Source organism: Trichosurus vulpecula, chromosome 2, assembly GCF_011100635.1.
Source record: "Trichosurus vulpecula isolate mTriVul1 chromosome 2, mTriVul1.pri, whole genome shotgun sequence".
NCBI classification, from domain to species: Eukaryota; Metazoa; Chordata; class Mammalia; order Diprotodontia; family Phalangeridae; genus Trichosurus; species Trichosurus vulpecula.
This window is the reverse complement of record NC_050574.1, coordinates 382,248,136-382,392,314: the sequence shown is the minus strand read 5'-3', so window position 1 is coordinate 382,392,314 and position 144,179 is coordinate 382,248,136. Positions and strand designations below refer to the sequence as shown.

At 37.6% G+C, this 144,179-nt stretch overlaps 1 protein-coding gene across 1 annotated transcript; it reads left to right on the top strand.

Moving 5' to 3' along the window:
• The first annotated feature begins 69,975 nt into the window (after positions 1–69,975).
• On the top strand, positions 69,976–112,423 carry CXADR (CXADR Ig-like cell adhesion molecule). The gene is made up of 7 exons (XM_036745274.1): positions 69,976–70,609; positions 94,834–95,000; positions 102,600–102,804; positions 106,133–106,288; positions 109,908–110,030; positions 110,661–110,799; positions 112,032–112,423. The coding sequence occupies exons 1-7, from the start codon at positions 70,567–70,569 to the stop codon at positions 112,297–112,299; spliced, it is 1,101 nt and encodes a 366-aa protein (XP_036601169.1). The 5' UTR covers positions 69,976–70,566; the 3' UTR covers positions 112,300–112,423.
• Positions 112,424–144,179: the final 31,756 nt, after the last annotated feature.

Here is a 144,179-nt window from a genome sequence, read left to right as displayed (position 1 = left end):
AGATATTTACAGAGGAGATGGAAAGTCATCTGAGAAGGGAAGATATCAGTAGCTTGAGGCACAGGAGATTGGAAAACAACTCCTTTAGAAGATGGGCAGTAAGCTGTGTCCTGCAGGAAATCAGGGAAAGTAAAAGAAGGAGGTGAAAAGGCAGAAAATTTCAGGTATGGGGGACTGACAGTGTAAGGACATAGAGAAAAGAGATGGAGGGTCACATGAGAGAAACAACAAATAGGTACAGATAGCTTGATCACAGAGTTCATTGAGGGAGTAAAGGATAAGAATACTGGAAAGGTAAAAAGAGGTTAGGTTATAAAGGGCTTAAAATTCCAAATGAAGTACTTTATATTTGATACTGAAGTTAATAAGGAATCACTAGAGTTTATTGAAAAGGGGAATGACAGCTATTTAGACTTACACTTTAGAAAATTCACTTTGACAGCTGAGTAGCAGATGGATTGAAATGGAGAGAGACTTGGCAAGAGGTGACAGACAAAAGCAATGCATGGTTCACTGATAGAAGTTTATTCTCACTCACTGGGTAGGAAGTAGCAAACAGCAGCACTCAGCCTATCTACTGGACATCAAAGGGTTAAAGAAGGAGATAGAAAGTCAGCCCAATATGCTGATTTAAGGGTAGTGTGGTTAGTTGTCACTAGAGCCACAAGGGATAATCTAGATCACGTTGTGATTTACACTGACTCTTGGGCAGTAGCTGATGGATTAACCATAAAGACAACTAAATGGAGGATTAATAATCAGCAGTAAATAGCAATAAGGTTTGAGGCAAGGAGCTGGAGGAAGTAATGTAAATGTGCAGTTTAACACTAGACATGTTTCATCTCATACTAAAGGACAATTAAATGAGGCAAAGTGGAGTGAGAGGGTGAATCACATCAGCAAACTAGGAGGGCAGATGCAAAGGATGATAAGAAGGATGTAGAATCATAGCAAAGTGGGCATATGAGAAATTGGACATTTGGGTATTCAGCTTACCATAGCTTGGGTGGACAATAAAACAGGACTAGAAATAAGGGGAAAGTAATTAAAAGATCTACAATGCTACTCTGCCTTATTTGACAGAAGGCTAGAGCATTTTTGAAAGTGCTATCCAGGGGGCAGCTAGGTGGTGCAGTGAGTAGAACACCGGCCCTGAAGTCAGGAGGACCTGAGTTCAAATCCGGCCTCAGACACTTGCCACAGTAGCTGTGTGGCCTTGGGCAAGTCATGTAACCCCAAATGCCCTGCCTTCCCCCCTCCAAAAATAAAAATAAAATTTCCAAAAAAGAAAAAAGAAAGCGCTATCCAGATGCATCAACAAAAACTGGATTCATGGAAGAATCTGACAGGTAGATTATATTGCCCCAAGCAATGATAAACTTAATAAAAGCTATTCCTTACATATAATTTACATATGAATGGGACTAGGCTTTATGCATCCCCGTACTCCAGCTGATCCTGACTCCACTGTTGAAGGACTAAGTGTACTGATTGATTATTATGATTAGATTGTGATAGTAGAGAATGATCAAGGATCACATACCACTTATGAAGTCGAAAACGGGGCTGAAGCCCAAGGAATCATGTGGAGTTTTCACCTATTCAATAATACCCGAACTGCAAGAATGATAGAAAGATTTAACGGAATGCTTAAGACACAAGTTAACAAATTCCTAGGGCAAATATCACTGAGTGGAAAGCAATGATTAGAGCAACATAAATCTAATTAAATAAATGACCTAGGAGAAATCATCCCACAACTGAAAATGAATTTTAAATTGTAATAACATCTTCAATTGATTCAGATAATAAAGGACAAGATATTACTGAAGGAAGCAAAATGTGGTGGTGCAGACCCTCAGATCACCAATTCATTCTAGCAAAGACTGTTGGGACAGGGAATCAGAATATGGTATGGATCATAGATGGACCAGGTCACTCCCCTTCTGTTCTCATCGCAAAATGATACTATTTGTATATACATTACATATCTACTACCAAACGTATGTACAATTTGATAAAATTGATATCTTTATGTCCTCTCCTCATATCTTCTCTAAACATTCTGCATCTTGGCCTCTGTCTTCATCATTCAACTGAAAATGCTTTTTCCCAAATTACAGAAGTTCAAAAAAAAAAGTTTTTGCAAGGTTTTGCATAATGACACACACGTGGCCTATGCTGAATTGCTTTCCTGCTTAGGGAGGGTGGGTGGGGAGAAAAAAGGGGAGAGAATTTGGAACTCAAAGTTTTAAAAGAAGACATTCAAAAAAAAAGGTTTTACATGCAACTAGGAAATAAGATATACAGGCAATGGGGCATAAACATCTATCTTGCCCTATAAGAAAGTAAAGGAAAAGGGGATGAGGGAGAGTGGGGTGACAGAATGGAGGGCTGACTGGGGAATGGGGCAATCAGAATATATGCCATCTTGGAGTTGGGGGGAGGGTAGAAATGGGGAGAAAATTTGTAATTCAAACTCTTGTGAAAATTAATGCTGAAAACTAAAAATATTAAATAAATAAATAATGATTTAAACTCAAAAAAAAATGACTCTAAACAAATTCTAGAGCAACAGAACCCATGAAATAACAGAGGGAAACAAGTCTCCAGCCCAAGACAGCCTGGATGGTCATGGGGAAGGGTCTATCACACCACAGTGGGAAGGGAGCACAGCCCAATGTGGGCCCTGCCAGGACAGACCAGGCCAAAGTAGATCGGGTGGAGCAGGCCTCAGGGCCCTGAATTACTGGGCTGTGGCAATTACCAGACTTCTCAATCCACAAATGCCAAAGACAACATGGCAAGTCAGTGAGAAAACTGCTGGATCTGGGTGAGAGAAATGCCTTAAAGATTAGAAGGGAGCAAGTGGAAGCTAGTGACTTTATGAGAAATCAAGAAATTATAAAACAGAAACAAAAGATTGAAAAAATGGAAGACGATGTGAAATAACTCATTGGAAAAACCACTGACCTGGAGAACAGATCCAGGAGAGATAATTTTAAAATTATTGGACTATCTGAAAGCCATGATCAAAAAAAGAGCCCAGATATCATCTTTCAAGAAATTATCGAGGAAAACTGCCCTGAGATTCTAGAGCCAGAGGGTAAAATAGAAATTGAAAGAATCCACCAATCACCTCTTGAAAAAGATCCCAAAAAGAAAACTCCTAGGAATATTGTAGCCAAATTCCAGAGTTCCCAGGTCAAGGAGAAAATATTGCAAGCAGCCAGAAAGAAACAATTAGTGTTGTGGAAACACAGTCAGGATAACACAAGATCTAGCAGCTTCTACATTAAGGAATTGAAGGGCTTGGACTATGATATTCCAGAAGTCAAAGGAGCTAGGATTAAACCAAGAATCACCTACCCAGCAAAACTGAGTATAATACTCCAGGGCAAAATATGGATTTTCAATGAAATAGAGGACTTTCAAGCATTCTCGATGAAAAAACCAGAGTTGAATAGAAAATTTGACTTTCAAATACAAGAATCAAGAGAAGCATGAAAAGGTAAACAGGAAAGAGAAATCATAAGGGACTTACTAAAGTTGAACCATTTTGCTTATATTCCTACATGGAAAGACGATATTTGTAACTCATGAGACCTTTCTCAGTACTAAGGTGGTTGAAGGGAATATAAATAATATACATATATATATACATATATATATATATACATGTGTATGTGTATGTATGTATATATGTGTGTATATATATACACATATATATGTATATATATATACATATATATATATATGGACAAAGGGTGAGTTGAATATGGAAGGGTGATATCTAAAAAATAAAATTAAATGGTGAGAGAGGAATATATTGGGAGAAGGAGAAAGGCAGAGATAGAATGAGGTAAATTATCTCACATAGAAGTGGCAAGAAAAAGCTGTTGTAATGGAAGGGAAGAGAGGGTAGGTGAAAGGGACTGAGTGAATCTTGCTCTCATCAGATTTGGCTTAAGGAGGGAATAACTTACACACTCAATTGGTATTTACCCCACAGGAAAGTAGGAGAAAGGGGATAAGAGAGGGGGGGATGATAGAAGGGAGGGCAGATTGGAGGAAGAGGTAGTCAAAAGCAAACACTTTTGAAAAGGGACAGGGTCAAAGGAGAAAAGTGAATAAAGGGGGACAGGATAGGATGGAGGGAAATATATTTAGTCTTTCACAACATGACTATTATGAAAGTGTTTTGCATAATGATACATGTATAACCTCTGTTGAATTGCTTGCCTTCTCAAGGAGAATGGGTAGGAAGGGAAGAAGGGAGAGAATTTGTTACTCAAAGTTCTAAAAACAAATGTTAGAAAAAAGTTGCCCTACACCAGTCATATCAAGCTTAGATAGAAATGAGGCTACCGTGCTATGATTATGTTTCCCTGTGAGCCATGTGTTGACTTAGAAAATTACAAAAACAATTCCAAAAGACTCATAATGGAAAATGCTGTCCACATCCAGAGAAAGAACAGATGGATTCTGAATGCAGATCAAATTTTCACTGGTTTTTTGTGGGTTTTTTCCCTTTTGATCTGTTTCTTCTTTCACAACATAACTAATATGAAAATGTTTTACATGATTGCACATGTGTAATCTACATCAGATTGCTTGCCATCTTAGGAAGGGAGAAGGAGGGAGAGAGAAAAATTTGGAACTCAAAATCTTAAATAAAGCAAATGTTGAAAACGATCTTTACATGTAATTAGAAAAAACAAAATACATATATCAGCTAGGTGGTGCCATGGATAGAGTGCTAGGCCTGGAGTCAGGAAGACTCATCTTCTTGAGTTCAAATCTGGCCTCTGGGCAAGTCACTTAACCTGTTTGCCTCAGTTTCTTCATCTGTAAAATGAATGGGGGAACAAAATGGCAAACCACTCCAGTATCTTGGCCAAGAAAACCCTCAATGGGGTCACAAAGAGTTGGATACAACTAAAAACTGACTGAACAACAACTCTGTGTGTGTGTGTGTGTGTGTGTGTGTGTGTGTGTGTGCCCGCACATGTGAACACACAATTTATATATTCCAGGAATATTTAAATTTGGTTGAGCTTTTTCCCAGCTCTATTTTTCTTTAAATCTTTTCTTATAGATGTTTTAGAGTCATTCTCTTTTTCTGGGTTTGTGTTAAGCATACTTATCACTATAGCAGTTCTTTATGGTGGGATTCTTTTCGTTTGTTTGTTTGTTCATTCTTCCAGAATACTTTGTGAATTTGGAGTTAATGATATGGACAGATTCTGCATAATTCTGGAGAAAATGTCTGGACTGGTTTTTGTCCTTTTGGGACTTTCTGCTGCTTTCCTGGGATATTCAGTGTTTTGTTATTCCAAGATCTCAGGGGCAACTGAAAATTCAGACACCTGCAAGCTTTCAGTCTTTCCAAAGCAATCTGATCCTGGGGAAAGTCTAGTCAATGTCCTCCTTCTTTGAGTTCCTGACCTGTACACCATACTCTTGTGGGTTTTCACCTTGTAGGAAGTTCTAGTAGACTGCTGCTAGACTCAGGTACTATCAGCCGGCTGGAAAGATCCGTAGGTTCAAAATGACAGAATTGCAAACTCATTCAATCCGAGATTCCTGCCCTGATTATTCTCCTATGTGCTCAGGACTGCTTCAGGGTTAGAGGTTGAAACTGAGAACCTGATCAGAAAATGGAGTTGGAGCCCCACAGATTTGCTACTGAGCATGTTCCTACATCAGGACACAGCCTAAGGCTCGTCTGTTCCTCACCCTGAAATTCTCAGTCACCCTGGATCTGTTATCGCAAACTGAATAGTAAGCAACAGTGCTGACAATTTGGCACCTGAGAGTTGGTATCTGTTCCCATAGACTAAAAAAGGTAAGGGTCCTTCTAGAAGGGTCAGTTATGAATTATTTCCTTGATGAGCAGCCTTGGTCTTCTTAAAGTCCTTCACACTGAACTACTGCACACCTATGCTCTTGGCCTGATCTTGTTCCCAGTGTCCACAGACCTCTTGTCTCTCTCCCTATATTAACCCGGATTGGAAATAAGACTTAAGTTATGTTTCTTGAATATTCTGATCAAAAGTTGGCCTGGTGCATCTTCTAGATATTCATGGAGGAGTTGCGTTGGCAAATTAAGGTATACTTCTTCCTGCCACTCCACCATTTGGCTCGGCTCTCAACTAATGTGTTAAGACCAATTTTCCAGGAAAAGAGTATGGGATCTGACAGCATGGACTTCTGGGAATTGTAGTTCGTACTGATAGTATGAATTATCTTTCTCTGCCATCCTACAGAGGAAAAGATCTAGACTCCTGGGAGGTGGGAGTATGGGGGAAGAAGGAGATGGAAGTTACACTGTCCATCAAAACTGCAATTCACAAAAGTCTGCTTTGCCAGGTCTCAGGCTTTTCCTATAGAGTCTTTCTGAAAACCTGATTACACAAGTATGAGAAAATTCCAGAGGAAAGTCTGTCTGTAGGAATTTCTATACAGCCAGAAATTGCTCCACCAGGAAGCTGAAACAGTTATAAGCAAAGAAGCTGGAGATAAAAACAGCTACAATTTTAGTCTGAGACAACATTCTAATACAATGTATTACATAGCACTAAATGTAAAAAATACCATGAGACTGCAATTTTTAAAAGTTAGTAGTACTTTCGGCACCATGTATACTTGCAATCTCAAATCACAAATCCTAAACTAACATTTTCCCTCAGAAAATAGAATATTAAGTGTGCCAATGTAGGACAAAACTCCCTTTCATTACCATAGTTACCAAAGCCAGCTTACCTGTCATTCACTTTTGGAGCTCCTAGAAAGAAAGATATTTTACTCAGATGGTAAAGGCTCGAGAACTGACTAGTCCTCTAATATTTCTAAAATATGAGGAAGAAGATTTCTTTCATAGCCATGAGAGTGATTTGAACTACCATGATCTTTAAACTGGAAGTTTTAAAAGAAACTCACACACAACCTTTGAGACAGTTGATTGATAGACTCAGTTCCTGCTCAGCTACTCCTGAATAATTGGTTCTTCTGGCCGCAGAGGCAATTAGAAAATTTTTCATCATTGCATGATAATAAGCCTGAGTCAAAATGGCAGGAAACTGACTTCCCAAAGTTTTCGTATGGACTAGGTATAGGAAAAGAATATCTGTACATGCTTCAAGGATGAGGTCTTCATTGACCAAACCTACCATTACATATATAATTGCTATTACATTCTGCTGGCTATACCTCCACACACTCCCCTTGGCTCATTTAGCCATTGTGGTAATGGTACCGTGACTAAATATGTCTTAAAGTCAGGAAAACCGGAATTCAAGTCACATCTCTGATATATAATGGCTGTACAATACTGACCAAGTAACTTAACCTCTCAGTATCCTAGGAAACTTTCTATACAATTTGACAAGAAGGTGCCTACCATAGGAGGGAGTTTCTTCCCCTGGGTGTTCCCTATGTCAGTTAATCATAATTTCAATACTTATCCTATCCTGATGCAGAGCAGGCAGCAAATAAATAATGCTTGATTGATTATGCTTTTTCTTTATATGAATTATTGTGCTAAGCTCTGGGGAGAAAAATAGAAAATTAAAGATATCCCCTGCTCTCAAGGAGCTCTTACTGTAATGCAGGATAGAGGAAGAAAAGAGAAACAGCGTGTATGGAAGGTTTCAGATGAAGGATAAACAGAAAGGCTTGATGGCCCAAAAGGAGAACCAGTAGTCAGGACCTGATTTCAAGTCCTGGTTCTCATACATACTAGCTTTGTGACCATGGACCAGTTATTCATCTTTTTTAGAGCTCCACAAACTCTAAGATAGTAAGTTACAATAAAATACATTAACATCAGTAGAGTTAGTTTCCACACTTCACAGGTCTAGATGAAAAATAAGGCAAAAAAAAATCATCTCTGACAGAAATTTATCAACACCTACCTTCCCCCTCTGGAATTATTTTCTTTGCAAAGGCAGTAAGTGTATCCATGCAGATTAAAACTTATTGTCACAGACAGCCCTTTGAAAATAGTTAGTCAATTTATTGTGAAATTATAAAGCTAAGCTTTGCAAACAGCTTAAACTCCAAAAGAAGCAAGTCATGGGTATTATTATTTGATTGTTTTATATTATCACCAATTAGTTATGTTTCCCTGAAAATAGTCATCCCCTGAAACAAACAAGAATAATGAAGCAAAACAAATCCACATACTTTCCAAGTTTAATATATGCATATTAATTAATATCGTTTATATATAATATCTATGACAATTATATGATAATATGTATATACACATATACGTTCCATTCAGCACCAATTATCATCTCTTTGTTTATTGGCTGGAGGAATTGCTTCATCATCAATTCCTCTGACCATAACTGGTCATATCACTAATCAGGGATCTGAAATTTTTCAGTATTTTTTTCCTTCACAATATTATGGTGTTCTTGTAAACTGTTCTGTTCATTCTGAATATTTTATTCTATGTCAGTTCACATTAGTCTTCCTAATTCTTTTTTCTGAATCCATAAGTGTTATTTTTATGACACAATAATATCCCATAACATTCATGCAGCATGATATGTCAGTCATTTCCCAATTGGGAAATACCCATTTTCCTTTTACTTCTTTGTTATTTCTTTTTTTTTTTAATTAATTTATTTATTTTTAGTTTAAGCAGTTCCACAAGCTTTTGAGTTCCAAATTTTCTCCTCCTCCCTTTTCTACCTCCTCTCACCCCAAGACAGCATACATTCCGATATAGGCTCTACATATACATTCACATTAAATATATTTTCACATGAGTTATGTTGCAAACAACTATAGCCAATGGAATGAACCATGAGAAAGAAGAAACAAAACAAAAAAGAGAGAGCAAATAGTTTGCTTCAATCTGCATTCATACTCCAAAGTTCTTTCTCTGGATGTGGATAGTATTTTCCCTCATGAGTCTTTTGGAGTTGTCTTAGAACTTTGCATTGCTGAGAAGAGCCAACTCTATCAAAGTTGGTCATCACATAATGTTGCTCTTACTATGTACAATGTTCTCCTGGTTCTGCTCCCTTCACTCAGCATCAATTCATATAGTCTTTCCAGGTTTTTCTGAAGTCCATCAGTTCATCATTTCTTATGGCATAATAGTATTCCATTACATTCATATACCACAACTTATTCAGCCATTCCCCAATTGATGGGCATCCCCTAGATTTCCATTTCCTTCTCAACACAAAAAGAACTGCTATTAATATTTTTGTACATGTGGGTCCTTTTTCCATTTGTATGATCTCTTTGGGAAACAGCCCTAGAAGTGGTATTGCTGGGTCAAAGAGTATGCACATTTTTATAGCCTTTGGGTATAGTTCAAAATTGCTCTCCAGAATGGTTGGATCAGTTCATAACTCTACCAACATTGCATTAGTGTTCCAATTTTACCAGATCTTCTCAAGCATTTATAATTTTCCTATTTTGTCATGTTAGCTAATCTGACAGGTGTGATGTGGTACCTTAGAGTTGTTTTGATTTGCATTTCTCTAATCAATAGTGACTTAGAGTATTTTTTTCATATGACTATAGATACCTTTAATTTCTTCCTCTGAAAACTGCCTGTTCATATCCTTTGACCATTTCTCAATTGGGGAATGCCTTATATTCTTATAAATTTGAATCAGATTTCTATATATCATAGAAACAATGGGCTTTATCAGAGAAACTAGTTGTAAAAATTGTTTCCCAATTTTCTGTTTCCCTCCTAATCTTGGTTGCATTGGCTTTGTTTGTACAAATTTAACATAATCAAAATTAACCATTTTGCATTTTGTAATGCTCTCTATCTCTTCTTTGGTCAAAAATTTTTCTGTTCTCCATAAATCTGACAGGTAAACTATTCCTTGCTCTCCCAAATTGCTTATAGTATAGATGTTCATTCATTGCTGATGCATCTGGATAGCACTTTCTTTCTTTTTTGGAAATTTTATTTTTATTTTTTGGAGGGTTACTTGCAGTATTTTCTCCTTGATTTGATAATTCTGGAATTTGGCGACAATATTCTTTGGCATGTTCGATTTGGGATCTCTTTCAGGACGTGATTGGTGGATTCTTTTGATGGCTATTTTACCCTCTGGTTCTAGGACCTCAGCACACTTTTCCTTGGTGATTTCTTGAAAGATGTTGTCCAGGCTCTTTTTTTTATCATGGTATCAGGTAGATCAATAATTCTTAAACTGTCTCCCTTGGATCTATTTTCCAGGTCAGTTGTCTTTCCAATGAGGAATTTTATGTTTTCTTCTATTTTTTCATTCTTTCAATTTTGTTTCACTAATTCTTGATGTCTCCTAGAGTCATTAGCTTCCAGTTGCCTGATTCTAATTTTTAATGAATTGTTTTCTTCAGTTAGCTTTTGTACCTCCTTTTCCATTTGGCCAATTGTACTTTTTAAGGGATTGTTTTCTTCAGTGTATTTTTTTTCCATTTTGTCAATTGTATTTTTAAATTTTTCTTCTACCTCTCTTATTTGACTTTTAAAATCCTTCTTGAACTCTTCCAAGAAGGCTTTTTGGGCTTCAGACAAGTTCATATTTCCCTTTGAGGTTTCAGATGTGGCTATATTGACCGTATTGTCCTCTCCTGAATGCGTTTTGATCTTCCCTGTCACAAGATATTTCTCTATGATCGTTGACTTTTTTTATTATTCTTACTCATGTTGTTTGCCTTTTTTCTGGCTTTTAAATTTGATCTCTGCTTTTGGGGCCTGGGGGGCACCGTCCCAAACTTCTTGTGCTGGGTTCTAGGGCACTGGTTATTGGTTTTCTGTGCTGGGGCCTCAGGTGCTTGCAGTTGGATGTTGTAGTGTTCTGTTATTTTACCTGTTGCTGATATGGAGGTGGTGGGCCTGGTGTTGGCACTTTCCTGCTCCTCCACCCTGGGGCTCAGGATCTCTTGCTGGTCAGCAGGGCTAAGGTGGGGCTTGCAGCTAGCCTGCTGGGGCACCTCAGGTCCTGCACTGGTCCCCTTCAGCCACAGCAAGAGGGAGCTTTCCCGTTAATCCCCTAGCCTCCCAAGCTAGAGTTAAAAAACAGCTGTACCACATCTTTCTGCTGGCTCCGCTATTCCAGAACTTTTCCTGGGCAATATTATCTGGGTTTTTCAAGGTCAACAAGGGAGGGTGAAAGCTACTCACTGTTTACTCTGCCATCTTGGCTCCCAGAAGTTTAAATAGGTATTTAGTTTGTGGGCTAATAGCCCCAGGAGTAACTGCTGCTGCTGCCACAAGCCCTTCACAGGACTGCTTTTCTCTCACCCAGTTCCTACAGATCCCCTTCTTGCACAGAGAGGCCTGGGAATCACCACCACTGCCAGAAATTCAGTCCACTGGGGTCTGCTCTGGCCTCGCCATGGTCAAGTTGGTGCCGGTGCAGCCCATGCACTAGACTGCCCTCCTCTGCTAGTCCAGTGCAACAGACCCCTCCTGTCCACCCTCCAGGTTGTCCTCAACCAGAAATGTGCCACATGCTGTCTCCCTGTGGATTTTGCCACTCTAAAACTGGTTCAGATTCAACCTTTAGAGGAATCCAAAGGTGTTTGTGGGAGCTTAGGTGAGTCCCTGCTTTCACTCCACCATCTTGGCTCCGCGTCCCACTTCTTTGTTGTTTCACAAAGTGTGTTTGTGTGCATGTGTGCATGCGTGTGTGTGTATATGTGTGTGTGTGTGTGTGTATGTGTGTTATGGGGCCTTTCACTCTGTCTTTAATGTCAATTATCTTCTTATAAGATAAATGTTCTGTTGACACTGCTATTTTTTCATAATGACTACTGTAAGGCTATTTTGATTCTAAGCTATCATATTTATCCTAGAAATTCCACAAAGTTTCTAGTGTTTTAAATATTTGTTATGGCAATCAGACTTTTCCCTGTTCTTCCCTTTTGGGATGCTAGGGATCAAGTCTCCCTTTTGTCTAAATGGGTGGGAAACCTTTTTTCTGTCTTTGTTTTGGAGTATTTCTCAGCACTGTGGCAATCAAGCACCACTGAATTGTATATGATGTGGTGCTGGTGGTAGAAGCTTTCCCAAACTGATTTCTCACACTCTAAATGGTGAACCTCAAGTGTTCCAGGGCCCTCAGATAGGTATATAAGATCCAAGGGTGGAGTTTGACTTTGGGGGGTACACTCAATGAAAGAATGTGGGTGAAGAGGTGCTGGGCAAGCTGTTGAACCTGCCCCCTTGGCTTTGTAGATGTTAGTGCTTCTCTGGTAACTATGAATTGTGATTTGAATCAGACAATGTCTGTCTGTTGATGTTTTTAATTTCTATTTGTATTTGCCTTGAAGTTCAGGGGGCTGATCTTTTTCCCCTGAACTAAGTGAATGATATATGTATGTTTAATTAAACTGAGATTGTTAACCCCTTAAAGTTGCTTTCCTTAGAAAAGCACATCAAAGAACTGTGTTAGCACCCTTCCGTGTGCTTGTTGTTGTTGGTCTTACACAGCCACAGTAGCTGCTAGCCACATTGTTGTTACAATATTTTATTCTTGTGTTTGCATGAGTGCCTTTTGTCATTTGGATCCACTTTCTTGTAGTATTTTGAGGTCACTAGTAATCACTAATTTTCATTTGTGCTACTTTATTAAATATCCCATAGTAGTAAAGTCTTCCATGCCAACTTCAGAATTACTTTTCTGCATATCCTAGAAATAGATAGAATACCTCATAGAAATCACCATCAATGTTATGCTAATAACACTTTAATTTTCAAAGACATTAATAAAGATAATCTCATTTTAAATCTATTCTTTTTCAATTCAATTCAACAAACATTTATTAAGTAACAGCTACCATATTGCAAGGCATTGTGGTAGGCGACTCCAATGAAATCACAACAAAGTCTCCATTGGCGTGCTGAGAATAAATATAATTTACTATTCTAAATATCAAATATCTAGTATCTAAACATATTCAGCTTTTAGTGTTATGTTTCTTTGTTAGTTATATTACTTTGACAGAGATACCCATTCTGGGCAAAGTGGTTGAACTTCTACTATTTGTGGTATTATAATAATGCAATAAGAGAAAAAATTAATCATAATACTATACAGTTAGGGTTTCTGAACAACCACTTCAAATTAATTTGGATCCACTATTATACTACATCTAATAGCAGATGTTAAATTAGTAGGATCTAAATAATACTTTTCTCTTAAAATCTGGCTTTTTTTTTCAGTAGCACTTCACCTAATTGGTTCGTTTGTGTATACATGTCAAAAAGCCTTGATCGATATACATGTTTTAACAGATCTAATAAGTAAAATTTAACTTGTGGTAAAAATGCTAATAAGTGACAGGTTTTTTTTAAATTCTACTTACTGTAGGTAATATGAAATTGAAAATTGATACTCCATTTTATTTTGTATTACTTATTAATTATTGATTGAGAATTGTATCTAATCAATGTGTCAATACTTATGGATGAGATTTGGATTTGATTGGAGAGGCCTCAATGGTACAGTTTGTAAGAGTTTAACTTCCCTATTCCTATGGGCTACAGCCTGACCACAAAGATTCAAATTCTGTGAGCTTTTGCTGACTATGGGGGGGATGTGAGTCAAACTGATCAGAGAACGTTTGCCCACCATGGTATTCTCCAGAGGTCAACTCTGTGTTTTTCCCATTGCCATGGCAATGCTTGGAAATCCCCTCTCTGAGTCAGGTTAAATTTAAGCCCACCCTTCATCTTTGTGTTAAACCAATTACAGTCTCAGTTTAGTCTGAATCACTCAACTACATTTTGTGCCTTATGTGATCAACTGTATAAAAGGCTGCCCTTTGTCAGATGCATCCTTGACTACTGAGGAGCCTTGGATCTCATTTATTGGCAATTGCTAGCCTTGCTAACAAATTGATCATGCTCAGCTTTTCTTCAACACAGATGTTTATTGCAACAGAATAAGATATGGGAAATCAGAGCTCCTATGTGACTATATATACACCTAAAAAATAATCGACTTTCCTTAGTTATTGAATTTTCTTGTTATATTCTTGGCCATATTATTGACTCAGTATATGACCCTGGACTAGTTACTATAGTTTTTGCATCTGCAATATTTCCATGTGTTCTAAAGGAATTAGAATTCTGGCAAAATAACATCTAAAAGAATATTATAGTGACTCGTGAGGGCATGTTTGGACAGAACTTGTAAATTCTTGAATGCTCAATAGTAGCACATTAGGTACAGGTCTCATCATGTCACTCCCCAGCTCAAAAAACTTCAGCAAATACATATTTTCAAAAGGATAGAATACAAATGCTAAGCTTAGTCTGCCATTCAAGAATTTCCAGTCTGGCTCCAAAGTGCCTTTCTGATCAATCAGTCAGTCAACAGGCATTTATTGTAACTCTCCACTTTCCATCCACATCTGTGCTTGGTTTGGACTCTGAACACCTCATGCCCCAAGCCAAGTACTCCCTGGGGTCACTTCCCCTTTTCAGGTTCCTTTTGTATGTTATCTTCCCCATGAGACTGTAAGTTCTTTGAAGCCAGGGACTATATTTATGTCCCCAGTGCTTAACACTATGGCTGGCACATAGGCATTTAATAAATGTTTAGTGAATTGAATTTAGTAAGTGCTTACTATGTGACAGGCACTAGGCTAAGCAATGGGGATATAAAAGAAGGCAAAAATAGTCCCTGCCCTTAAGGAGTATACTTTGTAATGGAGGAGACAATATGTAAGTAGTCCCTACCCTCAAGAAGTATACTTTATGATGGAGACAATATGTAAATAACTAAGATTTATTCAGGAGGTAATCTGAAAAGGAGAGGAGGCATGGTATCTGAAGACAGGGAAAAGGCCTCCAGCAAAAGGTAAGATCTGAGCTGAATCTTGAAGGAAGCCAGGACCCGGAGACAGGGGTGAGGTGTGAGAACATTCTAGGCATGGGGGGAATAGCCAGTAAAAAAAGAGACAGGATGTGCCCAAGGGACCACAAGTAGGTCAGCAGATAGTAGATTAAGTGTGAAAAAGGAGGAAAGATAGGTTATGAATCTATGAAAGGTTATGAATCTGCAGGCGATAAGAAAGCCATTGGAGCTCAGTGAGCAACAGAGGTGACATTTTCAAGCCTTGTTTTAGAAAAATCACCTTGGTAGCTACATGTAGGGTGTATTATACTGGGTAGAGACTTGAGGCATCAGAAACTACAAAGCCATTGCAGTAGTCCAGGCAAAAGATTATGAAAGCCCGAACTAGGCTTGTGGTTATATAAGAGGAGAGAAGAGGACTTAGTAGAGAGATGTCATGAAGGTAGAAATGACAGGATCTAGCAATGGATTAAATGTGTAGATAGATTAGATGAGAGGGAAAGTGAGAAGTCAAGGATGACAGCAAAGTTGAGAGCCTGGATAACTGAGAGCATGGCAGTGACTTTAATAATAATAAAGGGGTTTGAAACATGGGATGGGTTTTTTTGAGGGGGGGAAAGAATGAATTCTGTTTTGGATATGATGACTTTGAGATGCCTATGATATATTGTATTAGCAACTTAGATTTGAAGATCTTTCCACCCCATTAATAGGCTATGTGACCTGTTTACATCACAGGAAACCTAAATCGTGCCTGGTGGGAGGAGCTTCCTGACAGGAAAAGGAAGTTATGTCACAGGAAATGCAGAGAGGGAGAGAGAGCAATTATGGCTGCTAAAGGCTGTCGTGATAGCTACAGCTGAACAGACTGCAGTAGCTGTACTGTGAGTTTGTCTTTGGGAAGACCCCAGCAGGGAGTTGGAGAGGTTTGGGGATGTCAAGGCTCCATGTTGTAATATTATATATTGAATGTTTTACTGCTCTGATAGATTAGATAAATGGCTTGTGGGATATGGTTCTCTGGTATCTGAATAAATGGTTAACTTCTTCTACCTTCTATGTGGAGAGTCTCATATACTTTGCGATACAGAACCACATAGGCATTTTGACAATTATCATCTACATTGTGATTACTGCCTTACTGATACATATATCCAATTTGAAATGTCTAAGATCTCTCAGCCTCAGTTTCCTCAACTATAAAATGGGGATAATATTTAGTAGCCACTACCTCCCAGGGTTGTTGTGAGGATCAAATGGGAGACAATAATTATAAAACACTTAGCACAGTGCCTGGGACATAGTAAGCTTGATAGAAATGTAACCTATTATTATTATTAATAGAGAAAAGATGAGACATCCTTGCTTTACTCTCATATTTATTACAAAAAATTCTAGTATGTCCCTACTGTAAACAATGCTAGGTTTTTCTTTTTAACATAAACTTTTTAATTTAAAATGGCTTATGCTTTCCAGCATTTTTATCACTTCTGTTAGACTTTATCACAAGCCTCTTTTTTTTAGCATCTATTGGTACAATCCTGTAGTTTCAGTTAGTTATATTTTGACAGTGATCATATTCATTATTTTCCTTACACTGTACCATCTTGTTTTTCAGTTTTAATCTAACTTGATTAGAGTAGGGGGAAAAAATTGTAAATATTGCTGTAATATTTTTGCTATTGTAGTGGGGGCAGGGCAGTATCAAAAGTCCCCTAATCAATTGAGTCTCCCAATCCATTTGATTGATTACAGGACAATTAACAGAGATAATATAAAAATGTTCATTGACAAATCTAATTACCTTTTGTCCTAATCCTTATTAACATTGTCAATCACATTCTTATCCTTGATACCCTCTCCTCTCTATGTTTGTGTGACACAGTTCTCTTTAAAATCATAAACAGGATTTCCCTCCTCCTTCTAGTAGCCTTATGATGGTAATTTTATGCAATATATAGCTAGTGAATCCTCTGAAGTATTTGCATTATTTAAATTTGTACTCCATATTTCTGTTTGTCTAAGTTCAATTACCGTATTTTATGTCCAATAATGCAAATTTGAATACATGGAACCATTTCATGGGATTCATTATTCACACTAATTGGGACCTGGCTATATACACAAAAGCAGCAGTAATTATTTTTGTATTATACCTCTTTCCTATTTTTTTTTCTATTGTTAATTTCAAATCAATCAAATAAAAAAATAGATGTGAAAATACCTTGAAAGTTTAACGAGCACTACATAAATAGTAATAAGAACTGAAACTGTGATTTTGCTCTTATATTGAACTCCCTGGAGCAGAAACTCCCTCTTCTAATGTTGATAAGTGCTTTCTCTTCAATTTATCATTTTAGAGAATTGTCTAGAGAACTAAGATATTATTATTCAACTACATTAAACCAAGCCATTTTCCACTTCATCTGCCTTTTTTGTTCAAATTTTCAAGCTAACCCCTTTTGATTAGCAATCTTTGATAGAATCTCTGTACCTTCACCCTTAGACAGAAAAGTTAGAAATTCAAAATATTTTATTCTTCATAATAGATGCAGACCTTTGTGGCATCTTCCAAAGATGTAACCATTAACCTCTATTTTTCTATTTTAGATAGAATTGTGTTTCTTCTTTATAAACTGTTTTGGTACCCTTGAGTTGTTTATTTTTTCTTTTTGACCCATTTGGCATTAGTGATGTTATTGTTTTTCCTTTCTCTAATTTTACTGCAAGAACACAAATTGATTTGACAGTTTAGGATTGTTAATTGAACTTTCCCATGACTATACTCATAAAACATCAAAAATATAATGGTAGACTAATGTGAGTACAGTTTTGTTCTATTTGATTGAATCACCTTGAGATTCTTTTCCTCTTTTTTACCTTAAACCAAGGTGGTATAGTTATAGCTGATATGACACATAATTAATTTTATCCTCATACATGACTACAAAACAGTATCTCTCCCATTCTGGCAATAGTCTTTGAAAGCATATTATGAATTGCTTTCCAGTATACTAATAGAGTGCTAGAAAGGAGGGAGGGTTTTGTTTCTGCTGAGGGTGGAGGAAGATGAGGTCCAGGAACCCCAAGACTGGAGTTCCCAGATGGGGTCATTGAGAGGGAGTGCCCCTCAAAGACCCGAGTACTGGAGAGGGCCGGGGCCATCTGGAACGAATTCACGATCTCAAACATTCTTTAAGTCAAGGAGGCAAAGATTTATTATGCTCTACAGTGGGCAAGAGTTCTTAGGGAACCTGCAACCTTACAAGGGCACAGGGAAAGTTTAAATACAAGATTTGGGGTGAAACCTGTCAATTAGGTGTTTTGGGGTGGGATTAGGGAGTGGTTAAGGGGTGGTCAGTTTTTAAAGGAACATGCACTTTTTGTATCTACTGTGCAGGCATCTTACCCAGAGTTCACTGGGAAACAGCCCAAGGGGGTGCTACCTGGAGTTGTGTTTTTGACTGTGAAACATCACTAAGTCAACCAAAGGTCAGGGCTGGCTGGAGATATCCAGGTTGCTTCCATCAAATGTCTTGTTAGACAAGATGAATGTAAGGGAGTATACATTTGACTATATCTAGGATACATATCAGGAAAGTCAATAAGTAGTAAATATTATTATGTCCTGGTGCACAGCCAATTAGCAATACACAAGGAGTTGGACCAATAAATTCTATATGTGCATCTGGCCGCAGTATCAGGAAGAGTAAGTGTTTTGCTAAGGAATGCTGCCCTTGAACTGAAGAGAAACTGCTAGGGCCAATGCTTTGAAGCTAGGGAGAGGTGTGATTTTAGAACTGGGGTCCAGGCACAGGCACTCAAGCAGAGACTAAGGAGAAATTTGATGTTAGAATTAGGGTCCAAGCACAATCACCCCAGCACTCCATCATTTCCATGTTTGTGGGATTGGGGCATAAAAAAAAACTGAATCTTTTTCTTTTAGAGTCAAGTAAGGTTTTTGTGTTCTAATAAAAAACCTTTTGCCAAAATAAATGAATAAATAAAACTTATATACATACACATAAGGAAAGGGAGAGACTAGGGAAGGATCAAGAGATGAGGGAAGTAGAGAAGGAAGGAATGAAGGAATAAAGGAAGGAAATTAATATCATTGTATAAACAACTGTACAGTATCTTAAAAGCACCTGAAAGGGGGAATACTCTTGAAGTACAGCTATGAGAATTTCAACAATGTCACTATATAACATGTGCAATATAACCCTATTAAATTCTTTAGGCCCAGGCACTATCCAGATATGTGAAAATCCAGGTTATCAGAGGTTTTAAACAGAATCAACATAATTAATCATATTAAAAACCAAAATATCCAAAACCACATGATCATCTCAATAGCTGCACAAACAGTTTTTGATAAAGTACAATACTCATTCATGTAAAAAACCATCCAAAGTATATAGCTGGATTTTTTTTAAATATAAAAAATCTTCAAAAAAAATTTTTTTTTTAAAAAATCATCTATCTAAAACCAAAAACCAACATCTTATGCAATAAGGATGCACTAGAATGTTTCTCAGTAAATATGAGAGTAAAGCAAAGATGCCTATACTCCCCAATATTATTTGACATAGCTCTGGAAATGCACATATGAAGTGAGGATCTTGTATTGTAAGACCTTGTTATTATGTGTAGCTTGAAGGGAGGCACAATAGACATCTTTAGCTTCTTCTCTCTCATCTCCAAGGGAGACTTTCATTCCTGCCAACAGAAGAAGGAACAAATTGGATCCAGAGGCCATCATTCTGCTCTCCTCAGAGAGAGGAGGTACTGGGCTAGAAGTATATCTATCTGCTCCCTTTAATATTGTTCATCTAGAGGGTGTGATTGGGTTCAAGCTAAGTATTGATCGCTTTGTGATTCCTGGAGGAAAGGGAACCTCCAAACTCCATATTTAATGTTTAACCCCTTTCCCACCTAATATTAGCTTCACAATGAACACCTGTAGCAAATATCAAAGAACTTCATTTATCCAAATGATAGCAAAATTGAAATCAGAGAAAGCATACATAGAAGACTATATACCAGACAATATGAAATGCAAGAGGTCTCTCGTTGGGAGCAAGATAACAGGTCAACTGAGAAAGATTGTCCTAATCTTGGATATCCAAGGGGAAACTCCCCAGAGGAGAGAGTCCCATGCCAATGGCTTTGGCATGCAATAGCAATAGCCCTAAGACAAGAGAAATAAATTAGATACATAAAGATAAGTAAAGAGTGGACAAAACTATTCCTATTTTCTGATAATAAGATGGCTTACTTAGAAAATTCTAGGGAATCAGCAAAGATACTAATTGAGACAATTAGTAAATTGAGCAAAGTTGCAGGTTACAAAATAAATCTTCAAAAATCAATTGTATTTCTATATAAGGACAACAAAAGACAAGAAGCAATAATAAAAAGGGAAATTCCATTCCAAATAACTACAAGATGCCTAAAATATCTGGGTATTAACTTTACTAAAGTATGCAAAATACTGGTATAGATTTAATTACAAACTGTTCCTTAAAGAAATAAGAACAACTCAAATAGTTGGTATAATATTCAGGGTTCATAGCTAGGCCATGTCAATATAATAAAAATGACAAAACTAAAAGCAATTCTTTATAGAACTTGATAAAACAATAACAAAATTCATTTGGAAAAACAAAAGATCTAGAATATCAAGGAAAATTATGAAAAGAAGTATGGATGAAGGGAGACTAGCACTTCCACATTTCAAACTATTTTCATAATAGACGTCATTAAAATCATCTGGTATTGCTTTAAAAGATAGAGAGACCAATCAATAGAATAAATTAGACAATGGAGAATCAAAAACAACAGAAGTCACTAACCCAGTGTTTGATAAATTGGAAGACATAAATTACTTAGGAAAAAACTCCTAATTTGATAAGAAAAAACTGGGAAAATTGGAAAGCAGTCTGACAGAAATTAGTCTTTGACCACACCTTACGTCATATTCCAGAAAACATTTTAAATCCATACATGACCTTAATATTAAATATCAAATTAGGAAAAACTAGAAGAGAAATAGATCTTATACTTTTCACAGTCATGGGTCATAAATGTGTTCTTAACCAAACAAAAGACAGACAATTACAACAGATAATTTTGATTAAATGAAACTGAAAAACTGTGCACAGACAAAAACAAACACACCTAAGACAAGAAGGGAAGTGGTCAAATGGGGGAAAAACCCTTCATATCAAATATCTCTGATGAAGTTTTGATATCTAAGATGTATAAATAGTTAACATATCTATCGATGTATAGATATCAATACAAAATGCTTTGGCATTCAAAGCCCTTTATACCCTAGATTCTCTCTCTCTCTCTTTCTCTCTCTGTCTCTCTGTGTGTGTGTGTGTGTGTGTGTGTGTGTGTGTGTGCACGTGTAGGTGTCTCTCTGTCTCTCTCTCTGTCTCTCTCTCTCTCACACACACACACACACACACACACACACACACACACACACACACACATACACACACTCTTCCCCCATTTTCTTTTCCCCTTTGCAACATCTCTGGAACTTCTCTCCTCTCACAGGGCCACTACTTTAGTGCAAGTCCTCATTACCTCACACCTGGATTATTGCAATAGCCTTCTGGGGGATTGGCCTGCCTCAAGTCTCTCCCCACTCTAATCCATCCTCCATTCAGCCACAAAAATGATTTTCCTAAAGCACAAGTCTAATTATGTAAACCCCCTACTCAGCAAACTCCAATGGCTTCCTATTGCCTGCAGGAGCAAATACAAAATACTCTGTTTGGCATTCACAATCCTTCATAATCTAGCCCTCTCCGAACTTACTCCCCAACATGTACCCTTCAATCTAGTGACACTAGCTATTCCACAAAGATACTCCATCTCCCAACTCTTAGCACTTTCTCCAAGCCTGGTATACTTTCTCTCCTCCACTCAGCCTACTGATCTCTCCAATTTCATTTAAGTCTCAAGTAAGATCCCATCCTTTACTGGAAATCTTCCCCAGCCCCTCTTCATTCTAGTGCTTTTATGCCATTATTTCCTAGTCATCCTGTATACACCTTGCTTTGTGTATATTTGGTTTTTTTTCTTGTTGTTTTGCCTCTTGGATTGTAAACTCCTTGAGGGCAGGAACTGTCTCTTGCCTCTTTCTGTATCCCCAGCACTTAGCACAGTGCTTGGCACACAACAGGCAGTTAATAAATGTTTATTGATTAATTTTGATTGATATATAGATATAGATAAATGGTAGAGATACGTAGATAGGTAGGTAGGAAGATAAATAGATTTATCAATCAATGGACAGACAGACAGACAGATAAATAGAAGGATAGATAGATAGATAGATAGATAGATAGATAGATAGATAGATAGAAATAACAGGCATTCTCCAACTGATAATTGGTCTAAAAGTATGAACAAAAAGTTTCCAAAAGAAGAATTCCAAAATATTCACTACCACATGAAAGAATGTTTTAAATAATTAATAAGAGAAATTCAAATCAAAATAACCCTGAGATTTTACCTCAAACCCTGCAAATTGGCAAAAAATGACAAAAAATGGCAATAGTCAATGTTGAAGGGGTTGTTGAATGACAGGCACACTAATACATTGTTAATGAAGCTTGGGAATGATGCAAAAATGTTAGAAAGCAATTTGGAATTAGGCAGATAAAGTGACTAAAATGTCCAGACCCTTTGGAACCAGATACTACATTATTGGGTTTATACTTATATAAGAAAGCCAACAATAAGAAAGTTCCCATATACTCCAAAATTTTTGTAGCAGCACCTTTTGTGATAGCAAAGAATTGGGGGGAGGGGTGGAGAAATAGATGCTCATCAAATGGGAAATGAGTAAACAAATTATGGCATTTGAATGTGATGGAACTTACTGTGCTATAAGAAATAATGTATGTGATGAATTCAAAAAAAGCATGGAAAAATTTATATGAACTGATGCAGACTGAAGTAAACAGAACCAAAAAGACAATATACACAGTAACTAGAATAATGTAGATGGAAAGAAAGACACACCAAAAATAAGAAGTGAATGTAACAGAATTATTTATAATTCCTGAACAAACAGGACTCAAATTAAGAGATATGAAAGTACACCCCCAACTTCATGGAGATGGGAAGTCCACAGATGTTACACATGGTACGAGCTTTGGGGCTTTTTCAATGTATTGATGAGTTGCACAGATTTTTTTTCCTCTCTAAAAAGTACTAATTTTTTTTACATGAGATAGCTTGAGGGGAGAGAAGGAGGGCAAATTCAAAATTCCAAGAATCTTACCTTCTATGAAGATAAGAGAAATTTTCTGAACAGGAAAGTTCTTACTAAAAAAAAAAATAGTATTGGTCATGAGGCCTCTGGTCCTAGAAAATGGAAAAGACTAAAGCCATGAGATGTAGAAGCAATGAATTATTTGGAAAGTGTGAGTTCAGTAAATGGGATTGTTTGTTGTGTAGCCCCAAATATGTTTTTTTTCCTCTGAATAGACCAAGCCCTCAGACAAGTTTTGTGGGAGTGAAAGTGGGACTCACTAGAATGTAAGAATATTCCCTATAGTCACTCACAATCCAGAGTACAGGCTACGAGAGTAGTAAACATACCTCTCCCTAGATCATACTAACTTGGAAGAACTGAAAATTTACAGGTCCCTAGAAGTATCTCTGAAAACAGCTGCACAAAACCCCTGAAGCTTGGGACAGTGTGCACTCTACCCTGGATGCAGTGTCCCACTTTAGTAAAGAGTTAAAAGTCAAGAAATAGCCTGGCAAAATGAATAAACAACAGAAAAATTTCTGACCAAAGAAATTTGTTATGGTGACAAGGAAGATCAAAATACACATTCAGAAGACAACAAAATCAAAGCTCCTACATCCAAAGCCTCCAAGAAAAATATGAATTAGTCTCAGGCCATGGAAGGGCTCAAGAAGGATTTTGAAAATCAAGTAAGAGAGGTAGAGGGAAAAAATAGGAAGAGAAATGAGAGTGATGAAAGAAAATCATGAAAAAAGTGTCAACAGCCTAGTAAAGGAGACACAACAAAATACTGAAGAAAATAACACCTTAAATAAACAGACTAGGCTAAATGGTAAAAGAAGTAGAAAAAGTCAATGAGGAGAAGAATGTCTTAAAAAGCAGAACTGGCCAAATGGAAAAAATGACACAAAGATTCACGAAAAAAAAAAAACTCCTTTAAAAGTAAAATTGGAAAAAGAGGTACAAAAGCTCACTGAAGAAAGTAATTCCCTAAAACTCAGAATTGAACAATTGGAAGCTAACAACTTTATGAGACATCAAGAAACAATAAAAAAAAACAGAAGAAGGAAAAAATAGAAGACAATGTGAAATATCTCACTGGAAAAATAATTGACCTGGAAAACAGATCCAGGAGAGATAATTTTAAAATTATGGGACTTCCTGAAAGCCATAATCAAAAAAAGAACCTAACCATCATCTTTCAAGAAATTATCAAGGAAAATTGCCCTGATATTCTAGAACCAGAGGGTGAAATAGAAATGGAAAGAATCTATCAATCACCTCCTGAAAGAGATCCCAAAATGAAAAGTCCCAGAAATATTATAGTCAAATCCCAGAGCTGCCAGGTCAAGGAGAAAATATTGCAAGCAGTCAGAAAGAAACAATTCAAGTATCATGGAGCCACAGTCAAAATAACACATGATTTTGCAGGATCAGAGGGCTTGGAATATAATATTCCAGAGGGCAAAGAAGTTAGGATTTCAACCGAGAATCATCTGCCCAGCAAAACTGAGTATAATCCTTCAGGGAAAAAAAAATGGCATTCCATGAAATAGGAGACTTTCAAGCAATCCTGATGAAAAGAACAGAGCTGAATAGAAAATTTGACTTTCAAATACAAGACTCAAGAGAAGCACAAAAAGGTAAACAGGAAAGGGAAATCATAAGAGACTTAATAAAGTTAAACTGTTTACATTCCTACATGGGAAGATGATACTTGTAATACATAAGAACTTTATCATTATTGGGGCAGTTAGAAGGAGTATGTATAGACAGAGGACAGAGGTGTGAGTTGAATATGATGGGATGATATCTAAAAATATAAAATTAAGTGGTGAAAAAGAGGAATGTACTTAAAGAAAGGGAAAGGAAGAGGTAGAATGGAGAAGGGAAGATGGGGAAGGTGGCAGATTACACTTGAACCTTAAGGTTCTTATAGGAACTGTTTCAAACACAGAATAACATACACACTCAATTGAGTATAGAACTCTATCTTACTCTACAGGAAAGTAGGAGGGGAAAGGGATAAGAGAAAGGGGAGGGGTACTCATAGAAGGGACAATGGATTGGGGGAGGTGGTAGTCAGAAGCAAAACAGTTTTGAAGAGGGACAAGGTGAAAGGAGAGAGAATAGAATAAACAGGAAAAATAGGATGGAGGGAAATGCAGTTAGCAATCATAACTATGAAAAATAATTTTTGAAGCAAGTTTCTCTGATAAAGGTGTCATCTCCCAAATATATTGTGAAATGAGTCAAATTTATAAAAATAAGAGTATAAGAGCCATTCCCCAACAATCAAAAACTATGAACAGTCAGTTTTCAGATGAAGTAATCAAAGCTATCTATAGCCATATGAAAAAATGTTCTAAATCACTACTGATTGGAGAAATACAAATTAAAACAATTCCGAGGTACTACCTCACACCTCATAGATTGGCTGATAGGTCAGAAAAGGAAAATGACAAATGTTGGAGGAGATGCGGGAAAATTGAGACACTAACATTGTTGGTGGAGTTGTGAACTGATTCAACCATTCTGGAGAACAATTTGGAACTATGTCCAAAGGGCCATAAAACTGTGAATACTCTTTGATCCAGCATATTACTGCTATCAATATGTTTTAATCTCTTTTGGGATGCAGACTTAGTAATGGTATTGCTAACTCAAAGGGTATGCATGGTTTTATAGGCCTTGGACATAGCTCCCAATTGCTCTAAAGAATGGGTGAATCACTGTACAATTGTTGAAAATTGTTTTTACATGTAATTGGGGAAAATAAAATACTAAATTAAATTTTAAAAATATTCCCTGTATATCAACTCCCAAAATTCTCTCTTCTAGGAGAGTCTAAACCACAAGGTATCACTACAAGTCTAGGGACACTGCATAGTGTCCTGTGGGATTGAGGGATTCACCAGAATGTCAAGGGTTTGATTTGTCCTCAAGAATAACCTAATTCCACTTTAAGGGAAGTTCAAATTATAAGGCGGTGCTAGGTATAGAAAACTTTAGGACCCTATGGAAAAGTCAAACTGGAGAACTGTATTTATTTATGGTATCTTTTGGGTATTTCCTGTGTTTTCTGTATTTGTTCATGAACTCCTTGCATCTTTTGCATTTTCTTCACAGACTTTCTCTATACCATGCTGCCTGTACCATCATTCTCATCCTCCTCCCTTGGACTCTATTGTAGGAAACCTGGGTCTCACAGGTGAGTTTTTGCCTCATTTTGCCCAGAAGTAAACCTTTCCACCATTTACTAGCCATCTCTACAGCATGCTTCTTGCACTTCAGCCATCATCCTTGTGTTCCTTCTCCCCAAACCTAATCCCCAAACCAAGGGGCCCCAGGCTCTGTAAATGAAATGATGAAAAATAAACATTTACCTAATCTTGCCTGAAACAATTCACTTCCTAGACATTTCTAAACCATGCTATAAGCACTTTATAATGCTGCTTCTATCATCTCACGTGAACTTTAGACTTTGCCCCTGGAATGGGTTTTGAATAGGTGACTTTTCACTGCGTGTTTACTCTGACAAAGATTTTCTATTACTTCCTGGCCATCTCCTCACATAAACCACACATCTACCTCATAAACTAACTTCCTCCCTTCAAGTTCCCCTTAGTTTGTGTGTTTCTTCATTAGAATGTAAGCTCCTTGAGGAAAGGGACCGTCTTGCATTCTTGTATGCAAGACAAGCCCCGGGGCTTATCATAGTGCCTGGCCAAATAAGCATTTCTCTATCTATCCTCATTGAGTTGAAATACAAGCTGTTCCATGCACAATATTTGAATAATTATATTATTTCTCACACCTGTGTAAACTTAATAAAAACTATATTCTGAAATTTCTCAGCATAAACTTTGGGTGCAAACAATGCAAGCCAAAGAAAGGGTGATTGATGATGACGATGATGATGATGACTTCAGTCAGCCCAAAGACTGGATCCAGTCCAAAGTATTGTACCAGCAGTTATAATTTCAAAGAAAAAATTAAATAATTTGTTAAGCTTCAAGATCTATGCTAAAACTTATTTTAAATTGATTAACTGTGTTATCTAATTTTCAAAAATCAGTGAGTGAATTTATAAAAATGGAGAGCTTAATTACTTATGGATTAGGATACCAACGTTCATCTGATGCATTGTGAATTAAAGGAGATGTTGTCTGTAATACTAGTAATACACAATACAGAATAACAGTAGCGAAATAAGATTGCCACTTTCAGCAACCAAGCCTAGAAAATCCTTTCACATTAATCTCCTAAAAAATTATTTTAAAAATAACAAAATAATTTCTATGAAATGAAAGAAAACTTGTTAGATTTATTGGACAATGAAAACCTAGGATTCTTCTGGCTTAAAATAAAATCAATGGTTTTTTTCAGTGTTTCAGCAAAGTCATATACAGTATACAAGATTGTTCTGATATTAAAACACTGTATTACTGAAACTTGTCATTTTAGGAAAGACATCACAATGAATTTGGTAACATAAGAAAAGTATAACTATTTGGCAATCTAGCACACCCTAGTGGGAACAATTTTAACTACAACTGTCTAAAAGAACATTCGAAATTTAGTTGTTGAATCAGAGGTAGAATTCCATTTAATTGAAATGTATTTAATTCAGCTCTCCAGTTTTTTAGCCTTTTATGCCAGAGCTGTCAAACACCAAGGCAACACTCCCAGTTGTAGCCAGAACCCAATTAAAATGTAATTAAGAAATATTTAACAAAATAAATATGTTTTCTAAATCAGTATTTGGGCAGGAGTGATCCTTACATACTGGCCATTTCTATTTGAATTTGACAACGCCATTTAAGCTACTTCCTTTTATGTCCTGCAAAAGGAAGTTGATTTTCATAGCTTTTTAAAAAAATAAAAACATTAAAGTGATTCCTTTTCATTCCTTCACAAGAAGTGCAATTAAACCAGTTCTTTAAAATACCATAGAATCTATCACTTAAAGGTCAACTGCTGTCATCTGTCATAGGAATCAAATATCAAGCACTATGATGACTTGCTATCTGTCTGATCAGGTATGAAGATGATGTGGAGCTGCCACATTGATAATGCTAACACTTAGGTCCTAAGAAGCTTCTTCTTCGTATTCACTTTTTTGCAGTCTTTAGGGTTGACTATCCTATTATTAGCTCACTTTTCTTATTCATTTTCATCTGACTCTAAGGCAATCAAGGAACACATTCTGATATTTCCACATTAATTACTAAAATTGCAACATCTCTCTCATTAATTAATTACCTGTATCTCCATTTATTCAATATCATTATCTACTGGATGAACTAGAGAAACCACTATTCCCATAAACACTTGCCCATCTCTTTACATATCTGAAAATTCCTAATCTCTAAGGCTTAAATAGATATAAATGATGCTGGCTATACTGTTTATTAACAGTGTAACAAATAATAAAACAGTGACATAAGGTTATTTACAATATCAGTAGAAGATCACAGTCAAAATCACTTTGAGTCATCGCTACAATTGCTGACACACCTTCAATTCTGGAAATTACCATCTCAGCATTCAGTTCTCTTAGCATACCAACTAAAGTCTATTTTAAAGGATCTTCTTCATGATTCTTTATAAGAAAAACTGAATGAAGTTCTCTTAGTCCTTTTTGTTTGTCTTTTCTTCAGTCTTTATGGTTAACCATTTCTCCAGAATGACAGTTAAAAGGCATTCTCCTCAGAGACTCCCACAAAAATGTATTAAACTATAATACCAAGATTCTATTGCCTCTCAAAGATGCCTAGTCTTTGTACTGAAGAGCTTCATGTGATGATAAAGGCAAGAAAACACAAGTTAGTTATTCCCAAGACATGAAGAGGAAAAACTCTTTCAAGTACATATCAAAATACATACAAATTAAAACTTAGCCATTATACTAGGAAATAAAGTAAAACCTTAACTATAAATAGATCAATTATCTAACAAACTGAGTTATCTGGCACTTCACACCAACTAGAAGCAAGCGTCATTCATGTGTCAGACAGCCCATATGTTAGGTCCCAGACACTGCTCTCCCAGGATGAAATTTGAATACTACCTCAGGTGCTACTGAGTCAGCATGCTTTTGATGAGTTAACATCTATGAACAGCATTGCCTTCCAAGGAAGTGAAGACTCAGAAGTGTTTTGTGGTGGAAACTCCTTCAGGGATAAAGGAGTTACTCTCTCTTATACACTTCCCTCCCCCACCCCCATCAGTCGTGGCATCTAAGAGTGACAGCCATATCAGTTTATCCCAACTCGCAGTTCTAGAGTTTGTCATGACATTGGAGATAAATTCAAAGCACAATTGAAGGAGCAGACATATGTTCTTCAAAAAGATATAGAAAGAATTAGTTTTGAGGAAAAGAACCTTTAGCAGTAGAAAAGAAAGATAGGATCCACTAATGTACTGGAGCCAGCTCATACCTTCTCTCTAGAAAGCTGATTGTTAAATTTGCAAAGCATTTATTCCTCAGAAATTGGCAAACATTACAAATTAGGGCTTGATTTTTGGTTGCTATTGTTGGTTGTCTAGACTTAAGAAAGCAAAAAAATTAATAATATAGATTAACTTTTTAAAATGGGTCATGTAGCTAGATATATGTATGTGTGTATTTTTTTTTCTTTTTCTAGAAAGCCAATTGTTAAACAGTTTACCAGCACACTCCTGGTTGTGAAGAGGAATAGATTTTAGGAACCCAGCCGAGCAACTCAGTTAGTCAACAAGCATTTAATAAGTGCTATCTGCCAAGCACTAAGCTAAGAGCTGAGAATACAAAGAAAGGCAAAAACTTTCCCTGACCTCAAAGATCTCACCTTTTAATGGTGGGAGGCAACACATAAATAACTAGTTGCGCACAAGAATTACGCAAAGCAAATGGAAAATAATATGACAAGGAAAGACACCAATGGTTCAGAGAATCAGGGAAAATTTTTTACAGGAGATGAGAATTGTGCTCAATCAAGAAAGATGCCAGGGAAACTAAGAGAAAGGAGTATAGGGGTAGAGCATTCCAGGTATAGATGAGAACCACTGTGAAAGCAAGGAGATGAGACTCAGTATCCCAGGGAATGTACTCTACAAAGATAGAAAGGACTTCTGGACCCTGCAGTACCATGAGTTATATTGAAAGACAGAGTGTAGACCTCATAAATAGATTGGATATGGAGGGGTTAGAGAGACTGAGGAATCAAGGATGGGACCTAGGTTACAAGCCTGAAGAACTGGAAGGATTTTGTTGCCCTCAAAAGGACTGGAGAAGTTGGGGTTGGGGAGGATTAAGGGGAAAAGATGAGTTCAGTCTTGGACATATTGAGTTTAAGATATCTACTGGGTTTCTAGTTTAAGATGTCTGAAAAAGTATTGGCAAGGTCAATAACCTCATACCACTCACCCTGTGCCTGGCCTACCTGGTCTATGATGTTGAGGTCAAGAATAGATTTACTGATGGTAATGATGACTTTGTTTAACTCCCTGGAATCCTCTACAAGTTTTGAGTTACTCTAAAGGTTTCCGTTTGGTCCTGTTCATAGTAACATGCCCAGATGTCCCTATAAGGGCCAAAAGGGGGCAGGGCCAGAGAAGGAGTGTTCAGACAACAGATCCTTGATGCCCATGACCTGATGGGTCGAGGGGCATGTGGGGCCAGAGCCATTAGTTAAAACAAGAGAACACAGCCGTGATAAAGTGGGTAACCTTACCTTCTGCCTCGATTTTGCCCAGGGCTCCGCGAGAGAAGTGGAGAAAGTGGGAGCACAGCCAAGCCCCAGGCTTTCCCCTCCTTCCGAGTCTTGAGAAGACTGGAGGACAGGGTGCTGGGAGGAGGCTCTACCACTTTTCCAGCCTCGGGGACACCTCCAATGTCCCTCCTGGTTACATGCTGGCCACGGTCCTAGAGGCCGGGATCCTGGAGGCTTCTTCCAGGGGGGCGCCCTAGAGGGGCACTCCTTAGACCAGTGACCCTCCTTGTTGCATTGAAAGCAGGTTTCCCCTTTGCCAAAGTTGCCAGAAGCACCCTCCGGCAATCTCCTGGCCATGGCAGCTGCCAAGAATTGGGCATGTTCTCTGTCTCTGGCTTTTTCCTCTGCCTGGACTAAGTCTCTATTATTGAACACTCCGAATGCTGTCTCCAGTAATTGGGCCTGAGGTGTTTGGGGTCCCATTGCCAATTTCTGCAGTTTCCTCCTAATATCTGGGGCAGACTGATTAATGAAATACATGTTAAGTATTGCCGCCCCTTCAATAGAATCAGGATCCAAATTTGTATACTTCTTAATAGCTTCTACTAGCCGGGCTTCGAAAAGGACAAGGTTTTCTTTTTCTCCCTGAGTAATCTCCCTAATTTTTTGAAAATTTATTTGCTTTTGAAATGCAGTTCTTAGGCCTTCTAACAGGCAAATTACCATATGGTCTCTCTTTTCTCTATCCTCACTCCTTTGATAATGCCATCCTGTGTCACTAGTTGGAACAGCAGCTGTTCCTGGGGGATAGTTTATGGGGTTATTGCTAGCCAAACTGTCCCCAAATTTTTGAGCGTGTTCCCATATTCTCCTCTTCCCCTCAGTTGTACAACAGGTAGAGAAGAGGATATGCAAATCACACCAAGAAAGTTCAAATTGCAGGGACAGATCCCTAAAACCCTCAGTAAACTTAGTGGGATCTTCTGAGTATCTCCCCAGTTTTTCTTTAATTTGGATGAGATCTGAAATGGAGAATGGAACATGCAATCTCCTTGTCCCAGCAGGGGAGGCAGGCATTTCCCTCAGGGGAAAAAGCCTTGAAGGCACTGTGGGACCTGGAGCTTGGGGCTGAGGTAGATTAGACTGCAAGGCCAGGGCATCTGCCTGGCAAGGGAGATCAGCTAGTACCTGAGGAGGGGTAGAGGTCAGAGGGGAAGATACCCCAGAGACCCAAGTGGGTGCTACCTCACAGAGAGGGGCTAGGGGAGGAGATATTGCCATGGGGGCAGGGCCCGAGGCTGGAACCTGAGTAGGAATTGCCTTGGGGGTAGGGCCCATGGTGATAGATGTTGCAGGGCCTGCAGTAGAGGCAGAGCATGGGGTTCCTTCCTCCTTAGTAAAGGAGAAGTTAGGAGTAATTGTCGGGAGACAAACAAAATAAAACAAGAAAACAAAATATACAGAAGGTACCTGAAACTTTCCTAAATTCCCAGCGCCGAAACAATTGAAAGGATCTGGCACATGCTTCCGGATGGGGCATCCGTCCATGTCCTTCGACATGACCACTGGACCGAGAAACACCTGATAGCGTCAGGTTGACCATGACAGCCTGGCTGTCTGACTCACTGAGACCACTGGACCAAGCTGTCCGACTGGACCGAGAACCACCTGATAGCGTCAGGTTGACCAGGACAGCGTGACTGTCCGACTCACTGAGACCACTGGACCAAACTGTCCAACCCACTGGGACCTGCTGAGGTCAGGCCCAAGAAGCACATCCAAAATGTTTGGAGAGCGAGGAGGGGGATTGGGAGAGGGGGAGGCTCACATACCTTCAGTCTTGGCTGGAGAAGAACTTGAGATTAGCAGTGCTTCCCGGTTCAGGGAACCATAAATGATGAGGGTTTGGGGTGAGAGGTGCTCGACACCCCAAAGTACCGACACGCCGGGTCCTGCCGAAAGAATTCGACTCAAGCTTTCTCAGCCAAGGGAAAAGATAAAGTTTATTAAGAGTTAGCCACACAGGCCTGCCCCCAAGACATCCCACCCCTTGCGACACCTGTAAGGAAAGCGGGCCAGACCAATCTGAGCTAGATTGGATCTGACCGCCTTCATGGAGGCAAGATGGAGATTATATACACAAAGGTTGTGGGAGGGATTGAGGGGTGGTCTGGGGTGGCCAGAGGAGGGGTCTAGGGAAGGACTTAAGGAGGAGTCTAAGGAGGAGCCTGAAAGGACTGGGATCAGATCAGACTCCCGGGTGGGGGAAATAGCTGAAGGCTATATGGAAATGACAACCCATAAAGGGCTGGGGTAGCGAGCTAGGGTATAGATATTTTGATCAGGTTTAAGGATGGGAAACAGGATTAAGGGCGGGAGGTCGTTGGGAAGACAAGATTAAGGGTTGGAAACAGCTGGACAATAGAGGACTGGGCAAGGTAGGCATTTGGGCTTAATGGTTATAGCCTCAGGACAAGGCCAGGTAGAGTGGGAAGATTCAAGGAGAGTTCAAGGGTTCAAGGGGTTCCCAGAGACTGTGCCCTCATCACCAAGACCATACCATCTAACCCTGCTGACCAGACACACTTCCAAATGAAGGCATCCACCCAAAGCTAAGTGCTACAGCGTTCTAATTTAAATATCTTTCCTATGCAGTGGCTATATAAACCACCTTGTGTTAACTATCGAACAGCTACTATTATCTCATTTCATTCCAACAGTGAATCTAAACTAATAAGGTAATGGCTAATTCTAACCTATCCATTAAATACCATGTCTCTTTGCTGACTGTCCTCCAGTGCCTGAAATGTGCTCTCTGCTCACCTCTATCTATTGGAATCCCTCGTTTCCTTTAAGATGCAGCTCAAGGGCCCACTTCTAGATGAGACCTTTCCTGGTTCCCCCACACTACTTGGTCAGTTCTTAATGCCTTCCCCCCCAACCCAAGGTTACCTTAAATCTCTTGCATAGGTAACACCCCAGTGCCCTGAAAGACAGCCCTGTGCTCCACGTTGCAGAGCTAAAGGGAGACATGACTCCTGATTAGTCAAGAGGCTATTGATTCTGACACTGCAAACCTGCCATAGAGGACTTATTTGAGTCAGTTGCAGGCACAGTTTAAGAGAGAACCTCCAGTAAAGTACTCAAGAAAGAGAGACACTATTGAATCTCATGAACTTTCGAGTACTGGAATAAAGGCTTCAGAGTTACTTTCTCCAATGCAATGCCAGCCCCTTATAGCCCCTAGATGTTCAGAATTGCAAATGGAGAGAGTGTTAAAAAGGAACTTGCCCTTGGTGAGATCATTATCTCTCTCCTGGCTCCAGCTAAGATTTTGTCTTGTTTCCAGGTGAATAGCTAACAGTATAGTTGTAGGATATTCTAATCTATAGCACTTTTCTCATTTTTATTCATAGTTTTGCTTGAGTAAATAGATTTTTTCAGTATTCATGGTAGTCTTTTGTATAAGATAATTTAAGCTAGCAAGAGTAAGATAAGGGCTACCCTCCCTATTTAAAATATTAATAATGATGGATAGCTAGCATTTATAAAATTCTAAGTGCCAGACACTTTACAAATATGATCTCATTTGATCCTCAACAACCCTGAGAGGTAGGTGGTATTAGTATCCTTATTTTACAGATAAGGAAATTGAGGCAGAAGTTAAGTGATTTACCAAAGGTTACACAGCTAGTAAGTGTCTGAGGTTGGATTTGAACTAAAGTCTTCTTGACTCCAGGCCTAGCTCTCCCTCTACCACCTATCTAGTTGCCACTAAGAGCAATCAAAGAAGCAGCTTTCCTTCTAAATCCCTAAAAAGCCATACCCCAATACTAAAGATATTTGAGGGATGGCAGGAAGATATAATTCTAGCCCAACATCCTCTCGGAGATTAGAAAGATCACTCATACTTAGCTATCTTGGATCTTTCCTGTCCCTTCTCAGCTAAGTTGCTCGTGATAAGAGTGAGTCTTTTCTTCCACTTTGCACCAAAGTGGACATACCTATCCATGCCACCTGTAAGCCAGACATTTATGTATTTTTAAAAATAGACAGCCCATTCCCCAATTCATATGTAGTCAAAGGATATGAACAGGCAGTTTTCAGAGGAAGAAATTAAAACTATATACTATAGTCATGTCTAAATCGCTATTGATTAGAGAAATGCAAATTAAAACAACTCTGAGATACCACTTTACACCTATCAGATTGGCTAATATGATAAAAAAAGGAAAACGATAAATGTTGGAGAAGATGTGGGAAAATTGGAATACTAATGCTTTGTTGGTGGAATTGTGAACTGATCCAACCATTCTGGAGAGCAATTTGGAACTATGCCCAAAGGGCTATAAAACTGTGCATACCCTTTGATCCAGCAATACCACTACTAGGTCTGCATCCCAAAGAGATCATAAAAAAGGGGAAAGGACCCACATGTACAAAAATATTTATAACAGCTCTTTTTATGGTGGCAACGAATTGGAAATTGAGGGGATGCCCATCAATTGGGGAATGGCTGAACAAGTTGTGGTATGTGAATGTAATAGAATACTATTGTGCTATAAGAAATGATGAGCAGCATGGTTTTTCCCTTTTGTTCTGATTGTTCTGTCACAACCTGACTAATGTGGAAATATGTTTAATATGATTGTACATGTTTAGCCTATATCAGACTACTTGCTGTCTTGGGAAGGGGTGAGGGGAGGGAGGTAGGAAGAGAGAAAAAAAATTTAGAACTCAAAATCTTATAAAAGTGAATATCGAAAACTATTACATGTAATTGGAAAAATTAAATACTATTAAGTGGGGGGGAGGGAAATAGACAGCCTTACCCAAGACATATGCTTATAGGTATCTTTATAAGCTATATGCTCTCTCCCATTAGAATGTAACTCCTTGATAGAAAGAACTGTTTTACTTTTGTGTTTGTATCCTCAGCACCTAGCACAGTGCCCCTCACATAATATATATATATATATATATAAAATAAATGTTTGTTGATTGATTGATTAGACAATACAAGTATTCTGTTTCAGCTGATTTTCTTTCTGCATGTATAGTTAGGCTGAACTCTTTGAATCTCTGCAATGTTCCAGAGGCTGACGTAATTAGAACATTATTATATGCAAAAAGAAGCATCTGGAGAACCTTAGTATCTAAAGGGCATCTCTCTTCCGTTTGTACTCTTTGCAGGACATATTCTAAGACAATGGCAAAAACTTTTGATTCTGTTTTATATAAAGAATCTGAGGATCTTTACACAAAATGATCTCTTTTCTCACACCTATCAAGGGATCTTGTATGGTTAACTTATGCATGGCAGACACTATTTTGGAGAAGAACCTTTGAGGTTTCATTTTGCTCTGATTAATCAAATGCTTTTCTAGAATAATAAAAATTAAACATAGAGAGATATTGTATTGTTTTTGTTGTTGCTCAGTTGTTTCAGTTGTGCCCAACTCTTTGCAAACTGATACAGCATTTTCTTGGCAAAGGTACTGGAGTGGTTTGCCATTTCCTTCTCTAGCTCATTTTACAGATGAGGAAATTGAGGTAAACGTGGTTAAATGACTTGCCCAGGGTCACACAGCTAGTAAGTGTCCGAGGCCAGATTCGAACTCAGGAAGATGAGTCTTCTTGACCCCAGGCCTGGCATTCTATCCATTGTGCCACCTTGCTGCCCTTTTACCCGTCAGTCAATTCTGTGACTTCAAAGACATGGTTTATTGTAGAATATCCTTTACAAAAATCTTTGCATTCCCTTCTGACATTTATAACATATCATCAATAAGTGTATGTAGAGGTAAGTTTCATATTTTATAGGGAAGATAAAATAGGTAAATGCATTATAAGTTATTGATATCCCTTGATTGCACTTGAAAAGCATTTATTATTCCCCCGGATGCTCGTGATCTTTAAGATATATCAGAATCCCAGTTTCAGCTTGAGCACAAATGTATACATGTGTATGTATACATGGACATGTTTATTTGTACATACATACATTTATATGCATAGTGTATTGTGTGTGTGTGTATATAAATACATATGCATATATATATATGGGCAGCATATATTTCATATAGCAATTTCATTAGTGTAAAGAAATCCAGACTAGTAAACTCTCTCTACCAACATGGGTCAACACCATCTCTAAAATTCAGTCTTGGAGAACTGCTAAGAGTATAGAGATGTTGAATAACTTTGCCCACCCAGGACCATGCAGCTAGTATGTATCAGATGTGTGACTTGAAGCAGATTTTCCTGGCTCTGAGGCCATCTTCCTATACCCTAATCAAGCAGCTTCACCTTTAAGGGTTCTACTTCCATGTTTGTGAACTTGAAAATTCCCTTGTCTGAACACAATATTGTCATTGTACCGCTTACCCTGTCTTATAACTCCTACCCTGTGTTCACAGTACAGCCTCCAGTACCTCCACCCCTTAGTTCTTTCCCAAGCCATCGCCCCTGCATCGACTATACTTTCCTCTCTTCTCTATCTTGACCCCTGGGTGAAATGGGTGAACCAGTTGAACTCTATACTGCCCTCCCTCTTCTCTCAAGTCCGTTGCCCTCTTATCATGGATCTAGCCCTGCAGAGCCTTGGATTACTCCCACTATCCACTGCCTTCTACCCTACTCATGTGCTACTGAAGGAAGCTGGAAAAAAATCACAGAACTGCAGTGACTAGGTGCACCAGAAATTTATGTCACATAATTTCAACTGGGTCCTCACTACAGAAAGGTTAGTCTTTTATACTTCACTAATCAACTCACTATCTCACTCACTATGGCATTTTCCCCAAACCATTCATTCTTTTTAGAGCAACCTGTGACTCCCCCACCCCCATCCTCCCAGCCAAGAACCTTGCCACATAATTCACTGAAAAAACAAATGAGGTCGTTTGCTAAGGGTTCCCTCTTATCCCTCTTCCTCATTTCATCACTCAGATTCCTTCCCCCAATTTTTCCTCTTTCAACCCTTTGTCACATCAAGAAGTGGCCCTTCTTTTTAAGTCAATTCATGCATAAGTGATTCCATTCTATCCTGTTTTCTCCAGCGGATTGCCTCATCTATCATCCCCACACTGTCAGTAATCTTCAATTTTCCCCTATCTACTAGCAGTATCGCTACTACCTACAGACATGCTCATGCCTCCTTCATTCTAAAAACCGAATAAAAAAACAACTCAGTTGAACCAACACCACTAGCATAGAGTTATCATTTTATATCTCTCTTTCTCTTTTCATTTTCATGGATAAATTCCTTCTGAGGGCTGTCTACAATTAGTGCCTCCACTTCCTTTCCTTTCACTCTTTTCTAAACTCTCTGCAGTCCTACTTCTTACCTCATCATTCAACTAAAAATGTTCTCTCCAAAGTTACCAATTATTTCTTAATTGCCAAATCTTATAGCATTTTCTCAATCCTCATTCTTCCTATCCTCTCTGCAGCCTTTGATGGTGATCATTCTATTCTTGACACTCTCTAGGGTATCTCTTCAATACTCTAGGTTTTTGTGACACTGTTCCTTCCTTGTGTTCCTCTTATTTGTCTGCCCACTACTCAGTCTTTTGCTGAATCTTCAGTCAGGTCACTCCCATTAGCTGTGGTTATCTGCCAAGACTCTACCCTGAGCCCCCTAAGCCTTCTTCTCTTCTCCACCTATACTACTTTACTTGGTGATCTCACCACTTTTCATAGATTCAAATGTCGTCTCTGTGTTGGTGATTCTCAGATGTACTTACTGGAGAATTATCTACCCTTACCTCTCTCCTGACTTCCAGTCCTGCATCTCCAGTTGCTTACTTGTACATTTTGAACTGGATGTCCTGTAGACGTATTAAACTTAACATATCAAAATTTGAACTCATTATCTTCACACACAACACACAACTACCTCTCCCATCCTTATAACTTCCCTCTTACTGTCAAGGGTACCAACATACTCCTAGCTACCAAGGCTTCCAACCTAGATGTCATCTTCAACTACTCACTTTCATTTATGACTCATATCCAATCTGTTGTCGAAGCCTATCAATTTTACCTTCAAGCCATCTCTCACATATGTCCCCTTTTGTCCTCTGACACTACTGCCACCCTGATACAGGCCTTTATCACCTCCCACCTGGACTATTGGAATATTCTATTGGTTGGTCTCCCTGACTTAAGTCTCTACCTCACTCCAGTACAACTTCCTGCTTGGTTAGTTGCTGTCCTTTGTTCTCAAAGAGGACCAAAATGATATCACTATGCTTAAGTCAAGATTCAATGTGTCTGACTGTCACTGATCAGGCCAATACAAGTTCGGAATGCTCTACCACAGATCAGTCACAAATAGTCCACATGAACATCCGGGGTAGATTCTCTAAATTTGTGAATCCTGCATTTTCTCTGAGCTGTTTCAATTCTGCTTTGCTCATAGAGCACAGCACCTTCTCTGATGTGGGCATGCCATGCTGAGTGGTCCTGTGCTAGTGTCTCCCATAACACACATTGATTCCAAAGTTCCTGAGAGAAACCTTGAGAGTGTCCTTGTATCACTTCTTCTGACCACCATGTGAACTCTTGCCCTGTGTGAGTTCTCCATAAAATAGTCTTTTTGACAAGTGTAAGTTTTGCATTCAAAGAACATGGCCAGCCCAACGGAGTTGTGCTCTGTGAAGCAGAGTTTCAATGCTTGGCAGTTTAGTTCAATTAAGGACTTCAGTGTCTGGTACCTTATCCTGCCAAGTGATCTTCAGAATTTTCCTAAGACAATTCAAATGGAAGTGATTCAGTTTCCTGGCATAGTGCTGGTAGACTGTCTAGGTTTACAGGCATACAACAAGAAGTCAGCACAATGGCTCTGTAGGCCTTCAGTTTGGTAATCAATCTAATACCTCTTCTCTCCTATACCTTCCTTCAGAGCCTCCCAAACACTGAGCTAGTTCTGGCAATGTGTGTATCAACCTCATTATCAACGTGTACATCCCTGGAAAGTACACTACCAAGGTAAGTGAACTTATCCACAGCATTCAAAACTTCTCCATTTGCTGTAACCAATGGTTCCACATATGGATGGTGTGGTGCTGGCTGATGGAGCACCAGTGTTTTCTTGGTGTTAATTGATAGTACAAGCAGCAGAGAAGTGATCCATACTTTGTTGCATCTCAGTTTCAGAGGCTGCACTGAGTACACAATCATCCACAAACTGAAAGTCATGCACCAACATTCCCTCCACTTTGGTCTTGGCTTTTAGCCTTTTCAAGTTGACAAATTTACCATCAGTGCAATAGCCAACCTTGATGTTGTGTTCATCCTCATTGAAAGCATTTGAGAGCATGGCTGAAAACATCATAGTAAAAAGCATGGGAGCAAGCACACAGCCTTGTTTCACTCCATTGGTGACTGGGAAGACATGAGAGCAAAAAAAAAAAAAATGACTATAGAAGAATACATCTTCCAAACACCTATCAAATAGATTTTTCTAAAGCTCAGGTCTTATCATGTCAATCCCTATTCAAACAAACTCTAATGTCTTCTATTGCCTCCAAGATCAAATATAAAATATTCTATCTGTCATTCCAAGCCCTTCTTAGCCTGACTCCTTCCTACCTTTCTACTAAGTATAGGAAGTTACACCTTACTATTCTCAAGGTACTCTGAAACTCATCAATCAATCAAACATGAAGTGCCTACCATGTGCCAAGCACTGTGCTAAGTGATGGAGATACAAAAAGAGGAAAAAGACAGTCCCTGCCCTCAGGGAACTTATAACCTAATGGGATTGTAACAGGATAAATCAGAAATAATTGATGAAAAGGAAAGCCCTGAAATTAAGAAAGGTTGGGAAAGGCTTCTGGGAGAAGGTGGGATTTTAGGTGGGGTTTAAAGGAAACCAGGAGGTCAGTAGTTAGGGCAGAAGCAGGATAATGTTTCAGGCACAGAGGCCAGCCAGAGAGAATGCTCCCGAGTCAAGAAACAGGATGTCTTTGGAGCCAAGAGGCCATTGTTACTGGATTGAAGAAAGAGCCCATGTCCCTCAGTAAGGTCTAAGAAGATTGGAAACATAAGAGGGATCTAGGTTATAAAGACCTTTAAATGTCAAACAGCATTTTGGATTTGCTCCCAGAGGCAATAAGAAGCCACTTGAATTTATAGAGTAGGGGGTAACATGATCAGATCTACACTTAGGAAAATAACTTTAGTGGCTGAATGGAGGGTGGATTGGAAGGAGAAGATACTGGAGGTTGACAGACCCACCAGCAGGCTATTGAGGTAATCCAGATGAGAGGTGGTAAAGGCCTGTGTCAGAGTAGAGGCAATGTCAGAGGAGAAAAGTGGGTATATTCAAGAAATGTTGCAAAGGTGAAATCAATAGGCTTTAGCAACAGCTTGGATATGGGGGGTGAGGGTGAGAAATAGAAATCCCGGGTAACTCCTAGGTCAAGGGTGGGAAACCTTCAGCCTCAAGGCTGAGGACTCTCTAGGTCCTCAAGAGTGGTCCTTTGACTGAAACCAAACTTCACAGAGCAAATCCCCTTAACAAAAAGATTTATTCTGTAAAACTTGGACTTAGTCAAAAAGCTATAACTAAAGACCTTAAAAGGCCACAAGTTCCCCACCCCTGCTCCTAGGTTGTGAGATAGTGATTGTGAAGATGGTGTTGCCCTCTCCAGTAATAGAGAAGGTAAGAGGGAGGAGGTGGCTAGGGAAAAAGATTATGACACAACTGAGGAGTTGGGGAGCCATGGGAGGTTCAAGGAAAGGTACTGTGGAGAGTGAGATAGTGATTTAATTGGAAGGTATAATAGGATTGCCTAGCAGCAGTAAGTGCCCGATTGAGGTCATATAACATAAATTTTTAGTGGAATCAGTCAGAAAAGTTATATGATTTTCTCCATCTTCATTCAGCAGCACACATGTAAGTGAGAAAGTAAGAAAGGTGGGAGTGATTCAAGACTGAGGTTTGCCTGGGAGTAATCAGTGATCTGAGATGGGAGTGGGAGTGGGGGTGGGAGGGGTAGGGATTCAAGAGAGAACAATGAAGAGTTGAACTGGCTCACCAAGGAGTCAAGATGGGTGGAAAAGGAGAGAGTAGCTAGTGCAAGGATGAAGGCCTAGCTTACTCATATATTTTTATTATTAAATGGCAAATACTGAATCACTAATAGGTATTGGTCAGTCAAAATAAAGAGGCAGGAACTCCAAGATCAGTAAGCAACATTGATAAGTGAGTAAATCAGGACCAGGCTATGCTGGGAGAGTGAGTTTGAAAGCATCATATTTTGATATGATTAAAAATAATATTTAAGTATAATCTGTCCTAGGTACTTCTAACAGAAGACACGTTATAGGTAATCATGTTTAGTGAGGCACCTCTGTCCTTCATTGATTTGCTTAGAAACTTTTTTTTCTTAAATGTCTAGAGTCAGTATTTCCATGTCACCTTTACTGTTTATACATGGTTTATCCTTTGTAAACTAATAAAACAAGAGCAATTTGTATTGCCTCAGTTTCATGGCTGCTTTGTTTGTCCTGAGAGTTATTTAACCTTAAGAATTAGATTCTTGTTTTCTGTAAATGCATATGGTCATTCATTTATTGAGTCCCTGTTGGCAGGACACTTCTATGCCTTATGACCTATGTAAATACACGTTAGATACAATGAGTCTATTGAGAGTCTATTATATATAGTCTATTATAGACTATCATATATAGTCTATAATAGAGTCTATTGAGAAACATAATTTTCAGAGTTAGTAAACTTTAATATTTTGTTATTCATTAACACCTATGTTTTTATATAATTAACACTACCCTCCTTTTCTCTTTGATTGATTCTCCATTACCCTTCCCTAGGATGCTGTGTGATCCTAATGTGAAACCCACATACTAGTACTCTATTTAAAAAGCAAGGTAAAATATAGAGTAAGCTAGGTGTTAGGCTAATACAGAGTGTTCTAAAAATCTTAGCGCAGTTCTAAAACTTTTGGATCATCTTGTATAATGTTGACTTTCAGACAGTTTGGACTGTGAGAAAAGTTGATAAACCCAAACAGTCTCTGAAACAAATTTCAAGCTTAGTACTCAACACAGCTGAGAATAATAATGCTGTAACCTTGAGCCCTTAGACTGAAGTGCTTCAAGGATCTATGACTGTAACACACATCAAAAATAAATTGTAAGTACCACACATTGTAGTGTGTAGTAATATAGAGTGTTCCATAAGTCTTAGTGCAGTTTTAACCTTTAATAGCTTGTAATACTAAGGTTCTGCAGACACCTATAAACAGAAGAGTGGCAAAATTACTCTTTTTTATAGATAATACTAGAAAGGCTGCAAATTCTAATGGTGGGAGATACTTTTCTTAGTATTTATAAGATCTTATCTTCTCTATAAGAAAATTTTTTTCTAGTAGTGCTTGAGATTTATAATATTCCTTGTCCTTTTTTCTCCTCTGTTAAAACATTTCTTGACCCTCTGACATTTTCAGATAGCTTTAATTTCCATATCTGAGTAAGACTAAGTTCAATATGCTTAATTTTAAATATCTGAACAGAAATACACTCAGTTTTATCATATTAAAATTAAATTATAGGTGCTACACATTCAGACAGTATTGAATATATATATTTATATATTTCAATTATGACATTGACATTGACATTGAAATTAAGGCAAACTGAGAGACAAAGGTCTGAGAATGATCAATTTATTAGTTAGGCTAGCAGTAACCAATAAATCGGGTCAATGGCCTCTCTCAATGACCAAAGACCTTGAGTGAGGACAGACAGGGTCTTTTATAAGAATTAGCAAGATTACAAAGCAAAATCTCAAGTAACACAGGTATCTTCTACTGATTGGCTATCGTTGACACAGCCAAAATTGAGACTACGTTATTTGGACCTCCCCTTCTAAAACCCTTTTAACCACATCCAGGCTATGTGATTTGAGTCACAAGACAAAGGTTTCTAGCCAATGGAAGTTTCTACAATAGTTTAAATTGGTGAGATCTGACCTTTTAGATTAATCAAGTTTCTCTGGAAAGTGGGTGATGGGTGGGGTAACAAAGGCAAGTTTCCCCAGGTTGTAGGTGGTGGGTGAAGTTTACAAAGGGAAGGAACCTTGAAAGGTAATTTTTAAGTCTAGCTTGATTAAGTCTTAATAAAATAAAATTAAAATCGATTTTCAATTTTACCGTAATACATGTCAATAATGTGTAAGAAAAACGAAAATTCTCTTCATTTGTTGATATTCCATATTATTTTATAAAACTTAAGATGTTACATAAATATGAGTTAACATTATCATAGTTACTTCATAATCATTTGATATTAGGCACTGGGTCTATTCTAAGGTGTGTTAATATGGCATCACAGATAGAGGGACTAGCCTTGGTGTGAGAAAATCCTAGTTCAAGTCAGAAATTTGAAACAGACTTGCCATGTGAACAGGCAAAGTCACTTAACCTTTCAGGATTGTACTTACCAGCAGTAATGGCTGGCCAGACACTTGCACCCTGTTAGTTTAGATTCACTGTTGGGTTGAAATGAAGCACTCATAGGTTATAATAAGAGGGGCTTACTTAGCTATCTCATAGAAAGGATATGAGTAAAGAAATGCAATAGGCAGCTAGGTAGCACAGTGGATAGAGTGCTAGAGTCAGGAAGACTCATGTTTCTGAGTTCAAATCTGCCCTCAGATACTTACTTAGTTGTGTGACCCTGGACAAGCCACTTAACCTTGTTTGCCCTCAGTTCCTCAACTATGAAATGAGCTGGAGAAGGAAACGGCAAACCACTCCAGTATCTTTGCCAAGAAAATCCCAAATTGGGTCACAGAGATTAGGACACAACTGAAAACTGACTTAACAACACTTAGTTTTAGCTTTGGTAAACAAGACCTTCCACATGACCTTATCAAAATTATCTAGTCAGCAGGGAGAGTAGAGTGACTTGAATTATCCTGGGACTTGTACCAAGAGGCCTAGATTCCAAGTGGGTGGGACTTTTTATATGCTCTTAAGTAAGTAAGAAGTTTCAACAGGGGAGATACAAGTCAGTCAGGTCCAGAAAGAGTTTTGTCGCCCTTTAGAGAAGTGAAATTTCATTTTGGTTGGGGGGGGGGGTGGCGAGGTAGAGAAGGAAAAGAAAGTAAGTCTAACCCATGTTGCAAGAGGATGGAGGAGGCATGGAGAAAGCCGATATTAGTTCTATAACATACCACCCATAGTGGCTAGACCCTAAGGATCTTCTTGTGTAGTATTCTTAATTTTTGCTGTTGTTCTACGAAGCTCTTTCAACAACAACAAAATGTGTTGTGAACACCCAGGGTAATTTAATAAGTTAACTCATAATATTCTTTTAGATTTATTCATTAAGTACTTATAATAACATTTGCCAAAAAAGAATCCAAATCAAAATTTACATTAGATGATTATAATTATAAAATAGAAATATAAAATAACTATGTGTTTTTTGTGGGATATTCTGTAAGAATTAAAAGAAGTAGTCCAGCAAGAGCACATACCCCTACTATTATTTGTAAGACATCATTAAATTTGTTTATTTTGTGAATTTTGTTACACATAAATAACATTATCAAAGAAATCAGTTAGAACTTAGGAGATGTTTAATATAAATTTTTGGTGTTATTTATTTGGTGTTTTTATTTGAACAAAGCTTTGTAATATTTGGATCAATACCAGATAAATCTGGTTCTGCATTGAATTTATATCTGTATTTTGATTTTTTAAAACAAAGTTCTTCTTTTACAAGAATAAAGTAAAAATACTTCCTCTCGAACATAAGGGGAAATAGTAGAATTATTAGCTCTCTTGCTGAGATGAAAATTCATTTAAAAAGAATTTTAGCCGCCTAACCAATTGATGAAAATTTATTTTTTCAACTGACTAATGATAAGTGCTATATGAAAAAAACACATGTATTTAAAATTCAGTTGCAAAAGAAAGAAAATGGGGGTGAGATAGAAAGTATTTTGGTTAGGACTTGGTCTAAAAGACTATCTCCAACAGAGTTGCAAACTGACCCAAATAGAGGATTTTCCACCCACTTCTGTCTGAACAAAGATGCCCTACCCTGAGTGGTATGCCTAATCATGGAAATAGGGGTACTCTATGTCTCTGTTTTGTGGGAAGTGAGTGAACCACACTGACTCCATCTTGTAACTCAATTCCAGATTTAGCTCAGTTCTCTTTCTATTCAATTATGGGTCTAGTCTAGACCTGCACAACTTGTAAACTTCTTTAGGCTGCAAATAGGTTAGACTAGAGACAGACAGACGATGGTCAGTAGGCAGGGGTCACGTGACAAACAACAGGCAAGTGTGTAGTGACAACCCTACATTTTTCGCCTGGCTGCCTGAAAGCCTTTGGCAGGCTTCAAGGGGCCCACAGTATGTTGTACAGGCCTAGTCTAGTCCAATTTCTGTCTTGGGAGAAAATTTTATTCAAATATGGGAATCGTGAGAAAACCCCATTGTACATACCTTATCCCTGCATGACTGGATTACCTCTACCTGTTGCTTAGAGACCCTTAACTAAGGACTTAGGTCATGCTGACCAGAAACCCGGTCAGATCCAAAGATTGATTCAAAAAATTTTCTCATAATTATACATCTGCTTTGATAATGATGATGATGATGATTATCTGCTTTGATTAAATATAGACACTTATGGGGAGTAGGACACCTCTTTTTCTGATTTCAGGGAATTACACCTGTTCACTCCCCATCTCCCAACTTGGAAAGTGGCTATCTTTCCTCCAATTAGAAATCTTATAACCTAATTTAGTGTCCTGGCTAATTGTTTTCTTTTAATTAATTGGTCTTATTTGATTAATTGCTTCTAATTCATAAAAATCTGTCTCACTCTATATTCAGGGTCTCAGGGTATAGTCTATTGACCCATCTATTATGCTTGTTTTGTTAATAAGTCATATATTTTGGATCGTTTCTACCCCAATTTCAGGTACCCTGATGGAATGAGACCAGAGCATTATTTTCTGAGCAATAAGACTGAGTTTTTCCTAAAAAGCAACAAAGGTGTGACCAGGAGGCCCCTGCCTCCCTTGACGCAGCTTCCTGGTTACACAGGATTTGTTCTGTAGAACTTGGACTCAGTCAAAAGGACCCAAGGACCTAGAAGGGCACATGTGGATATGTGTGGATAATATAATGTTTGAATTGAGGTGAAGGGAGTGCAAACATAGAAGGTCAGGTGATCGGATGGTGGAACACTAAATGATGCCAGGTAGGAAGAGTGCTTCTTATTATGTATGAGGACACTTCTGTTTGGGACAAGGATCAGGTTCCCCTCATGTGGAACAACTAGCTCCGTGTATAATGAAGGAAGGTAGGGTAAAAAAAAGGGTCAAGCCCACCTTGGTATGTCCTGGTCACTTTTTTACTACCCTGGAGAAGCTGGACTGCCAACACAATGAGACTGAAAGCATACTAGCTCAGCCCATTCAGCAATTAGAGATATAGTTTGGCTTTTAGGGACCATGCAAGGAAAGCTAAGGGTGGCTAATGGAGCTTGTGGTACAAAAAAGAAGGGATTTCTCCTGATGGAGGTGGAAATTGAGAGGCCACAATCTGGAACTCACCATATGGTTTCAAACCCATAGATTCCAGTTCTACAGGTTCTGGTTTCATTGAAATCAGAACCATAAGAGAAGAGAATGGGGGGGCGGGGAGGCAAATGAGGAAAGGATTTGGGAATTCTTTCTAATTGTTTAAAAAAAAAACTGGACTTAATATTATCACTGTTCCTGGGAGGAGGGTGATTTCATTCCCTGAGGAAATAAGGGAGTGGGAGGGCCTTTATCACCAAGGAACTGGGCAGGGTGCCAAGAGAAATTATAATAGAAACCTGATGAATCACTAGAGCCACCACTCTGCTGAGGGTGTGGTCTAATGAAGTCAAGGTTGAGACTATTTCCGCATTAGAGTTTGATAGACTTGAGGAATCCTCATTGTTATGGAGTCAACTAAATGAGAGGCTCCAGACCAGAAACCCTGCCCTTTGTCCTTTTTTAGGTGACTGGGATAGGAAGTTATCCTCACCTCACCTCATAAAGATCGATTCCTGTAGTAGCTAGCTTCTTGATAGGAATGGGGTAACATTCCCAAAAGAAATGGGTTCGATAGATTAGATTTATATTTGCCCACATAGCCAACCACACTTTATGAAAAGCCTGACTTAGGGGAAATAAATCTTGCCCACTGGGTTTATTCCCCATCCCTCCCCAGGATGATTTTATATTTTATCTACGCATCTCCTCGACCACACAACTATGTAGGTATGAGCTGATCTACTGGCATGATCAGAGCAGAAGATCCAAACAGGTGTAAACAGAGCAAATACTGGTCCACCTAAGACTAATAGCTTCTTTTCCAGTGCCCTGAAGAAATTAGGTCTTGATCAGAGAGAGGGAATCTCTTTGATTACTCCAGGTCACTAGAGATCAGCTTGGAGGAAGAGGGAGGGGTGGGGGAAAGAGACCACTTTAGGCAGGGGTGTGCTGGTAAATGTTTAACAACTGGTTCTCCAAAAAAAAAAAAAATCACAAGACATACTCTTAAGTTTAAATAGATTATTAATATTTTTCCATCACTTTCTTAGGCTTACACAATTAACAAAAAAATCAAGTCCCAATTTGTAACCTGATTTCTGGAGGTATAAATCTCACACTAAAAATTTAGCAATTGTCTCTCTTGAGTCAATTTGAGCTGGCTCCAGCACACCCCTTCCTTTAAAGCAGTAGTCATTCATTCATTAAATGTTTATTAAATGCCTATTGTATGCCAAGCACTGTGCTAAACTCTGGTCATAGAGGAACTGAGTTATTTTGTAGAATATGATTCTACAAGGGCATGGCCAATTTTGAACAAAAATTTAACTTTAAGTTTACCCTAGAATATATTTTATCATATTATGAAAGTTTCCTTATTCAATATTCCTCTAAATGTTCCTTCAAAAATATCTTTTATGGAGGAGAAATGTCCAAGTGCATAAGTGTAATCTATCAGTTTGGAAGTTTCTCTTTCAAGCAGAAAAATGTTTGGATTTAAAATAATAATACAAATTATTTTTGGCAGGCTCATGCCTACATTGTATGATACAGTATCAATATTTTTCTTTCGTCATTGTCATTAGTACCGACCCACTTTCTTGTTCTTTCAATGAATAGATATGTGTGTATGTATTGCAGATACAAATACAGGATAAATTGGAGCTACAATTAAATTTTCACCTTTAGTGTTAATTAATTTATTAATTAGTCCATAAAAGGTCAGTTGAGAGAATAGTAAAAGAAACCCAAGGATTTAAGGGAAATTGCCTTTACTTAAAAATACAGTGTAGGCATTTATAAATTGGTCTCTATAGAGATTGTCTTTCAAGATAAGTTTTATTTCCTTATGAGTGGTTTCAGTCACTTAATTGACCTTTTCCTAATGCTAAACAAACCATAATGATTAACTGATTCTTTACAATAAATATGAGATAGCAAACAATCTTATCTCCAAAAATGTGTGTAAACTTTGCTTCAGTAAGTTTACAAAATAACAAAATTATGGAAAATGACTATTTGAACTAAGAATAATTCTTTTGCAAGCTAGCTATTTGATTTTTTTTTGTTTGACTAAAAAAAATTGTTGCAAATATTTGTTTTTCTTTTCTTTTCCTGTAGAGTGAGGGTTGGAAAAAGAGAAAATGAATTTCTGTTAGCTTTCTTTTTTAATAGAGAGTTGAGGATGAAACAGATGGGAAATGCTGAGTGCACTTTTAAGAGGACATAACTGTACTTTTTTTCAGTTGTTTCCAACTCTTCATCATCACATTTGGGTTTTCTTGGCAGAGATACTGGAGTGTTTGCCATTTCCTTCTCCAACTCATTTTACGGATAAGGAAACTGAGGTAAACAGGGTTAAGTGACTTGCCCAGTGTCACACTGTATTAGGTGTCTGAGGTCAGATTTGAACTCAGGAAGGTGAGTCTTTTTGACTATAGGTCCACTGCGCTACCTAGTTGCCAACTGTCCTATTAGTTTTACTTAAATGTTTTACCTTGTTAAAAGAGACCTTTCACAAAGTAGGAGCACCCTACAAATGTTTGTAATATGAAAAAAAAAAAGCTGTAATTTTAAAAATATTCATTCTACAATAGGCATCTTCTTTTCTTTTTAATTTTTAAGTCTGTCATCACCAAACTAGAGAGTTAGTGACTAGAGGCTAATAATAACTGGCATTTATTATAGCATTATTAAGTTTTATATTATATTAAGTTGTACAATGTATTTACATATATTATCTCAGAGCCTCACCACACCCTTGTGTAAAAATTTAATATATATTTTTGTTACATTTTAAAGTTCCAAACTGTCTCCCTCCCCACCCCACACAAGAGAAGGCCACCATTTCACTCTCTCTCTCTCTCTCTCTCTCTCTCTCTCTCACACACACACACACACACACACACACACACACACACTTTTGCATATTACAACATTCCTTTAAATGTTCCTTCAAAAATATCCTTAATGGAAGAGAAAAGTCTTTGAGGACATAAGGGTAATCTGTCAGTTTGGAAATTCCTCTTTCAAGCAGAAAAATGTTTGCGTGTGTGTGTGTGTGTGTGTGTGTGTGTGTATACATATATATGTAAAACCATACTATGCATATTTCTATTTCTCTGGAGAAAGATAGCATCTTCCTTCATAGGGCCTTTGTAGTTGATCTGAGTACTTATAAATACTTGCACTCCTCATTTTTTCATGCAAGACTTTCCATGTTTTTCTAAAACCAACCTGCTCATTATTTCTTACCATATGGTAGTATCCCATCAAAATAATATACCATAACTTGTTTAGCTATTCCCCAACTGACAGGTATCCTCTCAATTTCTAGTTCCTTGCCATCACAAATAGAGCTGCTATAAATATTTTAGAACATGTAAATTCTTTTCTTTTCCCCCTGATAACCCTGGAGAACAGACCTGATAGTGGTATCAGTAGGTCAAAAGGTATACATAGTTTTATAAGTCTTTGGGCATAATTCTAGATTGCCCTCCAAAATGGTTGGATCACTTCACAGTTCCACGAACAGTGTATTAGTCTCCCAATTTTTCCGCATCCTCTCTAACATTTGCCATTTTCCCTTTTTATCATCCAGCCAACCTGATTGGTATGAGATGCTACTGCAAAGGTGTTTTAATTTGTATTTCTCTAGTCAACAATGATTTAGAGCATTTTTCATATGACTATATATAGTTTTGATTTCTTCATCAAAAAACTGCCTTTAGCCATTTGTCAATTGGGGAGTGACTCATATTCTTATAAATTTTTTTTTTTAATTTATTTTTTATTTATTTTTAGTTTACCACACACATATTCTTATAAATTTGACAACATCCTTTATATATTTGAGATATGAGACCTTTATCTAAGAAACTGTCTATAAATTTTTTCCCTAATTTTTTGCTTGCCTCCTAATCTTGGCTACATCAGTTTTATTTGTGCAAAATCTTCGTAATTTATCGTAATCAAAATCATCCATTTTACATCTCACAGTGCTCTCTAGCTCTTGTTTATTCATTAACTCTCCTGTCCACAAGTCTAATAGGTAATGTGTTCCATGTTCTTCTGATTTTTTTATATCTCCCTTTATATCTACATTATGTACCCATTTTGACCATATTTTTGGTAAAAGGTGTCAGATAATGATCTATACTCTGCCAAATTGCTTTCTAGCTTTCCCAAAAATTTTTGCCAAATAGTAAATTTTTATCCCAAAAGCATTTGTCAAACACAAGGTTACTATAATGATTTATTGCTGCATATTGCATATTTACTCTGTTCCAGTGATCCATCTTTCTATTTCTTAGCCAGTACCAGATAGTTTTGATAATTACCACCTTATAATACAATTTAAGATATGATACTGCTAAACCTCCTTCTTCATATATTTCTTCATTAATTCCTTTGATATTTTTAATCTTTTGTTCTTCCAAATGAATTTTGTTATTATTTTTTCTAGCTCAAAATAATTTTTTGGTAATTTAATTAGGATGACATTAAATAAGTAGATTAGTTTAGATTAAAATTGTCATTTTTATTATGTTGGCTCTGCCCACCCATGAACAATTAACATTTCTCCAATTATTTAAAACTGACTTTATTCGTATTAGAAGTGTTTTATCATTGCTTACAGTAACAGCCACATTGTGCAATGACTGACTTTGATGGACTTAGCTCTTCTCAACAATACAAGGTTCTAGGACAGCTCCAAAAGACTCATGATAGAAAATACTATCCACATCCAGAAAATGAACTTTAGAGTCTGAATGCAGATGGAAACATACTATTTGCTCTCCTCTTCTTTTGTTGTTTTCTTTTCTTTCTTCTTTCTCATGGTTCCACCCTTTAGTTCTGATTCTTCTTTATATCATGACTAATGTGAAAATATGTTTAATATGAATGTATAAGTAGAGCCTATATCAGACTATATGCCGTCTTGGAGAGGGGGGAAGAGAGGGAAAGGGAAAAAAACTTAAAACTTAAAACCTTATGGAAGTGAATGTTGAAAACTAAAAATTAATTAATTAATTAATTTTTTAAATAGTGTTTTAAAATTGTGTTCATGTAGTTCCCTGCATTTGTCTTGGCCAGTATTCTTCAAGGAATTTTATGCTGTCTTTGGTTATTTTAAATGGGGATCTCTTACTATCTCTTCTTGCAGGGTTGCAGGGCTGATGATATATGATGATTACATAGTGATATACAGAAATGATGATTTATGCAGGTTTATTTAATATCCTGCTACTTTGCTAAAATTATTGTTTCAACTAACTTTTTAGTTGAATATTTAGGATTTTCAAAGTATATCATCATATTATCTGAAAAAGAGAGTTTCATTACCTCATTGCCCATTCTGATTCCTTCAATTTCTTTTTCTTCTCTTATTACCAACATTGCTAGCATCTCTAATACAATATTAAATAATATTGGTGACAATGGGCATCCTTGTTTCACTCCTGATCTTATTAGGAAGATCTCTAGCTTATCCCCATTAAAAATAATGCTTGCTGATGTTGTTCAGTAGCTGTTTCTTATCATTTTAAAGAAAAGTCCGGCAGAACCCACAAAATAGCAGAGGGAAGCAGGGATCCAGCCCAGGACAGCCTGGATGGTCACTGCTTGAGGTCTATCATGCACGGAGTGGAGGAGAGCAGAGCTCAGCATGGGAGGCAGCAGAACCAACCAGACCAGGAGCTGGGCAGGACAGGCCCTAGCACCCTGAATCAGTGAGCTGTGGCAGTTACCAGACTTCTCAACCCACAAACACCAAAGACAACAGAGAAGGTTAGTAGGAAAAGCTGCAGGGGACAGAGTTTTCAGTTCAGCCACTGCACCAGGGCCTGCGGGGGAGGCGCAGCTACAGAACTACAACTGCAGTTACTTCTGGCCCCAGGCCTACCTGGTGGGAGGAATTAAGTGGTGGATCAGAGCAGGAGTGAAGAGCCTGCTGAAGATTTGCATTAGGTTCAGGTTGGTGGTTCTTGAGGAAGGAGGAGTGCTGGTGTGGCAGAGCTGGCTTTATAGAAATAGCTCTGAAATCAACAGCTCATCCCCTCAAGCTTGGAACAAAGTACTCTTTGCTCTACAAGCAGTCATACCCGAAGAAAAACTCAAGGGTCAACTAAGTTGGCTGGGAACATGGCCAGGCAGCGAAAACACACCCATATTCAGTCTCAGACTTTGGAATCTTTCTTTGGTGACAAAGAAGACCAAAACATATGCCCTGAAGAAGTCAACAAAGTCCAAAAGCCTACACCAAAAGCCTCCAAGAAAAACATGAACTGGTCTCAGGCCATGGAAGAGCTCAAAAAGGAGTTGGAAAAGCAAGTTAGAGAAGTAGAGGAAAAATTGGGATGAGAAATGAGAATGATGCAAGAAAACCATGAAAAACAAGTCAATGACTTGCTGAAGGAGACCCAAAGAAATACTGAAAAAAATATTGAAGAAAACAACACTTTAAAAAATAGACTAACTCAAATGGCAAAAGAGCTCCAAAAAGCCAATGAGGAGAAGAATGCCTTGAAAGGCAGAATTAGCCAAATGGAAAAGGAGGTCCAAAAGACCACTGAAGAAAATACTACCTTAAAAATTAGATTGGAGCAAGTGGAAGCTAGTGACTTTATGAGAAATCAAGATATTATAAAACAGAAACAAAGGAATGAAAAAATGGAAGACAATGTCAAATATCTCATTGGAAAAACCACTGACCTGGAAAATAGATTCAGGAGAGATAATTTAAAAATTATTGGGCTACCTGAAAGCCATGATCAAAAAAAGAGCCTAGATATCCTCTTTCAAGAAATTATCAAGGAGAACTGCCCTGATATTCTAGAGCCAGAGGGTAAAATAGAAATTGAAAGAATCCACCGGATCGCCTCCTCAAATAGATCCCCCCAAAAAAACTCCTAGGAACATTGTTGCCAAATTCCAGAACTCCCAGATCAAGGAGAAAATACTGCAAGCAGCCAGAAAGAAACAATTTGAATACTGTGGAAAAACAATCAGGATAACACAGGATCTGGCAGCTTCCACATTAAGGGACCAAAAGGCTTGGAATATGATACTCCAGAGGTCAATGGAGCTAGGATTAAAACCAAGAATCACCTACCCAGCAAAACTGAGTATCATGCTCCAAGGCAAAATATGGATTTTCAATAAAATAGAGGACTTTCAAGCTTTCTCAGGGAAAAGACCAGAGATGAATAGAAAATTTGACTTTCAAACACAAGAATCGAGAGAAGCATGAAAAGGTAGGCAAGAAAGAGAAACCATAAGGGACTTACTAAGGTTGAACTGTTTTGTTTACATTCCTACATAGAAAGATGATGTGTATGATTCATGAGACCTCAATATCATAGTAGCTGAAAGGAATATGCATATATGTATATGTCTATACATATATATACATGTGTGTGTCTATGTACGTATATATGTAGGTATATATATGTATATATGTACATATATATACACACACAAAGGGCACAGGGTGAGTTGAATATGAAGGGATGATATCTAAAAAAATAAAATCAATTTAAGGGATAAGAAAGGAATATTTTGAGAGAGGGAGAAAGGGAGAGATAGAATGCGGTAAATTATCTCGCATAAAAGTGGCAAGAAAAAGTGGTTCCGTAGGAAGGGAAGAGGGGGCAGGTGAGGGGGAATGAGTAAATCTTGCTCTCATTGGATTTGACCTGAGGAGGGAATACCACCCACACTCATTTGGGTATCTTACCCCACAGGAAAGAAGGAGGAAGAAAATAAAAAAGGGGGGATGATAGAAGGGAGGGCAGACAGGGAGAGGAGGTAATCAAAAACAAACATTTTCGAAAAGGGACAAGGTCAAGAGAGAAAATTCACTAAAGGGGGATAGGTTAGGGAGGAGCAAAACACAGTTAATCTTTCACAACATGAGTATTGTGGAAGGGTTTTACATAATGCATGTGGCCTATGTTGAATTGCTTGCCTTCTGAGGGAGGGTGGGTGGGGAGGGAAGAGGGGGGAGAATTGGGAACTCAAAGTTTTAAAAACAGATATTCAAAAACAACAGCAACAACAAAAAGTTTTTTCATGCAACTAGGAAATAAGATACACAGGCAATGGGGCATAGAAATTTATCATGCCCTACAAGAGAAGAAGGGAAAGGGGGATGGGAGGGGAGTGGGGTGACAGATAGGAGGGCTGACTGGGGAGTGGAGCAACCAGAATATATGCCATCTTGGAGTGGGGGGGGGGCGTAGAAATGGGGAAAAAATTTGTAATTCAAACTTTTGTGAAAATCAATGCTGAAAACTAAATATATTAAATAAATATGTATAATCAAGCAAAAAAAAAATCCATTTCTACCTATGCTTTCAAGAGTTTTTAAATAGGAATGAGTGTTGTATTTTGTCAAAAGCTTTTTCTGCATCTATTGATATAGTCATATGATTTTTGTTACTTTTGTCATGGATATAATAGTTAATAGTTTTCTTTATGAGCCTCATACCACCCTTGAGCTGTACCTTAACTATGAATAAACAACAAAAGACCTCAAAAACTGTAAAGAAATACTATGGGCCTTTATTTTTCTTGTTTTATCTGTGTATATGTGTTGTTGTTGTTTTGCAACATGGCTAATATGGAAATACATTTTGCATGACTTTGCATGAATAATTGACATCATATTACTTGCCTTTTCAAGGGGACAAGAAGGAAGAATTTGGCGCCCAAAATTTTAAAAAATGAATGTTAAAAATTTTTTCCATGGAATTGGGAAATGTTTAATGAAACAAACTAAAATATATTTTAAAAAGAATATTATGGGTCAAGGATTACCAAGCAGGGAAACCCAAAAAACTGTAGCTCCACAAAAATATAAGCAGGACCTCAGAGAGACTATAAGAGTAACTGGAAGAAATGAAGCAAGACATAAAAATTGAAATAAGAGGTCTGAAGGAAAAAAAGTAGGAGTACAAATAACTGAGAGCAATAATTTATATCTTACCCAAGTAGTTGAGTCACTGAAAATTAGAATGAACCAAATAAAAATCAATCATTTCAAGAGACAAGAAATATTGGGAAAAAATCAGGAGATTAATAAATAGGGAAAAAATAGATATCTATTATTTAAAAAAAAAAAACCTGACCTAGAAAACATATCAAAGAGAGACGATTTAAGAATCACTAGACTCCCTGAAAACCATGACCCCCATAACAAAACAACAACATTTAGATACCATATTACAAAAAATCATGAATGAGAACTTATATTAGAATCAGAGTGAAAATTCTAAGGAAGTCCTAGGCAAATCCCAGTGCTTCCAAGTGAAATAAAAAAATACTTCAGGTATCCAGAAACTACCCAAAAACCTAGGAATCACACAAAACTATACTGCACCTTACATAACAGAGAAAAAAAATCTTAAGAAATGATATTTTTAAAAGGCAAAAATAAAGGTTAACAACTAAGAACTACTTGCAGAATCAAAGATTTTGACTCAAGTAAATGGATATGTATTAAATACCTCCTACACACTAGGCATCATTCTAAGCAAAGGAGATACAACAAAGGCAAAAAGAAACGGAAACGAAAGCAAGATGAAACAAAATACCCTAGTCATTGCTCTCAAGGAGTACACAGTCCAGTAGGAGAGCCACTGTGCAAAACAACTCTGTCCAAATAAGATATTGTTGAGGAAGGTTAAGAGGTCCCCTGAGCTTGTCGTTTTAAGTTGCCATATTTTCCAGAAACACTGGACCCAGAGCATGTAGGAAGCCCCGAATGTGCCAAGGATGAATCCTCTCTCCCCACCCCCCTATCCCAGCTGACATAATTTGTTGTTTGCATCCCAAAATGGAATTAAGTGACAAGAGGCACAAAAACATATTATAGTAGAGAGAAAGAAGGGAGGGAAAAGAGTAGTATATGAGCTTTACTCTCATAAGATTTGGTTCAAGAAGAGGAATTAAGTGACAGTAGTTTTGATGATTTTAAGAGAGGAAAGAAAAGGAAAGGAAGACAGAATATAATGGAAGAAATGAGGGGAAATGTATGTAGGGTAGAGAATTTACTATTTCTCATAATTAGGATGCCTAAGAAAAAGAGTATATTAAAACAGAGCAAGGAGTGGAGTAGACATTACATGAGCCTCACTTTCATCTGAACCAGACAATGGACTGCTGAACATGCACACACACACATAAACACATATCATACATATACATTAGCATGCACACACACAAAGAGTTTGACGTGATGATACATTAAACTCAACAAGGAAATATTGGGACAGGTTAAGGGAGAACATGTTTTAAGAGGGAAGGTAAAACAACAGAACTAATAGTCACAAAATTTTTAAAAATTTTACTTTTAAGGGGTAAAGTATAAATGGAGGATTATAAGAAAGAAAATGTAAGAACTTGATAGAAGAAAGGCACTGAAGTAGAACCAGATGATTTTAATTACAGAGCACTAATGTTGGTTACAATTCTTCCCTTTCACTGCCTTTTTCTTCTCTGAAAAGGGAAAAGGAAAAAAGTAAGGGTATGTGATGGACAGAAATACAATTAGTAATCATAACCATGAATGTGAAAAGGATGAGCTCCATTAGATTATAAACTCTGTGAGAGCAGGGGCTGTCTTTTGCTTCTTTGTATCCCCATCACTTAGTACAATGTCTGGCACATAGGAGGCATTTAATATATGTTGATTGATTGAACTTTCCTATAAAACAAAAAAAAATTGCAGAATCAATTAACTGATTACAAGAAACACTTGAAACAAAGATTTACAGAGAAATCAAAATTGAGAGCTAGAGAAGAAATTATTGTTCTTCAGGTGAGCTCAACTAAGGAAGGAGATGCAATCATTATTTTAATTTCAGTCTGCTAGGTCTAAATAAAATTGCTATAACCCCTCCCGAGGGGCAGCTAGGTGGTGCAGTGAATAGAGCACTGGCCCTGGAGTCAGGAGGACCTGAGTTCAAATATGAACCAGACACTTGACACTTACTAGCTATATGAACTTGGGCAAGTCACTTAACCCTGATTGCCTTGCCTCCCCTGTCCAAAACAACAAAAAAGAAATTATAAAGCCCCTCCCTAATAAGTGCAAACAAACAGCTCTTTAGTCCAAGACACTACACTCCAACTAGCACAATTCAAGCAGTACTCCTTGGGTTAAAATAAAGTTTTTTCCTTTCCTAATTCTTATAACTGGGAAGAAATAAGAACATCTCTTATGAGTAACTAACAGGATTTCAATGATCTTACACCCTGACTTAACTGCAAATAAATTTGAGGCAGAGCAAAAGGTAGACTAAGGAGTTAAGATCAATGTTTGTTATTCACCTTACCTGATTTTCTCTCTTTATTGTGGTTGTCTGTTAGAAGCAAGCCCCTCTCCCTACAACTGCTCTTTTGAAGAAATTTATACTTGATTGACTGACATTTATTTGACAGGCTCCCAATCTTATTTTTTTTTAAACCACAGATCAGCTTTTTTTTTTTTAATCAAGATTTTGAAGAAAGAGCTGAAATATCAGTGCTGTTGTGATTCAGTTGTGTCTGACTTTGTGACCCCTTTTGAGGTTTTCTTGGCAAAGACTACTGGAGTAGTTTGCCATTTCCTTTTCCAGCTCATTTTACAGATGAGGAACGATGGCAACAATTTGGCTAGCAGCTGTTGCAGGGGGTGAAAGACTAACACAAACCCAACAACAAGAATGCTGCCAGCACGGGATCTTTTGATCTGCTTTACTAAGGAAAGTAACGTTAGGGGGTTAACAATCTTATTTCAATCCACCATACATACAAATATATATATAGATAGATAGATATAGATATAGATATATAAGTGTATATATATATATATATATATATACACATACATATATATATATTTATGTGTGTATATGTATATATGTGTGTGTGTGTGTGTGTATGTATATATGTCTCATTCACTTAGTTCAGGGGAAAAAGCCAGCACCCTGAACTTCAGAGCCAATACGAACAAATTACAAAGATACATTATAAACAGACCAAATACAATTCATAGTTGACAAGAACACATCAACATCTGGGTTCACAAGCTGGAGGGCTCTTAACTTCAGCTGCCCAAAGTCTCCACATCAACACTCCTCCAAGAGTGAGAACCCCAAGCAAATAGCCCTGTTCTCTCTCTTTATACAGTCTTTGGACGTCATCAAATGTCATCTGAGCACCCAGAATTTAGGCGCCTACTATTGGCTCTGGTCTTAGTGACTCCCCTTAGGGTCCTGAGAGCTTCATGCCCACATCAGCTTAGCATCTAGTAGATTGGGGTTTGGGCCTGGGACTTTGTACCTAGTAAGGCTCATTCAAAGACATTTAATTAATTTAGCATTCTAAAACAGTAAAAAAGTCCCAACTTAATTGCCAATACAGGAACTAAGACAAACCAGGCTAAATGACTTGCCCAGGGTCATTAAGCTAGTAAGTGTCTGAAGCCAGATTTGGACTCAGAAAGTTGAATCCTCCTGACTTTAGATCTGGCACTCTATCCAATGCACCATCTAGCTCCCCTGTGAATATATCAATAAGGAGCACAAAAATAAATCTTCATTTCCTAAAGGTAAAATGCCTTGTATCACTCAAATATTCAAGGAGATCCATAAACTCATTGATGTGAATGTTTCATATGATGATGCAGCTCACAATTCATCCATGCCTGTCCATCCTACGCAGTGTTTTTCCATGTTCTTCCATAAGTTCACCACTAGGGATTCACCTAATGTGCTGACTACCTTCTTTGCTTTGTCCTGTCATCACAAGGAGACCAGACCAGCGGAAGAGGATACAAGTTCTTCCCTTTACAATTGGACCAATCCATCTTTTTTTTTTTCTTAATCATACATTTCTTTGATACTGCCCTTTCTTCCCATTCTTTTTTGGAAGAAAGAATTGCCCTGTTTGTGGGCCCCTTCATACATACATACATGCACACACATACACACATACATGTATGCATGTACACCTATATATGTAAATATGCATATATACACATATATAATGATACTAGGAAGACATGTTCTCTACATTTGTGTTCCCTAGTTCTGTCCACTTCTCCCAATATTAATATATACATCTGTGTGTACCCCATGTTTGTGAGAAAATGTTTTATTATGGTTTTTTTCCTACTGTACAACTTTATTCAATTATTTTGCTTTGAATCATGTCCTTCTGCTGGGTAGTAAAAATAAAGGTATCGGTAGAATGTCTTGAACCTAGGGGTAGGTGCTTCTCCAGGGAGAGACATATGCAAGATGAAGGGAGCCACCTCGTGCTAAATTGATAATGACTTCAGTTCTTTTATATGCCACACACAATTCCAGCGTTCCCTTCCCCTGCCACAATGAACACCTATGCTGGTTGAATATACCAGCACCCAGGAGTTCCAGGGAAAATCTCCACAACAAACATATGGCTCAAGTCTAGGGTTTTCCTAAATTAGATTAATAGCATTCCTTCTAAAAACAGTATTCACTCTACAAAGTAATTATTTGGAATTAAGCCTTCTCTACCACAAACACAAATATGAAAGACTTGTTCTTTAACAAATACTTAAAAAAAAAACCATGAAACAATAATCTATCACCTATTCAACTATGCCTTAGGGTAAAAGCAGTTTGTTGGACTGCTGAAAAGATACTTTACTTTCATCTCTGACCTACATTGTCTGTACAACTCACAAACTCAGATTTCCTGGCAAGCTAGGGCATGGCTGAAGATTTATTAGTCCTGTCAGCAACAGCATCTTCCTGGCAGTTTCTCCCAGTGGCAGTGTACTTTCTCCTTAGGAAAGCAATGTAATTGCAAGAAGCACCTCCTACGGGACGACCTACACTGACTAAGGAACTCCTGACCTCTTGAATTCAGGAGGTTATCATCAGGGATATAAACATTCATTTAATTTTACCTGTCAGATACATGGAGAAGGAGAGAATTAATGACCAAGAGACAAAGAGCATTACTAGATGTAAAATGGATAATTTTGATTACATGAAATTTAAAAGGTTTTGCATAAACAAAATCAATGCAATGAAGATTAGAAGGAAAGCAGGAAATTGGGGGAAATTTTTACAGCAAGTTTCTCTGATGAAGGTCTCATTTCTCAATTGTATAGAGAACTGAGTCAAATTTATAAGCACATAAGTCATTCCCCAATTTGAAAATGGTCAGAGGATAAAAACAGGTAGTTTTCAGAAGAAGAAATCAAAGCTACCTATAGTCATACAAAAAAAAAATGCTCTAAATCACTGTTGATTAAAGAAATGCAAATTAAAACAACTCTGAGGTACCACCTCATACCTATCAAATTGACTAATATGACAGAATAATAAATATTGGAAGGGATGTCGGAAAATTGGGACATTAATGCAAAATTCTGGAGAGCAATTTGGAACTATGCCCAAAGAGCTATAAAACTGTGCATCCCCTTTGATCCAACAATACCACTACTAGGTTTGTATCCCAGAGAGCAAAGAAAAGGAGGATGGGAAGAACCTATCTGAACAAAAATATTTATAGCTCTTTAGTAGTTCCAAAGAATTGGAAATTGAGGGGATGCCCATCAAGTGGGGAAGGGCTGAACAAGTTGTGGTATATATCATCGTGCTAAAATACTATTGTGCTATAAAAAATGACAAACAGGATGCTTTCAGAAAAACCTGGGATGACTTTTATGAACTGATGTAAAGTGAACAGAACCAGGATAACATTATATACAGTAATAGCAGTATTATATGATGATCAACTGTGAACGACTTAGCTATTCTGATCAATATGATGATCCAAGACAATTCTTAAGGACTTATGATGAAAAAATGCTATCTATCTCCAGAGAAATAAATGATAAGGCTGAATACAGAGCAAAGGGTGTTTTGTTTTGGGTTTTTAACTTTATTTTTCAAATTTTATTTATTTAATTTTAGTTTTCAACATTCACTTCCATAAGATTTTGAGGTCTACATTTTCTCCCTCTCAATCCCTTCTCCCCTCCCCAAGACAGTGTGCAATCTGATATAGGCTATACATATACATTCATATTAAACATATTTTCACATTAGTCATGTTGTAAAGAATAATTAAGACGAATGGGAGGAACCATGAGAAAGAACAAACAAAACAACGGCAAAAAGAGAGCAAATAGTATGCTTCAATCTGCCTTCAGACTCCATAGTTCTTTCTCTGGATGTGGATAGCATTTTCCATCATGAGTCTTTTGGAGTTTTCTTAGATCCTTGCATTGCTGAGAAGAGCCAGCTCTATGAAAGTCAGTCATCACATAATGTGGCTGTTATTGTGTACAATGTTCTCCTGGTTCTGCTCACTTCACTCAGCATCAGTTCATGTAAGTCTTTCCAGGTTTTCCTGAGGTCCACCTGCTCATCATTTCTTATGGAACAATAATATGCCATCACATTCATATACCACAACTTGTTCAGATATTCCCCAGTAGATGGTTAGCTCCTCAATTTCCAATTCTTGGCCACCACAAAAAAAGCTACTATAAATATTGTTGTACATGTGGGTCCTTTTCCCATTTTTATTATCTCTTCGGGATACAGACCTAGAAATGATATTGCTGGGCCAAAAGGTATGCACAGTTTTATAGCCCTTTGGGCACAGTTCCAAATTGCTCTCCAGAATGAATGGATCAGTTCACAACTCCACCAACAATGCATTAGTGTTCCAATTTTCCCACGTCTTCTCAAGCATTTATAATTTTTCTATTTTGTCATGTTAGCCAATCTGATAGCTGCGATGTGGCACTTCAGAGTTGTTTTGATTTGCATTTCTCTAACCAGCAGTGATTTAGAGAGTTTTTTCACATGACTACAGGAAACTTTTATTTCTTTACCTAAAAACTGCCTCATATCTGTTCATATCCTTTGGCCATTTATCAATTGGGGAATGACTTCTGTTCTTATAAATTTGGCTCAGTTCTCTATATATTTTAGAAATGAGACCTTTATCAGAGACACTGGTTGTAAAATTTCTTTCTCAGCTTTCTGATTCTTCATTGCATTAGCTTTGTTTGTGCAAAAACTTTTCAATTTAATGTAATCGAAATTATCCATTTTGCATTTCATAATTTTTTCTATCTTTTGTTTGCTCATAAATTCTTTCCTTCTCCATAAATCTGACAGATGAACTATTCCTTGCTCTCCCAGTTTGCTTGTAGTATCAGTCTTTATGTCTAAATCATCTACCCATTTTGACATCTGACTTGGTATATTGTGTAAGATATTGGTCTATGCTTAATTTCTGCCATACTATTTTGCAGTTTTCCCAACAGTTTTTGTTAAATAGTGAGTTCTTATTCCAGAAGCTGGAGTCTTTGGGTTTATCAAACAGTAAATTACTATAGTCACTGACTACTGTGTCTTGTATACCTAACCTTTTCCACTGAGCCACCACTCTATTTCTTAGCCAGTACCAAATAGTTTTGATGATTGCTGCTTTATAATTCAATGTAAGATCTAGTATGGTTAGGCCAACTTCCCCTGCATTTCTTTTCATTAATTCCCTTGATGTTGTAGACCTTTTGTTCTTCCAGATGAATTTTGTTATTATTTTTTCTAGTCCTATATTAACTTTATTTTATTGGGGGTTTTTTGTCTGTTTTCTCATGCAACATGGTTAATATAGAAATATGTTTTGCATGACTGCACATATATAGTCCATAACAAATTGCTTGCCTTCTCAAAGAGGGGGAGAGGAAAGGGAGAAAATTTGGAACTCAAACATCTTAAAAAGTAATCTTAAAATTGTTTTTACATGTAATTGAGAAAAAATTAAATTAAAATTTTTTTAAAAATTCATTTCTCAGGATTACCATTTGTGAACTGAGTTCAGGAAAGGAAATACAAAGCAGAAAAGGCAGACAGGAATTTGAGGTCCAGTCTCAGGCTCACCTAGGCAAATACATATTCTGATGGTCAGTAGACCATACCACCACCCCTAGAGTTGTTGGTAGGGAGGAGAGAGGAGAGAAATCCATTTCCCTACCTGTTTAAAGTTAATGGAAAGGTATATTCCCCCCAGAGAGAGAAGTGCAGCTTTTTGGTAGCTTTTATAGAGCATTATTTTCTAGGACCTTGCCAAGTAGGATAGGTTAAATTTTCCTAAGACCCTTTTGTTCAGGTCAGGGTAGTTCAGTTGAGCCTCCTATTGAGATTATCCTCCAAACTTGATTTTCTAATGGAGCCTTCTCAGGTTGTTGATGTGGCTCCCTGTTAGCCTGAATCCAAAAAGCCAATAGCTCCAGCTCTAGTATTCCATTTGAGGTTTCAAAAGAAAATAATTGATTAATGTATTTTATTAATGTATGAACTGATTTCAAGCAAAATTTTCTGATTTTTTTACATTTATTGTAGTCAACCTATTTATGAACATTATCACTGGTAGTTTTCGTGATTTCATTGCTATGTCTTTCACTGATACATATTGCAACATCTCCAGTGCAACATAATCAAGAAGCTACAATCGACAGTACACGAGACTTAGCAGCTTCCACCCTAAAAGAACACAGGTCTTGGCACATTATATTTCTAAGAGCAAAAAAGCTGGGGTTGAGGCAAAGCAAAAAAAAATTTACCCAGCAAAGTTGAGTATAATCCTGAACCAAAAAAAAAAAAATGGACATTTAACAGACTGAAAGAATTTCAGGTATCTGTGACAAAAAGACCAGGACTCAAAGGAAAATTTGACACATAAGATCCAGGAGAAATATAAGGTAAACATTAAAGACCAATTATAAAGAACTCAATAACATCAAACTGTTTACTTCTTATATGTGAAAACGTTATCAGTATTTTTAAGACTTATCATTATTACTTGGGTAATTTGGAAGAAAGGTTGGAGATGAGCTGAGTTTGATGGGGTGATTCTAAAAACCAAAACTGGGTAGGGAAAGGCAAAAGGGAGTAATTATCTCATACAAATGAGGCATGAAAGGAAGGACTGAACCAGAGTAAGCAGGTGCGGGTGGATGACTGGCAGTGCTGAAACCTTACTCTCATCATATCTAGGGTAAAGAGGGAACAACATATACATCTAAAAGGGTATAAAAGTCTTCTACATTTATAAAGAAATAAGAGGATGAGGGGTCAGGATAAGGGAGAGACTTTTAGAAGGGTGTATAGATTAAGATTTAGTAGGGTGGGGGGAGAGGATAAGAGAGGGACTGGAGGTAAATAGAATAAGGAATAGAAGGGTAAGGAGGGAGGATAAAGAAAGGACTCTTTAAAAGGGTGTGAATTAGGGAGGTACTGGTTAGAAGGAAACAAGATTCTGAGGAGGAATAGGGTAAAAAGAGAGACTGAGGACAATAATAAAGAAAAATAGTATGGAGGGAAATACACAAATAGTAATTATAATTTTGAAAGTGAATAGTAAGTATACAAATAGTAATTATTATATACAAATTATACAAATAGCAATTATCATTTTGGATGAACTCACCCATAAAACAGAAAGAGATTAAAAATCAGAATCTAAGAGAGGACTCTGGGAAGATGGTGGAGTAGATCAGAAAACTTTAGGCTTTCCAAATTTATTCCACAAAAAAAGACAGAATATTGCCTCAGAGTTAACGGAGAGAAGCAGAAATAAACAGAAGTTAGGGTAGAACAGTTGTCCTCCTAAGACAACTTGAGAGGACCTCAGGAAAAACTTGACCTCCTCCAGGGGCAGAGTTTTGGCCTGAGTGAAGTGCAAACACCTCCAGGGCAACTCAGCAGAATCAACAAACAGTAAGTCCTGGGGGCAGCTGCCTACGGAGACAGCCTCAGCCTCAGCCTCAGGAACTTTCACTTCTATGGAGATTACACTCCTGAGTAGGAGAAGATTGAAGAGTTTTCCACTGTTGAAGGATGTCAAGTACAGCTGTGCTGACCTGACCTGTTCCTGGGCTGTGGCTGCAGGAGAGAAGAAGCTAGCACACACCTGATGAGTGCAGTAGCAGAGCAGCAGGGACCCTGCAGGCTGTGGGCACTTGCAGGAGAGCAGAGTCTCCTGTTTCAGTTCTAGGGCAGAAAAGACAGCTGTAGTTTGCAGTCCCAGGAGGGCCACAGGGAGCAAGAACATTTGCAGGACATTGTGCCTGGGGGCCCTAACACGCTTAGGGGTGGAGAGGAGTGGGCTCCAGGAGAGCTCAGAAAATAACAATAAGAAGGACTTGAGGCTTGGGGCATCATTCTCCACATCTGGGCCTAGAACTTGATTATGATAATAGCTGCTAAAAAAACAAAATAAAATAAGTAAGCAAGTGAGAAAAACCCAACCAAAGGTAGCTACTATAGGGACAGAGAAGACCTGGGTACATATTTAGAGCAAGATAGTAGAGCTAAAAAGCCACTCTTTTTTCAATTAGAAATGTCAAATGTTGGGGCAGCTAGGTGGTGCAGTGAGTAGAGCACCAGCCCTGGAGTGAGGAGGACCTGAGTTCAAATCCAGCCTCAGACACTTGATACACTTACTAGCTGTGTGACCTTGGGCAAGTCACTAAACCCTAATTGCCCTGCCTTCCTCCCTCCAAAAAAAAATTAGAAATGTCAAATGTTCACAAGCCCAAAAAAGAGTTCTTGGCAGAACTTTAAAAGGGCCTTTAAAATCAAATAAGAGAGAGTGAGGAAAAATTAAGAAAAAAAAATAGGAATAATTCAAGAAAATAATGAAAAAAAAGTCAAACAAATAAAAATAGAGTCTTAAAATTAGTAATACTCCTTTCACTGTCACATCTAGGGGCTATTTACTATTCCTTAATCCCATCCAGATCCTCTCACTGTCTTTTTTTTATCTAAGTATCACTCTCACCCCCGTCTAAGGAAAGATTCATTACGAATCTAGCCTGCTCTATTGGCCTCAAAATAAACCTTCTACCTTGACTGAAAGAAGGCTTGCCCTGTACCCTTACAGCCAGCACCCCAACCTGCAGCACCTCCATTCAATAAACTGCAATGCCTCCCTATTACCTCCAGAATCAAATATTAAATCCTCTATTGGGCTTTTAAACCCCTTCACAACCTAGTGTGTTCCTACCTTTCCAGTCTCACTACACCTTTCCCCCTTCCATGTACTTAACAGACCAGGTACATTGGCCTGCTTGCTGTTTCTCACACATAACCCTCCATTTCCTTTCTGTGCCTTTTCCCTGGCTGCTTTTCTTTTCTTGGAAGGCTCTCCTTCACCACAACTACTTGGCTTCCTTCACAACTCAACTTAAATCCCATCTTCAAGAATTGGAAAATAGAAGTATGTATAAAACAATTATATATGTATGTATGTATATATATATATGTATGTATGCTTACATGTGTATGTGTGCCTAATAGCAGCCATCTCTAGAGTGGGGTGGGGTAGGGAAAAAAAAAGGGGGAAAGAAAAAAGAAATTTACACAATAACTTTATTTTATTTCTATACATGTATGTATGTATGTATGTATTATATATACACATATACATACACACACTCATATATACCTGTTTGTGTCTAACAGTAGCCACCTGGGGGGAAGAAAAAAGGAAAAAGAAAATAACATGATTATTATATATTTAAGAGGAATAGCAAGTTGTCATCTTTCCTATTATACTACATTAGAGAAAAGCTTGTTTTATTCCATAAATTAAAAACATTTTTTTAAATACCATTTTCTAAAGTGTTATCTTTCTTGGTCCCTCTCTTACCCACTCACTGTCCCCTCCCAATTCCAAATGACTTCCTTCTGAGATTATTTTCCATATATATTTATATTTACTTACTTGTATGTTCTCTTTCCCATTAGAATGTGTGCTCCTTGAGGACAGGAAAGGTGTTTTTGCTTTTCTTTGTATACTCAGTACTTAGTAAAAGTGCCTTGCTTGATAAAACTTAATAAATTTATTTTGTGTGACTTACTAGCTGAATTTTCTCTTAGGAAAGGATCACTAATCACAGCACCTCTACCTGATGTAGTACAGAGTTTAGGTGGTCTGAACATTTTATCTCAGAACTACAGTTGAAGCAGAAGGAAGCAGAAAAGGCAGGTTGTCGGAGGAAGCTGTTGAAGTGAGGCTCATTAATCAATCACAGCATTCTCTCAGAGAATGGTGCAGCTGGCTTTTAGATGGTGAAAAAGCTGTAACCAGTTTTCATAGTGGACCTTGCTTCAGATGACCCTGAAAATACAGCTGATGACCAGCTGGCATGTTAAAAAAATGTTTTTCAGAGAACAAAGCCTTCTGGGGAGCAGGTCTGTACAATGGCAGTGTGATGTCTTTTGTAGAAGACACTGACAGCTTTGCAGTGTCAGAGGTATGAATTGCCCCTCTAATACATATCATCCCATTTCTATGTATGCATTCTGGGGGAAGGGGAGGGGGAAGAGAAGAAAAAAAAAGGAAAAAGAAAAAAATTTACATAACTTTATACATACACACACCTATTTATGTCTAATGGTAGTGGGGGCAGGGGAAGGGAAAAAGAAATGTGTACATCCTGGTAAATAGAGACACCTTGGCTACGTTTGCAAGTGTGGATGCATCATCCACATGTGTAATTGCTACGGATATCCACTCTTCTTCCTGAGTGTGCATGTAATCGTGGAAGCTCAATTTTTATGGGAAGGATGTTATATTATTACTTTATTTAATTAAAATGCGTTGTTAGGGCTGATCGGAAAAAGTAAAACCTTGTTGGGGGGGTGGGGAGAGGGTTGTTAATTATAGTTTGCAAAATTTCCCAACCTCCCCAAGCCCAAATATTTAGAACTTGGATTGACTAACTGGGGACTTACAGTAAGAAAGACCCTGTGGGCCACATAAGGACCATAAACTTAGAGCTGGAAGGGACCTTAGTATATATATTTAGTATATATACTATACTTGTGTGAGGAGGAAACAATTGCAAAGAAATTGGGACTTGGCTAGAGTATGGAGGTAGTAAATTGCTGAGCCAACTTTTGAACCTATGTCTTCCTGATTCCAAATCCAGCATCCTTTCCACTGCACCTATGGTCCCTGCCCCTAAAAGTTTACTGCACACTATTTTAATTTCATTATAACTGAATACTGGCAGCTTTCCGGCAAGCCAGACCAAAAGGAAACTGTGGAAGAGGCCCACCCCAAATTAACGGGGGGCAGCTCCAGCAGTTTTGAAAATTAAACAGTTATCCAAAACTTTTAAACCACTCTTAGAGGGTTTATATAGTACTTAGTATATATCTATATCTATGTATATAATATGTACATATATACATATATATAATTTTGCCTTTAAGAGAAATCTGCCTATCCTCTCCTCCAACTGCATCCTTTTAATATACACATAAATAATATATACAACCTGTTATGTTTAATATACTTAGTTGAGGTCTTGGATGTCAACTCTGTTTAGAGTTAAGACGATTATTTCTCTTTCCACTCTTTGGCTGAAATTTAAGGCGATTTCTTCCTTTTCCCAGGGGATACGACGAGAGCCTGGCTCTCCTTTTAATTACACTTGTCCATTCTTTAGGGTTCTCTTTAAGGCCGGGGGGTCAAATAAAATGAAGTGTAAATGCGTTTGTGCGTTACACCAGTCAGAAAAATTTATCCTATCTCCAGGGAATAGCGTCCAGACTTTGCTCTGGGAATGTAGCTCTCTCAGCAAAAGGGGTGGGGGTCTTGAGTGAGCTACACCTTTTTTAAAAAATTTAATTGTGGGTTGGCCAATTTAAAATAAAAGACTACTGAGTATGGGCGGTGGCTAATGCAGATGAGGCTCTGTTTTTTCCTGCAAACCCACCCTCGGGGTATTGGTGCCTTCTCCCCCTCGCTCCCGGCGGGCACGTGTAGCCTTTCACTCCAGGACCATCATCATCATCCAACCCCAAGAAGGTGGTCTCGGGGCGTCGGCGTGGGGCTCGCGGCGGAAGCGTGAGAAAGGATCGGACCCCGGTCGGACCTTGAACCCTCGGGCATAGGCGCGGAGTTAAAGCCTAGGCTCGGAGCGGAAGTGACGCCAGCTTCACCTGCTCGCCCTGGTGCGGGCTGGGAGAGGGAGAGGACAGCGGCACCGAGGTGTTGCTGAGCCAGGCTGGGAGCCGGACCGGCGGGAGAGTGCGGACCGGAGTGAAGACAGTCTGTGTCTGGGGCCGGGGCTGGAGCGCAGAGCCAGGGCAGTCCCCTCGCCATGAAGCTCCTCTTGTGCGTTGCGCTCCTGTGCTGGACCGCGGGTGAGTAGAGGGGAGAAGAAGGATCCCCATTGAATTCCTGCAGGTCCGGGAATTACCCCGCCTGTATTCGCCCTGGGTACAATGGGGCAGAGAGACAAAGGAGTAGGACTCTGTACTCGGGGAGGGAGAACCGCGGAGCCGAGCGGCTTGAAAGGGATTTTGCGAATAGGGGGTAGGTGCTTTGCATAGTTTGTATGGTGACTGGGAAGACCACCGGGAGGTGGCCCTCCCTACTGGACCTCGAGGCTTGTTTGTTGGTCTGGGGGGAGATCGCCTGGTGGGAGAGATAAGAGGCCCCGAGGGAGCCATGGAACAAAAGAAATGTTCGAAATCCATCTCTCGGTCTCTTGGGGGTTCAGGATTGAACTCCTACTGCAGTGGAGCTGAAATCGTGTGGTCCTTTTGATAGCATTTGCAGTGATCACCCTCACTGCTAGGGCTGGTTCCCAAAATGGGTGGTGTGTGTAATTGATGTGTTTGGGGCGGGGGGGGGGGGGTATGGAAACTGAGGGGAGGGAGGGGAGAATCATCCAGCCTGGGAAGTCCAGTGTTCCGAAGGGACCTTTCGCACGCAGCCAACTCTTTGCTTTCTCTTCCTAATTTGCTCGTATCTCTCTTTTTCTTTTTTTTTTTTATTCTTCCTTCAGTTGTATCGATGAGTTTCCACTGGTTTTCTGTTTCTCTGGCCCACTTTTGTTTGTCATTTTATCGTTTCCGGTCTGGGTCACCTGTATTTTAAGTCCTAGAAGGTGAAATTGCAGATAATTAACGCTTGCCATTTTAAAAAGGTCTCTGTGTCCTGGTGGCACCTGTGATACACCAGTTCTTTTAGAGAAAGGTATTGGAGTAAAAATTAGCAGGAGTTAATAGAAGATTATGAATGATCTAAGCGGGAACGAGATGTCTGAGTAATGGTACAGTTCTGAAGAAATCAAATGGAGATTCCTGCAAAAGGATTGGTTTCTGTAGGGGAAAAAAAGTATCAATGAATTAGAGAGGATTGAGTTGTTTTATTTCTTAATTTCTAATTAGTAGAGTTCTTTTGGATAAAATGCAGTGTGGGGTTTTAGAATTCTTAAAGCATTTTATGCAGGATTTTCTTTGTTGAGGGAAGTATGATATCTACATGTTATTACATATCCATTCATACACATATACATACATATGTGTGTGCCTTTGAAATAGAAGTAAACCTAGCATTTGCTTTTATTCCTGTTAAAGTAGTGTTTTTTGGTGCCAACTCTTTTGAAAGTAAAAAGGTTCAGTGTATTTTGTCAGACTTCCCTACTTCAGAACTTGATGATTTGTATTTTGCACAGCACCTGGAAGGTTAAATGTTAAGTGTATTTTGCTGCAGAATTGGGATGGCACTTTCCGTTTCCTGTTGAAATGTGAATTCCATTGTTGCTGACATGGCTATGAATATTACTCATGGCATGAAAATCCTATTTTGAAAGTAATCACTGACTGGAAACTTGACCACTATCTGTTTTTTGTTACGTAAAGCTGACTTAAATTGTTTGGTAAAATTAGGGCTTACCATGGCCTGTTAGAAAGCTACTCACTTTTGAAATAACTATTGTTCATTCTTTTTTCAGTATCTCTTTGGAGAGCCTTTCTTTAGGTAAAAGCAATCACATTTTGAAGTATTGAAATGAAGAAATGGACAGATCTTCTAGATGATCAGCCCAATGAAATGGTTTAGTTAGGTTTAGCCAGTTTTGTTGTAGATATGTTTTTTTCTAGAATTCACCATTTTGCTAGTCCTATTTTGTATTACTTTAAAATTCACATTCTTTTCCCTGGAATTGGAACTCTCTCATACAGCAGTATGAAATTATCATTAAGGAAGGGGCCTTAGAGATCACTTAACCTAATCCCCTCCTTTTACAGATGAGGAAACCTGTTGTAACTTATCCAAGATTACCAAGGCAGTAAGTGGAAAAGGGGTAATTCAAACCCATGTCTTCTAACTTTAAGATCTGAAGTTCTTTCAATTTTATCAACACTGCTCTTTTTCAGATTTCCTGATGACAATTTTAGAAATCTCTGGTAAGATAGAAGAGGTTTGGGGGGTGCTGTGACCCTGAGAATGCCTAGGCAGAGTTGCCTGGGATGAATTCACAAGCTCAAGCCTTCTCTTAGTCAAGTGGCAAAAAGTTTATTTTAATGCTTTAGCAAAAGTGGGCAAGGGTCCTTATGGAACCTGCAAGAGATGGAAGATTGTGCTGAGGTTTATATGGAATAGGGGCATGGGAAAGGAATGCCAGGTATACTAATTAGTTAATCTAAGGGTTCAGGTGTCTTTGGGAGCTATCGATGGAAAAGTGTGGGGAGTATACCAGACCTTGAGGGAGATGTCAGAGGCGTGGAACTTGGGGATCTGGCAGAAGGAAGAGGCCTTGGGCCAGCCAGGGACAAAAATCATTGGGCCAGGCACCCCTCTCTCTGTCTGTTCTGATAAGAGAATGCGTTCTGCAACAAGAGAAAATTTTCTCACAGGACAGAGCCCTGCTGAGAAACTGGGAGGCTTCCAGAGACATGATCTTAGGGCTGGGGCCTGAGCACCCCATCAAGATCATCCATATTCAATGTACATACTATTTGTTTGCCTAGGTAGGACTATAACCACTCGAAGGTAGTTGATAGATTAAACTATGAATCAGAGGGCTTGTTACCAAATCTCTTTTGTGCAGCATTTCTAAGTACTCTATTCTTTTCTCTTCCCTTGTATTCTATGACACTAATCTTTTTGTTCTCTCTTCTACCTTTCTAACCATAGAAAAGGCTTGTTGGTAGGGTAGAAATAGTACTGGCTTTGTTGTCAATTCTGTTGGCAACTAGGTGGCACAGTGAGCCTAAAGTCAGGAAGACATTCAAATTTAGCCTTAGACTCTTACTAGCTATGTGACCCATATGACCCTGCAGAAATCACTTAACCTCTATGTGCCTCATTTTCTTCCACAGTAAAATGGGAGGATAATAATAGCACTTACATTGTAGCAATGAAGATAAAATGAAAGCCTGGCACACAGTAGGTGCTGTATAAATGCTTATTCCTGTCACCACCACCTTCTGAAGCCCTGGGTTCATATGCTGCCTGTCACTTATATCCCTGTGATTTCAATTTTTTTTTTTTTTTTGCTTTTTGGTAGGGCATTTGTGGTTAAGTAACTTGCCCAAGGTCACACAGTTAGTACATGTGTCAAGTGTCTGAGGCCTAATTTGAACTCAGGTCCTCCTGACTCCAGGGCCAGTGCTCTAATCACTGCGCCACCTAGCTGCCCCCAATTTCAATTTTCTCATGTGAAAAAACAAGGCAGTTGGACTAGATAAAGTTTGTCCGAGATCCTTTCCTGCTCTAAATTTTATTTTTAAGTAGGTGTACCAAGATCATCATAATTACATATATTCTTTCCTTTTTGAATCCACCTTTATGATCATTCCCATATATCTATATTTAGCTGATATCTCTCCCTGAGATTTAGTCCTACATTTCCACTTGCCTGCTGGATATCTCAACTGAATTGCACAAACATTTATTAAATATCTAATGCGTACACATCATTATACTTAGTCTCTGGGAGAGATGAAAAGATTACATAAGTCCCTCCTTCATGGATTTTAGCATCTATTGATAGGATCTGACATAAACACAAATAATTAATACAAAATAGTAGTTAGAAGGAATGGATGAATTCTTTTGCTAAGCACTGGGCTAAGTGCTGGGGATGCAAATAGAAGAGCACTGGCCATTTCTATACTCTTACATTTCAGTGGAGGTGATAACACACTTTGAGGAGTGGTGGCCTGGGAAAGGTTAGAAGTTACCCAGCTAATTTTTTCTTTAAAAGACTAAATAGTAAATATTTTAGGCTTTGTGGGCCAAAAGACAAAATCAAGGACATTATGTAGGTACTTATATAACAAAAGAAAACAAATTTCCACACATTTTTTATTGATGAAATTCAAAGTATTATAATAAGAGTACAATTTTTAAAAATCATATGGGTCTACTAATGAAGAATGGAATTCTTTTGGGGAGGGTAATACTTAATTGGGGTTCAGAGTTACTGATCAAAATCAATTAAAAATATTTATTAACTTAACTGCGTACCTGGCACTGTGTTCCTGGGTTAATGCTGCAGATACAAAAAGAGGCAAAAGACAGCCCCTGGACTCAAAGAGTTTATAATCTAATGGGGGAGACAACATGCAAACACATATATAAAGCAAGCTGTATTCAGGATTAATAGGAATAGTAAACGGTTTATATGTAAACGGGGAATTAAGAAGGGGTTTACATATAAATAGGGAATTAAGAGGGGTTTGAAAAGGCTTTCTGTAAAAATGGGATTTTAATTGGGACTTAAAAGGAAGTCAGAAAAACCAGTAGTAGGTGGAGATGAAGTAAAGGATTCCAGGCTTGGGGGACAGCCAGAGAAAACACCAGGAGCCAAGAGATGGAGTATCTTGTTTATGGACGAGCAAGGATGCCAGTGTCATTCTGGTGAAAAGTATGTGGTGTGGGAGAATGATGTAACAAGACTAGAAAGGTAGGAGGAGGCTAGGTTATAAAGGCTTTCAATGCCAAATAGCATTTTGTATTTGATTCTAGAGGCAATGGGAAGCCACTGGAATTTGAGTAGGAGAAAGGTGACTGTACTTTTGGAAAATCACTTTGATGTCTGAATTGATGTGATGAATTGGAGTGGCGGAAGACTTAAGGCAAACAGACCCACCAGCAGGCTCTTGAAGGCTCAAGGTGATGAGGCTCTACCCTAGAAAGGTGGTAGTGTCAGAGGAGAGAAGGGGGAATATTGAAGAGGTGTTACAAAGTGAAATCTGCAGATCTTGACAATAGATTGAACATAGGGTGAGAGACAGTGAGTAGTCAAAGATAACACCTAGGTTGCAAGCCAAAGGACTGGGAGGATGGTATTACCCTCCATGGTAATAGGGAAGTGGTTGGGAACAGGGGGAGAAGATGAATTTGGTTTTGGACATAGGGAGTTTAAGATGTCTACCGGCCATCTAATTCTAAATACCTGAAAGGGTGTTAGAGGTTGAAGGTCAGCAGAGAGGTTTCCAGGGGAGGATAGGTAGATTTGAGAATCATCAGGGTACAGATCCATGGGAGCTGATGAGATGACCAAGTGAAGTGGTATAGAGGGAGAACAGAAGAGTGTGTACAACCTACAACATGGTTGTAATGGAAATGGCACTTCCCAATCCTTTAATGTGAGTAGTTGTAGTTATTATACTGAATTATGGAGGATCAGAGGAAAGTTTCATAAAATAATATTTGAATAGTGCTTTAAAATCAGGGCCATTCCAGGTTCAGGGAAGGGCGTATAAAAAGGCATATGTGCTTGGAGCTTAGGCTAAAAGAAGAGCAGTGATAAGGTAGCTTTAATAGTAGAGAGGTAGCAAGTCATCTAGGGCAGAGACCTTTGCCTGCTGCAGACCAACAAGATTAAAATTTAAGTGGGAAATATTTAACAAAATAAGTAAAAATAAAGTAGAACATAGGTTATGTTAATATGTTGTTTTCTTAGTCAAGTTGTTTTCTTAGTGCAGCTTGTAGGGATCCTTTGTAAAATTTAATGGCCCTCAATTTCTATTCACTGGTCCAGGACTTGAAATACTAGGATAAGAAGTTTGAATTATAATTCAGTAGGGTTTGGTTTAGTTCAGCAAATATTAAGAACCTACTATGTTTATGGAACTGTGCTAAGTATTGGATAGATATCCAAAATGCATGCCTCTGACAGTGTGATTTATGCCACCCCACCTACAAGCATAGAAATTTACATAAATGCTTTAGTAAAGAAAACAGCTACAGCAGAACTCTCACTAAAATGGCAAATCAAAATATATTATCTGTTGTTTCAATAAAAACCTAACATTGGACAGCCCTGGCCTATGCCATCTAAAATTCTATTAGAGAATATGGTATGTATTCAAGTAGGTAAATAGAAGAAGATAATAGATCATTTGTGGGGGTTTGGGGGCTCAGGCCTGGGCTTGGGGTTGAGACAGAGAACACTAATAACTGGAAGGAATTAATAGAAGTGTAGCTTCTTATCCCAGCCTTGAAGTAGTAAGATAAGGATTAAGGATTCAGAGACATGGAGTTGAAAGACTACACTCCCAGGAAAACCTCAGTCAGCACCAGACTACATTGGTGTATAAATTTAGTAGAAATGACAAGGTAGAAAGGAGATGGAATTGACAAGATTTGACAAGCCCAGGAAGGTAATAGTGGTGAGTAGGTGACTAAAGTCATGGAGAAAAGTAGGAGAGGGGGTTGTGGGAACATGTTAGCTTAAGATCCCAGATCCTCTGTTCCACTGGAGCTTAGCAATGTACCACTCTATTAATTGATAGAAAGAATCACCTCTAGTCAGTGCCCCATCCAAGAATCCATAGAAGGACTCTTGAAGTCCTGAAGAGATCCTGGGACAGAGAAGGTATCGGACAAAGTGCAGAGTGTTAGAGTTCAGTCAGCACTGCCCGGAGTCTTTGGTACAGTTCCAGCATTCCTGACCTCAGCCCTGCAGTGCCCAAGACCAGGCAAGCCCGGCCTTCAGGGAATGCTTGTTGGACTTTTGAGGTTTTCACCACAGTCTTTCCTGACACTCCCTGTCCAACCTGAGCCTTTCCCAACCCCACAGCTGGCTGCTTGAGAACTTTCCCAGCTGGTCTAACAAGGCCTGAAATCACCCCAGTCCCCAGAGTCCAAACCCAGCCCTAGCCTTGCAGAGAGTAGTGTCAGGGCATTCCAGGAAAGGTCCAATATAATACCAGTGGCCCCAGCCTAGCTTCTGGAGAAGGGTCCTAGACAAAGGCTGGCCAGAACACTCCCTGAATGAAGCCCAACAACTGAGGGATAGGACCCTAAGTGAAGGTCCCAAAACCCTGTAACAAGAGGAAGCCCTAGACATAGCCCAGCACTGGAGCAATTCTTAAATTACAGTTAATTCCTTCCAGTTATTAGTGTGTGTTCTCATTCCCTCCCCCTCTTCTCTCCACAAATTATCTAATTATTATCTTCTGTTTACTTAATTTGTGTCCTTTGCCATATCCAATACCTAGCACAGTGCCTTAACCATAATAGTTTCTTAATATTTGCTGAATTAAATTAAGCCCTACTGAATTATAATTCAAACTTCCTATCCTCATATTGAAAACCCTAGACAATCTGGTATCACTCTACCTTTAATCCTGCCTGATCATAACTCTTCTTTTACTCTCTTCTCCAAGCAAACCAACATGCTTTTGGGATTTTGTTCATGCTATTCCAGAGCTATGCCTGAAATGTACCCCACCCTTCCTCTGTTCAAAATTTTCCCCAATCAATTGCCTTGGAAAAAATTCATGTTTTCAAAACGAGTCTCGTAGCAGAACTTATTATAGAGGGAATTCTTATTAAGGTTTGACTAGGTGGTCTCTGGAGTCCTTCCCAACTCTGAGATTCTGTAATCTGTTTGTAGAAATTGAAAGGAATGTTATGTTGAAAGGGTTTTTAACAATGTTGCTAGGGGTTCATGAGGGAGGTGTCTGTGAGACAAGCTTTGTTTTCATTGTTATTTGACAGAAAGGATGGCAGTTTGGGAGTTTAGCTGCAAAATTTCCCTTTGCCTTTTGTAGATGTTAAAAGTAGAAATAATTTTATGTTAAATGAATATGCTGATATCTAAGGGATGAATTGGTCTATAAAAAGAAGCATTCCAAATAGAAAGGCAAAAATCATAGATTGAAAATTGGATGGGATGATTTGTTAATTATTTATTTCAGCACGTCTCATAGCAAAGAACTAGAAATGAAGTACATCTCTGTGCCCCTCCACCATGCCTTCCTAAACGTTAAAGTAGGATTTCTTAGCTGTTTTTTAATTTCATAGATGACCATGACAGTTTGATGGACTCTATTCTTAGAATATTTATTTAAATTTGTAATGGAAGGAAATGCATAATTTCAATTAGAGCTTAGTGAGAATGTAATTTTCTTCCCCATCCAAGCTCACTGATTCTTGCAAATTTGGTCACGGACCTAAGTTAAGAACTCCTACAAACCTTTGGCTTAATGTCTCAGAAATTGTATTTATACATCAGTCAGTAAATATTTAAGCACCTACTACGTGCCAGGCAATGTGCTACATTCTGGGGCTACAAAAAGAGGCAAAAAATTAGTCCTTGCACCTCAAGGAGCTTCTAGTCTAATGGGGAGACAACATGCAGACAGTTGATAACTTACCAAGGAAGCTATTTATTGGATAAATAGGAAATAATTAACAGGAGGAAAGTACTGCGAAAGGCTTTCTGTAAAAGGTGGGGTTATTATTGGGACTTAAAAGAAGACTGGGAGGTTAGAAGTCAGAGTGGTGAAGGAGGGAGAGGTTCCAGGCATGGGAGATAGCTAGAGAAAATGCTGGTAGCTAAGCGATGTGGTGTCCTTTCCTTGGGTAAGGGAGAGGTTTACCTACAAATTTCACCCTAACTTTCTATTTCACTGTCAGCCTGAAAGTAGTATCTGTGGATTTCAGTTTGAAGGCTGTAATGTTCAATGATACTGTTGGTAGACCATCAAAAAAATATCTGGTATCTCTTTCACAGGCTTCCAGGTGGATTTTCTTCTCAGTGGCTTGGTTATTTTAATCCCTGCAGATGAAAGTCTTTTCACAGCATCAGTCTGTAACAACAGTTTGAAAATTTCATACATAAAGATGGTCTACTGCTTTGTTATTTTTATTTATTTTTTTTTGCTTTGTTATTTTTAATATCTCAACTTTATATGTTTTTATAGGTAGGTTGGTTAAAAGGCATTGGAGTTTACCAGATGGTGTATAAGTTATGCCACTGGGTGAGGAAATAATTTCCTATAAGGCAAAATAAGTATCTAGTTATTATCCATTGATTCAATAACAATCCCAAACCAATAATCCATAGGCAACAATCAGTACTTAATAACCCAAAGACAATACTTAAGAACCAGTAGTAAATAACAAAATTATTATACACACATCCTTCATATCCACTAGCAAGTAAGGGATTAGTTGTTATCCTAGGTCACTAGAGATGCATGTTTGTTTTAAGTATCAGAGCAACTGAGGGCCACACAATGATATTTTATTTCAAACCACTACATGCATCTTGTCTCATTTCCATTTTATCAGATTATTTGACTTTAATAATTATATAATTTATACAATAATATAAATAATAATGACCAACAAATGATATAATACATAATAGTAATTTACTATGCTATATTACTATAGTAATATCATATACTCTGCAGTCATTATTCCATGTAATTTGTTGTTGTCTGTTCTTTGTTCTCGAAGAGGACCATGACATCAGGAAGATGATGCCATGACTTGGCAAGTGAACTTGATTTAAGTGAGGGAGGGCTGTACAAGGTCACCAGCCTCACTTTGTCCTCTGGAGCCATCCAGGTCCAGTGGCAAGAAGATATAGGTCAGGATGACTGGAGATTCCTCCCTTCCCCCCACCCCCATGTAATTTACAATTAAATTGAATGGTATTTCCTTGAAAAGTAGTAGAGCAGTTATAAAATTCAAACACAAAAATAAAATGAAATTCAAACAGAGGGAGGTTTTGTTTACTAATTGTTTATTTAATATCTTAATATTTGCAGTCTAACATTGGACACAAAATTGGACACAATCAGCACAGGCCATTAAATAACTAAAATTTTGAAAAGCAATCATGATTTATCTTAAGCTTTCTATGAGAAGCCTTTTGGTTTTATTTTGTGGATTCTGCTTTATCACAAAGGATAATTTATTTTGTTTCTTTATTAACAAATCAAGTTCATAATTTTACTTATATTCTAGTTGAGTACCATATTCATATTACAGCTCATACTTTAAATCCAGGTAATAAAATTATCTAATGATTATTTATCTGGGATTTTAACCTAATTCTAGAGGCCAGTCCTACCATGATTGCTGGTATAGTACAGACAAAGGAAGATGGAGCAAGAGAGAAAAGTACAATTTCAAAAAACATGTAGGAAAGATAACTCAGTCAAGGAGAATTTTAAGGAAAAGGACTGTTTTGGCAATAGGAAGGCCCTGAAGATTATCTTTTGACTCTGTTTTATGGACATAGTTAATGAAATTACCTTTTAGGTAACAGAGAATAAAATTACTAACATGTTTAAGATACCAGACATAGGTATTACTTGACAAAGTTAACATCTTGAATCTGAACACTGATAATATCTTTTCAAGGCTTTGGGATCTTTTTTTCTTTCTGCATGTGATTTTAAATTCATATCATACTCAAATTTTACCTTGTCAAGGTTTTAAATTATCCTGTGTCATTGTTTGATGAAATAATTAAATTTTCAAATATTAGACCAGTCTAAGATTGACTTGCTCTGACTATGTGCTTTATTTCTTTTTTTATTTTATTTATTTATTTATTTATTTATTTATTTTTATTTTTAGTTTACCACACACGGTTCTACATAATTTTGAGTTCCAGATTTTCTCCCCTCCCTCCTCCCTCCCTTCCCAAGACAGCATGGAATCTCATATAACTACCATGTATAACTTCGCATTGAATTAATTTACACACTAGTCAAGTTGTGGAGAAGAATTATGACCAATGGAATGAATCATGAGAAAGAAGAAACAGAATCAAAAAAAAAAAACCCAAAAACAAAAGAGAAGCAAAAAAGGCAAGCATGTAGTGCGCCTCAATCTGTATTCAAACTTCACAGTTCTTTCTCTGGATGAAGATATGCTTTCTTATTTCAAAATTATGCTTATTGTTATTCATGGGATTTCAAATCTTTCTAAGATATAATGCAGTTTTACATTCTTGCAAGAAAACTTCCAAACATCTGAAACATAACACTGTATCTACATTGCTAAGACACAAAATGCAATGATCTCTCTCTCCCCCCCCCACCCCAACCTCAACAATAAAATATTCCTTGATCTCACTAGGGAAAGGTTAATTTATTTAAAGACACACACACACACACACACACACACACACAATTGCTTCAGTCAAATGAGGGGAAGTGGAGAGAAGACTATAATTTGTTTAGCAAACTAATAAAATGGTATTATGGTTTCTATTTAAGAAGTCTCTTAACACAGTAAAACAGACTTCATAGTTCTACTCTGAACAAAAATACTTCCCATATCCTGGGGCAACATAGAGAAGTAAATAAATGTCTATCACTTAGCAAGTAATTAGAGAAGCTACTGATAATTTCTGTAACTAATAGTAAACAGTCAGAAAAGAGTATCAAAATATGGAGTGCTGATATTTAACCAACTTTCTCACCCCTCCTGCCCCAGTTTAGTTGGTAAAATCAATATGAATTTCTCTGTATAAACCATGAAATATTTTGCACATTTTGTTTATCCGGAATCCAGTTGTTTGATTTGCTTGGGCAGTTTTCTCTTTGTGGAACAGGTTCTTTGTTAAATGCAGTAATATTTCAGAAAAGGAGGAGAACATAGACTTCCTACCCTTCCTTCTTGAATTTTGACTGTTTTCTTAATCCTCTCATAGCCAAATTCAGAATGAAAAGAGATTCACAGCTTCTTGGTATTGGGCTTAAAAACCTAAATATTTGGGAAATTTAGAATATCATCTTGCAGAAAAAAATTTACTCATTCTAAAATCAGTTTGTTGTTGTTCAGTCATTTGGTCTTGTTCAACTTTTTGTGATCTCATGGACCATACTGTCCATGGGGTTTTCTTAGCATGGATAATAGAGTGGTTTGCTATTTCCTTCTCCAGTGAATTAAAGCAACAGAGGTTAAGGGACTTGTCTAGAGTCTAGTAACTAAGTGTGTGTCTGAAGCCAGATTTGAATTCAGGTCTTCCCGAGTCCAGGCCCAGCAATCTATCCACCGAGACACCTAGCTGCCTCTAAAATTGATTACTGCTAAGTTAATTGATGCTTATAAGTCATAGCAGCAAGAGTGGACACATAGCACACTTTAAAAAATTTTTCTACTGCAGTACAAGCGCTGCGAGATTGATGGAGACTTTCATCCATATCGATCAGGCCCAGATGATAAAGGTTTTCTGCACACGTGGGCTAATTTCTCCATGGTCAAACTGACAGAACAAAAATACTTTATTAGCTTCACCCATAAGTACTCACATGCATCATAAGCATCGAGGTTTAAATCTAGATGCCTTTTTTCTTAGTTCTTACCGTCTTAAGATTTTACTATGGTAACAATGACTGGAATTCCCATACTTAAAACCGAGCACTCCAATTCACTGACAACACTGAAAATGCTAGGAAAGGCTATCAGTTTACTGCCTTATCACTTTGGGGGAGGGTAGAGGGGCTGACAGATACACATTCCTCTCCCCACCCCTTCTGAGCTCCTATCTAGTGAGCTGGATTCAAAGAAAGTCCTGACACATCAGAAATCCAGAGATACACAAAGGATGTTGTGGAGTATGGATAAACCACAAACCAATTCTCACTTGAAAGTCTGCAGCCGCTCTGTTATAGAGCTCAGACTCTTGCTGGCTCAAAATGAACAGAAGAGAAATAGAATAACCGGCGTAAAGGTTTTGGATGTTGCTGTTCGGTCGTGTCCAGCTGTTTGTGACCCAATTTGCAGTTTTCCTTTAAGGCTCCACTAAAATCTCATCTTCTACAGGAAGCTTTACCCAATCTCTCTTAATTATTTCCTGTTTACTCTGTATATGTAACTTGTACGTATTTGTCATCTCCCCCATTAGACTGTGAACTCCGAAAGGGCATATTCTAGTTTCTTTTATTTGTATTCCCAGCACCTAACACAGTGCCTGGCATATGTTGTTCAGTCACTTTTTGACTGAAAACCCCATTTGGGGTTTTCTTGTCAAGGATATTGGAGTGTTTGCCATGTCCTTCTCCAGCTCATCTTACAGATAAGGAAACTGAGATAGACAGGGTTAAGTGACTTGCCCAGAGTCACACAGCTAGTAAGTGTCTGAGGCCAGATTTGAACTCAGGAAGATGAGGCTTCCTCACTCCAGTCATGGCACTCTATCCACTATGGCATCTAGCTGCCCCCTTCATTACAATATGTATGGATAACAGCCACTTTTTTCCAGTTCTTTGCTACAAAAAAAAAATTATGCTATAAATAAATTGCTGTATATGGAACCTTCCCATCAGTGGTCTCTTTAAAGAATATGCCGGTCTGTGGCATCCCCTGGGCTAATTGCTTGATTTGCATAATTCCAAATTCCTTTCCTGAATGCCTCTACCAATTCACTGGTCCAGCAACAATGCTTTAGTTTTCCTCTCTTTCCACAGCCTTTCCAACATTGACTATTCCCATCTTTTTTCATCTTTGCCAAATTTCTGATTTGATCTGCATTTCTCTTATTAGTGATATGGGTTATTCTTTCATATAGTTAATAGTTTGTAATTCTTTCTGGAACTGCATACTCATCCTTTGACCACTTTATGTTGGGGAATGGATTTGAGTTCTTACATATTTCTATTAACTGTCTATATATCTTATATCAAACCTTTATCAGAAATATTTGATACAAAGAAGTTTTCTCTGTTAACTTCTCTATTCCTAGATGTATTAACTTTGTGCGAAAGCTTTCAATTTCATTTATTCAAAATTGACTATCCCTTGTTTGGTTAAGAATTCCTGCTCTATTCATAGCTGCGAGTGTATACTTTAATACTCAGTTGCAGACTCATTTTTAATTTATTATAGAATGTTTTTTTCCTAAGCCTTATTCTGCCACACTGCTTTCCTTTTCCCCTTCAGCAATTTTTAATAAATAGGGAGTTATTTCCTAAAGAATTTTGGGGGGGTTTATCAAACACTGGGTTGAGTTCCGTTATTTCTGATATTTTTCCTATTTTAGTCTTTCATTTTTCTATTTTTTTTAACCAATACCAAGTATTTATTATGATTTGCCACTCTGGAACATAATTTGAGGCTCTGAAGTATTCTATTCCTCCTTCATTCATCCCTTTTTTCTTTATCTCCCCTAATATTCTAGATCTTTTGTTTCTCTAAACGAATTTTGTTTTTTATTTGTTTCTACAAAGTATTCCTTCAGGACTTTGCCATTACATCTATAAAATCTATAAAATAGTTTTGACAGTATTTTAATTTTTATTCCATTAGCACAGCATAGCTATGAGAACCAAATAGTTCATCTATTTAAATTCTTTATTTTTGAAGGAACCTTTTGTAATTGAACCTCTACAAGTATTGACTGTGTTAGATAGATTGATCCTAAATATCTTAAGCATTTTGTTGTTACTTTGAATGGGATTCCCCTTCCTATTGTCTCTTGGAGATTGTTATTATAAAAAGGTTCCTGATTAGACCTGTGATTTTTACTGGATTGAAGTTACTAAAGGGGAAGCATTCTAGAAGACTGTCAAAGGTTCATGACTTCAAAAGAGATTATCCAAAATCGCCAGGTTGTGCTCACCTGCACCATTTGTCAGGGCTGTCTCACAGGTCTAGTGACCTTGACTGCAGATATTTTTTTTTCAGTCTTGTCTCCGAAGCTTCAGTGAAGTTATTCTATGCTTTTCTCCTCCCTTTAGTGGAGGCACATCTCCCATTCAAGAGCTGTTAAACCCACTTCAAGGAGAAGGGGTGGGGAGGCAAGGAGATTTCAAAGAAAAAGGAAACTGGCTATTACTGAGGAGCAACATCAGCAGTATGGTTTGCAAAATCCCAAGGGACTCAGCAAATACGACAAACACCAGCAAGTTCAAAAGCTATTCTGAATATCCTACTTTATACCAGGAGCATGAGTCTTCTGAGGAATATAGGAAAAAGCTTCAGGAGAATCTGAAATTTAAAAGCTGTTCAGAAGGAAGAGGTTTCTTGGACATGGGCTATGTTGTGGGCACAACAAATGAATATGCTGAGAACTGTTTGAAGAAATTTTTTAAAAAAGTGAATTTCTGAGCGACCAAGAAAAAGACCTATACAGTCTAGTAGAACTGGATAATGAAAACAATGAGATATTCCAAATTGGAACATCAGGCCCAGCAAGAAATCCACAACATTAAGAAAAAGAAGAGCAGGCTCTGTCATGACACAGGAAAGACCTAAACAAAATGATCCCAGTGTTGGAAGAAAAGCCCCAGATGCCAGATGTGGACCAGCTGCAGGACTTAGGAGACACACTGTACAAGAATGAATCTGTCACTACAAACACCAGAACCTTGCATCTCAAACTCAAGCAATTCTTATTACAGTAATTCAAGCAAATTTAAAATCTCAAGGATCTCGACTGCTACAGTGACACTATATTAATTATTTGATGAGAGAAAGAGGACTTTTACTTTTGCAGATCTCAGACATAAGCTGTTTACATCTCCAGAAGTATCTACTATGTGAGTGAGAGAGAATCCTCTCTTGTACCTGTGGACCTGGGTGACATTTCTGAAGAGGAACAAGAATAATTTATCTTTGTCCGTTCCTTTTTACCTATTGTAAGGAGCAACTAACCTGATAGTCTCCCTCCTCACTAACAGTAGAATGGCATGAAGTACTGATGCCTGGGAAATCCAATTCAATCCAATAATCCAATCAACACTTATTAGGCACCTACTGTTTGTCCACCACCGTACTCTGCCCTGGGGATACAACTGATAAAAGGAAAAACAGTCCTTGCCCTCAAGGAGTTTACCAAGTAATGAGGGGAAACCAAAAGAAGCTGGAAAGGAGCTGGGAGAGACCCCTTGGATTCCCTGGGGTGGAGGTAGATGCAAAGTAGAGTGGGCAGACTGCGTGGCAATGTTTTGAGATAATTCTGAAACTATATCCTACCTTATGATCTTCAGAGGAGTCTAGTGGGAAAGGATTTGAAATTGAGTTTTGGTCTTCTCTAATTAAAAAATTAGAATGGCAATAGGTTCTTTTCCTGTTTACTCCTTGTCTTAGCTGTATCTATGACTGTGATCCACTATAGAAAATAATCTGTAAAAATTAGCCTTTTCCTCCTTTTATATTTCTATCAAGAATTCCATCAGTAGGAAATGTATTAGACTTAGTCAAGAAAGACTTTTGGAATCCTGCCTCTTAGATACCAACAAATGGCATAGACACAGGTGCCTCTTTAAGGCCTATCCCATGATAATTTTTAATAAATATTTGAATTGGAGTGCATTAAAAAATATGCTCTTGATTTTGGGGGGTTTATTTTGTAACCTACAACTTTGCCCAACCCATTATGTCAATTACTATCTTTGCTGATTCCCTAGGATTTTCTAAGAAAGCTGTCATCAGATATCATCATCAAATGAGGATGGTTTTGTCTCCTTTGCCTATCTTTGTGCCTTTAATTTCTTTCTCATCATTTTGCTATATCAAGATACTTCAAATAATAACAGAGAGTAGACATCTTGTTTATGCTTTTACTTATTTTGCAAAGATTCTAGGTTATTCCCATTGCATTTGATTCTTTTTTGATTTTGGATAGATACTTTTTAGGATAAAAAAAATCTATACCTATACTTTGAGGATTTTGGGCATAAATAAATGATGTACTTTATCAGACTGCATCTATTGAGAAAATCATGTGAGTTGAGATTTGGGTAGGTTTTGTTTTTTTTTTTTTTTTTTGCTTTTAATATTATTACATGTTGATTATTTTCCTAATTTTGAACTATCCCTTGCATCCATGTGTTTTAATATTGAATGGTAAAGTTTTGAAATACTACATTCCATTAAAGAGTAAGTTGGCAATCTCCCTTAGCTGATAACTTATCTTGCCAGGGGAAACCCAGGGAAAAATATCCAAGGTACACGTGCACGATAAGGCTCCTAGTTACAGCCCTGCTATTGGGGGAGGGAAAGGAGTCCTTCAGTAAAGCATGAAGTTCCTGATCTGCCCCTTTCATTCTGCATTTTCTAAGTCAGAAAATTGAGATGTAGGTGAAGATGCTGAGATATTCAGTCTGTCTTGTAGGGGGAGAGTGCAAGATGAGAATGGACAGAGAGAAAGTGAAAGCAAAGATGTACTCACAAAATGAAGGAAACCACCTCCCAGGGTTCTGGATAGTTAGGTGCCCAACACAGATGGAATTGGGGTGAATTTTAATGGGGTTCTTATCTGGGAGCAGGTGTTGGGGGCAAGGAGCCAGGAATTTGGACCTGGGGTGTAGAATCAAGGTATGGTATCGGTTCTGGCTCATGCTAGGTGGAACACCTGGGTTATTGGCAGCTGGTTTATGGTTAGCCTCCTCATGGGTGTGTCTTGCTTTGACCAGGTGACTCCAGTATCTACTTTGCTTATTAGGACTGTATTTGTCTCAAGGAGGTTGATAAAATGCTTCCTCAATTTTTGAAAATAATTTGTGTAGTATGGTTATTTATTATTAATTAAATGTTTGAAAGAATGTTCCTAATCAGTTTGACTAAATCCAGCTAGTAGCTTTGTTTTTTAGTTCTGTATTTTGGTTTCTGTAATTTGGTTTCCAATTTGTCTATTCCCACTTCTCAAGATTTCCTCCTTTATGCTTATTTTGATTTGTTTAGTTTCTAATTTTTTTTAAATGTATACTTAGTTCACTAATTCTCATTTTGATTTTACTAATGTATGTTTTTAGCCATGTAATTTTTCTTTTAAGGACTGCTTTAGTATAACCCCTTTTTGGGTGCTAATTTTCCTGAGTCAGGATGTTGAGGCAAGATTAAGGGAATGATCAGCCAGTCAATCAGTAAAAATTTATTTAGCAGGTACCCTGTGCCAGTGCACAGGGGATACAAATACAAATAAAAACAGATGGCCCCTGTCCTCAATTTAATGGAGGAAGAAAATGCACAAAAAGGAGCTGAGAAGGCTGAGTTAGGGGTATAGAGGAGGAAAAAGGTACCTGGTGGGGACAGTGTTGGAGAGTTTCACAGAAGTCCAAAAGCAGTATAGCTTGTGGGAAATGGGGAGAAAAACTATGCTGAGCCCTTTCTCTAAATAGAAATCCTGGGGGCCATGGCTCTCTACGTCAAAGAGGCTAATCAAAAGAGCAGAAGGTACTGATGAAATGTGAGTACGAGGCAACATTAGATTTCCCAGTGGTGAGTTACCTGGGGAAGGGAAGTCATGATGGACAGTTCCAGAGAAATCCAAAAGCAGTATAGCTGTTGGGAAATGGGAGTAAGTGGGCCTCACTCTTCCAACTGGGTTGAGACTGGCTCTTTTCTTTGCCCTTGTTTCAACATTTATTAAGTGCCTCCTATGTACTAGAATCCGTTCCAAGTACCGGGGATACAAAAAGAAGCAAAAGACAGTCCTTGACCTCCAGTAACTCCCAGTCTAATGAGGGAGACAACAAACAAATATGTTCAGACAAGCTCTGTCAAACATTTCTTGACATCTATTCCCCCTTGCTGCAAGTGCCTTTCCCCCCAAAATTACCTTGTATTTATTTTGTAATGGAAAGCCCTCAGGGGCAGGGACTCTCACATAGTGCCTACTAAATGGTCGATCCCTTGGTTCGCTCTTTGAAGGAAGGCTAATGGGGGACAGGGTAAGGCTAGCTATCATGTGAAAAGAGAGAGTTTAGTCTCACTCTGGATCTGTACAGCAGAATGAGGAGCAATAGGTGAAAGTTACAAAGTGGCAAATTTAGGCTTGTCAGGAAACAACTTTCCAACAGTTATCCATACATCTTGAAAAGTAGTAGATTCCCCTTTATTAGAGATCTTCCAACAGAAGGTAGCTGTCTGCTTTTCAGGTATATCCTTTTTGTGCATGGATTGGATTACATGGCTGCTTAGGTCCCTTTCAATTAAAAAATTGTGTGATTACCATTGGGCCAGATCTAATAAGAATAAATTAAATAAGGATAGTTGTAGCCTTATACCTGGGGGTTTTGAAATAGCACCACAAAAAAAGATCTCTTGGGAGTGTTAATGGACTTTTAAGCTTCATATGAGTCTACGATTTGATATGAGATGACTGGGGAAGTGGTTGTCACATCATACTCTGTCTGCCCTGGTCAGACCACATCTGGAGTATGATGTTTAGTTTTGGGTGCCACATTAAGGGACGACATTGAAAACTCCTGTATCATCCAGAGGAGGGCTGCCAGAATGATGAAAAACCTAGAGACTGTGCTACATATGAGTCATCCGAAGGAATTGGTTATGTTTAGTCTGGAGAAGAGAAGATAAAATTTGGGACTAGAGGGAGAATGTGAGCTAACATGACTTTGGCTTTTGAATGGTTGTCATATGGAAGAGTAACTATTCTTATCACTTCTTAGTGGGTACAATTTACAAAGACATTTAAGTCTGATGTAAAGTAAAACTTACTAATATTTAGAGCGATCCAAAAAAAAAAAAAAGAAAGAAAGAAAATATAGCCAGAAAACCACTTGGTATGTTATTGTAGAAGAGATTTTCAGTGAGGTACTAGCTGGACAAGATAGCCCCTCAGGCCCATTCCAGCACTGAAATTGTGTAATTCTGTGATCTCACCTCCACAGTTTTACATCACACTTAGATGCAGTCCTCACCTAGCCACAATTCTACCTAAGAACATAATGGAAAGATCTTTCAACCATTTATCAATGCCCCGCACAAATTTTTCATTCAAGACCTAACCAAAATATATGCTCCTTTTATCCTGGGCCTCCTCGGGAATTAAGACAAACACCAGCAGTTTGATAATTGCCTGATTTTTAAAAAAGAAAAGTGAGTGTGTCATTTGTATGTGTTTTTACATGATACCTATTTCTGGTTCTTTCGTGTCTACGTGTTTTTCTGTCATTCTGTGTATGTCTCTCTCAGTCTCTTTCTCTTTCGTCTGTTTTTCCCTTTTCTTTTCCCTCTTGGAGTGTTTTCTGTCACTCTGTTTATGTTTCTCTCTGTCTCTTTCATCTCTGTTTCTCCCTTTTCTTTTCCCTCTTGGAGTATTGCAGTTTACAGGTTCATTTTTTCCTTTATATTTAAGAAATTTATGCGATGAAAGGTATCTCAGAGACAGAAAAATACCAAAGGTGTTGAAAAAAATTGTGACTGAGGTAAACATCAACAGCCATGCATTGGGAAACAGGCAGTCACCTTTTTAGCATTGACTTTGAAAGATGTTGAGTATATAAGACCCATTGTGTTTATTGATTCTTGATGGTGAAAGATCATTTGATTCACATCTTTTCCAAGAACATGTGCATCCAAATCATTCAAAATCCCTTGAAAGATATAACAAGAACCCCATGCAAGTGACCCTCTGATGATAACAAAAACAGGTGGTATATAAAACTTCCCCATGTCAATATGCATTTGGATGGAAAAATCTATAGTATTTGTCCATTAGTATGTGTATATCTGGAACAGACATCAACATTTTGCTAGTGTTGCTATAACAGTCTCCAAAAAATTAAAGGTGACAGTCACATAGATGGTGGTGAAGTACATAATAATTGGTATAAACAGGTTGCAAAGTATAACCAATTGAGAACTTCAAAGAACAAGGATAAAAGTGATCATCAAGGAAATACATAAGAAGAGAAGGCAATCTGTTCAAGTATCAAATGTGAGAGATGACAGTCAGGAGAAGATCTTGAATTTTTTTATGTGGAAACAAAGCATTTTATGGACAAAATATGATGCAGCCATCAAAGTAAATAAACAGCAGAACCTACTTTGAGCTTCTGATTTCATTGTACATAATTTCTTTTTAAAAATTTTTTCTTATCTTCAAATTCAAAATTTAATTATCCCTGTAAAAATGAGAACATTTTCATATTCAAAGTAGAACAGGAAAAAATAGGATTATGCAAAACCATGAATCTTTTGCATACAGCTTGCTCTTCAGAAAAGCATAATTCAACATGTTTCTTTCAAAGCTGTCTTGCTTTTTCTGCTTTCTTCCTGAATTTCCCTTCGTTCTCTTCCATACGTGTTATAAAATGCTTCAATTATCTTTTTTGTGAGAGCAGGACTATCACCATCACCTCCTCTTCCAAATTAAAAAAAAAAACCAATATTTGTAACAAATGAGCACAATCAAGAAAAACAAATCTATGCATTTTTTCATACTTCAAATGTATGTCTAATTCCAGACTTAAGTCTTTTTACTCTGCTGTCATCTTTCATCATCAGCCCTCTGAAGTCAAAGTTCTTAAAATCTTTCATAGTTATTTTTCTTCTCAATATTGTGACTTGTGTAAATCATTCTCCTTGTTCTTCTTCACACTATAGCAGTTCATACTCCCAGGTTTCTCAAAACTATCTATTTTTTTAAGGTATAATATATCCATATACTATAATTTGTTCAGCCACTGAACAGCAAAAATAGCTGCTATAAATATTTTTGTACATATAGGATCTTTCTCCCTTTTTCTTTGATCTCAAGACTAATAGTGCTTGTTCATTATTTCTGATCTGAAGCTAAAGTGACGGATTAAAATGCTGAACACTTCCAAGCTAATGTCATATTTTTCGTTGTTTTGTTGTTTGTTGCTTATTTTGAAAAATGGCAAATACCTTGAAGCTATTTGCCGACAAAGCAGATACATTTCTCCAATTATTTTATTCATTGTAAGATGTGCAAAGTTATAGTAATAACTAAAATTACTTATGATAAAAATAGTTCTAAGAATGAAATGTTAAAAACTTCTATATAGTTGTCTTGTCTCTGGATCAGAATATTAGCTCCAGTAACATACAGAACAAATCAGTATCCTAGCAACATGTTATTATTCTGTATCCTAGCAACACTTGGTGACCTTGTTCTACAGGGACATTGTCAAATACTGATAGGTATAATAGAATCACATATAAACTCTAGTGGAATATAAGTAAGATATTATCCTCACCCTGTAATATTTCCAAGTCTATAGGTTCTTTCCTAAATAAGAGGACCTATTTTTTAAATTTGTTTTCAATAAATGGAGGAACAAGCTAAATTACACAGTATTTGTGTAACATATTAGAAAAAAATCTCATGCTAAAGATGTGAGGAAATATTGGGCATTTTAATATGTGCCTGGTACTAGACAGGTTTACTAAACTGATTTAATCACACCCTGAATTAGCAGACACCTATCCTGTCCTTACTTCAACACGTAATTATCTTCTCAGACTTTGCCCTTCCCAGACTGATCTCTATCTGGGCATTCATATTACCACATTGCTCACCACAAAGTAAGCAGTGCTTTTAGTTTTCACCTAGCATTAATTAATCCTTAATGCTGCCACTTCTAGTTGGCATCATAGTGCCCACAGTGGGGAGCAGTTGCAAAAATAAGAGAAATTACTATTACCAGTATGGCTACATCATGTGTATAGTGAATAAATTTACTTTGGAGATGGCGTTTGTGTGATGAGAAATTATTCCTGGGTTTCATTGGTCTCCTTTTCCCCAAGTCCATACCTGCACACCATCTCCCCACCCCACCCTACCCTACCCTCATGCCCTTTCTTGGGCTTCAGAAAGCTATCCCAGGTACTTGTGAGCCACATCCCTCTCCACCCTATAGCTCAGACTCCTACTTTATTTAGTCATCCAAAAGGACCCTTAGTTCAAAGAAAAAACTTGTAACGAAATACCATAGTAATAAAAATAATGACAGACCAGCCCCCATAAACCTGGAGTTCATTTTCCCACAAATACCCCTTCAGAGGGAAGAGTGAATATGGATAGGAATCATGTGTGGAGGGGTAATTCTTTGCTGACTGCATGCCACTTCTTGACTCCAGGTGTTCTTCAGCTACCCTGGTCTCTTCAGTACCACCTTTTACTCTGTCTTTGAAGATACAGTGCTTTAGTTTTTCCCTTGAATGGTGGTAACTAGACTTGACATAGAAGTATCAAGAAGGAAACAAACCTTCAGAAAATAGTTTGGAACCATTTCTTACCTGGAACATAATGTACCACCTTTTACTCTGTCTTTGAAGATACAGTGCTTTAGTTTTTCCCTTGAATGGTGGTAACTAGACTTGACATAGAAGTATCAAGAAGGAAACAAACCTTCAGAAAATAGTTTGGAACCATTTCTTACCTGGAACATAATGATTACTAGTTCCTGATGCTAAGTGGCAAGATGATAGAAGGGAAAAGTATTCCTCAATGAAGGTACAAGGTGCAAGATATTTTTACATCCAGTCAGAAGCCTAAACTTGAATATATTCTCCTTATAAAACAAACACTGAACAATCTTTAAACCTGAGATAGACACAGTTAGTATTTATAGTATAGCTCTTTGCCTGTTTTTCCTACTTGCTGTGTGTGTGTGTGTGTGTGTGTGTGTGTGTCTGTCTGTCTGTCTGTCTGTCTGTGTCTTATTAAAGATGATTTGCATTCTAGAAAATAAGTATTTGGACAAACCACTTCCTGGCTCCTGTACTTGTTAGGTTTCTCACCTGGGCAATGAGGCTAGGCTTGCCCCCAAACAACAGGGCAAGTCAGGCAACTGAGGTATGTGCTGACACAAATCAGCAGCCTTGAACCTTATAATTACCTGTAGCAAACCTCACTGTTACTAAACCTGGACCCATTCCCAGTGGCTAGCATATTACCACTCTTTTCCACACTCCCAATCCTCGTGATACTGAATCCCTGACTGCTCAAAAACATCTCCTTCCCCAGCCTCAGCTGTACACTCCTCATTTTCATCCCCTCAACCCTACTTCTTTGTATCCCATTCCCGATCTGCCTCCCCTTTCCACTATGTATTCTGGAGTTCCTGCTCTATGATTAACAAACTTTTATCACCTTATGAATTTTCAAAGGGAAAACAATGATGGAAGATAACTTTTTAATCGTTATCTGAATTTACATTCACAGTATTCTTATGATGAGTACTTTATTTTGTTTAAATGTATGTTTTGACACATTTTTTCCCTTTATGAATTATGTCAGCAAAATTTATTGCTTAGTAATATTTTCTTTAAGTATGCCATTATACTTAAACATTATAAAGCCTTGGGCTGAAAAGAATGTCAAAATTAGTTTACAGTCAGTCCATTAATAAACATTGAGTGTCCACTGTGTGATTGACTCATAAAACTGATCAGTCCAGAAAGTTTAAACTTGATTGTATAGAATAGAGGCATGTAGGCCATAAAGATTATCATTCAATACTGTTTCAGCAAAATTCTGACAGTTTGATGTTTTTTAGTTTCTGTTAAAGATTGAATACTTTTCCCTAATGTACCAAGTATTTTAACAATGTACACAATTAATAGATGCTTAATCTGTATGCAAAATTATATTTTTTAGACATGGCCAGAAGTGTGACAATAACCACTACTGAAGGGATGTTTGAAAAAGCTAAGGGGGAAATGGTTCATTTGCCTTGCAAATTTACAATTGCCCCAGAAGACCAAGAACCACTGCACATTGAATGGATTAAATCACCAACTGATAACCAAAAGGTTGACCAAGAGGTAAGTATTAATAAATAATTAATACATAAGTATTAATAAATATGTATTCAACAGAAATCTTTCTGAGCATCCGCTGTACATATAGCATATCATCATTTGGGGGCATTGTCATAGGGTCTGCACCCATCCGTGATTTAATCATAGTAATAAACTCTTAGCACAGAAAATCCTTCTGATAAATTTGGCAACTCATATATATAATTTAGATTAGGCAGTTGCTTTCAACAATAAAAACTTAGAAATGGCTTACATGTCCAGTACTCAGTAAATTATGATATGTTCATATAATCACAGATTCGGAGCTGAAAGAGACTAACTGCCTCTTTTACAGGTGAGAAAATTAAAACTCAGTGAGATGTGCCCAAAATCATATACATAGGGGATATCATTGCCAAGATATAATCCCATGTCCACTAATTGTAATTCTGCTGTTCTTTATAATATCTCATAATTATTCCTTATAATACTGCTACAGCGCTTCATTGAGAGTGACTCTTGAAGGCTTTGTACATTTTAACAGCTTTGATCAAATCAGAAATACTTCCAAGGATAGTACCAGCCACTGAGTCTGCTATCAAAGGAGCGACCTAGCTAATTGTAGAGAGGTTAATCAGGAGTAGATGATAAAATCATTAGCCAGGGCAGCCTATGACACAGAAAAAATAGAAGATTTAGAAGAATAGAAGAGGGTCAGAAAGAGATAGGTTTTATAAATATTAGCAACTAGATTGGAGATCTTTTTCCAAAGACAGACTTAAGTTAAGAACTGATCCACATAAGTTAGTCAGTCAGCAAGCATTTGTTAAGCTTACTGTTTGCCCAGCACCATGCTGTTGAGATTAAAAAAGATAATAGTGAGTTGTAACTAAGTGGAAAAGTGGTTCTTTTGGCAAAGGCAAACAAGAGAACTTGCTGAATTAGTTTAATTATTTGTCTGGTGTCAATAAGAAGTGTCTTTACATACAAGGGTAACTGAATGGTTCAGAGAATATAAAATCCTATTGTGCTTATTTTTTATTGATTACCTTTCCATTTGACTAGGTAGGACCAAATTCAACCTTTAAGGCTTCCTTTCAGCAGATCTCTTAATCATACAAAATTGCTTTACAAACACAACGGTAGGAATAATTCTGTTTAGCAGAATTTGATGCCGTAAAACAGAAGGTAAATGCTCAGTAGAAGCTTGATATTTACATATAGGATGGTTCTATACAAGATCCAAATGGAAGCATTCTTTGTTAGTGTTAGTCTTCAAGATGTTTGTGTTTATGTATAATTGCCTTTAGCTCTGGAACATTATAATGATTCTTAAATGAGAACCATAGTTACTTAGAAGAGCAACAATCCATGTAGAAAGAGTTAAAGTGGATGAAATGTACATATTGTGCAAAATTATTACATGCAATTGGCTAGCCAGTCCATTGCATTAGTATGTCAGTACAGTTATCAAGGATAGGCACTATAGGTGAACAGATATTGAGTCCAGAGTTAAATGAAAGCTTGTTGGATCGCATGTGGGAACTAGTATGAATATTAATTCATGTATTGGACATGTATATTTGCATATTGAATATGTTCAGTGATCCTAGGCTACTCTCTGCCCCCCCCCCAAAATCTTTAAAAAACATAAATGTTTTCCCAGTGATACTGCATGGTTGTAGATCTAAAAACATCACAGTTTCTGAAAAAATCAAATTTGTTATTGACCCAGAAATGCTTGATAGTACAAGTAGGTTGAAGCACATTTCTAAATGATGCGCGAAAACTGGCATAATGGATATAATTGAAAAAAATATGACTGAAAATGTAGATGAGTGGTTATGAAGTGAGAAGGTGGAGTGATAATATGGACAGCTTAAGTCCACTGGTACTCAGATTTTTAAAAAAGGTCCAGAATAAATGACATAAATACCTATAGGACATTATGGACACATCACATAGGATAAGAAATTATAGATGAGTTGGCATTTTGTGCCATTGATGGAAATTTGCATGTTAATATGATCATCTAATCCTATAGTAATATAACTGAATATAATAGAATAAATAAGAAATATGTAAGCCAGCATGGAAATATGTAAAAACATAGCCATCTTTTTTTTAACTTAAAAAATTTTTTTTCTGAATTTAAACACCTGAAGAGTATATACATATAGCCAAACAAAAGAATTCTACCTGAAATTGTGACCCTCCATTTTTATAACACTTTTTCAAAGCTATAAAACCATCTCTTTCTTTCAAAGCTATCCGGCTTGTTATTCCTGCATTCTCTGAGCTTTAATTAAGCTTTATTGCTACTCACAAGAGACAAAGGCAGACAGCCACTAACAGGGACAGTCTCACTGTGCAGCCTGCATGGCCTCAGTGAACAGCCCATTAGGGGAGGTATTGGCTGCATTCCAATTGAAAACCCAGAGATCCTGAAGGCTTGACTTTGAGGTCTCAAAATATCATTTGAGACAAAGCCAGTATGATATCAATTGGAGACTACCCTCTTATTCATGTGATAGGTCAAGTAAAGGCATTTTCTAAATTAATAAGGAGGGAGGGATGAGGTACAGAGAAAAAGGAATGAAGAATAGGGAAGTAGAGAATTTAAGGCTAGCAATACCATTCCAGCAAAAGGCTGAAATATAGGGGGTCTGGGGCCATACTAGTGAAACTGATTTTTCACTAGCTGATACTTGGAATTTGTCTAAGAAGAGATTATGAACTATTCTATCAATTTTAGATAAGAATGAGGAAAGTACTTACTAGCTGTGTGACCCTGGGCAAGTCACTTAACCCCATTGCCTTGCCAAAAAAAAAGATGAAAGTAGAAAACGTTCTTGATTGTTCATTTATTTTTGTATCCCTCCTGAATGGCCATGAAGCTGGAATGGCTTTTTTTAATTCAAATTTTTTGGGAGGAGGCCTGAATTATTTTAATTTTAGGTATTAATAAAATGGCTGTGATTAAATTGAACTCACTTGAATAGCCATTAAAGCCTAAAACTGCACTAAGACTTTTGGAACATCCCATGCTTCTTTGATACAATACAAATTGAAACTGCTCTTTCCTAATGGCCTTAGTTGGCAAATCCTGTTACCTTTTCTCAATCCTCATTCTTCTTGGCCTCTCTCCAGACTCTGACACAGTCGATCACTCCTCCTTAATACTCTTTTCTTTTTGCAGGATATTACTGTCTCTTGGTTTCCCTCCTACCTATCTGACCACTTCTCTACTGGTTCCTCTGCCAGATCATGCCCTCTAACTGAAGGTGTCTCAGGGTTTTATCCCATGTCTTCTCTTCTCCCTCTGTGCTAGTAACTTCTCTTGGTAATGTCATCTGCTTCCATTGATTTAATCACCATCTTTGTGCTGATGATTGTCAAATCTACCTTTCTTGCTCCATTCTCTCTGCTGACCTCCAGTCTCCCATCTCCATTGCCTTTTAGAACTGGATAAGCCAGTAGGCATGTTAAATACACTGTGTCTGAACAGAACTCCTTGTCTTTCCCCCAAACCCTTCTCCCATCCTAATTTTCCTATTACTATTACTGTAGAGAGCAATACCATCCTCCTCTCCGTCAGATTGTGAACTAGGAGTCATCCTTGACTACTCCATCTCATTCCCTGTGTCCAATTTGTTAAGGCCTGTCGATTTCTCTTTTGTAACATCTCTTTAAATGCCCCCTTCTTTTTTCTGCCGCCACCACCCTAATGCAGGCCCTCATCACCATGAGCCTAGATTACCACAAACAGCCCGGCTGTTGTGCTTCCCCTACCTCCTCACTCCAATCTGTTCTCCATTTGTCCATTAAAGTGATTTTCCTAAAACACAAGTCTGATTATTTTATCACCTCCACCCCCCACTCAATACTCCTATTTGCCTCCATACAGAATGCCCTATTTTGCATTCAAAGCCCTTCATTACCTCTTCCCCTCCTAGCTTTCCAATCTTCTTATGCCTTACTCCCCATTGCTCTTTAAACCAGTGACAGCTGGCTTCCTGGTTCTTCTTTTATTTTTTTTATTTAATATTTTTAGTTTTCAGCATTGATTTCCACAATAGTTTGAATTACAAATTTTCTCCCCATTACTACCCTCTCCCCCACTCCAAGATGGCATATATTCTGATTGCCCCATTCCCCAGTCAGCCCTCCCTTCTGTCACCCCACTCCCCCCCTCCCCTTTTCCCTTAGATTCTATGACCCATTGCCTGTGTATCTTATTTCCTAGTTGCATGCAAAAACTTTTTTTTTTGGAACATCTGCTTTTAAAACTTTGAGTTCCAAATTCCCTCCCCTCTTCCCTCCCCATCCACTCTCCCTGAGAAGGCAAGCAATTCAACATAGGCCACACATGTATATTGTGTAAAACTCTTCTACAATACTGATGTTGTGAAAGATTAACTATATTTTGCTCCTTCCTATCCCCTTTATTCAATTTTCTCTCTTGACCCTGTCCCTTTTCAAAAGTGTTTGCTTTTGATTACCTCCTCCACCATCAGCCCTCCCTTCTATTGTCCCCCCTTTTTGATCTCCTTCCTCCTTCTTTCCTGTGGGGTAAGATACCCAATTGAGTGTGTATGTTATTCCCTCCTCAGGTCAAATCTAATGAGAGCAAGATTTACTCATTCCCCCTTACTTGGCCCCTCTTCCCTTCCTACAGAACTGCTTTTTCTTGCTACTTTCATGTGAGATAATTTACCCCATTCTATCTCTTCCTTTCTCCCTCTCTCTTATCCCTTAATTTGATTTTATTTCTTTTAGATATCATCCCTTCATATTCAACTCACCCTGTGCCCTCTGTCTATATATATATGTATGTATGTTTGTATGTATGTATGTATGTATGTATATTCCCTTCAGCTACCCTAATACTGAGGTCTCATGAGTTACACACATCATCTTTCCATGTAGAAATGTAAACAAAACAGTTCAACTTTAATAAGTCCCTTATGATTTCTCTTTCTTGTTTACCTTTCCATGCTTCTCTTGATTGTTGTGTTTGAAAGTCAGATTTTCTATTCAGCTCTGGTCTTTTCACTGAGAAAGCTTGAAAGTCCTCTATTTTATTGAAAATCCATATTTTGCCTTGGAGCATGGGTTTTGCTGGGTAGGTGATTCTTGGTTTTAATCCTAGCAGAATATCATATTCCAAGCCTTTCGATCCCTTAATGTAGAAGCTGCTAGATGTTGTGTTATCCTGATTGTGTTTCCACAGTACTAAATTGTTTCTTTCTGGCTGCTTGCAGTATTTTCTACTTGACCTGGGAGCTCTGGAATTTGGCAACAATGTTACTAGGAGTTTTATTTTTGGGATCTTTTTCAAGAGGTGATCAGTGGATTCTTTCAATTTCTATTTTGGCCTCTGGCTCTAGAATATCAGGGCATTTTTCCTTGATAATTTCTTGAAAGATGATATCTAGGCTCTTTTTTTTTGATCATGGCTTTCAGGTAGTCCAATAATTTTTAAATTATCTCTCCTGGATCTATTCTCCAGGTCAGTGGTTTTTCCAATGAGATATTTCACATTGTCTTCCACTTTTTCATTCCTTTGGTTCTGTTTTATAATTTCTTGAATTCTCATAAAGTCACTAGCTTCCATGTGCTCCAGTCTAATTTTAAAAGTAGTATTTTCTTCAGTGATCTTTTGGACCTCTTTTTCCATTTGGCTAATTCTGCCTTTTAAGGCATTCTCCTCCTCCTTTGGTTTTTTGGAGATCTTTTGCCATTTGGGTTAGTCTATTTTTTAAGGTGTTATTTTCTTCAGTGTTTTTTGGGGGGGTCTCCTTTAGCAAGTCATTGACTTGTTTTTCAAGGTTTTCTTGCATCATTCTCATTTCTCTTCCCAATTTTTCCTCTACTTCTCTAACTTGCTTTTCTAAATCCTTTTTGAGCTCTTCCATGGCCTGAGACCAGTTCCTGTTTTTCTTGGAGGCTTTTGATGTAGGCTCTTTGACTTTGTTGACTTCTTCTGGCTGTATATTTTGATCTTCTTTGTCACCAAAGAAAGATTCCAAAGTCTGAGACTGAATCTGAGTTTATTTTCACTGCCTGGCCGTGTTCCCAGCCAACTACTTGACTTTTGAGTTTTTCATTAGGGTATGACTACTTGTAGAGTAGAGAGTACTTTGTCCCAAGCTTGAGGGGCTGTACTGTTCTCCGAGCTTTTTCTACACAGCAAGCTCTGCTACACCAGTGCTCCTCCCCCAAGAACCTCCCACCCGGACTGTGACTCAGATCTGAGCAGATTCTGTCCTCCTGCTCTGATCTGCCACTTAATTCCTCCCACCAGGTGGGCTTGGGGCAGGAAGCAACTGCAGCTATAGTTCTGTAGCTGCACCTCCTCCACTGTCCCTGAGGCCAGCTCCTTTCACTCTGTCCCCTGCAGTTTTTTCCCACTAACCTTCTCTGTTGTCTTTGGTGTTTGTGGGTTGAGAAGTCTGGTAACTGCCACAGCTCACTGATTCAGGGTGCTAGGGCCTTTTCCGACCAGCTCTCAGTCTGGTTGGTCCTGGTGTGGCTCACGCTGGCTCTGCTCCACTCCACTCCCAGCTCCATGCCATAGACCTTACCCAGTGACCATCCAGGCCATCCTGGGCTGGAGCCCTGCTTCCCTCTTCTATTTCGTGGGCTCTGCAGTTCTAGAATTTGTTCAGAGCCATTTTTTTATAGGTGTTTGGAGGGTCCTGGGGGAGAGCTTTAGGCCAGTCCCTGCTTTCCAGCTGCCATCTTGGCTCCACACCCCCCTCACTGGCTCTTCTAAGAACAAGGATCTCCTCCATCTCTCAGCTCTGGACATTATCTCTGGCTGTACCCCACGGAACCTTCTTCCTCCATTCCAATTGATGTTGTCTTAGGCTTCCTTTAAGTCGCAAGTAAAATCCCACCTGCTACAGGAAGCTTTCCCCAACCCCTCTTAATTCCAGTGCCTTCCCTTTGTTAATTATTTCCTATATATCCTGTATATAGCTTGCTTTATATACATTTGTTTACATGTTGTCTCCCTCATTAGATTTTAATCTCCTTGAGGGAAGGAATTGTCTTTTGCCTCTGTTTGTAACCCCAGTGCTTAGCACAGTGCCTGGTACATAGTAGGCACTTAATAAATGACTGTTTATTGAATTAAATTGAATACAAACCCTGAAAGAGATGGTGGGGCTCTTGTTTATTTGTTGCAGAAAAAGTAAATTCCCCATGTCCCATTTGAATTATAGTAGAAAGAGCACTGGATTTGTAAACTCATTTGAGTCTTTGTTCTTTTCCTTCCTAGTTGAGTGACTTACTTTACCAGCCTGACCCTCAGTTGCTTGACTTTTAAATTAAGTTTAGAGCAGCTAAATACTAATGTCTGTTTTAACTCTAAATCTGTCTTCCTATGATCTAAATCCATCATTTTTATATTTTATACATTTTCAACATACTTTTTATTTTAATTCATTTTTAAATTTGATGTTCCCATTTTATCCTATTACAGAAAAGGTAATAGTAACTTTTCCATGCTATTGCAGTTCTTTTGTTTTTTTTTATGGTTTATGTACTTCTTTACTGTAAAACTGGTATTTTGGCCAATTTAATGAAACAGTTGTTATTTCTCCCCTTTTGTTTTAGATAATTTTATATTCTGGAGGCAACATTTATGATAAATACTCTGAAGATCTAAAAGGGCGGGTTTATTTTACAAGCAGCGATCCCAAATTAGGTGATGCATCAATAAATATAACAGATTTACAATTATCAGATATGGGCACATACCAATGCAAAGTGAAAAAACTTCCTGGTGTTGCAAACAAAAAGATGCAACTTTCTGTGCTTGGTAAGTTTTTTTAGATCTGTTAAAGTAGCTATAGATATTATCATGGGATCTTAGTCAAAATCTTTCTAGTTTTAGTAGTAATTTTAACCATTTTAAAGCTTCCATGCTTTTTGTGTGACATTCAGAATGTATAAGTTCCTACTTCCAGAATGCTTAAAATTAAAATGATTGAAAGCATAAAGCTTTTTTTACGGAGGTAAGGAGTCTTGTAAAGACATCTCATTTATGGAGGGCATGAGGTATCTTAAAAATGAGTGACTTTTGCCTTAAGTAGCACCCAGATGATTTCCACATGTCTTGACAAGGAATAAGATGGCACTCATTTCACACGTCAGCAAAAACTAGGCTTAAGTAATATGAGAATTATCAGAAGAGCAGGCTGGTTTTAGAAGAGGCAGAGGAACAAGAAACCAAATTGCCAACATTTGCTGCATTATGGAGAAAGCCCGGGAGATAGAGTGAAAACATGTACACATCTACTTCTGTATCATTGACTACACTTGGAACACAACAAATGTGGCAAGTCTTCAAAGAGGTGGGAGTACCAGATCATTTCATTTGTCTCCTGAGGAAACTGTATGCAGGTCATGAAGTAACAGAAGAGAACGTGGAATAACTAATTGATTTAAGGTGGAGAAAGGAGGCCGTATATTGTCACCTTATTTAACTTATATGCAGAGTACATCATGTAAAATGCCAGGCTGGGCAAATCAAAAGCCAGAACTAGGGTTGCCAGGGAAAATACCAACAATCTCAGATATGCAAACAATACCATTCTGGTAGAAAGTGAAGAAATACGAAGAAGCCTCTTGATGTACGTGAAAGAGGAGATTATAAAAGCTGTCTTGAAGCTTAACATCAAAAAATCTAAGATGTTGGCAGCTGGTTCCATCACTTCCTAGGAAAAAAAGGAGAAGACATGGAAGTAATGTCCGATTTTATGTTCTTGGGCTCAAAGATCACTGCTGATAGTGACTACAGCCATGAAATTAAAAGATGCTTCTTAGAAGAAAAGTTATGACAAATCTGGACAGTATACTAAAAAACAGAGACATCATTTTGCTAACAAAAGTTCATAGAGTCCAAGTTGTGGTTTTTCCAGTAGCAATGTGTGACTGACTATTCATGCTTTTGAATTATGGTGCTAGAAAAGACTTTTGAGAGTCTCTTGGACAGCAAAGAGATCAAGTCAGTACTTAAAGAAATTAATTCAGACCACTCACTGGAAGGACAAATACTGAAACTGAAGCTTAAATACTTTGGCCACATATTGAGAAGACAGGACTCATTGGGAAAGATCCTGATGTTGGGAAAGATTGAAGGCTAAAGGAAAGGGCAGATGAGCTGGTTAGATAGTATCATGGAAACAACGAACATGAACCCGAACAGACGTTGGGAGATAGTGCACGATAGAAGAGTCTGGGATCATGAAAAGTCACATAGAATTGAAGAACAGCCGAGCTTCCACAGTAGACTCCTCCATAGGTAATATGGTATAATGGAAGGGGCAGAGACCAATAGGAGAGCTAGGAGACTAAGGTTCTAGTCCAGTCTCTCCCTCTACTAGCTGTGAGACCTTGAGGAAAATTCCCTACTCTATGTGGGCCTGGGTTTCCTAGAAGATACAGAGGTACTCTAGATAATCTCAGAGATTAAAGAACTTGAGATTCAAAATGAGAAATGCACTTCTACGATTTTTATCATTTTGTGGTGATTTGTGGAACAGGTCCTAATTAACCTGAAAATGTGGAAGCCCTCTGCTTTTTCTTCTAAGCCTTCCAGGTACAAGATTTTACATTGATGGGTATTGGAGGAGTGAAATATGAATAAGATGTGCATTAGCAGAAGGTTCTAATGTAGAATTTCACGAGCATTTCTTTGTTATACTTTGTTTTGGGGAAAGTTTCTGACAAAATTACGTTATCTACCATAATGTACAAACTCAACTAGCTGGTTGTTTACTTTGACACTAATTGGCTTTTATCCTTATTCTCTTATGTATTTGGAAACTGATTTTTCATTTATTTGGAAAGATTAGCTCCCAGAAAAGCCTAGGATAGGATTTGAGATTTTTTTCTTTAGTTAATTTTCAGTTTTCAACGTTGACTTTTACAAGATTTTGAGTTCTAAGTTTTTCTCTCCTCCCCAAGATGGCATGTCTGATAGAGGTTATATATGGTACAGTCATATTTCTGCATCAGTCACATTGTGAAAGAAGAATCAGAACAAAAGGGAAAAAGCATGAGAAAGAAAAAACAAAAAAAAAAAGAAAGTACTACACTTCAGTTTGCATCAGACTCCATAGTTCTTTCTCTGGATATGGATAGAATTTTCCATCACATCATAAATTTTTTTAAGTGCTATGTGATGGCACTGGGAATGCAAATACAAGCAAATATACAACTCTTGTATTTGAAGACCTTATGTTCTGTTTGTTTATTATGGTCTGTTTGAGCAAGACGGTGCATAAAAGGGAAACGCACAGCAGGGAGTGATGGAAGGTACCCGGGGCACATGGTAGTGTAGTCCAGAAAGTCAGAAACAAAACCAAAATATGGAAGAATTGGCTGACCCAGACCTTCCTCAAAATGGGTTTCCAAGAGAAACTCACTAGTTGGAGGAGAGGGCTGCAGGAGCCTAGGGATGATCCGAGGTAAAAAGCTCATTGTGGCATTATTTTGGCAAGAAAGAAGCAGAACTTGATGAGGATGTCCACTCTGTTGTCACCCAGAGCCCTATTTTTCTTGATTACCTTTTTAAGATAACTGAGAAAGTAAGAGAGAGAAAACATTGTTTTATAAGAGGCTGATGAAGTCAATTTTATGGATTTTTTTTTTTTACCATTATGATGGATATCTCAGGACACAAATTATTCTCTAATCTGTGAAATGGATGTTGAATTTTAGGGTAATAAAATATAAAAGGATACCTATGCTTTTTTGAGAGTGGGGGGGAGCAGCTCTCAAGTCAGCTCGGGAGCTAAAATGGTTATTTTGTTTGTCTTCTGTTTGCCTTCAGCACCATCATGGAGCTATGGGAGAAGCTTTATAGGACTCCAGAGTCTTAAATGAAACTGGTCCAAAGTATTTCCTGTTCTGTTCTTCTTTTACTGAATAGCAGAAATAGAATTAAGCTAAGAAAACTTTTTGGTAATAAAGAGCTATGTAGATGTAGATACATCCTGAAATTTTTAATTTATTTCTTACTTTAAAGTGTGTGTGTGTGTGTGTGTGTGTGTGTGTGTGTGTAAAATGCACACTGAACATACTCTTTTGGGTAAGAGTATTAAATCAAATTAATCAGTGAAATGATTCAATTTCTTTTTCAGTTAAGCCTTCAGGGACAAGATGCTACATTGATGGATCATCAGAGATTGGCAGTGATTTTAAAATAAGATGTGAATCACAAGAAGGTTCACTTCCTTTATACTACGAATGGCAAAGATTGCCCACCACAGAAAAATTTCCTGCCATGTCATTTTCAGGTATTGCTAATGTTATAATTTATGTGTTTGTATTTTAGACTGTCTATTTTAACAATTGCTTGGCTAAAAAAAATTGTTTTTTTTATGACACTTACGACCCCATTTATGAAATAAGAAATTGGTTTAGACAAATTATTAAGAACTAAATGACAAATCACTTATTGACACTCATTGTGGGTTTTTAGTTTTGAGTTCCAAATTGTATCCACTCCCCTCCCTGATATGGTGAGCAATCTGATATAGGTAGTACGTGTAAAATCATATAAAACATTTCCACATTAGTCATTTTATACAAGAATACAAAAAGAAAGTGAAAAATGGTATGCTTCAGTCTATATTCAAACAGCATCAGTTCTTTCTCTGGAGGCGGATAGCATTTTTTATCATGATTCCTTTGAGGTTGTCTTAGAACATATGTGTATAATGAAAAGAATATTAAATTTTGCATCTAGAATTTGAATCTAGTTCCCAGTTAAAAGCCTGCTCATGTCATCTTAGGGAAGTTGCTAAATTTTTTTTTTACTGAACTTGAATTTCCTCATTTTTAAAATGGGAATGAAGACAAAGTAAGAATATACCATCGACATCATAGAGTTGTTTTAAGGATATTATATTACAAAAAACACACTGTGAATGTATTATGTTTGTATAATATTATTAAAATAGTATGAAAATCGACAGAATTCAAGGTTTACACTTTTAAAAGAGATGATAATCTTGGATTTATTATTTTTACTGATTATTCACATTTGGTCACCAAAAGTTAGATAGTCCCTGAATTCTGATCTTGTTGATACCCAGGAAAAGCCACCCCACCCAGATTCAAACAAATGGACATGCCCTCCCAACTGTTATTATTCTTAAAGACTTTTCTTCCACTCTATTCTTTTTCACTTCTGTCATTGCTTAAGATTTGCTGCCCCACTTATCTCTAACCTCAGTGTACTCCAATCCTTATTTTTTACCTTGATATTCATTGATTTTTCAAGGCTGAGGTCTGTAGTGGCAGGAATTACAGGAAAGTAAGAGGATGGCTTCCATTTTTCTTGGTTTCCATGGTAATATCTGTAGTCCCTGTCCTATCTCACTTTTGAAGCGTACATGAAGTTTGTTTCTGGTTGTTTAAATGTTTGTTAAGTAGGCGGGGCGGAATGGGAGGAAAATGTTTACCTCATACTCCAATAATAATGATAATTATTATTAGAAAACCTCAAAAGGATTATATGCTTCTTTCACATTTAATGGTCAGTCACTCACCAAGCATTCGTTGGAGTAGGGAGAGACTTTGAGGCAGGCAGACCCACTAGCAGACTATTGAATCCAGGCATGGGGACCTGTACCAAGGGTGTGGCAGTATCAGGAAACAGTACATATTTGAGTTAGTGCAAAGGTAAAAATCAACAGGCTTGAACCTGAATTGCAATCCTGAGGGACTGAGAGGATGGTATTGACCTCAACAGTACTAGTAAGGTTAGGAGGGGGGCGTGTTTGGGGGAAAGAAAATGAGATAACTTTTTGCACACATTGAGTTTAAAATGTCTACTGGACATCCAGTTTGAGATGTCTCAAAAATCATTGAAGGTGCAACATTGGAAGTCTACAGAGAGATTGGGCAGGGGGTGGGGGGAGGGGTGGTAGGTAGATTTGAAAATCATCAGCACAGAGATGATTATTAAATCCATGAGAGCAAATGAAATCACCAAATGAAGTAGTATAGAGAGAAAAGAGAGCTCCCCCCCCCCCGTTTTCATCTTGATGAAATTTTTACTTTAAATTCTTAAATTACTTTTAATTCTTTTATTTCATTTTTAATCTGTTGTTTTTCTGATAGTAATCCTTGTGGAAAGTCTTGTTTTTTTTTCTCCTTTGAATCGCTGTTTGAAGTTATTATGGAGTTAGTCCCTCCTTTTGGGAGACAGATGAGGGGAGAAACAAAGAGACAGACAGACTGACTGACTGGAAATTTTAGGTTTTGGATGGGGTGATAACTTGCACTGTTTTCCTGGGTTCCTCTGTTGACCCCTCCTGGAGTTACCTTCCTGGATCTTTGAGGTTTACACCTTTGCATCTTGAGACCCCTCACTGGTGCCTCAAGAGAGAAGGCTTATTATCTTACAGCTCTTAACCTCAGAGGTCCTTTTTTAAGAAAACGCAACCCCTCATTTGTAGGTGTTTGCTGAGACTTCAAGGTCCTTGCTCTAGGGTTTTCAGACCATCTTGGGACTTTCTCAAGTAAGTCTCCTTGAGAGCCATCTACACCTGTCCTTGGTCTCTGACGGGACTTGAAGGCTATCCTACACTCATAGTTTCTTTGCTAGTGGGCGCCCTTTCTTTCCTGTTACATGTGAGCTTCTGGCAGATATCTTAAGTATCTCTGGAATGGAACTGCTCTGGTTTCTTGGTCATTCAGTCTGATGCACACTTCAAGGTTTTGCTGAGCTAGTTATGTGGGAGGTAGCTAATCAGCCTCCATGTGATTGCTGATAGCTTGTGTTTCTCATTGGAAAAATGCCATTTTTTATCCTTTGACCATTTATCTCTTGGAGAAATTCTTCCTTTTTCTGGCAATTCCTTCTATATGTACTTATCCCTTCCACATCACAGGGGTCAGGGGCACAGTGCCCCAGCGATTTGAAAAATCCGCATAAAATTTTTTTGCCCCTCCCTTCATACCAGAGAAGAAGTATGAATTATTATGGTATTATATGATAAAATATGTTGATATTATACGATAATATACAGATATTATGCATTTCTAAACTTTTTTGACACAAAAATCTGCTGGCCTTTGCATGTTGTCTGTAGCTTCTGCAAACGTCCCCCAAAATTCCCTTTTATTTTCTTATACTGACTCAAGATACGTTGAAACCACTGCAATGTGGTTTCACATTGAAAGTTGCAATGTGAAAGGGATAATAGCCATATTTTGAATATCAGATGAGAAGGAAGAGTGGTGCAGTGGAAAGTATCTTCCTCACCATCTGTGACTTTTGGTGAGCAGTTTAACTTAACTTTGGACCTTAGTTTCTTCATCTGTGGGAAGAGGGCTCTAGGGTTGGTTACAGCTTCACATCTATGATACTGTTAGTTCTTATCAGAAAAGTCTGTTGCAAATATTTTTCCCCATGTAATGATTTTCTTTCTAAGTGCATTCATTTGCTTATGCACAAACTTTCCAACTTTTATGTAATCAACCTTGTCTTTTCTATCTTTCATTATTATTTTTATGCCCCTTTAAATCAAGAATTCTCTCTCATTCACGGATGTGAAAGTTTTCTTTTTCCTTTCTCCACTAAGTTTTTTTTTAATTGCATGGCCTTTTATATTTAGGTCATGAATATTTGAAGCTTATTCTAACACAGGGTGTTAGTTGATAATTCCTAGTGTTAATGTAGTGTATTATTTGGTAATATAAACCTAATTTCTGCCATACTGCTTTACAGTTTTCTTAGCAGTTTTTGTCTAGAGTATGCTTACCCTGCGGTGTTTCTGCATTTTATTTAAAGATCTTTTTTTTTTAACTTTTCTTCAGTCTTTGACAATATACAGTTTCCTTTCCCAAATAATAAAGATATATTTCAAAAATAGGTTAGAAAATAATCTATTTTTCTACCCATAGACCTCAACCCATCTATTATTTCTGTACGAAATGCCACCACAGAGTACTCTGGCACATACAGCTGTACAGTTAAAAACAGAGTTGGTGTTGATCAATGCCTTTTGAGGGTGAATGTTGTTCCTCGTAAGTATATTCTTTATATTTGCTTGGGGGGTGGGGGGGCGAGTGTGTCACCTCCACCTTTGACTTTGCTACCTTTGTAACTGGTCTATGACTTATAACCTCATAATCATAGAGAGTAGCCCAGGACACTAATAGTGTCCACGTTCATATAGCTAGGCAGAGGCAGGATTTGAACTGAGATCTAATGCCAGTGCTAACTTCTATCTCCAGACACTTGTTATTTCTCATCTTTTTGGCAATTAATAACAAGGCTTTATATTTCTTTATTAAGTATTTCATGGTATACCCCTTAATCAGTTTATTTGTTAATGGGACAGATTTTGGGGTGGGAAGAGGGTAGGAGAAAAATTTTTGTTTAGTGTGGTAGAGATCAGATGCCTTTTTACCTTCCCCAGCTTAAAGAGAATATTTTATTAATACATTGTCCTTATCATTGTGTTGATTTTTTTATGGGGAGGGCATCAAATTAACTTGTGCTCCACTTTTAGAATTATGCAAATAATTATTTTAAATGGAAAAATATGTGCATAGAAAAATTACATCAGTTAATCTGCTGGATAGGAAGTTAAATTGCTATTTGTAGTCATTTCAGTCCAGAGTCCTTGTAAAAGGTGTTCTTAATTATTGTAGCTTCCAATACTGCTGGTACAATTGCTGGAGCTGTCATAGGAACTTTGTGTGCCCTGTTGCTGCTGGGTCTTCTAATCTTTTGCTGCTGTAAAAAACATAAGGAGGAAAAATATGAAAAAGAAGTTCATCACGATATCAGGTGAGCTTTGGAAACAAGTTTTCCCCAAATAAACAGTTCCATAAGAAAGCTTCCATAAGAGGTGCAATTAACTACAATGTCAAAATTTTAAATAGTGAATGCCAACATTTTAATCAATAATTCACTTACTTTACCTAATATTAGTAAAAATTTGATCCCTGAGGTCTTTGCTTCAACTTAGCATCAGAGAATTTAGAATTGGAAAGAACTTGAAAGATTCTCTAACCCATTGCCCTCATTTTATAGAAGACAGAACTGGAGTAGATGAGTGAATTGGCTAAAGTCACATATAGCTATTTATATATATTTGAATACAGGTCTCTTGATCTTCGCTGAGCATTGCATACATACGTAGCACTTTTTCATGTTAGCAGTGACTGATTTTGACCTATCCCTGTGTATTTTTAAATGGTAGCAAAATATACTGTAAATAGGATTTATCATTTCAGTCTGTTATTTCAAAACAATTTTGATGTATGATCACAGCATCATATAGTTAGGATTTTTACTAGTTATTAGACCTAGTTATCCGCCAGGTAAGAATTTGTCCTTTCTTTTGCTGTTTCTTCCTTTCTTTAATTGAGGACTACCTCACATGGAGTGAGTGGCAGAGTCAGAATTTGAACTCATGTCTTCTGACTCCAAATCCAGTGCTTTTTTTCAGTATACCATACTTCAGTAAGTTTACAAAAACATGTCTTGTACAATTAATTTTTGTAATTGTGTGTAGAAAGGGAGGTAAGTAAATTAGTGTAGGTGTGTAATTCCTTCTCAGAAAGACTGAAGGTTTAGGGGTATCATTTTTGTATGACATGAAAAGGTATTGAGGGTCTAGGGATCAGTCAAGTTAGTGTGTTATTGCATTTGTACTGTATTTGCATAGCTAATTATTTAACTAAGACCTTTTAATTTCATCAAATTAAAAGCTTTTTCTGAGCATGGTTTACTGGTTTGAATGTGTGACTTAACCAAGTTCAAACATCCTTAGTCACAAGATCTTAGACTTGTGCATTTATTCTTCACTTGGTCAACTAATTGAAGGCAGCAATTCATTTCTTAAGCACATTAGAGCATAAGGTTGTAAATAGAAATATACTTCATGAATTTCCTACTTTCTCCCCCAATATGGTATACCCTACTATAATATGTCTTAAAATACAAACTGAAGTTTACATAATTATAAGCTTATAAAGACATTTTAAAATGTTTCTTATGTGGGCTTTCATTTCTAGAGAGGATGTTCCTCCTCCAAAGAGCCGTACATCTACAGCCAGAAGCTACATTGGTAGCAATCATTCCTCTCTGGGATCAATGTCCCCTTCCAACATAGAAGGCTACTCCAAAGCTCAGTATAACCAAGTACCAAGTGAAGACTTTGAAGTGAAGACTCCACAGAGCCCAAGTTTCCAACCCACTAAGGTCGCAGCATCTAATCTCAGTAGAATGGGAGCTATTCCTGTGATGATACCAGCACAAAGCAAAGATGGGTCAATAGTATAGAGAATCTCAAGCTTTGTTTCTTCAGACTTTTTTCTTCTTTGGAAATAGGAAAAAGCTGCCAACCTAAAAATTGCTTTTGAAGACGTAGAATAATTTAACCTGAACTAATAAAAAGATGATCTTTGAGAAACTTTGTTTAATTGACATCAGAAACTTAAAAACTGCGAGCAAGTCATTTAACCCTTTTTTAGCTTATTTCCTCGTGTTTCACAGGGTTGTTGTGAGGAACAAATGCTAAATATGTAAAGTGCTTTGTGAATTTTAAAGTGTTACACCAATACTAGCTATTGTTATCACAGAGAGATCAGATAGAATCTCCTGGGGGAGGAGGACGTAGAACTGAATTTCCAAACAAAAGAATATTTTCTTAAGTTCTTTTAGAAACAACTGATTTCACTGATATTTAATGTCTTCTATTCTAGATGTATAACGGGAAAAGCAAGATTTACTATTGCTGTTTTCTCAGCCATTTTCTCTAGCAAGCTATATAAGCCCTACAAAAATTTGAAGAGAATGTCAAAAATAACTAATTTCAAATTACAAAATTAATATTTTTGGAATCATTTTGATTAAAAAGGTGTGTCTTGAACATCTTACTGAAAGAATACCAGCTATGACTAGGTGAGCTAACTGAGATCGGTCGTCTAATTAATTTGGTGAAATGATTTCTTTAAATGTTTTAACACAATGTGGGAATGCTACAGGAGAGTAGCTGATTGGTTTTTTGGTTTGTTTTTTTTTTTGTTGTCTTGTTTTGTTTTGTTTTTGCTTTCTGGCTACATTTATAGCGACAAAGCTGGCAGATCCTACTAGTTCCTTGTTCTTTTTAAAGAAGTCACATATATGGCAGTGGTTTTTATTGAAAAGCCACCCACACTATTACCTAGTCTACCTCAAGTGGCTGGTAACCAACATTTTACCCACAATGATCAAGACTGCAAATTAGGGAATGCAGTATGTTAAGAAACATAATTTGTTACCATATATACTCTTAACATTTGAACTAGCTAACCCAGACTAATTGGATGGGGTTGTACCTGAACCCTTTTCATTTGGCTGCTTGCTTCATTCAGACTGTTTATGTGAATAAAAGAATTACTAATATGATTTGTTTTGTAATACACTTATCCAGTAAGCCTGCCAGACCTATATAAGGGTTTGTTTTTGTTTTTTCTGGCACAATTTTTCCCCCAGAAATAAGTACACCCGTATTTTCTTTCTCAAATCAAATTCTTGGGAGAGACTTTTTTTTTTTAAAAGAAACCTCCAGCAAATTTGCTTTTAAAGGATGAATCTTTTCCTCCATGAATATTGTAAATTAATGCTTTACAGCTTGTGTGTTGTCTTGCAAAAGTAGCTTTGTGTGATACTTACAGAGGAATTGAGGTTTAGGAAGATTTCCTACTTAGTTTCGTGAAAATTAATTGTTTTTAGCAAACTTAAGAAAAAAAGGATGGTTACCACCAGTAAGAGAACTAATTTTATTAGAAAAAAAATGCCTCTATTGCTTTTTTTAAGATTTTAATGACTGTGCTAGAACTTCACATGTTTACCAAGTAAGATCTACTTTTTATTAACTCCACTTTTTTCCCTTAGATTTTCATAAGAACTTCATTCTTAATAAACTGAGTCCTTTGGTTGTAAATACTGCATATAAATAAATGTTGTGAACCTAGAATTATGTACTATATCCTGTGTACAACTAAGTGGCTGTAATGTTCAACTTTAATTTTTTATGTGTGTGTGTGGTTTTTACCATACCCCATTAGAGCTAGGAGAAATTTTCATCTGTGCCTTTACAGTAAACTCATCATTTTTGTGCCCATGAACTATCACATGAAAGGTGCTTGGGGGTGGGGGGGTGAAGGTACTGTTTTTTAAAAAATATATCACTGTGATACCTTTCTACTTTGCTTTTAATACTGCCTTTTTCTACGTGTCCTTTTTGAATATTGTTTAAATGTATTGAAGTAATTAATTAGCATTCTGTTGTGTTTCTAATACCCAGTGCTATTTTCTTATGTTCCTGGCTCCCATGTTCTCATTTCTTTTGACCACTAGAAGTTTAGGACTAATAATAAAATTAGTATAGGAAATTTATTGTGAAACAGTAACTTTAAGATTTGATCCTTTTTTTCTGCTGAGGAGCTGTCTAAACACTATAAATCTTTACCTTTAGGTGTAATCTATGTATGATAAGTTTGATCATCCCTTCCTGGAGAGATTTTTTGATTTTTCAGCTTAGATAAAACCCTAGATCTAACCCTGGAGAATTAACCAGGACCCAGCATTCAAAATCTGTAAGAAGTTTTTCATTTTTATGTTTAAGATTTTTTTTTTAACAAGAGCAGACAGTAGGCTCGTGCCTATTGACCATGGTCATCCTGTTGTCTATATTTCGCTATAGTTCTACTCCATAATTCAAATCAATTTTGTCATTTATAATTGAATCTTAGGGACAGCTCAGTGGTACAGTGGGTAGAACACTGGCCCTGGAGTCAAGAGGACCTGAGTTCAAATCCGGCCTCAGACGCATGACATTTAGTATCTGTGTGACCTGAACAAGTCACCTAACCCCAAATGCTTCACCAAAAAAAAAAAATTGAATCTTGTAAACTTAGAATTTGCAACTGAAGAAATCCATTCATTTAAAAGAAATTTCATATTTGAGAGAAATCTGTCTGCCAATAGATAGGTTTCAAAATGTGTGGCATCTTCTTCCACATGTAACTTAGAAAAGTTTCTAGATTTCTTTTGTGTTTGCATGAGTGGAAAATTAAAGTGTCTTTTGTGAGGTGACTGGTTTTCTTTTCATTTTGCACTGTGCAGACCACATCTTTAAAAGCTATAACGCAGTGTGAGTAAAAGTCTGAAATTGTATGTAGTTGGTTTTTTAATGTTAGTCAAGCAATAACTTGTAGCATGTATGAGTTTGCACAATTTTAACTTTCATATATAGAAATGTACATATACCTTCATTGTGTTTATACATTCCTTCTATTTAGTACCATCATAAAATGTTTTGGTCAAGTTTTAAATCTAAAAGGAAAAAAGCTCCAATAAAGCCAACATTTCACAATAGAATTCATTACAGCAATAATAGCAACATAGGTTTATACTATGTGAGCTTGGAAGAATTATCAATAAATTTATGCTTCTGTTTATACTTAAAACTGTCATCTCTAAATAATTTGTTAGAGTATCTTTACAATAATTAATACCAGTAAGTATTGGTTGAGTCTTGTCCATTTCTCTCAAATCACTTATGTGTTTTGTTTTGTTTTGGCTAAACACATCCATGAGAAGCATGGTGCTAGGGTAAGGATGAGTTTAAAGTGTAATCAAATAATCTTGTGATATCAAAGTTCTTTGTGTTTGTATAAGTTTCAACTTTAAGCTAGTCTTGACGATATAAGAGTGAAAAGAACCATAATTGGCTAGTAAATCATTCTCCCTTAATATGAACAAAATTTTCATGAGACAATTACCCATTTTCCACTGGGAAAAGATTTTGGTACACATCACATTGAGCAAAACGCAGGAAATGACAGTGTCGGGTTTTACATTAAAGTTTCCTGTTTAAGTATTTTAAATGAAGCTTTTGCAATTTTTTAATAGTTCCTCTAGTTTTATGTCCAACTTGTGTACTTTTGAAATAAAATAATTCAAGAAAGCAGTTTTCTGTCTCAAATTTCAGAGTGTTGTGTAGTTTCATTTTGCACATTTTTTGTATTTCCTAGGGTGTCTTGTTCTTATACTAAATAATAATAGGATTATAAATTGTGGGGTTTCAGAGGATCTTGGAGTATATCATCTACATTTTACAGGTGAAGAAACTGAGCCCTAGAGAGGGGTTAAGTCACTTCCCAAAGGTCACACATAAAGTATTACTTGATTAATATGAGTATTTAGAGAAAACTAAAAGACAACTGGTTCACCCATTCCAATCTTAACTTTTCCGGTTAGCCACCCCCTTTCCCCATCCCCAATCATTCTTATAAATTGGAACTTTGATTTAAATTCTCTTGACTAGGGAGAATCTTTACTGATGAAATCACAGGCCTGGAACCAAAACAAAATTGAATGAAAAAAAGCATTTTAGTAGTATTTTTTTCTATGTTCTAGTCGTAACTATAGTAATGACAATGTATTAAGAATAGTTGTTATCACTTTATACTCAGTTTAAGAAATTTTGGTATCTATTCAGTGCAGGATCATGCTATACCTGAGAGAAAATAAATAGCATAAAAAGCACAAGATTCAACCTCTAGCCTTTTCCATAACTCTCTTGTGCCTCTTACCTAGATTCCACCAGGACCATCCCTTATCTCCAACCTTCTTGCCAATGTGTCTTTTCCATTTTTCTTTCACAGAGACACACTGATCCAGGATCATATCCAACCACTGTGGGGAGTCCAGAGTCTAGGCTCCACTCTAAGGTTAAACCCACCTTCCTGACAGTTCTAGGACCAGGTCACTTTAATGAGCTTAGTAGTCACCAACTACAGTTCTTTTGGCAAGATGGTGCCTTGGCTATTATATCCTCCAAACCCCTAAGCATTGCCATCTACCCTGCTTATCTATCCTAGGAATCATTGGGTCTTGCCATTCACCTTGCAGCTAAACTTTCATATGTATGTTCTCTCCCCCAGTTAGAATATGAGCCCTCTGTCTTTTTCCCTTTGTATCCCCAGTATTTAACAGTCCTTGGCACTCACATGCTTTCATATGTTCATTCATTCCTATCTTTGCTGTTTTCACAAAGTAAACTTCATTTTGTGAACTGTTCAGTGACTTGAGGATATGTCAAACACAAATAACTAATTAAAAAAATAATACAATAAAAACCAAAAGGGTACAACCAAAGCCCTATGTGAAGTAAAAGGGGAGGTTTACTGAATGAAGGTGACATTGGATTTGGACTTTAAAGACATAAGAATTTAGCAGAAGAGTAGGGATAACAAACATTTCACACATAGGAAACGGAACAAAGTTGTGAGGTATTCAGTTTGGCTGGAAGGCAGATTTTGAAGAGAACTGTTGGAGAAATAGCACAAATCACAGAATCTAAATGCAAAGGAAATCATAGGCCTCCAAATTTAAAGTGCTCTAAAAGCAACCCCTGAGGTCGGCTAGCCCAACCTCCAGTCTACGTATGAAGAACTGAGCTCAGGGCCTGAAGTTTCACAAATAGTCAATGACAGGCAGGATTTAAAATGATGAACTCTGACACCAAAGCCTCTTTCCCCTTAGACCATGAGCCTAAAAACTTTTGATGAGAGGGAACGCATTACACTCCCACTCCTGAAAGACTCCATTTTGGGGATGGTTTTTATTGTTTAAGAAATTTCCTTTCCCTCAATGTGGGTTCTTTTAGGATCAAACAAAACAATTTCAATCCCTCTTCTATAAGAATGCATTAAACACTTGAAGACAATTGTATATTCCCTAGAATTGCCCCAAATCTTCTTTCCTAGACTAAACATTTCCAGTTTCTTCATCTGATTGTCATATGGCACTATACTGCCTCCATGATGTAAAACTTCATCATTTCTTAATTGGACCATTTCAATAAACTTCTAGTTGTCTCTTGCTTAAATCTCTCCCTACTCCAGTTCAAACTCTATTCAACTGCTGAAATGATCCAGAGCACAGGCTTCATGTAACCCTCCCCCATCTTGATAAACCCCAGTAGCTCCCTCTATTAAATAGGGCAGCTGGGTGGATAGAGTAGATAAGAGTACTGGGCCTAGAGTCAGGACATGTCCATCTTCCTAAATTCAAATCTGGCCTCAGACACTAGCTGTGTGACCCTGAGCAAGTCACTTATCCCTGTTTACCTCAGTTTCCTCATCTGTAAAAATGAGCTGGAGAAGGAGATGGCAAACCATTCCAGTATCTTTGTCAAGAAAACCCCAAATGGGGTCATGGAATCAGACCTGAATGAAAAATGGTTGAATAAGAGCTCCCTATTAAGCAGCAAGATCTATATAAAGCTTTCTTCCAAGCTCAACTCAACTAACTTCTAGCTTCTTCAAGAGACTTTCTGGGTCTGTTCTCCCCTGTTCCCAATTGCTAATTATTTCCTTCTGAGATTAACCTTCATTTTCAATGCATGATGGGAGTAATGAATTTCCTTGGTGCTGTTTCTCCCCCTTTCTCCTCCAACAGGGAAATGTCCATTTCCCTAATCCTTCCCTCCTTCAAGAGGGATTATTAGCTTTCCTTAAAAGGAGGCAAAGCTATTCCTAGAACCTGATTTCCTGTAGCTTCCCTGATGCAGCTTTCTGGTCACCTAAAATCAAAGAGTCCCAGCCATAGACAGAAAGTCTGAACCTTTCAAACTTAGCAAACTACCAATATCACACTCCTCACCTCCACCCTACCCCATATACAATCAGTTGCCACCTTTGCAACACCTCTCAAATATACCCCCTTTTCATCTCTGACACTGCCACCATCCTAGTGCAGGTTTTCATCACCTCACACCTGTAACATTGCAAAAGAGTCTGCCTACCCCATTTAAATCCATCCTCCAGTCACCAAAGTGATTTTACTAAAACAGATTCTGCCGTGTCCCTCCTGTACTCAATAAACTCCAGTGACTCCCTTTTGACTTCAGAGTCAACCATCAGATTGGCATTCAAAGCCTTCCTACCTTTTCAATTTCTTTATACCTTTGCACATAACTTTAATCCAGCAATGCTGGCCTCAGTTATTTCACAAGTGAGATGCTCCAGACATTTTCTATGGCTGTCCCCCATGCCTGGAATGCTTTTCTTCCTCATCTCTACCTATTGGATTCCCTGACTGCCTACAAGTACCAGCTAAAACTCAATCTTCTACAGGAAGCTTTTCCCAGCACCTCTGAATTCTAGTGACTTACCTCTTTTAATTACTTCCTAATTTTCCTGTATATAGCTTGTTTGTACATATTTGTTTACTTATCTCCCTCATTAGATTGTGAGCTTCTTAAGGGTGGGGATTGTCTTTTGCCTTTCTTTATATCCCCCAGTGCTTGGCACTTAATGTTTATTGTTCGAATTTCTGATGACCATGTAAGTGGCCATGTCTTTCACCATATTACTCTGATGACCAGAAACATTTCCACATGGAGATGAGATGAGCCACATCTAGGGAAGCTAAGTGCCTCTGTATCCTTGCTGCATAATTTTGCTGTTTTCGCAAAGTAAACTTCATTTTGTAAGCTGTTCAGTGACTTGAGGAGTGCCTCATTTTTTCCAAACATCACTTCTGGACTGAGAGAATGCTGATGTTAAAGCCTCCCCCAGTGCACTGTATAGATCATGTATTTACTTTTTTTTTTTAAATATTGTTTCCCCCATTAGAATTGTGAACATCTTGAAAGCGGAGACTGTTTTTGTATTTTCTTTGTATCGTCAGCACTTAACTACATATGTCTGGCATATGATTAGCACTTAAAAAGAATTGATTGTCTGACTTTTAAAAAATCTATGTTCTTCCTAATAGGCAGTTAAGTGACACAGTGGATAGAGCCCTGGGCCTGGAGTCAGGAAGACCTGAGTTCAAATCCATCCTCAGACATTTACTAGCTGTGTGGCCCTGGGCAAGTCACTTAGCCCTGTTTGCCTCAGTTTCCTCATCTCTAAAATAAGCTGAAGGGAGAAATGGCAAACCACTCCAGTATCTTTGCCAAGAAACGGACTCACAAAGAATCACTACTGAAATGACTGAATGACAACAAAAAGAGGTTCTTCCTAAAATATAGGATCTATAGCATCTGTTAAGTTTCAGATGAACTAAAAAAAAAGTAGAGGTAGCTATCATCATCTTCAGAAGGGCAGCAGTAAAAGTAGACTTGTTTCAAAGAAAAAAGCAGGGAAACTATATTATATTTAAAGGGAACCTAGACAATTACTTAATATATACATCAAATTACATAGCATTTAAATACTTAGAGAAAACCTTAGGATTCATAGGAAGAAATAGAGAGCAGAACTACAATAGTTGGAGATGTCAATATACCCTTCTCATATCTAGACAAATCTAATCAAAAAGTAAGAAAGAAGGTGAGGGCAAGAATACAATTTCAGAAAAGTTAGATATGGTAGGTCTCTGAGGATTACTGAATGGGAACAAAAAAAAATTCATATTTCCTCACCTGTGCATAGCACTTTTACAAAAAATGACCTTGTATTAGGGTCTAAAACACTTGACAAAATCTAAAGCAAAAACTTGAAAGCAACTTTTATAGATCACAATGAAATAAATGTATTCAACAAGGAGTCTTTGAAGAAAGTATTAAAAAGTAATTGGAAACATCTAGCGAAAGAACTAGAAACAGATGACTAATGGAGGGAATGGCTACACTGTTTTATGGATGTAATGAAGTATTATTGTACTATAGGAAATGATTAATATAGAAGCAGAAGACTTACATGAACTGATGCATAATGAAATAAGTAGAGTTGAAAAACTATACACAATGATGAAAACAATTTAAGAACAACAATAAAAGTGAGTGCTGCAAATTACCAAGAACAGGCTTGATTCCAAAGAAAAGACGATTCCCTCATCCTCCTGTCCTTTGCAGAAACGGAAGGTCCATGGGTGGTCACTGCTTATGTCATATTTTTTCAATGTATTGATTAGTTTTGCTTATTTTTCTCATCTCTTTATATTTCTTTTAAAAATTATTAAAGGCATGACATTCTGAGGTGTGATAGAGATTAAAGTTAAGTAACGTAAAAATAAAGTACAAAATCTAATTAAAATTAATTGAAGAACAGATAATGATCAAAACTTGAGGGTTGGAAAGGCAAGATCAACAATACTCTTAATACTTAAGGACAAGAGGCTCAAGAAGAGTGGGAAGGGTGAAGAGCATAACTAGTGATGGCCTAGGAAAGAACTGACTGGTTGAGGGATTGGATGTCCTGGTGTGAAACTTGAGTTTAAGGTTGCAAGGAAGAGGAAGAAGTGGAAGGACACTAGACTGATTAGTCTTCTCCGTGAGCCAGAAGTCTACGACTTCCACTGGTACTTCCTGGTCCATAACCTCAGGTGAGATGAAAAGCAAGACCTTTCTCTGACCACATGATTTCCATTATCTGCTGCGAGTGTGCTCTTGGGGAATGTGGCAAGGATCTAGGCTGGGCCAAATTCCTTCTATGCCAACACAAGGCAACTCCCACTTCCTGCTGTCAACATGATCCCCTAACTTTGATATGGAGAACCTCTGGTGCAAAGAGGAGCAACCTTCCCTTTGACCTTAGGCATTCTATCTCCTACTATCCCTTTTCCTTGAAGAAAAAGGAAGAAGAAATTTGGTGAGGAGAAGGACTTCTGCTATACATCTTTTGCTGTAGCAATCTCCTACCAAACTTCCAGCACTTGCAGGGAAGAGGAATAGTGAAATGGGACCTCCCCTCAGATAATCTGACCATGTTCCTTCCATCTACTGGTACCTTTCTTCAGTCCAAACTCCAGCCTACTCCGGGAAGAAGAGTGGTATCTTCGACTCAGTGATGAAAATTTTCATACCTGATCATAACCTACACACCTCAGTGATTTTGAATCCACTATAAGTCGCTCTCCAAAACCTACTACACATCCCTCACAACCCAGTTCCTTATTTCTATTCCCCTGAACCCTCCCAACCCAAGTTCCAATCAAACAGCAGCCTCCCCTTCCACTGTGCCCTCTGGAATGCCTATTCCATAGAGAACAAATTTCCCTTCATCCTAAATATTTTCTTCTCCCACTTCTATCTTCTAATTCTTATTGAAACATGGCTCCCCCTTGATGACACAGCACCTTCACTTATTCCATTCAGCTCCACGGTCAAGAATACTCCTTGTTCCACTTTGCCACTTCCAGGTTCTCTCCCTAACTCCATCATTTAATAACTACTCCTCTTTTGAGATTTATGTTATTCATCTCTACCACCCAATTGAAATCCTGGTATCTATTATCTATAGGCTTCTAGGTCACTCCTTTCCCTTCCTCAATGAGTTCCTACGTGACTCACAATTTTTCTTTCCTCCTCAACTCTCACTAGAGGACCCCAGCATAAATAGTGACTCTCTCTTAGATACCCTAACCATTCATTCAGCCCACACACTTGCCATGACCTACTCCTTCACCTTAGCCACACACAATGATGGCCATCCTCTTCATCTTGCCATCAATCACAACTGTGCCACCTCTATGTTCAAGAAATTCAAAATCTCCTTATCTAGCCATAATCTGTTGGCTTCCCACCCCTCCCTCTGCATCCCCTTGTGAAACCCTACTCTTCATCTACACTGTGACTTCCAATCCCTTGACACCTCAATTCTCTCCTAGACCACCTGTGCTGGACTAATTTCTCTCTTTTTCCTATCTTGACCCCTTGTTGAACCAATTCAACTCTACACTGTTCTCCTCTCTTGAATTCCTAGTCTCCTTACCATAACCATTATGCCCAACCAAGTTTTTCAGCCCTGGATCTCTACTACTATTTGCTGCCTTCATTCCTACATAAGTGCTTCTGAAAAAGATTAAGAAAATCAAGCAATCATTCTGACTGGGCTCACCACAAATTTATGTTATACAGCCTCAACTGGGCCCTCACTGCCACTAGGCAATCTTACTATACCTCCCTCATCAACTCACTATCCCACTTTCCAAAATGGTTCCATCTTTTCATCCCTCCTCAAACATCCCATGACTCCCCCTTCCCTCTCCTCTTAGCTGAGAGCCTTGCCTCAGGATTACAGAAAAATTGAAGCCATTCACTGAGAGCTCCTTTTCCCCTCATCTATCACTCAGATGGCATCAGCCACCATCTTGTCATCATACCTGTCTCACATAATGTTGTGGCATTGCTCCTCACCAAGGCTAACCCCCCTACCTGTTCAAGCAATCACATTCCATCTCATCTCTGGCAACAGATGGTCCAGTTTGTTATCCCCACTCTCACCTATCTTCAGTTTTTCTCTGTTGGTTTATTCTGTATTGCCTGCAAACATGCCCCATCCTCAAAAAACCCTCACTTGACCCTTCCATCCTCATTATCATCCCATATCTCTTCTGCCCTTTGAAGATAAACTCCTTGAAAAAGCTGCCTATTATAGTTACCTCCACTATATCTTTTCTCATTCTCTTCTTGACCCTTTCAATCTGGCTTCCAACATCATTATTCCACCCAAAGTCTCCAAAGTTACCAAATCCGGTGGCCTTTTCTCAGTCCCTGTTCTCCTTGACCTCTATGCGGCCTTTGACACAGTGAATCACCCTCTCCTTTTTGGTACTCACATCTCTTTAGACTTTCAGGATGATACTTTCTCCTAGTTCTCCTACATATCTGATTGTTCGTTCTCAGTCCCCTTTGGTGGATCCTCATCCAGAGGATTCTCTTTAACCACAGGTGTCCCTCATGGTTTTGTCCCCTCTGAATTCTAGCTCCTTCCCTCTCTTAATTATTTCCTCCTGACCCTATATGTAGCTAATTTGTGCATATTTGTTTGCTTGTCGCTCCCATTAGATGATTAGCTTCTTGAGAGCAGGAACTGTCTTTTGCTTCTTTTTACAGGAAAGGAGGGGGTGGATCTTTTCCCTCAGATCAAAGGGAGGCAGGCTAGACAAGCATTTTAACCCTTTTCCTGTCCTTCACTTAGCATAGGGGCTGGCACGTAGTTGGTGGTTAATAAATATTATTGACAGATTGAGATGCCAGTATTTTAGAGTTCATAAACCTGGGAATAGCGCATTTGTGAGTGATGGGAAAATCTAAGATACAGTCATCTTGGGGCGGGGTGAGGGAGGAGTGCAGTGCAAGAGTAAGTTATGAGAAATTATTAAATTGAGGAGATGTGAAGTTAGGGCTTTTAAGAGAGGATGTGTGTTGAAGTGATAGTGGGAAAGGGAGAACTTGGAAGTGACAGTGGGGAGGAAGGAGTATTCCATTTTCCCTACCTCAACTGGTTAGAGGAAATGAGGTTGAAATCTCATTAATTCCTTAAGAGTCCTTTATCCAATTGCCACAGGAGACTTTTAAATGGTCATTTGCTGCTTTTAGTAAGAATACTGAAAAGACTGCAAGAAAAATACAGCAATATAAAGTTAAAAGTCAATAAATAGTGTGAGAGATGGGTAAAAGTTAAGGAAAGTTAGGTTTCCACAAAAGAGTTAATTAAGTTCCACAGAATAATTAATGAAGTCTCAGCTTGAACAAAGAAGGAGTAAAAATTAACCGTTGATTTTGATGCTCCTGGAGATTGAACCCCACCCCCTTCTGAACTCGAGACTCAGACCACGGACATTGAAGTGGCCGTATTGGCCTGGAGAAGTTCAAAGGATTGGAGGGGGGAGTCTGTGCGGGTCAGTCATTGCCTGATGCCAGACTCGGACGACCAGTGAACCACGTAAGCTGATATCAGGCAAAGGGGAGAAACGCCCTTTGTTGGTCAGGGAAAGTTCCTTCTAGCGGGGGCTGGAGCAGATATGTTTTGCGTGTATGCCCAGCTCACAGAACCATCTTTCGGAAGTCTAGTGGTGGGGTTGGAGCAGTGTGTGGATCTAGCAGGAACCTCTGGGTTCAAGGAGAGCATAAGCCAACCTTGCTAGGCTTGCAGATGGGAGGAACGGATGTCCGCCCAGGGGAAAGGCTGGGAGGATGCTCCAAGGGTGACGGGAAAAAAAGAGTAAAATGACGAAAATAAAAAGGAAAAAAAAGCTTTTGGATTTCTGCATCTACCTGTCTGTTTTTGTGTGTCTGTGTGAATGAGTGAGTGTAGCCTGTGAGAAGCAGAAGCAGCAGCAGCGGCTGACCTGTCAGGAAACTCCCCCTTCTCCCTCCCTACCCCACTGGTATTCCTGAGCAGACGGCTGGAGCAGTGAAAGCAGAAGGGAGCGGGGGAACAGAGTGAAGCAGGCAACTCAGTTTTGTTTTGTGTGTTGTCGTCTGGTTAAAGTTTACCATTGTGAGGAGAAATACCCACGAGTTACTGTCAGTGAAAGGCCAGTCGCGGGGGGCGGGGGGGGGGGGTTGAGATTGATTTATGTCAAAAATGGGGAGAAAACAGGGCATGTGAGAAGAAGCCCGAGAAGTGTTAGACCAAGTTTTCAGGGCTCGGATGTTTATTATTTCCTCCGCTCAAGAGGCAGAGTTATCTGAGCTGGAGGAAGACTTAAAGGTCCATGGGAAAAGTTCTTTTTGAATTTCCCTGCACTAAAAAAGCCTCAAGGTAAGAAAGAGTTACAGCTCCTATAGAGATAAGGAAGACAGGAGGCGGGGCGGGGATCTTTTACCTCAGATCAAAGGGAGGCAGGCTAGACAAGCATTTTAACCCTTTTCCTGCCTACCTAAAAGAGAAAAGTTTTTGTGTAATGGGACCCATTGGGAAAGAAATTGAACTTATCCTAGTTATATCTAGAAATGTGAAAAGTGAAAATGTGGCACTCCTAATTTAATGCTTAAGGTAAATTAGAGTTTATTTTACTATTTGGCACTAAAATTTATGGGAAAAAGGCAAGGAAAGACTGTGATAGAAGCAGAAGATTAGTAAGTGAAAATCTTAAGTAGGCAGCTTAGAGTAAAGGCTTGATAGCCTGAGTTAAAACCCAATAGACGAAGTTATGGAGACATAGAAGGAATTATGTCCACCACCTTTCGGGTTAGATCTGTGGGTGGGTTCTATTAAATTTAATGTGGATATTGGTCCAATATATCACTTTAAACTGACCTGATTACAATAGGTGATTCCGAACTGTTTGTAAACTTTCCCAAGAAGAAAAATGTGAATGCGAATGGTGAACTGAAAGATTAAGGAAATATATGAAATTGTGGGTAATAATTTTTTTAAGGGCCAGGGGTATTAGAACATACTGCTATTTGGCATTGAGAAATTTATTAATGTGTGGCCCCAAGAAAGTTAATTAACTGTTTGGTGAGGGAATTATGATGGAATTCACTCCCAGGGATAATATAAGAGTCACATAATTGTAAGAGCATTTGGCACAATGGTTGGCAAAAACAAATGTTATCTGAGTGAAACTGTTTAAGTTAAATATAATTCCTTCATATGTCAATTTTCTTAGATGTGAAGTTTATGTTAATGGTGATGAGATAAAGCTGGAAACACATTCAGCCCATATTGGTAATTAATTAATTTTGGTTTTAAAAGGTTTAAATAGGGGCAGCTAGGTGGCACAGTGAGTAGAGCACCGGCCCTGGAGTCAGGAGGACTTGAGTTCACATCTGGCCTCAGACACTTGCCACACTAGCTGTGTGACCTTGGGCAAGTCACTTAACCCCAATTGCCCTGCCAAAAAAACAGAAAACAACAATAACAAAAAAAAAAAACAACAAGAAATAAAAGATTTAAATACATGATAACCGTTTATGGTACTGTTGTATTTCTAAAAAAATTTGTTATATTGTTTGGTAAACAACTGTATCATCTGTGTTGTTAGAAAGGCAATTTCTCCAAGTGTTGTTATGTTAAAAATTGTACTGTAAAAATGATGAAGGGGTTAGGAAACTATTAAGTCATTTTATTTGACCATGTGTTTTAAAGAATTGTAATTTAAGAAATTGTAAACTTCCAAGTTTTGCAGCAGCAGTTACTGGGATCTCTATTTGTACAATAAGTAGGGAAATCCTGGAAGTTTTACTGAGAGAGAGAGAACAGCAGGGTCAGAAACCAGCTGACCTTGAAACCTGCCTTTATTTTTAGTCAGTAGGACTGATTTCTAGTAATTGGCTTTTAGGACAGATTTTAAAATTAGAATTTGAGATGTGGGGTCCTGGTAAAATTTCAATTAATGAGACTTGCCATCTAGTGATGAAAGGAAAGGTATCTGTCAGAAATTGTTACTATTGTGAAGTAAAGTCGTGATACCCAAAGACCTAGAAGGTTTTATGGGGAATAATTGAAAATTTGATTAATGCAAAAATGTGAAATCTTGTTGTTTTCAATCAAATAATTGGGTAAATTGGCACTATTTTATAGTCATGTGAAGAATAACATTCTTTCTAAATATTAATGGGAACAACTAGATAAAAGGAGAAGAAATGAAGATACAAACATAATGCTGAATTATTATCCCATAACCTAAGGCTGGGATTTAAAGTTACTGTGTATCTATGTGGAATGAGGTCCTTGAATGATTCAAAGTGATGTAAGAGCAATTGGGTATTAATACAAATAGTGTAATTAATTACTGGAACTAAATCAGAGCAGTATAAGTTTCTTAGAGAAAGATAAGTTGTAGAATACCTTTGCATTGATAGGAAAAGTTAAATGTGGCTGTTTGGATTTGAATTTGATCCATGATCGAAAACATAAGATAAAGTTAGTGTTTGAACCTATTATAATTATATGGTTCGATTCTTGAAGTATATCTCATTCTTTCAGATCAGGCATAGTTAGAGGAGAATAGAAAAGCCTGGGAAACTGATGCAAATCTATTGGAGCAATAACTTATGATCTTAATGGGAACATTTTATGAACAAAGGTAGAGAAGTACATGCAAGCTAGTTAAGGCTCACACTTTAAAGATGTTCCTTAAGCAATGTGAGATTATAGTTATATCTTAAATTGATGATTGAAACTTGCTATTCAAAGACCTAATGGGACTGTTAACTGACTATTTCTCTGAGTCTAACTTCAGATGTGGGTATCTATCAAGAAAGGCTGTCTGAGCCACTGATCCATGATGCCAGCAGCCCTGTGAGGGGCAAGTACGAACTGCTGCAGGTATGAATTGCAGGTTGAGAGGGCCACTGTTCAGCATATGCTGAGGTGGGATTCTCTCGACTTGATTAACGTGGCATATTTAAGTCTGACTCAATGCAGTTTGTAGTTTAACAACTTCTGCCTGGAGTTGACATGGAGTTGAGGAAATAATGTTCCTTTATTATAATGTCCCTAATTTCTTAGTGGCAACTTTCTATAAACAAAAAGTTTTGTAAGCATAATAACAAATCTATTGAATAATTGATTCTGGAACATCTTAGGTTATTATAAGACTGAGACATCAGGTTTAGGAATTTAGTCCAAACAACACCTAGTAATTTGGACTTGATATCAGTTTTTAGGGTGCATTCTTGTATGAGTTAGGGTCCTTTAATCCTTTGTAAAAGTATGGGGACAATTAAGTAAAGGGCTTGTGAGAATAATATCTATTTTGTGGTTAATATCATGCAAGTCTCAAACTCTGTCACAATTAGTAGATATTAAAAAAAAAACATGGCATGAATAGAAGTTTAAGTATGTATTGGAGCTTGTTGTTAATTCTGTAGTGAAGTTTCACTAGGTTTTAATGTAAACCCCTTAAACATGATAAGTGGCCAACGTCCCAAATTTGGTTTTGAAAGAATGATAACTTAAAATTGTACTAAGGTCAGTTTTGTAGGAGAATGGACAAAAGGAAGCGGATTCCTACAAGAGGACAAGAAGAAGAAGATGCTGAGATGCTGTGCTTGGGATGGCTGGAATAAATACCAAGACTAGATGACTTCATTAGCTGACGCTCCCTGCCAGACAGCAGTATGAGACAAGACTTCTGAAACTTAAAGGGACAACTAGTTGCCCAATTTATTTTTCTTTTTGGTCTCTGTATCTGTGTTTACTAAGAGGACTGCCCCCTTTTGATTTGTTAATGTGTTGATTAACCTCTCCCCTTTTCTACTTAAAGGAAAGATGGATAAAGGGAAGAATTCATGTGAGAAAAAGTGTGGAACCTAATTCTTATGAAAGACAAGAGTGGGGATTGTGACAGATGGGTAAAAGTTAGGGAAAGTCAGGTTTCCACAGAAGAGTTAAGTTTCATGTAATAATTAAAGAAGTCTCAGCTTGAACAAAGAAGGAATAAAAATTAACCAGGATGAGAGTCATCAGCCAATGGGAATAGAGTTTGTGGTTTTGCAGAAACTGCAGTTTCAGTATGTTAGGAAAACTGGTCTAAATTGGCCAGATAATGGTCAGGGTTGAAGAGAAAACTGGGTCAAATGGCTACCACACATGCTTAATTGGTTAACTGAATATTACCTCGCACTCCCACAGGGAGGAGTTTTCTGCCATTTTTGAACATGGGACATATGTTGAGGAGAGGGGAACATGCCAAGGAGTTGCATGTTGGGGGCATATAGGGAAGATTGTGACCTAGAAGGGAGCAGACCAATACATTCTCTGAAGGGAGGTACTGAACTGATGGTGCATCAATCAATGTCAGTCTAACAGAATAAAGTTGGTCTCACTCCTGTACTCTGCACTCCCTCTTCCTAAAGAAGGGTGAAGCCTGCTTCTGGCCAGGAACCAATTCCTTTGAATTCCTCAATATTAATAAATTGCCCTTGATACCTGAACTTCAGTATCAAATGTATTTCTTTTTTTTTATTATTATTAATTTCTTTATTTATTTTTAGTTTACCACATACGGTTCTACATAGTTTTGAGTTCCAGATTTTCTCCCCTCCCTCCCCCCTCCCTCCCCAAGACGGCATGGAATCTCATATAACTGTCATGTATAACTTTGCATTGAATTAATTTATGCACTAGTCAAGTTGTGGAGAAGAATTTTGACCAAAGGAATGAATCATGAGAAAGAAGAAACAGAACCAAAAAAAAAAAAAACAACCCAAAAACAAAAACTAGGGAGAAGCAAAAACGGCGAGCATGTAGTGCGCCTCGATCTGTATTCAAACTTCAGAGTTCTTTCTCTGGATGAAGACAGCATTCTCCATCTTGAGTCCCCTGGAGTTGTCCTTGCCCCTTAGGTTGCTGAGAAGAGCGCAGAATGTCAGGGTTGGTCCTCACGGGATCCATATATCTGTGGCTGTGCACAACGTTCTCCTGGCTCTGCTCCGCTCACTCAGCATTATGTCGTGTAGGTTTTTCCAGGTTGTTACGAAGTCTGCATCATCCCCATTTCTTATGGCACAGTAGTATTCCATCACCTTCATATACCACAGCTTGTTCAGCCATTCCCCAATTGATGGGCATCCCTTTGATTTCCAATTCTTGGCTACCACAAAAAGAGCCGCTATAAATATCCTTGTACATATGGGTCCTTTTCCCGCTTGTGTGATTTCTTTGGGATACAACCCTAGAAGTGGTATTGCTGGGTCAAAGGGTATGAACATATCTATAGCCCTTTGGGCATAGATCAAGTGTATTTCTAACAATAGTCTGGGAAAATGAGCAAACATTAAGAACCTGACCATAGAAAGTTACTGGGGTAGCAGGGAAGATCAAAACACAAACTCAGATGACAACAATGTCAAAACAGCTCCATGAAAAGTCTCAAAGAAAAATGTGAATTGGTCTCAGGAACAAAAAATTCCTGGAAGAGCTCAAAAAGGGTTTTAAAAATCAAATAAAAGAGGTAGAGGAAAAATTGGGGGAAAAAAATGAGAATCATGCACAAAATCCACTGAGAAATTCCTTAAAAAGCAGAATTGGTCAAATTGAAAAGTAGATATAGAAGTTAATTGAAGAAATAATTCCTTAAAATAATTAAATTATTAATAATTTATAAATATTACACTATGATATAAATTATAAAATCACATATTTCATTACTATTTTGATATGTAATTATTGATTATATTATAAGATATAAAATTAAAATAATTTCTTAAAAATTTGAATTGGGCAAGTGGAAGCTAATGACTATGAGAAATCAAGAAACTATAAAACAAAACCAAAAGAATGAAAAAAAAAAAAGAACAAAATCTGAACTATCACATTGGGGAAACAACTGACCTGGAAAAGAGATCCAGGAGAGATTATTTAAGAATTATTGTGCTACCTGAAAGCCAGGACAAAACAAAAAAAAAAAAAAAGAAAAAGAAAATAAAAAGAGCCTAGACATCAAATTTCAAGGAATTATCAAGGAAGACTGTCCTGATATCCCAGAACCTTAGGTAAAATAGAAATTGAAAGAATCCATTGATCATCTCCTGAAAGAGATCCCAATACAATAAATGCCAGGAATATAGCCAGATTCCAGAGCTCCCAGATCAAAGGAGAAAATATTACAAACAGCCAGAAAGAAACAATTCAAATATCATGGAGCCATAGTCAGGATGGCACAAGATTTAGCAGCTTCTGCATTAAAGGATCAGAGAGCTTAGCATATGCTATTCTGGAGGGCAAAGGAGCTAGGTTTACAACCAAGAATCACCTACCCAGCAAAACTTGAGGACTTAATACTTCAGGGGAAAAAATGGATATTTAATAAAACAGGACTTTCAGAGATTCCAAATGAAGACTAGAGCTGAATAGAAAATGTGACTTGCAAATACAAGACTCAAGAGAAGCATAAAAAGGTAAACAGAATAGAAAAAATGTAAGGGATTCAATAAGGTTAAATTGTTTGTATTCCCACAGGGGAAAATTATATTTTTAACTCCTAAGAACTTTATCATCATTAGAATGGTTAGAAGGAGTATACATAAAGGACAAGCTGTGGGATGATATCCAAAAAATAAAATTAAGGCATGAGAAAGGAGATTGAACTGGGAGAAAGGAAAGGTAAATTGGGGTAAATTATCACACATAAAACAGGTGTGAAAGAACTTTCACAGTAGAGGGGAAGATGGAGGCAGGGTGGGAAGCCTGCAACATTTGAACCACACTGTCATTGGAATTGGCTTAAAAAGGAAATAACATACACACTCAGTTGGATATAGAAATCTATCTTACCCTACAGAGAATGAGGAGGGGAAGAGAATAAGAAGGGGGCAGGGGGAGGGTGTCTGACAAAAGGGAGGGCAGATTGGGGGAGGTGGTGGTCAGAAACAAAACACTAGTGTGAGAAATGGTGGGAAGAGTTTTGTTTCCACGGGGTAGTGATAACAGATTGAAAGCCGGAGGTGACTGGTTCTAATCAGAGCTGTGATCTAGCAGAAACCTGGGTGAAAGGTTAGAGGCTTGTACGCATTCTTAATGAGCTGTTTGAGGAGGGCATACCCAGGCAGTCAGGGGGTTGCATCTGGCCAATGAAGAGCCAGGTGGGGGAATTCTGAATTGGGAGTCAATAAAAGGACTGGTGTTTGAGTTCTTGTACTCGCCTGTACTCCATTCAGGGGATGTACCCATCTATTCAGAACAAATAAATGTAAACTATAATTAAAGCCTTCCTGGCTTTCCAGTGAGTATTGTTTATTCCTAGACTAGGTATATTTCTAACACCAGTGAGGATGGACAGGGTAAAAGGAGAGAGAGAGAGAGAGAGAGAGAGAGAGAGAGAGAGAGAGAGAGAGAGAGAGAGAGAGAGAGAAGGATAAATGGGGAAAATATTGAGTAGAGTGCTGAAATAGTGAATCCCCCTCAGTGTGGGACAAGACCTTACCTCTCCTACCATCCACCCCCACCCTCCACCCCTTCTATGTTTTTAGAAACTGCTCTGCTGAGAAAGTAGAGATAAGAAATTACATCAGTAGACAGACACCTGCAAGGTCCTGTTTATCTAGCTTTTATTCCCTTTTTGCTGAATACTAGCCCCTAGTCTCATGCCTGTCTTTTTGTTCTTTGTTCTCTGTTGCTGGGAAAAGATTCTGCGTTTAGAATGTGAGCTCCAAATCCAGTCAATGTGAAGAGGAGCCAGTGGGCAAGGTGGGGGGAACTCTGTGTTAGAGTCTATGTAGCTTGCTTTGAGCTGTATGCAACACACACACACTTGCTGGCATCATCTTGGGCCACGCTGGGTGTGTCCTTCCTCGTGAGAAATCAATAAACTCCTTTTTGCCTTTTCTCAAGAATAGTCTCTGTATATTTCTAATGTGAGTAGTGGTCTCAGATCCATACAATATGATGGAAAAAATACATAATAAGTAATCATAACTGTCAAAGTTTCACAGAAAGTTTCTCTGATGGGGTGGAGCCAAGATGGTGGCTGGAAAGCAGGGACTAGCTTAAGCTCTCTCCCAAATCCCTCCAAACATCTGTAAAAAATGGCTCTGAACAAATTCTAGAGCTACAGAACCCACGAAATAGCAGAGAGAAGCAGGTCTCCAGCACAGGACGGCCTGGATAGTGGCTGGGAAGGGTCTATCACACAGTGCTGGGAGCAGAGCATAGCCCAGCATGGGCTGCACCAGGACAGACCAGATGGGGAGTTGGCCCAGAGCAGGCTTTAGGGCCCTGAATCATTGAGCTGTGGCACCGGAGAGTGCTGAGCAAGTGCTTGAGGCCAGAGGGTAATCTTCTTACTGGATGGGGGAAGCACGAAAATGATTTGGTTTAATGTCATAATGTTTTTCTGTAACCTCCTGGTTACTCTTGTGAGGGGGACTTATTGGACCTGGAAGCTTTTGGCCAGGATATCAAATTGGGGACACTGGTTCGTGGGTCTGCTACTTTGGAGCTTGAATAAATGCTTTAATTCTTCTGCCTTCTACTTAGAGAATTCCTTATATCCTGCAGTTCTGAACCAGTCAGGCATATACATGATTTTCTTTGAAATCATGAATTCTGCCTTCATGATATACTGTCTTCTCAATTAAGAACAATACAAATATAATGAGAGTGAATCAGGTGGGTTCTAGTCCTTTTTTATCTATTTTTTGACACCAGTAAGTAGGCAGATTTCTAGTTTTTAACTCTGTCCATAGAGATGGTACTGTGGTTTATCTTCTGGGATATCAAGACTCTTCCTATAGGCATTATCGTCACCAACGGCAAAAAATCTATCCTATCAAATTATAGAAATAAACAAATTGAAATAAATTATGTTGAATATTTTTTAAAAAACATTTTGTTCAATGAATGTACCGAACATTCACAAACATCAATTCATAGTGATTAAATTGTATCTTAGCTGCAGAGTTCATACTCATGAATTCTGTTGGATTATGTTGTCTCATTCATGTAGCATTTCTAGAATTCCTCTTTTAGGTTGCAATCTCATATGAGGTGGAAGTCTCATTTGGCTATTTGATGAAGGTCCTCAAAGAAAGGAATGAGATTTAAATCTCTCGTGGGAAGGAATCACAATATTCCTTTGCTTTGGGTTGAAATAATCTATCTCAATAAGTTGAGAACAATATAAAGGCAATGGGAGTGAAGCAGGAGAGTTTCAGACCAGTTATTTGACTCTAATGAGGAATGAGACTTAGCTCTTTATGTATTTCCCTAGAGATGGTATTGTATTTTATTTGCTGAGATATCTGATAGGCAATCCAATCATGGAAAGCAAGATTTCATTCTTCTAAATTGAAATATTTTGATCCAATTAACTGACAGCAATAAAAACCAAACTAATAAATTCTATGGAATGTATGCATTATAGTTGACTCAAGAAATGTATCAGATTAGTGGTCACATATATTTGTACAGATAATATTGTGTTTTTCCTACAGTATTTTCAGAATTATTCTTGTAGGAAAGTAATCAGACATGACCTGGAAGTCTCATGTGGAAATTAGATGAAGGTCCTTAAGGAACTGAAAAGAATATAAGTACTTGCTTTAGAGTAATAATACTTTGCTGTAAGATGTGAAAAAAGTCTAACCTAACACAATGAGAAAAATATAAATGCAATAGAATTGATTTATGTGTGTCCTAGATTACTTATTTGATTCTAGCAAGGACCTGGATTTCTAGTTCTCTATCTATATTGCTAGGGAAATCACTGCATTTTATTTGCTGAATTTTCAGGAATCTTATAGTTAGCAGTTTAACAGAAAACAAGATTTCAATAGCATATTTTTTAATAGCATATTTTAAAAAAGATTTATCTTACCAAATTACAGCAATAACAAACCAACTGGTATAAATGATATTGAATATTTAAGAAGAAAAACGATTTCATTAAAAGAACACACCAGATTACCAGTCATATACATAGTTTCATATAGATTATAATGGGCATTTCGTACAGTGTTTTCAGTACTCCTACTATAAGTATTGGTCATTTAGCCAAAGTTTAAATTAGCTATTAGATAAAGGACCTCAAAGAACTAAATGTAATGTGTCTTGCTTCCAGGTTTCAATATTCCTTTGTGTCAGATTCAAATAAAGCTATCCCATAGATGGAGAACAACAGAAACAAAATTGGACGGAAGCTACTGAGTCTCAGACCATCTATTGAATTCCAAAAAGGCAGGCCTGCACAACATATGGCCTGTGTGCAGCTTGCAACCCATCAATGGATTTCTGGCAGTGTGAGAAAAATGTAGGGTTGCCATTGCACACTCTCCTGTTTGTCATGTGACCCACAGTAACCAACCATCCTCAGTCTGTCTCAAGACTAATCTATCTGCAACCCAAAGACATTTACAAGTTGTGCAGGTCTGCAATAAGGTAACAATTTCTACTTTTTTATCTTCTCTCCTATGGAGAATTTTGTTTAATTTTTTGAAATTTCTCAAATCTTCTAATAGCAGTCTCCCAGAATCAGGAGTTGACTTTTGTATATTGAAATAGATATATTCTATCAAATAACTGCAATAAAAACCAAGTTCTCTTAAACAATGTGTAAAGGAGGAAAAGAAATTTTATTCAAGGAATATGTCAGATGGGTCATTGAATAAATTAATTTAAAAAATAAATTTCTTTTATGTTTTTAATATTCCTCCTATAAAGAACAATCTGATATAAACTACAAAGTCCTCAGTGGATATAGGCCTTTCTGAGAAATGAATGAAAATTTCATGTTTTGTTTAACAGTTGCAATATTCCTTTCTTTTAGATGGAAATAGAACTATCTCATCAATTATGTCTCTTCTTTTGAGTCGTGTTTGATATTTATAGTTTTATTATATTCACTTTATGTGTATGGTTGTTCTTTCCATTTGCAATGTTGTATTCATTGTGTATATTGTTTTGTTGGCCCTGCTTGCTTAACTCTGCATCAGTTAATGTAGATCTTTCCATGCTTCTCTGTGTTCATCCCATATATCATCTCTTATAATACAGCAATATTCTATTCCATTGTGTGCCACAATTTGCTTAGCCATTCCTCTATCAATAAGCATGTATTTTGTTTCTAATTCTATTATTTAAAAATTTAAAAAGTGGTACTATAAATATGTTGGTGTATATAGGACTTCTTTTTATCAATAGCTTTCTTAGGGTATGAGCCCAGTAATGAAGTCTCTGGGTCAAAGGGTATAGTCATTTTAGTCACCTTATTTAGATAATTCCAAATTGCTTTCCAAAATGTTAATAGAATTTCATAGCTCTACCAACAATAAGTGTGCCTATGTTCCACAACCCTTCCAACATTAACTATTGTCATTTTTTGTTATCATTACCAATTTGCAAGGTGTGAGGTGAAACCTCAGGATTGTTTTTAATTTCTTTTAATATTGGTTATTTGGAGCATTTCTTCATGCAGTGATAAATATATTCCACATATTATTATATATTTACTAATTATTTACACATGTCCTTCCCCTTTCCCTCTCTTCCTTCACTCTCCTCCAGAAATTTTTTGCACCACAGAATGTTGCTGTGGCACTGGCATTCAAAGCCTTAGCAAATTTCTACAGTTTGGATCTTCACAGCACAGGGAAGAGGGAGAAGAGACTATAGCATGAGATCGAGTTTTTGCTGTAAACTAATGGGTTGGATTTCATAGTGGAGCTTGGGGGTGCTGAGTGAATCTGAATTTTGCACTAGATAATGAAGCTTTTAACAAAATAGTATTTTATTCTTTCCAATTACATGTGAAGATGATTTTTAACATTCATTCAAAAAAAATGTTAGTTCCAAATTTTTCTCCCTCCCTCCCTCCCCTACTGCTCCCTAAAATGGTGAGCAATTTAATATAGATTATATGTGTGCAATCATGTAAAACATTTCCACATTAGTCATGTTGTGAAAGATGAAACAGACCAAAAGGGGGGGAAAATAAAGTGAAAATCGTATGCTTTGACCTGCATTCAGACTCCATTAGTTCTTTCTCTGGATGCGGATAGCATTTTCCATGATGAAATTTTTGGACTTATCTTGAATCACTGTATTACTGAGAAGAGCTAAGTCATCCATAGTTAATCATTACACAATGTTGCTGGTACCGTTTATAATGTTCTCCTGGTTCTGTTTATTTCACTTTTCATCAGTTCATGTAAGTCTTTCCAGGTGTGTGTTGTTTTTTTTTGAATCTGCCTGCTCATAATTTTTTATAGCACAATAGTATTCCATTACATTCCTATACCACAATTTGTTTAGCCATTCCTCAATTGATGAACGTCCCCTCAATTTCCAATTCTATGCCATCACAAAAACAGATGCTATAAATATTTTTATAGCTGTAGATCCTTTTCCCTTTTTTATGATCTCTTTGAAATATAGACTTAGTAGTGGTATTTCAGGATCAAAGCTTGATTACCCTTTGGGCACAGTTCCAAATTGCTCTCCAGAATGGTTGGATCAGTTCACAAGTCCACCAACATTGGAGTAATGTTCCAATTCTCTCACATCCCCTCCAACATTTATTATTTTTCTTTTGTCATATTAGCCAATCTGATTGGTGTGAGGTAGTACCTCAGAGTTGTTTTCATTTGCATTTCTCTAATCAATAGTGATTTAGAGCATATTTTTATATGACTATAGATAGCTTTAATTTCTTCATCTGAAAACGGCCTATTCATATCCTTTGACAATTTATCAATATGGGAAATACTTGCATTCTTATAAATTTGACTCAGTTCTCTATGTATTTGAGAAATTAGGCCTGTATCAGAGAAACTTGCTGTAAAATTGTGTTTCAGTTTTCTGCTTTCTTTCTAATCTTGGTTGCGTTTGCTTTTTTTTTCTTGCAAAACCTTTTTAATTTAGTATACTCAAAGTTAAATATTTTACATCTTGTATGGATTTCTATCTCTTATTTCATCAAAAATTCTTCCCTTTTCCATAAATATGATGGGTAAACTATTCCTTGCTCTCCTAATTTGCTTATGGTATCAACCATTATGTCTAATATACCCATTTTGACATTATCATGGTATATGGTGTAATTGTTGATCCATACCCAATTTCTGCCATACTTTTTTCCAGTATTCCCATTGTTAAATATTTGTCAAATAGTGAGTTCTTACCCCAGAAGCTGGAGTCTTCGGGTTTATCAAACACTAGATTACTATAGTTATTTAATACAATGTCTTGTGTGCTGAATCTATTTCACTGATTCACCACTCTATTTCTTAGCCAGTGCCAGATAGTTTTAATGATTGCTGCTTTATAATATAGTTTAAATCTGACACAGCTAGGCCACCTTCCTTTGCATTTTTTCTCATTAATTCCCCTGATATTCTTGACCTTTTGTCCTTCCAGATGAATTTTGTTATTATTTTTATAACCCAATAAAATAGTTTTTTTGGTAGTTTGATTGGTATGGCACCAAGAAAGTAAATTAATTTAGGTAGAATTGTCATTTTTATTATATTGGCTTGGCCAACCCATGAGCAATTGATATGTTTCCAGTTGATTAGATCTCACTATATTTGTGTGAATTTTTGTAATTGTGTTCATATATTTCCTGGGTTTGTCTTGGCAAGTAGATTCCCATGTATTCTATATTGTCTACAATTACTGTAAATGGAATTTCTCTTTCTATCTCTTGCTGCTGGGCTTTGTTAGTCATATATAGAAATGCTGATGATTTATATGGTTTTGTTTTATATCCCACTACTTTGCTAAATTTGTTAATTATTTTAAGTATTTTTTTAGTTGATTCTCTAGGATTCTCTAAATATAGCATTATATCATCGGCAAAGAGTGATGGGATTTTTTCCTCATTGCCAATTCTAATTCATTCACTTTCTCTTTCTTCTCTTATAACAATTTTAGTACAATATTGAATAGTAGTAGTGATTATGGGCATCCTTGCTTCACCTTTGATCTTACTGGGAAGGCTTCTAGCTTACTCCCATTATAGATAATACTTGCTGATGGTTTTAGATAGATACTTCTTATCATTTCAAGGAAGGCTCTATTTATTTCTATGTTCTCCAATGTTTTTTTCATATTTAAAAAATCTTTTATTATTCTTTTTAGTTTTCAACATTGATTTCTACAAGATTTTGAGTTACAAATTTTCTCCCCATTTCTACCCTCCCCCCACTCCAAGATGGCATATATTCTGATCACCCCTTTCCCCAGTCTACCCTCCCTTCTGTCACCCCACTCCCCCCATCTTATCACTTTTTCCCTTACTTTCTTGTAGGGCAAGATAGATTTCTATACCCCATTGCCTTTATATCTTATTTCCCAGTTGCATGTAAAAACAACTTTTTTTTGAGCATTTGTTTTTAGAACTTTGAGTTCCAAATTCTCTCCCTTCTTCCCTCCCCACCCCCACTCCCTGAGAAGGCAAGCAATTCAACATAGGCCACACATGTATCATTATGCAAAACACTCCCACAATAGTCATGTTGTGAAAGACTAACTATATTTCCCTCCATCCTATCCTGCCCCCTTTATTCACTTTTCTTCCTTGACCCTGTCCCTTTTCAAAAGTGTTTGCTTTTGATTACCTCCTCCCCTAATCTGCCCTCCCTTCTATCATCACCCCTCTCTTATCCCATTCCCCCCTCTACTTTCCTGTAGGTTAGGATACCCAATTGAGTGTGTATGTTATTATGTGCTTAAGTCAAATCCAATGAGAGCAAGAATCACTCATTCCCTTTTACCTGCCCCCTCTTTCCTTCCATTACGACAGCTTTTTCTTGCCACTTTTATGTGAGATAATTTACCCCATTCTATCTCTCCTTTTCTCCTTCTCCCAATATATTCCTCCCTCACCCCTTAATTTTATTTTATATTTTTAGATATCATCCCTTCATGTTCAACTTACCCTGTGCTCTTTGTCTATATACATGTATATTCCCTTCAATTATGCAAATACTGAGAAAGGTCTCATGAATTGCAAATATCATCTTTTCCATGTAGGGATGTAAACAAAACAGTTCAACTTTAGTAAGTACCCTATCATTTCTCTTTCCTGTTTACCTTTTCATGCTTCTCTTGATTCTTGTATTTGAAAGTCAAATTTTCTATTCAGCTCTGGTCTTTTCATCAAGAAATCTTGGAAGTCCTCTATTTTGTTGGAAATCCATATTTTGCCTTGGATACTCAGCTTTGCTGGGTAGGTGATTCTTGGTTTTAATCCTAGCTCCTTTGACCTCTGGAATATCATATGCCAAGCCCTTCAATCCCTTAATGTAGAAGCTGCTAGATCTTGTGTTATCCTGATTATGTTTCCACAATACTCAAATTGTTTCTTTCTGGTTGCTTGCAATATTTTCTCCTTGACCTGGGAATTCTGGAATTTGGTGACAACATTCCTAGGAGTTTTCTTTTTGGGATCTTTTTCAAGAGTGGATTCTTTCAATTTCTATTTTACCCTCTGGTTCTAGAACATCAGGGCAGTTTTCTTTAAAAATTTCTTGAAATATGATATCTAGGCTCTTTTTTTGATCATGTCTTTCAGGTAGTCCAATAATTTTTAAATTATCTCTCCTGGATCTATTCTCCAGGTCAGTGGTTTTTCCAATGAGATATTTCACATTGTCTTCTGTGTTTTCGTTCTTTTGGTTCTGTTTTATAATTTCTTGATTTCTCATCAAGTCACTAGCTTCCACTTGCTCCATTCTAATTTTCAAGGCAGTATTTTCTTCAGTGGTCTTTTGGATCTCCTTTTTCATTGGGCTAATTCTGCCTTTCAAGGCATTCTTCTTCTCATTGGCTTTTTGGAGCTCTTTTGACATTTGAGTTAGTCTATATTTTTAAGGTGTTATTTTCTTCAGTATTTTTTTGCTTCTCCTTTAGCAAGTTGTTGACTTGTTTTTCATGATTTTCTTGCATCACTCTCATTTCTCTTCCCAATTTTTCCTCTGCTTCTCTTACTTGCTTTTCCAAATCCTTTTTGAGCTCTTCCATGGCCTGAGACCAATTCATATTTTTCTTGGAAGCTTTTGATGTAGGATCTGTGACTTTGTTGACTTCTTCTGGCTGTATGTTTTGATCTTCTTTGTCACCAAAAAAGATTCTATATTCTGAGTCTAAGTCCTTTTTATGCTGCCTGCTCATGTTCCCAGCCAACTACTTTACCCTTGAGCTTTTTGTCGGGGCATGACTACTTTCAGAGTGGAGAGTGGTTTGTCCCAAGCTTTAGGGGTCTTGTGCTGCTGTTTTCAGAGCTACTTCTACTCCACAGTCACTGCAACCTCTGCCATGACACTAGCGCTCCTCCTCCCCCAAGAACCATCAACCAGAACTGCCACCCAGATCCAAGCTGGGCAAAGCAAGAGAACCCTGCCTCTGAGCCAGCAAAGCAATCCCTGCACTCATGCTGTGATCCGCCACTTGATTCCTCCCACCCAGTGGGCTTGGAGCCAGAAGCAGCTGCTGCTGGAGCTCTGGAAGCAGCCACAGGAGCTTCCCGCTGCTGCTGCCTTGCCACCTCTGCAGCCCCTGGGGCTGGGGCCAGATCGCACACTTCTCTCATCCAGATCCAGCTGACCTGCTCAGTTGTCTTTGGAGTTTGCAGGTTGAGATGTCTGGTAAGCGCTACAGCTCAGTGATTCATGGCTCAAAGCTTGCTCCACCTGACTCCCAGTCTGGTCGGTCCTGGCACAGCCTACACTGGGCTGCACTCCACTCCCAGCACAGTGCCATAGACTCTTCCCAGTGACCATCCAGGCTTGGGCTGGAGACTTTTTTCCTTCTGTTATTTCATGGGTTCTGTAGCTCTAGAATTTGTTCAGAGCCATTTTTTTACAGGAGGGACTTGGGAGAGAACTTAAATGAGTCCCTATTTTCCAGCCACCATCTTGGCTCTGCCCTGCCCCCCAATGTTTAATGGGTGTTATATTTAATGGGTTTTAATTTAATCTAATTTTAATGGGTGCTGTATTTTGTCAAAAACTTTTTCTAAATCTATTGAGATAAACATGATTTCTGTTGGTTTGGTAACTAGTATGATTAATTATGCTGATACTTTTCCTAATATTGAACCAGCCCTGCATTCCTGGTATAAATGACACTTGGTAATAGTGTATGACCCTAGTGATATATTGCTGTAATTTCCTTGCCAGTATTTTTTTTGCCAGTATTTTATTTAAAATTTTTTGCATCAACATTCATTAGGAAAATTGTTCTATAGTTTTCTTTCTCTGTTTTGGTTCTTCCTGGATTAGGTATCAGCACCATGTTTGTGTCATAAAAGGAATTTTGTAGGACTCCTTCTTTGCCTATTTTCCTAAGTAGTTTATTTAGCATTGGACTTAATTGTTCTTTAAATGTTTGGTAGAATTCGCTTGTGAATCCATCTAGTCCAGGGGATTTTTTTCTTAGGGAGTTTATTGTTGGCTTGTTCAATTTCTTTTTCTAAGATTGGTTTAGTTATGTATTCTATTTCCCCTTTTGTTAATCTGGACAATTTATATTTTTTTGTAAATAATCCATTTCATTTAGATTGTCAGATTTATTGGCACACAGTTGTGCAAAATAGCTCCTAATTATTGCTTTAATTTCCTTTTCATTGGTCATGAATTCACCCTTTTTATTTTTGATCCTGGTAATTTGGTTTTCTTCTTCCTTTTTTAATTAAATTAGTCAGTGATTTATCTATTTCATTAGTTTTTTCATAAAACCAGCTCTTAGTTTTGTTTATTAGTTCAATGGTTTTCTTACTATAAATTTTATTAGTCTCTCCTTTGATTGTCAGGATTTCCAATTTGGTGTTTAATTGGGGATTTTTAATTTGTTCTTTTTCTAGCTTTTTTAATTGAATGCCCAATTCACTGATCTGTTCTTTCTCTTAGTTTATTTATGTAAGCAATTAGAGACATAAGTACTTCTTTGGTTGTATCCCATAAATTTTGTAATGTTTCATTTTTGTCATTCTCTTTGATAAAATTATTGATTGTGATTTGTTCTTTGACCCACTCATTTTTCAGGATTAGATGATTTAGTTTCTAATTAATTTTTAATCTCTCTTTCCATGGCCCTTTATTAAATGTAATTTTTATTTTATCATGATCTGAAAATGATGTATTTAATATTTCTGCCTTTCCGAATTTGAATGTGAGGTTTATTATGCCCTAATATGTGGTTAATTTTTGTGAAGGTGCAATGTCAGTGGAGAAAAATGTATATTCCTTTCTAACCCCATTCAGTTTTCTCCAGGGTTCTATCATATCTAACTTTTTTAAACTTCCATTCACCTGCTGAACTTCTTTCTTGTTTATTTTGTGATTAGATCTATCTAGTCCTGAGAGGGGAAAGTTGATGTCCTCCATTAGTATAGTTTTATTATTTCCAACTGTAACTCATTTAACTTCTTAAAAATTAGGATGCTGTATTATTTGCTGCATGTATGTTTAGTATTGATGTTACTTCATTGTCTGTGGTACCTTTTAGCAAGATGTCAATTTCCTTCTTTGTCTCTTTTGGTTAGATCTATTTTTGCTTTGGCTTTGTCTGAGATCATGATTGCTACCTCTGCTTTTTTTTTTTTTAACTTTAGCTGAAGCATAATAGATTCTGCTCTAGCCTTTTACCTTTACTCTGTGTGTGTCTCTCTGCTTCAAATGTATCTTGGTAAACAACATAGTGTAGTATTCTGGCTTTTAATGCACTTGGTTTTCCATTTCTGTTTTATGGGTGAGCTCAGTCCATTGGCATTCACAGTTATGATTACTAACTATGTAATTCCCTCTATCTTATTTTTCCCATTCATATTTTTTTCTCTCTCTCCTTTCACCCTTATCACTTTTCGCCAGTGGCCACCACCTCCCTCAATCTGCGCCCCCTTCTATAATCCCTCCCCTTTTTGTTGCCCTCCTTCCCTCCTACTTCTCTATAGAGTAAGATAGATTTCTATACCCAATTAAGTGTGTATGCTATTCCCTCTTTGAGCCAAATCTGATAAGAGTAAGGCTCAAGCAACGCTCACCT

Bases quoted from the DNA above. Each gene is read 5' to 3' on its own strand.
- CXADR (XM_036745274.1), top strand. From the start codon at position 70,567: ATGAAGCTCCTCTTGTGCGTTGCGCTCCTGTGCTGGACCGCGG. The intron at 110,031-110,660 runs GTAAGTATATTC...TAATTATTGTAG, and splicing joins GAGGGTGAATGTTGTTCCTC to CTTCCAATACTGCTGGTACA. The intron at 110,800-112,031 runs GTGAGCTTTGGA...TTTCATTTCTAG, and splicing joins GAAGTTCATCACGATATCAG to AGAGGATGTTCCTCCTCCAA.